General features: G+C 41.7%; 10 protein-coding genes across 12 annotated transcripts; 4 read left to right on the plus strand and 6 right to left on the minus strand.

The window, feature by feature from the left end:
- Positions 1-2641: 2641 nt before the first annotated feature.
- Positions 2642-7458, minus strand: emx2 (empty spiracles homeobox 2). Of its 2 annotated transcripts, XM_070977678.1 has the most exons (3): positions 6749-7458; positions 5359-5543; positions 2642-3873 (listed from the first exon to the last, which is right to left on the minus strand). In XM_070977678.1, exons 1-3 carry the CDS (start codon positions 7137-7139, stop codon positions 3706-3708), a joined length of 744 nt encoding a protein of 247 aa, XP_070833779.1. In that variant the 5' UTR covers positions 7140-7458; the 3' UTR covers positions 2642-3705. The 2 variants fall into 2 exon arrangements, with proteins under 2 accessions (XP_070833779.1, XP_070833780.1); XM_070977679.1 differs by lacking the exon at positions 5359-5543 and having other exon boundaries at positions 2879-3873; positions 6749-7260.
- Positions 7459-9932: 2474 nt separating this feature from the next.
- Positions 9933-19153, minus strand: eif3s10 (eukaryotic translation initiation factor 3, subunit 10 (theta)). The gene is made up of 22 exons (XM_070977475.1): positions 18954-19153; positions 18206-18396; positions 17972-18108; positions 17476-17639; positions 16882-17081; positions 16579-16787; positions 16320-16491; positions 16080-16184; positions 15836-15934; positions 15570-15686; positions 15251-15436; positions 14706-15053; positions 14496-14600; positions 14307-14420; positions 14069-14191; positions 13545-13698; positions 12925-13109; positions 12516-12598; positions 11914-12416; positions 11651-11777; positions 11366-11547; positions 9933-10836 (listed from the first exon to the last, which is right to left on the minus strand). Exons 1-22 carry the CDS (start codon positions 19000-19002, stop codon positions 10661-10663), a joined length of 3729 nt encoding a protein of 1242 aa, XP_070833576.1. The 5' UTR covers positions 19003-19153; the 3' UTR covers positions 9933-10660.
- A 1453-nt stretch (positions 19154-20606) lies between these two features.
- On the plus strand, positions 20607-24472 carry dennd10 (DENN domain containing 10). The gene is made up of 10 exons (XM_070977186.1): positions 20607-20762; positions 20848-20902; positions 21169-21365; positions 21479-21558; positions 21650-21798; positions 22016-22127; positions 22224-22324; positions 22471-22578; positions 22662-22756; positions 22847-24472. Exons 2-10 carry the CDS (start codon positions 20857-20859, stop codon positions 23012-23014), a joined length of 1056 nt encoding a protein of 351 aa, XP_070833287.1. The 5' UTR covers positions 20607-20762; positions 20848-20856; the 3' UTR covers positions 23015-24472.
- sfxn4 (sideroflexin 4) lies at positions 24257-27492 on the minus strand. The gene is made up of 14 exons (XM_070977188.1): positions 27303-27492; positions 27086-27151; positions 26952-27008; positions 26845-26871; positions 26529-26583; positions 26236-26261; positions 26082-26135; positions 25928-25990; positions 25715-25783; positions 25520-25610; positions 25187-25302; positions 25017-25102; positions 24818-24935; positions 24257-24742 (listed from the first exon to the last, which is right to left on the minus strand). Exons 1-14 carry the CDS (start codon positions 27339-27341, stop codon positions 24665-24667), a joined length of 945 nt encoding a protein of 314 aa, XP_070833289.1. The 5' UTR covers positions 27342-27492; the 3' UTR covers positions 24257-24664.
- A 437-nt stretch (positions 27493-27929) lies between these two features.
- Positions 27930-32422, plus strand: prdx3 (peroxiredoxin 3). Its single transcript, XM_070977189.1, has 7 exons — positions 27930-27988; positions 30093-30204; positions 30803-30944; positions 31112-31247; positions 31425-31528; positions 31681-31846; positions 32233-32422. The coding sequence occupies exons 1-7, from the start codon at positions 27953-27955 to the stop codon at positions 32281-32283; spliced, it is 747 nt and encodes a 248-aa protein (XP_070833290.1). The 5' UTR covers positions 27930-27952; the 3' UTR covers positions 32284-32422.
- A 1258-nt stretch (positions 32423-33680) lies between these two features.
- tm9sf3 (transmembrane 9 superfamily member 3) lies at positions 33681-43421 on the minus strand. The gene is made up of 15 exons (XM_070977697.1): positions 43201-43421; positions 42033-42228; positions 41753-41875; positions 40238-40398; positions 40031-40108; positions 39343-39474; positions 38927-39093; positions 38281-38375; positions 38024-38154; positions 37174-37313; positions 36188-36256; positions 35955-36101; positions 35738-35821; positions 35557-35633; positions 33681-34289 (listed from the first exon to the last, which is right to left on the minus strand). The coding sequence occupies exons 1-15, from the start codon at positions 43291-43293 to the stop codon at positions 34222-34224; spliced, it is 1761 nt and encodes a 586-aa protein (XP_070833798.1). The 5' UTR covers positions 43294-43421; the 3' UTR covers positions 33681-34221.
- A 1135-nt stretch (positions 43422-44556) lies between these two features.
- LOC139341260 (lysophosphatidylserine lipase ABHD12) lies at positions 44557-50553 on the minus strand. Its single transcript, XM_070977677.1, has 13 exons — positions 50325-50553; positions 47869-47984; positions 47670-47775; positions 47434-47553; positions 47265-47295; positions 47121-47166; positions 46691-46820; positions 45925-45962; positions 45761-45840; positions 45574-45656; positions 45389-45467; positions 45124-45245; positions 44557-45002 (listed from the first exon to the last, which is right to left on the minus strand). Exons 1-13 carry the CDS (start codon positions 50417-50419, stop codon positions 44981-44983), a joined length of 1068 nt encoding a protein of 355 aa, XP_070833778.1. The 5' UTR covers positions 50420-50553; the 3' UTR covers positions 44557-44980.
- Positions 50554-53418: 2865 nt separating this feature from the next.
- On the minus strand, positions 53419-59491 carry mocos (molybdenum cofactor sulfurase). The gene is made up of 15 exons (XM_070977875.1): positions 59253-59491; positions 59064-59153; positions 58895-58961; positions 58143-58787; positions 57952-58028; positions 57608-57807; positions 57382-57498; positions 56913-57296; positions 56647-56809; positions 56408-56495; positions 55894-56018; positions 54848-54944; positions 54548-54689; positions 54347-54451; positions 53419-54221 (listed from the first exon to the last, which is right to left on the minus strand). Exons 1-15 carry the CDS (start codon positions 59362-59364, stop codon positions 54117-54119), a joined length of 2517 nt encoding a protein of 838 aa, XP_070833976.1. The 5' UTR covers positions 59365-59491; the 3' UTR covers positions 53419-54116.
- Positions 59492-65844: 6353 nt separating this feature from the next.
- LOC139341450 (poly(rC)-binding protein 3) lies at positions 65845-73742 on the plus strand. 2 transcript variants are annotated; one of them, XM_070977995.1, is made up of 12 exons: positions 65845-65971; positions 66137-66160; positions 66286-66318; positions 66428-66544; positions 66775-66906; positions 67342-67470; positions 68565-68654; positions 69281-69322; positions 69736-69811; positions 70770-70822; positions 71941-72110; positions 72446-73742. In XM_070977995.1, the coding sequence occupies exons 1-12, from the start codon at positions 65855-65857 to the stop codon at positions 72804-72806; spliced, it is 1344 nt and encodes a 447-aa protein (XP_070834096.1). In that variant the 5' UTR covers positions 65845-65854; the 3' UTR covers positions 72807-73742. The 2 variants fall into 2 exon arrangements, with proteins under 2 accessions (XP_070834096.1, XP_070834097.1); XM_070977996.1 differs by having other exon boundaries at positions 66290-66318.
- A 3219-nt stretch (positions 73743-76961) lies between these two features.
- Positions 76962-100957, plus strand: vwc2 (von Willebrand factor C domain containing 2). The gene is made up of 4 exons (XM_070977872.1): positions 76962-77266; positions 85074-85803; positions 87345-87474; positions 100008-100957. The coding sequence occupies exons 2-4, from the start codon at positions 85153-85155 to the stop codon at positions 100157-100159; spliced, it is 933 nt and encodes a 310-aa protein (XP_070833973.1). The 5' UTR covers positions 76962-77266; positions 85074-85152; the 3' UTR covers positions 100160-100957.
- The last annotated feature ends 27820 nt before the right edge of the window (positions 100958-128777 follow it).

Below are 128777 nucleotides of genomic sequence, written 5' to 3' on the forward strand. Positions count from 1 at the left end.
AAGACAGAAACTGAATCCGAGGCTCCGATGTTTAATTTATTATTATGTAAGCCATTTGAAGGGTGATTGTATGGTAATTGCTCATTAGTCCTGTATATTTATCGCTGCACCTTATGTCAAGGCCAAGGGAATTGTGCAGGGTTCATTCTCTCGTTTCAAGGATCGATTTCAGAGGCAATTTGTGAAACAGGACAGATCAAGTTAGTCCTGACGTCGTTTTTTTTTTTTTTTTTGTGGCACGGTCGGCCTACAGGTGCCACCTCGGCAGAGTTTATTTACCCCTGACGAGATGAAATAAAACGAGAAAGGTCCGTCCGGAGACGTGGACAAACCGTCCAAAGCCGTCCTTTCAGAGGCCACTTCTCCCAACCTAAGAGCCTTCAGCTCGATCAATTATTGACTTTCAGCACTAGCACGGAGCCTGTCTTCCGCCTATCCCCTCCCTCAGCCTCTGCTCACATTAGCGGTGTCAGCGGGCGTAATTATACCTACTAATTGCAGATTAGAGGTTTTGGGTCAGTGGGGTCACTTGATAGGACCGACTACTCTTTTCAATGGCGGATAATCATTTCATGTCGCAGACTAAATGTTTCATGCAGCGCGGCTCGGGTCCAAAATGTCCAAAACTGGCTCGGTGGTGAATATTCAAGGAACAATCAAACTGTTGCGGAGCTGTGATGGTTTATGGAGAGTTTGGCCCCTGGACGGCGCGGAGCAGCTTAGGTTTAGATAAGCGGGTCACCAAAGGTCCCCGTGCTGGCCCTTAACGCACAGCACGAGCGTGTGGAAGAGGGATGTGATATGTGAGGGCCCACTTCACATCATAACACACACACACACACACACACACACACACACACACACACACACACACACACACACACACACACAGTTTGAATTCTGCCCAAACCAATTATATTCATGTGACCTAGTCTCAAATTGCGCTTAATCGCCCTTTAATAAGCACCATGATCTGAAAAGAAAGGCGCGTTGTTTTTTTTATAAGACGCAAAAAAATGTCTTAAATATTAGCCAAGCGCTACAACTTACATACGCCATGTAATTTTATTATTGTTATTATTATTATTATTGCTGTCATTAATTCTAAAACGCCTACCTACACCGTTTTTTTTCTTCTTCTTTCAGTTTTTTTATGGGTGCTTCAGAATAAGGAGTCATTTGCCATTTCATGCAGTTATTCGGAATGACGTCACCCGGTCAGGTGAGCGAGCTGTTCGTTTGGTAAATTTGGGTTTTAGATTTTGCCATTTAATCTGCTAAAATAATAATAATTTTAATAATAATAGCAACAAATGAAACCGGGGAGACGTGTTCGCAGGTTCAGTTCAAACGCGTTTAAATGAATCAAATGGTGCCAGGCTCTAATGAGAAGCCCGTCCTGTCTCCTGTGCGTCCATACAGGCGCACAGAGGGGGGGAGAGTGCGCCAAATTTGTTTGCGGCGGATCAAGGCTCACCGCCTCCACTGCACTTTCTTTATCTTAATTCCAACTTGAAAAGATATAATTATCTAGTTTGAACAGGACTGCTATCAAATCCTTCTTTAGAGGCAGGGTAGGGAAAAGCTCGAGTGGATTGTGAAGCTCTGAGCCGCTCGGTGTTGCCCGAGATAGGAGTAATGAAGTTGTGGAGTCCGGAGATACAAAGGGCATTAACCTCATTAGCATGAAACCTTTTCTTCTAACTATTGTGGGACCCTTTCAGTCCTCTAATCCCCCCTATTTCAAAGCTGGGTTTGTAATAAAGCTTTTAGGTTTTTTTTTTTTTTTCAAAGCTAATGGTATTCTCTAAAGATTTTTATTGCTGTTATAATCTATGGGCCGATTAAGAATTCCCTATATGGCATGCCCCCCCAACCCAAACCACAAAAACAGCTCATTTTACTTTATGAAACAATTAAACAAACACACGCACCTTGCGCCAAAAACACTGAAGTTGGCCTTAAATATCCCCGAGAGAAAAAAGGAGAATAAAAAGTGTCTGTTTTTTTAACGCACTGTTTTGCTGTTGGTTTGTTTGTGTGTAAACAAGGATTCATTTCCTGTAATAAATAGCATCTTTTTTAGTTTAGCCTACAGGCTCTTAAAGAAACCCTGTAATGTTTCAGCAGCTTGCAGCATGATGGAGCCTACAAGACAAGATTTTAGACAAAGATCCCATTTTGCGGCACATTGCAACCTTCCCTTATCGCGTCGTGAGGGGTAGTCAGATTGTACTAAATTATGTCCAACCAAGCCCCCTTGGATCCGTGGATTAAGAGATTAAAGTGGACCACTGGGCAATGCATCCCCTTTCCCCCTCATATTACTCGCATGATAATTGCCTAAACTGATTTGCACTTTCACAAAAGCTTGCAGGGACTCTTTGTAGCTGGAGCGGAGCAGACGCTGCAGCCCCTCAAAAATAAAACTAATGCCGTCTATATCAGACTGAGGAACAAATGCAGAGCTGAAGACAACAAATTACAGGCTGCAGCTTTTCTCTCTGTGTGTTTTTAAATGAAACTCTGCTGTCCTGACGCCACATCAGCAACCCGCACTGTGCGCCATATTATTCTCTTTAGGAATAAAGATGACCGGCCGCCATTCAGCTGCTCTGTATAATCAAAAGCCTCTACTTTTACTGCGCGCAACATATTGATAAAACTTTATTGACAAAATATTGACAATTACATACTTCTTGGAAGTATACTTTGTGTTAAAATTGTAGCAAACTTAACACAAACACAAAAATTATTTACATTCTGTAAAAGAGGGTTTAACAGAAACATTAACTTTTAGCATTTCTGTACATGGAATACGCTCAGTGCTTGAAGTTTGTTTGTTTTTTTGTATTTTTTTTTTTTTTTCTTTCAATTCTTGCATTTAGTCCTTCGTGGCAACTTTCACTGGAGGGTCAAGTCCTGACAGAAGGCTGCATGGGGCCACAGCGACACATTGGTAAAGCTTTAGGTTAAAGGAATGTCCTGATACCTTCCCTTTAAGTACTTGATCTGTGGTCTGATTCACTTTTTAGAAAGGTTTTTTTTTTAAGTCGAATTTTTGCTCTCTTTTCTTTAAAAAAAAAAACACTAGAACGCAGCACCGCTACTTCATATGTTTTCACAATCACTTTTACACGAGAATCATGAATTAAAGACTGCACACTTTGTAAAAAGGAAGAAGCACGACATCTCTCAGTTTGAAAATAGAGTGAAAAACAAAATCGATTCTTTTTTTATCTTCTTCTTCTGGGGTTGAGAAAACTTGTCAAATTAAAACAACTACCAGGAAAAAACTATATCATGCAATTCAAGTTTTACAAAAGCAGTTTGGTGTTTTGGTATCTTGGGTTGAAACGTTTTGTTTTGTTGCTGTTTTTAAAAAACCTTCTGAAGTGCAAACGTCCAATGTGAATTGGAGAAGAAAATTAGGTGGTGGTGGATGGGAGATTGTAGTAGTGGTGGTGGTTGGTGTGTGGAAGGGTTCAGGTAGAAGGACTGAGACGCTGTCAGTCACATTTTCCTGGGTCATTTGGACTGACAGACCCACACGGTGACAGCAGTGCCACCAGTCGGGTTTCTCTCACCCTCAGCTGCCGATCTCCGGAGATATGAAATGTGACATTGGCTTTTTACCCTCTCACTGTCTCTACACGGCATCCTTTATCCATGTCCTCCTTCAATCAGACGCCTAAATAGTTTTTTTTAATCGTCCGAAGTGACATCAATTTCCTCTGGGCTCGCCTGTTTCGTCGCCAGTCTCCACCGGTTTATGTGATGCGATCCTTTCTTCTTCTGCTGAGACTCGGAGCCCTCCTCCTCCAACTTCTGTCGCTTGAACTTCGTCCTCCGATTCTGGAACCACACTTTTACCTGGAGGGGGAGTAAAAAGAGAAAGAAAGAAAGAAAAAACCTGGATCAGTGTCACGAGATAAACCGCGATTGGCCAGTGCGCAAAGCCACGCGTAAAAGGGACACATTGTTTGGATAGCAGTGCTAAATGCAAGCAGGCAGCGGTGCAGTGGAAATAAAAAGGCAAACTGTGACCTGCAGTTGGTGATCATACAGCAAACAATCACCACAATACACAGAGCTCAATCTTTAAATGACAAAATCACACAAAAAAACAAGTGCTCCTCCAATATCTAATATTAATTTGACGCACAAAGGGTGAACTCGGCTCATAAAAGGTCACTCCACTCAATCCTTACAATAAAACGCTGCGAATTATGATCCATGACATCCCGCAATAAGCCCCCCCAAGATTTAAAAAACGGAAATAAAGTAAATGCCAAGAGCTGGAATAAACAAAAAATAATTTTATCTGTAGTCTCACAAACATCTGATGTCTGGACAAACTTTGACGCCTCATCTAAAGTAGGTCAGCGGATTTTTCTCCAACTATAAACATGTCCAAGCCAGCATGTGCATGCAGAAAGAAATAAAGGGATCCACATCCATGCCACATATTTAACATATACTTTCACACACTCCCCTAAATCGACTCAGCTCTGTTAAACGGTACCGTGGGGAATTAACAACATCTAAATCGATAAATTGTCTGCCCTCGCTTTGTCGCTCTGCAGCCCTTTTTAGCGCTTAAATGGCAACTGAGGTGCATTTAATAAGCCTTCAGTGGGCTAATTGAAGTAGGTGACGGTTCATTTCTCCCTTCAGTTCCTCCAAAGGCCCCGCCGTCCAAAGGAGACACAGCGGACAAAAGCCAGCGGCTGATGGGCTCAAACAGCATCTTAAATATGGCAGAGGGAATTCACTGAACCCGCCTCGCTCTTTGTATCGCCTATCCCATAAAATGGTTAACTGGTTAATTTGCCCTCCATTTTGAAAGGCAACATTCTCCCCCCAAAACAAAGTAATTCAACCCCTCCTGAAATGAGGTTAGGCCTATACAATGACAGTGGATTTGATCCAGCAGAATACAGCCTCTGTCCTCGATTGACAACATGCATTTATGGACCCTGGTGTGTAGACACAATTTGGGAGCTGATTATTCAAAATGCTAGTTTTGATAACTAGATGTCTCCTCTTTATTATCGTGAATTAGCATACATTCATTTCACAGCGGCCTGTTTTTAAAAAGCTGCAGGCGCACAAAAAAAAAAAAAAAAAAAAAAAAAAAACTACACATAGCCCACTCCACCAGCCGTAATGTGAGAAATATCTTTTTATAGTAACAATAAAAAATAGCTGCAGAGTGAAAGCATGCCTGTTCTCAGAGCCAGAGCATGGCACGCATAAAGAGGCACGAGGTGCGTATTTCAAAATAAAACCAGCGCGCTGTCCAGGTGAGAGAAAAGGAGGGGATGTGAAGTTTAAAGGAGAGGTGATGCTTCTTACCTGAGTTTCTGTGAGGCTAAGGCTGTGGGCGAGCTGTTTTCTTTCTGCTCCCACCACGTAATGGTTTTTCTCAAACGCGTGTTCGAGCCGCAGGAGCTGCGAGGGTGAAAAAGCTGTCCGGATTCTTTTGGGCTTTCTGGCCAGCGCGTTGTGCAAAAGGAAGCTCTCTGGACTCGTTTCATTACCTGGAAACGAGCAGAAAATCATGGTCAATTTCTTTCCTTTTCATTTCATTTCACTAGATATTATCAGTTTGGTGAGAAACAGCAGGCCTGCGCACAGCAACGGAACGAAAGGCTGGAAATATTTCATGATAATGTCTGAAGGCAAACTGGACATCATTCAGGGACAGAACATAGTTTATCGAAAACGTACATTATTTCTTCTTGTTGACTTTCTTCATCGAATATTTGTAAAACCTCCGTATGAGGGGAAGAAGAAAGCAACGAACAGCTGAGCTATAATCCTGGGCCTAATTAAATTAGCTCAAAAACAGCCTTTGTAAACAAAATCTCAGGTAAAATATAAGCAGCACGAAGACGTTTAAATAAACAGCAGCCCAAAAGCACTTTAGAAATTCATTTTGAATAAACTCATTTAAAATATGCTAATTTTGCCTTAAGTTGTCCGAAAAAAACAAAAAAACAAATAATCACAAGTATAAAAACCATAAAACGAGCAACCAAAAGCCCAAAAAATAATAAACGAATTTTCTAGTCTACACATCGCGCAGGTCAACATGGTTAATACAATTTAAATGATCCTTAAATTTGACTCATTTCAGCTTTGAAAAAAAAAAAAAGATAAAAATGGAAGAAAAAAAACAGGATTAGGCTCCCCACAGAACCAGCCACACCGTTTTATTATTATTATTTTTTTTTCTTTAAAACCAAAAATGTGTCTTTGGGTAAAATGTGACAGAAGCCTTGGCGCAAACTGCGGAGCAGCGACATACTTTGGTTCCGTTTTACGCATGGATAAAGACCATATGCGATATATAACCTGCAGGACCAACAATGTACTAAGCTGTCAATATTTCTAGTGGTCTTTTAAAGCCCTGAATATACGCTCCAAGTAGCAGACAGCTGTAGGAGCCAAGGCAGCAATTACTATTACTGGCATTTTACTCGAGGTTTTTATTTATTTCTTCTAAATTGCGGAAATCAAAGACATGGACATTTTTTGAGTGAAACAATCCTTTAAATGCCTGTTTTGGTCTGAGAATAAAAAAAAAAAAACCTGCTCTGCTACAGCTTCCCATGTTTTTTATTCCCTGTCCATGCTGCTCTCTGCGCTGATGGAGACAGAAAAAAAATCAGTAGCCTCTCTCCAGCCGCTCGGCATGTTTCGTGCGTAAAAGTCAGACAGACGAAGCACTTCGATAACTTACCTTGAAATCTGTGGCCCAAGTACCTATATCTGTGTAATAACCAGGGGTAGAAAGTTGATGGGTCCCTTTGCTGGCTGGCAAAAAGAGGGTGCGGACTGTGTGAGGATGAAAGCGGGTGAGCGGCCAGAGCATGCGGCGGGGCCACCGGATGCACCGGGACGGCGGAGTTTGGCGGATGAGAGACCGCCTCGGCAAACACCAAGTCCGGATTTGAGTAGACGCCCCTGCCGCCGGAGTGAAAGCCGTTGAGAAAGGGGTTCATCTGGCCGGAGTTTGCATAGCTGAGAGCCGCTGGCCTGATGGGCTCCTCGGAGCGGGACGCCGGTACAGGATTATCCTTCGCCACTAAAGACTCTATAGTAAAACACCTCTTGGGTGTAGGTTGAAACATGGTCTGATAGTCCAGATTCCCCAGTTTAAGTTAAAGTTGTCGTAGGCGCTCTCGCTTAAAAAATACTCCACACCCAAGAAAGGGCGAAAGTTTCTGCTCAGTAAATAAGTTGGGAAAAAGGCGGCAGTGTCGAGAAAGCCAAAATAAAAAGTGTTCGACTACTCCCCGACTAATCCATGGATGTGATCGTTTTCCTCGCCGTGTTCGTGCAGGCAGATTTGTTAGTTCATGAGCCTAATTAGCGCTGCAGTCCCATAAACAGCTTCCTCTGAAGGCTGTAATGGCATGGTGATTGGTCGCTGCCGCTGCTGCTCGCCTTAAGGTGGAGAAGGGGAAGACGCTTAAAAAGTGCGTCAATGGGAAGCAGGGGCGCGGAGAGGCGGACTCGAACGCGCAACACGGAACGGATTCGTCCAGAGAGGAGCCCCTCGCACGCGCACACACATACATGGGCGCGCGCACATATCTCCAGGACATTTAACACACTCATCTGGACCAGTAGAAAAACTCAAGGTAGCCTGCTTATTTACATTTACGGCCTATGACAGGTTCAATCTGATTTTTTTTTTTTTTTTTTTTTTGGGGGGGGGGGGGGGGTGTACCTATAGTGACTGATTGTTTTTAATTATGGACACCAATGTTGCGCAAACATCAAATTATCTCCATTAAAGTCTATTTTCATTGCTGTGCGCAATATTTAGCACGATCTTAATTGGTCAGTCGGCCTCATTTATTTCTCAATTCTGTTTCCGTTTTTGGCTCTCTGGCTGGATTTATGGAGAGAAATCGCTCTTGTTTCGGCCCCGCTCGTTTTCGTTTTTCTTCTGATTCTACTAGGATAAAGTTTCAGATTGAAGACACCCTTCATGTCCGCTGGATGGGATGTCTGGAAGACACTGGAGACACAATCAAGCTTTCACTGTACTACAGTTTACGGGACGCTGCGTGAAGACTGACAGCCTTTAGAATTCAATGAGCCTCTGATGAGTCGCTGTGTGTCAGTGTTGTTCGGTGCTGACTGCTCAGGTGTGTGTTGGAGGAGCTACCTGTGACTGCAGGCTGTCAGCCGTGTGCGTGGATCAGCAGCCATGGCCGCGCACCGAGGGCCCTCACAAAGAACAAACAGCACGGGGAGTCACACTCAGGAGGCTCTTTGAAATGAACAGATGCAGCCCTCAACCTGAAGAATGCTGTTAGTGTTTTATAACGTATTTGACTACATTTTTATAGTTTATCTTATTTTTTTGTGTATTTTTTTTTTCTGTTTTGATGGAAATGTTCATTTAAGGCTATTATGACTTCAGGTGTTAGAAAAATGAAATAGTCCTTTAAGGAAACAAATACAGATAGACCTGAATCATCATCATTATTATTATTATTATTATTATTATTATTATTATTATTATTATTATTATTATTATTATTATAGTCTGATATATAGTCTGGTTGAGGTTTTTATTTTTTTCTTTATTTTCTGTGCGGGTAGTTTAAGGGTCCGTGGATTAAAATACAAACTACAGAACAAAATGGGTTCTCCAAGCTGTGAGAGCACCAGCAGCCGTAGAACACGGAATATGCCTGATCATGAATGCCTGAATGCAGATTACGTTGTTATTATCAACGCTGTGAGGAATCACTGGGAGCTGGATGTTTGACATGTTTTATATGAAGTCGCCTAGTCAGTTCATGAAGGTATAGCCTTTTATTTTGAAACATCACCTAATAAATATGATACACATTATTATTAATTTTAATATTCATATTTTTTATTCATCTTATTATTATTTGCATCATTAGTATTATTGTTATTGTACATCGCAGCTGTAAATCGGGCCAAGGAAGCCAAAGTTAAGGCCATTTGTCGTTAAGGAACAAGCATATTTTTTAAGAAGTTCAGCGGGGTTGAGGTTTTTCAAACACCTCTAACAGCATGTTGCTGGTTTGTTAATGGACTGCACACTGACCACTGCCTTCATGTTTATATTTTCCTGAGTTTTCCACCAGCCAACCAGCACACCTCGCTGGTGAAGCGTGTCGGTCCTCTCCACGGTGCTTTACCGACCTCTAGTGGTTGTACATTGGTAGTGTGATGAAATGGTATGGAGACTGGAGACTGGGGCTGGGGTACTTTCAGAGCAGACAGACCCAGCCGGTCCCCAACAGACGAAGAAGGGACTACTTTCACTGATAGAAGCAGTGCGAGATGACACAACAACTGTCAGGAAGACTGTTCTCTAAGCACCTTCACTCCTCACAAGTTATTAATACAGCTCGCCATCAAGCTACATTTTCACAAGTTAAGTTTGCAAGAGGCACTTAACAAGAGTTCAATTATAATAAAGTCTGTTATGGATACTGGAAGACATCTGTAGAATCTGCCATTCTGACATCTTAAGTCAAACAACCTGTAGCGAGCTTTACAAAAAAGAAATTAGTTTTTTGTAATTTCTAGAGGTAACATCCGCTCTCTCTCTCTCACACACACGCACGCACGCACGCACGCACGCACGCACGCACGCACGCACGCACACACACACACACACACACACACACACACACACACACACACACACACACACACACACACACACACACACACACACACACACACCAGTAATGTCAGAATTAAAATAACAATTGTATAGCTGAGAAATGGTTGTGCTTCCCTATCATGACCTGTCTGCTTTATCCTGTGACACCATTGGAGGATTCCAACCCCCAGGTTGGGAACCTCAGCCTTAAACTGATAACTGTGCTGCAATCTTCCACAGTGATAAAACATTTGACACAAAATGAACAAGGAGGTGAGCACACATCTTTATTAATAAAGGCTTTATCTGTATACATGCAACCTGGTTTGATACCATTGACTGCAGCAAGATAGAACCACATACTGGATATAAAGCAAGACCAATTTAATACTCTAAGCATGCACACCAAAATGTAAATTCCACCAATTCTTCACCAGGTTAAGAAGCATCTGAAACATTAGATGAAGAGCAGAGATCGTAGATGACAAATTCCTAGTCATTGCCATTACAAGAGTTGTGGATAGGTGCCATACTATAACATCTATGCAAAGGTTAATTATCTAAAAGAGGCAGTTGGTGATACACTGAGTTTGCATTGAAAGTTGGAGCAGGTACATCGGTTTTCTGTTTAGTCAGTTTCACTTCATCATGTACGGTAATGACACTCCTAACCACTGGGGGCAGTCATGTTTACATTGATGGTTTGCATGAGGCCTAAGTACACACGGTTGAGTTAAGTGGTTGATGGTGTTTTGATAGTGAGGAATCTGGTTCAAAACTTCTGAAAATCAAGATCAAGTTAAAGGGAAACAAATCCCCAGGAAAACTACTGTCTACAAATATCTCATCCAGAGGAATAATGCACATGAGCATCGGGAATTTGTAGCCACTAATTCATCACTGTGGCTAACTGGCTGCTGGAGTAATTGAATTTTTTTCTCTTTTCAAAACCAACAATTAACTGATCCAAGTGGATGCACTGGTCGTTGCTCAGCGGCGGACAGTGGTCCAGCCGTCATCATCTGTCTCGTTCTTGGTGCGACGAGGGTTTTCTTTGTCAGTGCGCCAGCCCCTTTCTCCATCAGCATCACGATCACGCTCCCTCTCTCTGGGCCGCTCCCTGTCCCGCTCCTCCCTCCTCTCATCGCCTCCACGACGCCAAGACCCTTCCAAGGAAACAAAGATGCTGATTAGGACATTCCCAAGAAGAAACATATTGATTTTCTAAGTGTAATTCCAGCTGAAAATCTTATACATTTGATGAAGTCGGTGGGTATCATTCTAAAACAGCCGCAGTGGCAGTCATTTACAGGTGAACAGCGCCCTCTGCTGGCTGAGTAAAACACCTCCATGTAGTGGTCCCAACTGTTTTGCAGAGCGAGCATGCTTAATGAATGTTTACACCTTCTTAAAAGTGATTTATTCTATTTTGTAGCTCAGTGACTCTAATCAGAGCCTGTCAGGCTAATTGACACAGTTTCAAAGTGTGACTGATAACTGTTACAATGTTTTGATCACACAGTCATTGATCTGAGGTTAATCACACAAATATGAAGCCTGAATGTTGTTGAAGGTAAGTAGCTCATACAGCTTTTAGTTAAGTCAAATGTTCAAGGGAAAACTGTGCTGCATCCTACATTGTGTCCCTGATAAGTATGTAACAGTTATGTCATTTGTAAGTCAAGCTCTGCTTACCTTCCTCCTGCTCTTTAGGTGGGCCTCTATGTTCACGGTCATCACGGCGGTCTCTATCACGACGGTCTCTATCGCGGCGATCTTCGCGGTCACGACGATCATCGCGATCAGTGTCATCTCTGCGAGAATCTCTCCAGGAGCTTCCTTCATCTGTGCCTCCTCTCCTCCAGCTATTCTCCTCTCTGTGAATACAAAGCGACACTGATAAACAAATCTGTGATAAAAAGTGAAAAGGAAGATGCATTTATCACCAAATGATCAACACTCTCAGCAGAGGTCTGTCACCTTTGTGGGCGACGGTCTCTGAAGCTCCTGCTGGATCTTTCCTCAGCATCATCTCCGTCATCATTGCCATCATCACGGGGAGGACCCCAGCTCTCCTCTCGGGCCTTCTCCCGCTCACGCCAACCACCTGCAGCAGCAGCAATTGCTCATCATTCTTCGAGACATTACTGGACTCGACATTTAAGCACTGGGCTGCGCAGCAGTCTGACGGCTGCACTAACCATTCTTTATGTAGTGTAGCAGCTGAATGCCTACAGGCTTACCAGGTCTGCTCAGGGGCTTCCAGGGTTTGGCATCATCATCACCACGACGTGGCCCATCATCCATGCCTCTCCTTCCACCTCTGTCATCATCTCCTCCTCTTCTGGAGCCCCAGTCATCATCAGCCCCACGCCTGGGACCCCTGAAGTCATCCATGCCTCTACGGGGACCTCTGTCGTCATCAAAGCCACGCCTGGGACCACGGTCATCATCAAAACCACGCCTGGGACCACGGTCGTCATCAAAGCCACGCCTTGGGCCACGGTCATCATCTCCCCCTCTCCTCGGGCCCCGGTCGTCATCAAAGCCTCTACGTGGACCACGGTCATCGTCCATCCCTCTTCGTAGAGGACGGTCATCGTCACCGCCACGACGAGGGCCTCGATCATCGTCAAAGCCCCTGCGGGGTCCTCTGTCATCTCCACCCCTGCGAAGACCTTCTCCTCGCCTGAAGGGAGGCTCTCTCTCCTCCCTGTCATCATCACGGCCCTCCTGTCTCCAATCCCTAGAGACAGAGAGCACAGGTATTGTTGTAGAAGCCCCTCATGGTTTAATGGCTTCAACAATAAAAAATGCAAGAATACGTTAAGTTGCCAACACATACCTGTCAGGCACAGGACGACGCCAGTCTGAATCACCTCCCTCTGTGCGCTTCCTCCATCCTCCCTCCTCCTTCTCACCCCAATCCTACATAAGCAAAACATATTGATCATGACACATTGTGCCATTGCATCAAGGCAGCTCAAAGGTCTGTATTGCATTTGAAAGGTTAATGATTTTTTAATGGAGTCAGCATGGTATCACAACTATTGTGTGTAACAAAATCCATCCATTTTGTATGCCGCCTATCCCTCTCAGGGTTGTGGGGGGGCTGGAGCCTATCCCAGCTGTCGGTAACATAAAATAATAATGTATAATCTTATACGAATTATTTGCATGCAACTTCAACTAACTGTGACACTCAATATCTGGAGGCTCTGACCATCAGTTTAAAAAAAACAAACAAAGCTCACCTGTTTGGGCTTCTCCTCTGGGGGGCCGCGTCTCTCCTCCTCACGACGGCGTTCTCGCTCCTCGATCTCCTGCTGACGAGCGCGCTGCTTTCGTTCCTGCTCCTCGAGCTTGCGCAGACGCTCCTGGTACTCCCTCTCTTCCTCCTCTCGCTGCTCTTGTTCCAGGCGCTCGCGCTCCTCACGCTCTGTAACAAAAGCAACAATATAACATGAGGCGTGTTCAAGCTGCATATTCTGTGACAGAATGACAGCTACCACATTTTGGTTTGATTAAGACAAAAAGCAGGGAGCTGCTGCCAGGATCAGAACAGTACCAAGGATTAAACTGGAAAACATCTTCCTTACTGAAGCTCCAGTTTCACTTTTTTCATCGTTTATGCACGGTTTCATGTAAAAGTCACCCAGCAAAAAGGAAAGCTTAGTGCTGGGCAACAACTCAGTTCCTCTCTGTACCAATGTCCTTAAAAAGAACCATTACTGCCATTGATCACAACAGTGTCCTCCTTTTCCTTCCTTGGTAAATTTCTGTGGCACATGAAATCTTGCCCCTCCTTTATCAAGAGTCAATGGCTCACAGGTTTTTGTGTCCCAGCACACACGCGTAAACAGAAACAAATTACCTTTTTTGAGCTGTTCCTCATGGATTCGCTGTGCCTCTTCTTCTTTCTGACGGTAGAAAGCATTACGCCTGTCTTCTTTGCGCTGCTTCTTTCTTTCCTCCAGACGCTTCTTCCTCTCCTCCACCAAGCGCTCCTGGAAAGCCTTCAGTTTTTCCTTCAAAGGCAGAATAGTGACTTTGAAACCAGTGCTCCAGTTATATAGCTGTTATGAAGTAATGGCCCTGTGCTGCATCATTTCCACCGTACCAGCAGGAGGGCACTTAAAATAATTTGTGAGTCAATTTTAACACCTGAGCCACCAGGTGGCTTCTGTCAACAAGTGCATGGTCGTCTTTTGTCCACAATGCACTGAGAGGAGGTACAACAACACAACAAACTGACAATGGATGCCATGGATGGACTATGCTGACACTCCACACACACGTTGTGGTCCAGTTTACATGGAATAGCAAAGTGGCTGAAAAACAGGAGTGGCTACTGTATGAGTGCTCAGTTTCACTTGATGGAGGACTGAAGGGTCTTACCTCATAAATGAAGCTACGAGCAGCAGTTATTTTGGACAAGAAGTTTTCTTTGTCCTCCATCATCCTTGACATGCGCTTCTTGTGCTCCAGAGCCTTCTCCCGTTCAACTTTCATGTTGCTGATCTACAAGAAAAAGGAAAAAGCTTATTCTTACATTCTACAGACCAACCTGGGTGTACTCAATATCCTTCATCTGTTTATTTCATCTTCCAATTAGTAAATTAATTTCTTTAAATACCCTCTCCTCCTCCTGGAGCTCCCATAGTTCCATGTCCTTGATGCGCTGCTCCTCATAAGCCTGCTTGATAAGAGGAATCTCCTCAAGACGTTTTGCCCTCTCAAAGTAGTCAATCTGGAGAGAAAGAAAAATTATTGTCCAATTCACATCAAAGTCACTGACATTTTCACAGATGTGTCACTCAGTTACCTTCTTCTCCTGGTTCTTCAGGCGCTCCTGAAGTTCCTTCTTCTCCTTCTCCAGCTGCTCCACCTGTTTGGCCATGATGAAATCAGGATCCAGCTCCTCAAGGTCCTGTAAAAGCAGATTTGTTAGCCTCTCTTTTTAACTTCATATCAACAATGACCTATCCATGCAATATGGAGTTCAAGATAATGAATCAAGTTGGTTACATTTTACCTCAATATCAATATCCTTGAACGCTTTGGCTCCAAGTTCAGTCTTCTTGATCTGCTCCAGCCGTTCACGGACTGTCTTCTTCTTGATCTGCTCGTGCTCCTGCATGATGCGCTCCTTCTCCCTCTCTTTGGCTTCCTGGCGCAGACGCTCCTCCTCAGCCTTGCGAACCTTCTGCATTTCAGCTTCCCGCTGCTCCAGCTCCTCCTTCTCGCGCTGAATGTTCAGGCTCTCCAGACGCTCCTTACGCTCTTCAATAGTCTGCCTACGAGCCAGGATGCGCTGGTGATCTTTGCGGGCATTTTTGAGATATGCAGCGATGGCCTGCTGATTCTGCTCCTCACGCTCTTGCTGAGAAGTGACAAAAACATCAGAATGCAGTTTAGAGCTGAGAATAAAGAGTTTGTTGTGTCAAAACAGACTAATAATGAATTAGAGTTTGATATTACGTGAAGGTATATGTACATATGTGCCTCTTAGTATACACTGATCAGGTGTCTCTGGTCTCTGTGTGTCCATACAAGAGCTCAGTGAGACAGTGGACTCACCAGGATGGAGGCAGGCTTGATGACCTGGATGGCTTTGGCCAAAGAAGCAGACATGGCAGTCAGCTGGTTCCTTATCTGCTCTGAGGGCATGTTCTGAAGGAAAGGACCAACAGGGGCATCCTCTTTGGTCGAGTAATTTAGATCTGAGCCAAAGCTCAGAGTTCGAGAGGTGTGATCTATACGGACCTAAAAGAAAACAAGGAAATGTTAAATAATTAAAATACTACTCCTTACATTCTCATGATTGGAATACCATTTTGCTGGTTTATCAATATTGTTAATGTATCCAAAATGCATAATCTCCTGATCTCGACCCTACCTGCAGGTCACAGTGCCGGGCAGCATCCACAATGGATCGCTCTAGCTGGAAGGCGTCCACAAATGGAACCAGGGAGGCCAGACGGGTGAACTCGATGCTTTGATAGATCTGTGCAACCTGGTTGAGATGAGCACAGATTAATGAGAGAGATTTCTACCTTTTCATTATTATTATTATTATTATTATTATTATTATTATTATTATTATGGTATAGACGTGTCTTAGGAGAGCATTCCAGGGGATTGCAAAACAATGAAGAGAAATACCTGTTGCAGCAGCCTCAGGATTGTATTACTCTGTAGGTGAGGGACATACTGCTGCAGATCAGCCTCCTTTTCTGCTTGGTCTCTCACCCAGTTCAACACCTAGTAGGATACGAAGCCGGTCAGTATACACTGGGATAAGAAATGAATAGCTACAATACTTTTAACTAATTAAAAAACAGAAACTGCAACTAAAAAAAACTACAAAGATGGATGATATGTTATACATTTCCACCAGACTGCTTACCTTGGTCACTCTTCCACTCAGTTTCAGAGGATGAAAGTCTACTTCCAGCCAGTTGTAAAGTTCTTTTACTTCAGGTACAACATACTGCAGCAGGTTAAATCTCACCTACAATGCAAACAATAAAATATGCATTTGTCAAGACATCTTTCAGCAAACATTTAACAGTCTTAGAAAATCAGGTGAAAAGCCAAAGGTCAAACAGGAGTCAAACGAAATTACTGTCATATATATATAATGTACCATGTCATTGATGAGACTCTGCCTGGTTGGTGGAGACTGCAGGCCCAGGAGGGTAGCCAGCCTGCGGTGTTTTTCCACAATGATGCCATCCATGTCCAGCAGCCGAGCAATGTCAGTGCGCTCGGGGGTGATGGGAATAGACAGTGTGGCGAGGAGGACTCTGGTGGACATCCTGCAGATTGAGATTGAGCATTATTAACCATTTGGTCACTATCAGAGTAAAACCTGTGAACTCATCAACAGATAATGAATACATTACCTCTGCATCTCATCTTGGGTCAGATTCTTACGCATCTCCCTTGAGAGGTGATAGAGCCGGTGGAGGGTGCAGGCGTGGAAGAGAGCATTTCCAGATTTCCAGAACACAGTAGACACCTTGTTGTAGTAGTTGGCCATCAGCTGGGGTTTGGGAGGCTTCTTGGAAAGAGCAAACAGGCCATGGATGTCTTCAACAGCCTTGAATGCTTCCTGGAAAAACAGAAATAATACAAACATCAGTAACAGTATCATCTTGATATCACTGACATGGTCCATTGAGGGATTCAGTGTTAGGTAAACAGACCTGCCAGAGCTCCATGCTTATGGCGCTATCCAGCTGCACCAGACGTGTCTCCAGATGCATAGACTGGCTTTCAGGGTTGTTCAGATTGATGGCAGTGCTCTGGTTGTGGTGGCGTTGGATCTGACCCAGATGCATACGCAGGTTGTCACACAGCTTGCGAAATTCTGCTTTGCGAGTGTACTGGAGGCAGAACTTGAATGCTGCAGAAAAGATAACCAGATATTATTTACAGCAATTAGTATACAAGGTACAACATGTAATTTATGGCTTAATTTTTGTTTGTTTTTCTTAACTATTTTCTGTATGCCTTTACTTTAATGACGTTCTGTAGCAGTTTACTCTTATCAAAATAGGAAAAAATAAAAGCAAATTTACACTGAAGTTTTAAATGTAGACTTAAAATTAAACCATTAATTACCTTATTAATGACTGAAAAAAAATACTGTTTATCAATTTAAAAATGGTGCCATTGCCAGATTCTGTACACATTATCATTCAGTAACATCTACCTACTTGAAAACATACCAAATCTAAAATATTGTGTTAACAATAACTTTTATGCAGCCTTCATAACAGTGTTAAATGTGTTACTACCTTGCTGGGCAATGTCATGGTACAGGCGTTCAACCTTAGAGTTGTTCCGCAGCAGGTCCAGGCACTGGCGGTAAGACTCCCACAGGAACTTCACCCATGGAGTGAGCAGCAGGCGATCAGTACGATCCTGAGTGTCCTCTCCACTCACAGCACTCAGAAGCACACTGAAATCACCACAAGGTTAAAGTCAAGAATCCACCTTAAATTTATCAAGCACCTGCAAATTGCCTTATACCTTCAGTTGTGAACATCACATAGAATTAGCTTATTTGTTTCATACAAAATAGTTTATTCATTTTGTTGTTACTGTATACCTGCCTACTACAGTATTTTGTTTACTTAGAATATACAACCACATTTTAACTGCTTCTCTACTTTATATCTTAAATACTCATTTTCTGCATTTACGATTTTTTTAAACATATATATTATTGAGAATTGTTTGGAGGGAAATTACTTCACATAATTTCTGCATCCAACATTTGAACATCCTCACCTTTCAGGAGTCTGGATGTTGTCCAGATCCTCGATGTCCAGGACCATCTGCTGGGACTCCTCCTTGGCTGTCTCAGTCTTCTCCTCTGCCAACTTCAGGTAAGCCCTAACCACATCCTCCAGAGATTTGATATTCACCTGAAAGCAAAGGCAAGCGTTACACTTTGACTCCAAAAGACCTATGTACCAGCAACTACCTGATGTGTGCCAACATCACAGATTTCTCCTCACACACCTGCTGGCAGATGTTCTTGTACTGGTAGAGACCCTCCTTGGCCAGGTGGCTCTTGCGGAGATCCACGCAGAGCTCCAGGTACTTGAGCATGATGGGCTCGTGGATCTTCTGCCATGTTCGATGTTTCTTGCTCTTAATGACATCGTACAAAACATCCAAGGCTGGCTGCTTCTTGCCAACCTCAAGGAACTCTGTATGAACACGCCGGAAAAAAAGACTAACGTAAGTTCCATCACGGATCAACGTTGACCGCATACAAACCCCACAAAACCTTAGCACTAATCCCGCAACACATTACAATACCGTGGTTAAACAACGTTAAACAAATCTGCCAGACACTGGTAGGCCCGTGGTGCTTAGGGAACGTGACATTAGCATTAAGTTGCTACAAGAACAGAAGCACTAGCAATTTGACAGTAGGCAACGGGCATTGCTACGAGCATTTGAAATCTGTCACGAGTACTGACACTTATCTAACAGCTACCTACACTATATTTCTACAATGTCACTGCGTTGGTACAATGTTCATTACCACAAAAATGGCCTTGCCGGTTAGCTAAACACCAACGTAGCCGTAAGTAAGCGATATGGCTTCCCCGCCATTCCAGCTACTGCTAGCTAGCATTTAACACGGCTAACTGCGCCGCAGCATTAGTGACGAGACATGCGAAGGCTACAGTCAGCTAACGTTAGCTAGTTAGCATAAATGTCTGACGTCTTTGAAACACAAAGCTGTTCTTTCACTCACCGTTCGCCCGTTTCAGGGCATTCTCTGGCCTTTGAAAATACGCCGGCATGTTGGTGGCGTTCTAGTGAAACTCAAAGCTGGCTGACTTGAATGAATTTTGACAAATTTCACCACTCCATCCACGCCACGCACTCTTCCGCTACAACGGTGCTGGCTAAGAAAGGAAGATCGTCCTCGTGAGTGGCCTAGCTAGGGTTGCCAGGTGCGTCACGCGCTTTCTTCCTCTCACAGTGTATACCCCGTGAGTAGACTAGTGAAATTAATTTGTCTCAACAATAATATTCTAGGTTTATGTATCCGTAGTTAGGGTTTCAGACAGTATATATTTTTTGCTTAATATGTTTAATGTGCATACTAGTAAACTTGCGCATTAGTGTTTTTGTGGGCGATTCGGTATGTTTTAGTGCAAATATCTAAAAATTGTAGCTCCCTAAGTTATCATTAACATAAGTATGCTACTGTTAAATATTTCATACGGATAAAATGATTTTGGCACATCTGGTACTGATTCTCTGTGGCATCTGTATGAGTTAATATGTTGGAGAATCCTGAATTTATGCTCCCCAAACTTGCTGTATTCTATCTATTATCATTAATTTTGCCGCTATATATTATCTGATTCTCATTGACATGTGACCATGAGTGTTAAAAGTAATTTAAAGTGTGTGGAATCTAAGATACTGAGATCTGTACTAAATACCCTAATCCTACAGGATGATTAAATAAATATTCCTACTGATGCGTTGTAAAATGGATAACAGCGTTATAAAATCTCTAAACGGGTTTTTTTTTTAACAAACCTGGCAACTCTGGGTGTGTAAAGTTCCCGTATGAGCTGCCCTGATGGTACATTCATAAACCCTCGTAAAATGTAATTCTAGTCAATTATATCGCACTATGTAAACGTCATACTTAACTACATGGCCAAAACAAATCCTTACAACTCCTAAAAAAAACATATCCATCAAAATAGAGATTTGAATTATGTCGTTAAAATGGTTGCCTTGCTTGCAGTGATCCTGACATCAAAGTGAAATACATTGCTAACCTAAAAGAGTAAGCAATATTGTAGGTCAGTCTAGCACTAAAGTTCTGTTGTTGGTTGACAAGTTTGCTTCGACCGCAGTTTTCGTTAAGAAGGGCAATTCTGTCGGTCACATTTAAATCACTTAATTTCAGTGAAGGCCTAATGTAGCTAAAATATGCACCGCAAAGATGTATTATGGAAAAATGGACAAAAACATAATAAAACCAACATGAGAATGGTTTCAATATCAGTAGGTACTTTGTGTTAAAGGATTGGGTTAAAAAAAATGGATTAGGACATGCCTCGTTTGACTGAGCCTTGTGACATTACAATTAGAAATGCTTTTAAGATTATCGTTACAGTTAATAGTTATTTGCCCAAAATATAGTTAGAAAACTAGTTTACTGTTGTCAGAGATCATTTATCCGCCGATTTACACAAAAAAAACTACAATATTAATTGATCCATTTAGAGGTGTAGGCACAATCGTTTATTGGCATTTATCAAGTATTTTATGTCTTGCTTAATCTAATGTTTAATTCCACTAACAGTGAACGCACCGTTACCGCTGAACTATCGCCTGCTCTGATTGGTTGTCAGCAGCGTTCCTCCTCCCGTACATTCTCCTGTCCCGGAAGAAGGAAGAGATCTCGCACAGGGAGGAAAGTCTGTTTACAGCAGAAATCCCTGCAAGGCCACTGACAAGTTTGAACACATTTACTGTCTTATCAGATCTGTCAAGCATCGCATTCGGGTATTTGGACCTGGCAGGAGCTCTCAGGGTATTTCATAGTTAACGTTAGTGTCCACGGAAGAAGATGGTTGTTGGTGTGTCTCCGGTTAACTTGTGGTTCTGAACTCTTTCAGGTATGGAATATGGCAGCACCTGAAACACAGCTTATGTTAAGCGTCGGATTAATTGGTAAGTTTTAGTCCACGGGTCGTTTCTTGTTTCTTGGTCGATTTTCAAGCAAAGTTGGCGCCTCAGACTCACTGTAAGTGCGGGGCAGTCACATGATAATCATCTGCAGGGCTTCGTGTCCCTCATTGGTTCTTTGCTCCTGCATGTTATGCGGTGGACATGAGTGAGCTGGGCATGGACCTCTGTCTTAGATTGTTTTTAATGTCTGTTCAACCAATCTATTCAGATCCATATACGAACTGTGGTTTTATTTGTCCTCTACCCAGAGAAAGATGTGAATGGAGACACGCTGTGGGTGTGGTGCTATCCCTCTGTGGGCTCAGACCTGAGGCAAGTCCTGCTCAGCAAGTGCTGTCTGACACAGGGTGGCCGGGATTTCCACACCTTTGTGTTTGGTCAGTTCTGTCGTACCTGGTACTACATCACCACGGTGGAGGTGCAGGAGCCCACAGCACTCAATAAGGTAGAGTTTCCAGAGACTTTGCAGCCAGGAACAGTGGGAGTATTTATAGTATGGCATTTCTAGGTTTCTAATATTTGCACTGTGTTGTGTTTCTGCCTCCATCTGCCCTCAAGGTGACTCATTTTTCAGTCGTTGTGACAGCAAAAGACTTCAACCCTGAGAAGTATGCTGCACTGAGCAGAATACTCTGCAGGTACAGTGTGCAGCACAGATAACACCTTGTGTACTCTTTTCTTTAGAGAGGGTTTCTTCATTTGAGCGACGTGTTTTTGTTTGCCGTCCAGAATGTACATCAAACATGGCAGTCCAGTCAAAATGATGGAGGCTTATGTCACCGTTCTCACCAAAGGAATTTGCCAGAGTGATGAAAATGGCTCGTTTCTAATTAAGGACTATGATGTACGGAAAGCGTACTTGGCTGGATCGGTCAAAGGTGAGACATCACTGTCACTGAGAGAAATATTCAGCAATATTTTGACCACTTGTGTAAAATTCGTCATCAGAATGTAGAAACAGAAAATAGCGCTGTTACTTCCGGTCAGGCAAAATTGAAAGTGGTTCATAGACATCCACTGGAAACACACACTACATTTCCCTCAGAGACAAAAGCAAGTCATCCACTTTCCTTCCGTGTTTCCGTCCTCCCTCAGATGTGGTGTCTCAGTTTGGCATGGAGACCGTCATCCTGTACACCGCTCTCATGCTGAAGAAGAGGATCATTGTCCATCACCCTCGGATTGAAGCGTTATTGGAGTTCACACGGTGCCTTTTACACTTAAATTCAAAAGATCTGGCTTGAATCACTTTGCAGTGGAGAATATTGTCACTTGTAAATAACTCTGTGCCTGTTCCCTTCAGAGTTCTGCCTACTCTGACATGGCACAGGAAAGACTGGTCCATCCTACACCCGTACGTGCACCCGACCGATGTTGAACTAGAGGATCTCAAGAAATGCCCCGGTGAGGCTGCCTCCTGCTTTAGTTACTCTACTTAACAGTAAACCGTCTCACGTTTGGCGATTAGCCATCGTTTCCACTATGATCACTATGATCTGATGGTGGAGAAGTGAATTATTTATGCGCCAGTGTGTTCGTTTTCTCCTCAGGATATGTGGCAGGATTCGTGGATCCGGAAGTGAGCAACAGATCGGACTTGTATGACGTGTATGTGAACCTCCCAGACAGTGTCATTACAGTTTCTCAGAGTGCCAAAGGTACAGTATGTTTCTAAGAGCACTTTGGTGTCTCAGAGCAGGACAGCATTTCCCTCAGACTGATGTTCACTATCCCACCACAGAGGCCATGGCTATGGGGAAGCTCCACAAGGACATCGGCCACCTCATTGTCCAGTCTGCAGAGGATGCTGAGAGGTCAGACACTCAGGTCATTAAGGTGAGAGTTCCCAGATGTGTCTGTGTTCAGTCCACTGTTGTAGGAAATGTAGCCTTGAATCTAACATGACGGCCGCGTGTACGTTCACAGGACATTTCTGTCAAGACTAAAGAGATCCTTGCCAACTTGGTGGCTCTGGCTGACGAGTGCGAAGACTCTAAAATCACTTTGGAAGGTTTAAAGCAGCATCATTTCCCTCCAGCGACAGAGAACTTCCTCTTTCATTTGGCAGCTGCCGAACAGCTCTTACGGATATAAACCTGTTTTCAGACACTGATCTGCAGGATCTGGACAGCGTGGACTCTGGCTGTACTGTTTGGTCGATTTTGGGACAATTACTGTTTTCTGAGAGTTTGTGCACACTCACAGTTATCATGAGGGCATGCACAACGCACTTTCTCCTCGTGAGGAAGGAGAGGTAGGTTTCACTAGCATCAGTTTTCATCATCCACCGCTGTGGTGTCATGAACCAATACCAGGATGTTTTACATCACAGAATTAAAGGATACGTTTGGCAGTGTTTTATTTTCCCAATCCCATGAAAAGACCAAGAAATGTCTATGTATCCAAAGCCTGATATATCTTATTCTTTGTGCTCCATTTTTATCAGAAAGTATTAAAAATGCATCAGTGAGTCACATTGCTGCACTGGCTGTTTGATTCAGGCCATAAATAGTCACAACAGAACCAAATGTGCATTAATCCACAGCTGAAAATAGTCCCCAACACTATTTACTCCAGTTTGAGTAATGATTGTGAAAGATGACAGTGCCCTGCTATTTTATGAGGTTACAATATATTTGTGACTCCTTTTTAAACACTTACATCCTCAGTAGAGACCAGTAGGCTTGGAGCGACATGCCACAGACAATAGCAAAGTCCATTTTGGTCTTTTCATGGGGTTTGGTGTAAAAAAAAATATGATAACGCTCAGCTCATCCTTTAACAGTAGTTACAGCCAAAAGGCACTTCGGGATTTGTCTCCAGCGTCGCGAAACGGAGACAAAAAAAGCTGGTACTTTTTCAGCTGGTACATCTAAGTGCTTTCCAGACGTTAGCTCCCACTCCAAAGCTGTACGTAGAAACATCAAATGTCGCTCCTGGTCTGAAATGTTGGGTGCTTACTGTGAATATTCACGCTCGTATCTGTAGAAACAGCACAGCAGCTGAACCGGCTCAGATGTAACAGGCACTTACTATTATTAATGAGTTAGCTGATAGAAACATCGCACAATGTGGGTTTATTGACGTTTCTTTTAACAATGTCACATTTTGTATTTTACTAATGACGTCAGTGCTGCACACAAATGAATTACAAGCAAACTTTGTTGTGATATGAGGCTTTTTCAAAGAGTGTTTTATAGAGAAGAGCCGCTCCTCATCAGTCTGCAGCTGATCAAATAATGATTGGTGCTTCCTCGTCCACATTGATTTATACTGCATTACGTGTTTGTTACTGTTCAGGTTTTATTTTTTTTTTCTTTATTGATGTTGATGATATAGCTTAGAGCGCTGTTGTTTTACATTTCAGTACTTTTTCAGCCACATTGCCAAAAGGATGTTTTTGTGCCTCAGTATTTCAGAAAAGACACCCAGTGCAATACACAGAAACACTCATGTAACTTTGAAAACTAAATGTATTTTCATGAATTGATGTAATATTTCATATCTGTAAATGCACCTAATATTCCAACTAAATAAATTTACTATCAAAAAGCAGCTTCCTGTTTGTTTCACTCTGCTAAACAGTGTTTTAGCCATGAAAACGGAGAAAAGGCTGCATTTCATCCTTGAGTTCATTACATGCATCCAACATTTTCAGCTGTGTGATGTTGAAGATATTTATTAAAATGCCATTCAGCGATGGCCACGTGTGCCTTGGTTGTATCTGCTATGTGGAACAGCTCCTCAAAGTCCCCTGTGGTAGTATATTGGCCCTTCTCCCACTGCAGCCTGCAGCTCCTCCTCCACCTTTTCCTTTTTTATCTGTAAAACAAGGTCTACGTCAGCTGAGTTCATCAAAAGCAGAACGTTACGGCACGGGGGGATCACGAGTCTTACCGTTCCCAGTTGTGGAAAGAGACTGAATGAAACAGGGATCATCAAGCCCAGAGCAAATGCAACACTTATGTGACGGAGGGGAGTGACCAGCAGAGAGCTCCTCTGGAAAAATCTGCTCCTGTGAATAAAGATCAATGTGTGGAGTCCAGCAGGTGTGAGTTTCTCCACCTAAATATTACTACATTTAAAAGCCACTGACCTCTGCAAGAGCAAACCCAGGAGATTAGGAACAGCTCCGGTTATACCAAAGAGCGCCGCCCTGGACAACGCAGTTTCCCTCACAGCCTGAACAAAAAGAAAAAAACCTTAAACATCGCTGCAGCTTCTCAAAGACAAGACTTGCTTTTGTCCTTTTGCTCCTCTTTTCACCTTTTCTCCCGCGGCTTTCGAGAAGCCAACTGGATTTCCGCTGGAATCAAACACTTGGATTCCCGTTTCTGCCTCTTCGCTTCTGACAGTGAACACGCTGAAGAAGGCCACAGCCGCTGCAGAGAGTTACACAGCATGAGCGCTTCCTGTTATTACTGGATCCACACCAGCTGACTCAACATTAAATCAAAAGAAAAAAGGAAAAGAGGCTAATGATGCACAAGTGTCCGTCCACGCTGGGGTGAATTAACAATAGACCTACGTATCTACCGTCTGACAGGCAACAATAAAGTATTCTGATTTATGCTTCAATATAACGCTCCATGAACTTACCTGAGAGCGGGATCGGCAATATCGACTTACAGAAAGTCTGTATCGGTGCGCCTCTCACATGAAGACGATTAATGAAAATTTGGGGAAGGGCCTGAAACAAACGACACAGGAAACAATAAAAAAAAAAGGTTTTAAGAAGCCAAATTTTTTGACTTAAAACATCACAATCAGCAGAAGTTATCACGTCATACACACCCCTGCACATGTCGCATAGGAAACTGTTCCAACCATCAACAGAAGCTGCTTCACAGACATCTGCTTCCCCTGGTGGTGAGTGATAAAGGCAGATAAGGTGAGGCAGAAACACAGGGAGGACGCTGAAAGGCTGAAGACAGTTTATAGGCTGAAGACCCATCAAGGAGTGAAGCAAATAAAGAATCATTCTGGGTAGTAATATCTGAATATTACCTGCTCTGATGAGGAGTTTCTGTTTGCATGGTTGAACCCAGCACTGTAACTCTGCAACAATAACTGAGAGAGGGCACTGTTTTATTATTAACGCACACTGTGCTGCAGTCGCATGTCATATACTATAAGGAGGAGGATGAATGTGCTTCATTACCTGTGAAAACAGAGCAGGTTTGACCGTGTTGTGTGGCAAAAAGCTGGCAAACACCTGAAAAAAAGAAAAAAAAAAAAATTAAAAATGTCAAGCACTTGTTTCACAACCACTGAGAGCAAAGAGTCATGATGCATTCACAGGACAGCACACGTACCAGAGGCGCTGATATTGGAAACAGTGCTGGAAAGGAAATGAAGGCGTCAGCGTCTCTGTTTCAAATTAAGTGTTTCCAGTTGTATCTTAATAAGAGACATGATTCACGATGTGCAAGTTTGAGAAATGCCATTTGAGATGTTAAATGGGACAAGATCTGAATGAGTTTCTGTCATTCTAGTTTCTTTCACAACAGAATTTACACTCGCTGCTATTACTCACTTACTACTATGAATAAAAGTAATGGTGGATGAACACCCCTCTGAAATTGTGAAAGCTTGCATTTGACTGTACCTGGAGGGCGGAAAACTAGAGGAAGAGCAGCGCCGGAGTCAGCATGGACAGACGACTGGAAACACAGAGACGACACATTAAACTCACTGAAATGACAACATCTGGACAGCACAGCTTCCAGAGGATAAACATCAGGACAGTCAGAGATATAAACACATGAGCACAAATGGATTCTTAATGAGCTATAACAGTCAAACCCCTCTGGTTACAGACAGGAAGACGTGGCAGTCGTTACAGTGGTGTGCCATTACGCAGAAAACTTTTTTTTATGTTGAGAGGATGTTACTTGCGGTGTTGCCTTTCTTGCGAGACTTACAAGTGAGAGGATCACTGGGTCACCATCCTAGAGGAGAAAACAGAGCAGAGTTCAATAAATATGTGGCAGGCTCATGAATCTGACTGACCGCTAAAACATGATCTCACCTTTTCGTTTACTTTCTCTCCATTTCCAACTAGAGTGTGGGCCTTCTGTATCTCAGCCTGAGGAGAGCAGTATCACCAGTTAACCATCAGGTATTATCTCACAGCGTAAGATTACTGCAGAGGCTGCTACTCACATCAGAGGCAAGCAGGGAAACTGGATCAAGGAGACTAACCCAGATCCGCAGGCGGCTGAGGAAAGACTGAAGAAAGAGGAAATCTGCAGTTCAACGCTTAACAAAAAGTATGAGAGGAACTAAGATGTAAACACAGTTTCATTGTGACTGGCTGAATGTAACATATCCTCATCACTGATGATGCTCTGCATGTTTAAACACTGCTGTGCACACATACCTGTCCATGGTCTTTCCAGTAAAGCAGATTAGGATCCATTAGAGCGACGAGTGCATCTACGTCTCATAAATTAATGAAATTACCATAAGACAACTAAAGTACACATTTTACCTGCATGTGTTGCTCCTGCTTTTGAGGTCAAGTACTAATTCGAAACTACTTCCGCCTTCAACCACGTGGGCGGACCTATGCTGCATTCTGGGACATCGGGAATATCGGAGGTTGTAAAGCTAGCAAGTTCAAGTTGCCGTTGTGTTCAGTTCACGGAACAGAGAGCAAAGGTTCTGTGTTCATAGTTGACGCTAAACGTTTGGACGTATAATCAGCATACAACAGCTTCTGTTTTTTTCCACATTGCTATTTCCAAGGTCAGTAATTAACCTTCAAACTAGGACAGACTGTAATGTTAAATTACCTTAACATCTGAGGAGCACCTGAAGGCAACAGTAGAGTTTGTGTTTTTTTGTTTTTTGTTTTTTTAGAAAACAGGTAACACGAAATTGGTAAGGATCTCCTTAAATCAAATTAATAGAATATTAAAAAAGATAATATTTTATGTATATATTTTCTCAGTGGACAGGTTTGCGTCGAGCACGTGCGTAAATGACGTAGTGACCGACACAAACCACACTCTTGTGACATAATCCAAAATGGCAGCCACCATTGGAAGACTACTCAGGACCTCTGTAAGTGCAACTTCTTCCAACACAACATCAGATTTGCTCTCGACACGCTTTTGCCTTAGTTTGGTGTTAATTAATCAATAATTAACTAGTGTGGATAGCAGGCGTTGATGAATATGAGACCTCTGCACTGAGCAGCTGTCATGTCGTCTGTGTCGCACATTTGAACCATATGGTGACAAACCTCTGGTCCGCGGCCGCTGCGTCAGACGGATAATATGGTTCTCAATTAAAACACAAAAAAACCTTATCAGAGTGAAGTGCCATTGTTTCTATTCGGAGACTCTTCACACTGGACACTGGGACATGTCGCAGCAGGAAAGCACAGGTCTAACTAACGACATTAATTAATGACGTCTGTGTTTCACTAAGCCGGGCCAGTTAGCGAGACATGCACTTTACATGTTGTGTGCTTTTGTTTTGAAACTGACAAAATAAGTCAAAATTCTCTGACTTTAATTGTGAATATTTTCTAATTTCTTGAGTCCTCCATGACAGCAAATTGATTATCTTTGGGTTGTGGACAAAACAAGACATTTGAGGATATCATCTTGGGCTTTGGGAAACACTGATCGACATTTTTTACCACTTTTGTACGTTTTAATGACCATACAACTAATCAATGAATTGAGGATAAATAATCAACAGATTAATCAATAATGAAAATAATCATTAGTTGCAGCCCTGCTATATAAATATCTGTGTCTTTGTGCATATGTGCAGCATCCATCAATAGACATATGGTTTTGTCCTAATGGAAACTGCAGGTTTTTAGGTGACAGTAAACACAATAGCAGCATAAAAGTATTAGTTTGTATTTATGAACACAATGGCCAATAAACAATAGGTTGTTATTGTGTAGTTTTACAGTTCATCTCTGTTTACATCAACAGCTTCAAAGTCATACAAAGACAGGATAGAAGGAATAATATTGATTAAACATGACTTAAAAGGCCTCTTTTGACATGTTGAAATAATCTCAGGTGCAAATAATACTATTACAAGAACTGTAATAATAACAATAATAATGATGGCTGAATTCCATTTGGCTGCTTCAGTCTCAGCGTCCTGTGTTTTTTTTTGTTTGTTTGTTTTTTTTTAAATGCTGACTCATTGTCATGACCTGCGTGGGGACAGCTGAATAGAACAGAGCAATAATGAATGTTATTTGTTTTCCTGCTGTAATAAGTCAAATGTGGGCATGGAAAATCTATTGGAAAAGCAAAATTGGTCAACTAATGAGCTTAAAATGACACATTTTAAATCAAAGGAAATGTCAACAGTTCATGATCATTAACAGGATTCATCATTCAATTGCAGAAAGTCAGCACAGTACTTAACTAACCTGTAGACGGACAAACTATTCAGCAGAAACGTAGGATTTTTACTGTGTTCTTTACAGCCACATATCCACAGCAGACCAAGAAAACATGTTGTGCAGGCTCAGGAGACTTATTTTAGTGTGCTTGCCAGTAACAGCAATTACTGTTCTCTCAGCTGGTATTTTGCTGCTGGCAGGTGATGAAAATCACCTGCTGTGCTGGGCGTGGTCTCTTCTTTTAAACCCACAGAGAGCAGAGCGGCATCAGTGTTACTCCTTATGTGATGATTCTGAATAAACGTTTCCACCTACAAACACTCATGTAAACTAGGGTTTAAACGTCTCAGTCTCACTAAGAATCTAAGCTGCAGCTCGTGAATGAGGTTCAGCTTGTCAGTCACGTTTTTCTGAACAGGACGTGGTCTTGTTCAGCCTGGAGAACCTGTTGACATCAAACCTGATTATATCCTGTCCTTTGCAAGATCCACTGCTCACGTCCATTGTCTGTTAACACGCCCTCTCTTACCTCTGAAGAGGTAGCAACAAAAGAAAGTTCTGAGAAGTAATAGAGGAAGGCCATGTTTTCTCTCCACGGAGGACAAATTCAGATTAAATACACACAAAGCTTGAAAACATCTGACACATTTTTACTCTATTTCAGACCTTATGTTGAAGACACAAAACATGGCTGGTGTAAACATAAGTGTTGTCAAGTCGCTAACCAAAACAGCTTAGTATTTCTGTGTTTTTGTGGGTTATTCATGTTGTCTTGATCTTCTTTTATAGACAAGGGTAGCAGCAGGAGGGTGGAAAGTCACAGCAGCCTGCCAACATGGAGCATCTGGAGCTGCACGAAGCCTCAGTGGGCCTGCACTGCAGAGAGCCTGTTTCTCTACCAGTATGTACAAAACCAGAGTTACAGAATATACAGTGGACGTTTGATGAGATGGGCTTGAACATAAACTATTAATCCATTGAATGAATAATTCATATCTAAAGGGCTTTAGTGTAAAGGCTCTGTCAGTGTCTGATTAACCAGGATCATGAAGAGATGACAGTGAAACGAAGTATTCATCGTCACATTACAGCTGGACAATAAAATCACAGCATTACATTTTTTTGTTATTGTTTTATGATAAGGCAACTGTATTCCCTAGACTCACTTAAAATATTAAAACAGTCATTGATGTTTTTGATGGTTGCCATTTGAAGCGCATATCATTCTAATATAACTGCACTGAAAGCAGTCAGCGGTGAACATTGATCTTCTTTCTTTGTGTAAGCACTGGACAGTGGGTCAAGTTGTTGAAAAGGGAATTTTAAATAAGTTGCCTGTCCCTTTTTTCACCCTTTTCCTTTCTGTAAATAGCTCCCATCACTTTAGGTGTCTGCAGTTTTCAGTATGGTGTCTGGCTTCCTGACAATGTAAGTCGTATCTTGCTTTTACAAAGAAAATAGTCTGAATGAATAAATTGCGTTTGACTTTTCTATATCAGGCGCTTCCAGATGGGCCCCGGCTGTCACTCAGCCTGCTCCTGCTTTCAAGGCCACAGCCGTCCACAATGGGGAGTTCAAGGAGATGAGCCTCGCTGATTTCAAGGGCAAATACCTGGTCCTCTTCTTCTACCCGCTGGATTTGTGAGTATCGTGATGGCTTTGATTTAAACGTACAGAGCACTGAGGTAGAAGTTTTAGGTATCTCTCTCCAGTCCTCTGCAGATGCACTGCGTTTATTTTTATGATTGGGGCAGTAAACGGTCCACTCATGGTGCCTTTCATTTCTCTCTGTGTTTGTCATATTGCAGCACCTTCGTGTGTCCAACAGAGATCATCTCATTCAGCGACAAGGCCAGCGAGTTCCATGACATTAACTGTGAGGTGGTGGGTGTGTCTGTGGACTCTCACTTCACCCACCTGGCATGGATCAACACTCCACGCAAGGTACTGAGTAATTACTGTGTAACAGACACATCTCTAGTAAGTGACTGACCTGAAGTGGCACCTGTAATGCATGTCGTAATGCTGACATGCTCTGAAATGCATGATTTGGACCTGTATTAGCAGCAGTGATTGTGTCAGTGTGAATCTAGCAGGTATTATTTCATGGTGTTTTGTCAGACTGGAGGTTTGGGCAACATCCACATCCCCCTGCTGTCCGACCTCACCAAGCAGATCTCCAGAGACTATGGGGTGCTGCTGGAGGGTCCAGGCATTGCACTCAGGTGGGTTCATTATGTGAATTTTAGGAAGCATCTTTTCATCATGTGCCACAACTTTTAATATAGATTGGAAAACTTTTTGTGCTCTTTGTAGTATCATGTCATAGCAGCATTGCTGAAGATGACGTATTTTTGATGTTATTGTTATCCTACAGGGGCCTGTTCATCATTGATCCCAATGGTGTGGTGAAGCACATGAGTGTGAACGACCTGCCAGTGGGCCGTTCTGTAGAAGAGACCCTTCGTTTGGTGAGGGCGTTCCAGTTTGTGGAGACCCACGGCGAGGTGTGTCCGGCCAGCTGGACCCCCAAGTCCCCAACGGTGAGTTCCTTCAGTCTCTGATACCATCTGCAAATGCTCCCTCAGTCAGATCACTGACACCGAAGTGTTCCTGTTTTTCTGCTGCAAACTTAAACATTACCCGCTGTCCTTTTCATGTCATGTTTATTTCATTAGTAGTGTGTGTGTGTGTGTGTGTGTGTGTGTGTGTGTGTGTGTGTGTGTGTGTGTGTGTGTGTGTGTGTGTGTGTGTGTGTGTGTGTGTGTGTGTGTGTGTGTGTGTGTGTGTGTGTGTGTGTGTGTGTGTGTGTGTGTGTGTGTGTTCAGGATATGTAAACTGAGGAAACTGTTGTTCAGTTGGTCTGTCAGTCCTCTGTAAGTGGAAACTAGTTTTTAAAGTTGATTTTTTGCAACTGTTTGCTTTTCAGATTAAACCAACCCCAGAAGGATCCAAAGAGTACTTTGAAAAAGTCAACTGAAGAAGACAAAGTTCACAACTCCTCCACCCTAAACAGTGAATGGCTCAAGTCTAAACATAATTGTACTCTTAGTTTACATTTATAAATTGTATTTACTCACTCATCTGAATAAAGTAATAAAGACATTCTTTATAAATGACAGCGCTTTGTTCTGATTCATGTGCCGGATAATAGCGCAGTGGTCTACATTTTAAGCAGAGGTTCAGGCCGACTGACCTGAACCTTTTTTCCACTTGACACTCTGCATAAATCAGACATTTAGCAGAACTGCTGTGTGCTCCTCTTACTCTAATACACATCTACAGTGCATTATGTATGAGCTTATCTCATAATTTAGTTGAAAAATATTTACCCTCAAAGTCAAAACCACACTTAATAACCCCTGTACATAAACATGTTTATTTTCTCTTTTTACAGCAAGTTAATATGCAGGTTCAAAATGTCTAATCAGACATTGGTACACAACATGAGGTGCCAAAATCAACTTCAGTGGGGGAGAACCGGAAATTAGAAAAAAAAGGCATTGCCACTTCTCATACAAGTTTGGTACATACTGTATTTACACAAAATGGAAAAAAGCATTTGAAACACTCCGCAGACTGCGTGGTTATGAAAACATCTAGTTTTAAGTGGACATAAACTTCACTTTGTACAGTATGTTTGCGGAAACAAAGCAACCGCCTCATTCCTTCTGACATTCACAAATGATGTTTCAGGTTAGGCAACAGAAAGAACATGAGGGAAATGGCTTACCAGAAGATGTAGAGCCTTTTAAAGCTTTAAATAATATATGAAATCCAAACAAGAAGAGTGTCCGTAAGCAGGCCTACTGTCATCGAAAAACAAACAAACAAACAAACCCGACAGCGCTGACTGAAGTGGAATTTGATGAGCAGATGGTTTGGTGAAAACTTCATGCAATTTCAGGCAAGATGTAACAGCGCCACCAGCCCCATCCCAAGCACCAAACAAAGAAACAAAAAAAAACTAAATCTTTTCTTTTTGTTTTTAACTGAATGATTCATTAAAAAAAAAACACCCTGTAGTAAATCTGTACAACGAAAATACATTTGGGATCTACATCTAAAGGTACATTATTAAGGTTATATACACTGCCCCCCATCCATATATTATCTTTACAAGTAGACTTCATTCAAACCCAAACATTAAGAAAACCCCGGCTGAACGGGGAAATGGGATCACATCAAACATCCATTTAAAAATCGGTTCTTACTGTACTTCAACCATCGATCAGTCCCTCTGCTCTCGTCTGTACAGTAAACTACAGCAGGACTAAAATCTCTCCTTAACTGGATGAACTGCTACCAAAAGGGGGAATTAAGAATCGTCAAAATGGGGGGAATGATTCTGGAGTGACCACAGCTTTTGTATCATCTTTTCTGCAGTGGAAGTAAATCAGAACAGACTAGTGGACTGTGCAGTAACGATATTTCGAGTGACTTCAAGAATACAAAATAGAAATCAAGTCAGAACACGGGCACAGACCCAACCCTCCAATATTCTGACACAACAGAACAAAGGCTTTCAATACACTTAGGCCTCTTCACTGAAGAGAGCTACACTATTCCATCAATAAACATTTCTGTTCTCTGGTCTCAGGTGGGACTGGGTTGGAAAAGAGAAGCCATGTCAGCCTTAAACATTTGCCCCAACGTTTGTTTGAAAGCAACTGATAAAAACAGAACCTTGTGTGTTTGATATCTCTTCCGCAGATTTGCTCTTGTTCACTTTGAGTTGCGGCGCTGAAATTCATTCAGAAAATGGAAAACAAAAAACAAAAAAAACTACATTGTAAGAAGTGAGATTCTGACAATCTCTTTGCAAGAAAGAAAAGTAATAACGAATGACTTGTGCCCGCCGTCTTTCAGGATACATGTAGGCAAATCCACCATTATCCCTGTGTTGCTGCTTTGCTCCTTAGTCAATTTTCACATTTGTGTAGATCTTCCTCACGAAGGCACTTGTTCCCATGTATCCAACAGCACCTGGAACAAACGGATGTGTTCTATGAGTTTTAATAGCACGCTCTGCTCTAACTTTTCAGGTAAATCAATCACAGGGCAAAATGATGCCGGGCGAAGGTATCCAATAAAAGGTGTGTGCAAGGAAAAGCGCATCCTACATCCACAAAATAACCAGTCAGACATCCAACAAAACCACAAGGCACCATGTAGTAGCAAGCGTAGATTAGAGATGGCTCCACAAAGGTGTTTTAAGGTGCAAGGTGCCAGCCGCTGCTTATTACACTTCAAGGTGAAGGATGGCTTTGGCTCGCAGCGGCTCAGGAAAGGTCTATTTAACAGCACTTAAAGCTGAAGAACCGATGTGGACAAAATGAGCAGTCTGCCCTGAAAAGACACCGGACTTCATGAAAGAACTACGTGTACGTGACTTGTTCCTAAGTAGCACGTGTGAATGAACTTGACGCTGCATTAATATTCTGCACACCGCTTCATCATCGTGTGCTTTTTGCCAATTTGCTGAGAGGTGTAAAGGTGCGGGTTCCTGTCCAAGGGAGCGTCCTACGCCCTACGTCCTATCGCCTGCTGTGCAAATTTTCTCACATCCACCTCCATGACTGTCACGTCCCTTTGACCACCTCCCACCTAAGATGTGGGCTGCTTTGGACTGGCGAGGCATTTCTTCAGCATCCAGCCTCATGTCAAAGTATTCCCTCTTCATCGCCGTCACAGTGCGATGGTGCAGTGGCATTAATACTTTCTGTTTTGGGTTCCCTTCGACTGCTGACACTGCTACATTTGTTTCCGTCTGCTGATTTCTGGCAGCACGACTTGAAGCTCTAGGGTGTGAAAAGCTTTTCTGTCTTTGACAATATTTTTGTGAATGAAGCATTATTTATGCTTATGATCAAATCTCAATGAATGCAGCCCTACTCCCAAACGACAGATTCAACAAGGCACTTACAACCGAGGCTGACGTGGAACCTTTGTAGAAGCAAAGCTCACAGAAAAAAGCACAAGATTTAGGATGATAATACTAAAATGCCTTTGCACTGGGCCCAATCCTTTGGAAACTGCACCAAAATATTCAAGAGCTCTGCCTCTTAACTAATTAGTCACACTGACCGATTGCCAAAATTGCCATTCATTCTGCCACCACATATCTGATAGATGAAGTTGTGGCTGCTGTAGTTTCTAAAACATTATAAAAGCTGAATTCTGTGAACAGCCGTGAGTCTCTTCAGTTTAGGACAGTCCTGCAGTATTTAAACAACAGCATGGAGGGACTCACCACACATGATTCCTAGGGCAGTGCTGAACACAGCCATGTAGCCAAAGTAGAAGGATGTCTGGAACAGCCCGTACATCCTGAAACAGAACGGGAGAAAACCATGTGTAAGAAATGGATTGGAGTTCTCAGACAGGGACTGCATTTCACCAGGGTGTGTGGTTAAATGAAGAGTAAAACTTACTTAGTTTTGAAGAAGTAGTAGTAAAAGGAGTACATGTAAACATAAACAGCGGTGGATGCAGCGGAGAGGAAACTTGTCCATTGCCTAGAAAAGAGAAGAAAGTCAGCTGGAGACTGAGGCAGGTGAACACGAGGTTTACGGCAAACACGTTGAAACACACTATATTCCACCACAACAAAGTCAAAAGTCACTGCGGCAAAAACACGACTGTGCTTACCATCTGTAGTCCTCAGCGTTGAGCAGGAAGTACGTACACACGATGGTGACACACACGGTCACAATGCACAGGATGACCAGGACCAGCATCATGAAGCCGTACACGTAGTAGATTTTGTAAGCCCAGAAAGATGTGAAGATGAAATACCTGAAGAACAGGAAAGAAGACATATCACCCGCTGCAAAGATCACGTGACCACACACAAACCCCTCAGCGCTGCAGCATCGACTTACATCTCAATGAAAATGGACCCGAATGGAAGGATTCCCCCGAGACACACGATGACAGCTGGCTCCATGAACCTGAGAGACCAAACACTCAATGTGAGAAAAAAATGCCTGCAGACCATCAAGGGTCCACATCAGATCCCCCCCCCCCTCCCCAGGGCAAAGGTTGCATGACTTATTGTGTTATGAGAAGGAAAAGGGATAAGGGGGACACAAGTTGGAAAGTCAAGCATTCAAGTTTGACTGACAGAAGCCTGAAGTTGCTTCTACCATTTCCTGCTGGCAGCTGGCCACCGCGCTTGGCAGAAGGTTGTAAATGTTAATGCACTCCCAGTTTATTGCTTTGCTATTTTTCATTACCCAAAGACTTTGTGCAGACAGCACAACCATTTTCGATGTCTTGAGCACACTTGAGCACAGGCCCTGCAACACTTGGGATTCATTTCATGCGTTAAGTACAACTTCCTCACTACGCAGTGGTCAGTCATTACACTTCCCGGTACAGCCATAAATACACCCTGTGCCACAATGTTTGAATGCACACCGGATGCTAGCTTGTAAAAATCCCCCAAAATGTTCTGTTTCATATCATTGTGAAATAATGAATATATTTGGATTGCTGGTAAAACAAAACACGCAATTTATTTTAGATGTTGGTTGGTTAGATGTGTAGTTATGCTCAACTGACAACAGCACAAAGACAATATATTGAATGTTTTACCTCATCAGCTTCATTGGTTTTTAGAAATATACCATGACGTGATGCCAGCAAATGACTGCATTCTATTTTTATTTATTTCACACAGTGTTTCACACAGCGTCCCAACCTTCTGGAAACAAGGTTGTACTCCACAGCGTGTGTCTGTGACCAATAGTATGTTTTGATTGGCATTTGTACACATAACAACCGTCTCCAGCTCTACTCCAGCGTCACCGAGGCAAATTCCTAACATTTCCCAAAGTCAGCGACACCCAGCCTGTGACACACCTACCATTTCTTCTCGGGGATCGGTCGCGGCACAGCATTCACTCTGCAGGGAAAGTTCGGCTGTCCAGACAGATTTCTCCCCAGAATTGTCCCCACGAGGTTTAGGGGCAGAATGACAAAGAAGCAGATACAGCAGACGGCGACCTGCGGGAAAAACAAAAATGATTAATGTTAGATTGGCCGCGCTGCTTTTACAGCTGACGTCCAGGGTGTTTTCAGATCCCCCATCATTTATCTCAACTGTCCTTTGACTGTTTCCCTGTAATAAAAACTGAAATAGCTCTAAGAGGTGCTAGATCTCTTGGTTGCCACATTTTCATAATTAATGCTCATCGCCCGATCTGGAGGTGCAAATGTCCCAAAACAGGACGGTTACTTGGCACAATTATCTCATGTTGTGCTGATGGACACAGAACAACTCTTGCGCGTTGTGTCAAGCCACCAAACAGCTGTTTGTAATTAAAAAACTGAAGAGTTTCTGTGCAAAGCACTCAGTGTGAAAACTCTGGCACTAAATGCAGAAATAAACTCAGCAGAATGTAAAAACTGCAGAGCTACTGTCACATGGAATGTGTTTTCTATGATGTGATCTGTTTTTAATGCTCTTCAGACGAGGCAAAGGATCATTTTCCATCCTGCTTTTTACAAATATATTTTCAAGCACTCGCACCGTATGAGATGCAGTTTAAACACTTGACTGAATACTTTCCGCACGATTCCCATTACTTCAGCTGCCGTTGCGCTCATTGACTGATTACTCTGAGCTCAGCCACACAGATAAACTGAAGCTGACTCAGAGGATGTTCTTCATCACTCTGTGGTTTCTAGGGAGGCTGCCGCTGTGTCAAACCTACCATGGTGCCAAATGGGATGGCTCTGGAGGCATGGTAGTAGATAGCGATGAAGTTGATGAAGAAGGCAGTCCCGCATACCATGGCTGGGATCATAAAGGCCCCGATGAACATTTGCTTAATCCATCTTCTGCCTGTATTGTTCAGACAAACAAAAAGCATAATGTGGGGAACTTCCAACAGCTTTTCATAGGAAATATCGAGCCAATGGGGCGTACTCAGGAAGGAGAGAATGTGAAGCATGGGAATTTTTTTATTACCTCCTTGTTTTGCATACAAGCTTCCCCCGAAGTATCCATTGACAGGGGAGGTGGCAGCATACACAAAGATGGCTGTGCTCAGCATGGATCCTCTCCTGCAGAGAGAAATGACATAAGTGGAGCCCTGTGTACACACACATAGAATCACGCATTTTTAAGCTACAGAGGGCTTGAATTTTACCAATGAAAAGCACATTCAGATGACTTCTCACACACAGATTCACGTTAGGAAACAGTCACTCGTGACCTTTATAAAAGCACTACCTTCCTTTCCTCTGACGACCCATTCATTCTGCAGTTTCACCATTTCCATGAAAATAATCATTCTTAACAAAATTTGTAACTTCCACATTTTTAAACCACGATAATGACACGAGTTTAGGTTTCGACAGCATTTTTCCTTTTAGGTTTTGAAATATCAAGCTTTTCACTTGACTGTTTGTTTTTAGCTAAATTAATTGCTCTTAGGCAATATATCAAGAGGAGGAGATAAAGTATTTGATATGAGATTAATTAGACTTGAACTCAACAAATCCATCCTTCTCACTTGCTCTGAGCTGGTTTTAAAATGGAACCTGGTATCTGGCCACAACCCCGTAATCACAACAATAAGATACAACAATGCGATAATCTGCCAATTACTCACTCTGTGTACAGATCCTCAACCATAGCAACAATGATGACAATGAGGGAGACGGAGAAGATCTGGCAGCCAGAGCCGATGAGCGAGGAGAAGATCAGTGGATGGCTCGATGGCCGAAACACATCACCGTGTACCTGCTTCCACCCGTATTCATCTCCCAGGTCTCTGTCCTGATGACACAGTGACACAACGAGACGTTCTCACAGACCAGGAAGTCTTAGTGACACGTGCATAGGATTAAAATGGACAGTGCAGTTCAAGTCCAAACAAAAAAAGAACAGGAAAAAAGACTATGAAAGACAAAACCTAGCCGTCACTAACACTCAGAAAACAATAATGGCGATACCAACAGATTTAGCCTTACATTCAGCAAATAACTGTGTGCTTCAGAGCCAACTGCTGAGTCCATAAAAACTTACCATGTCATCCATTTCCTCTTCTTTGCTGTATCTGGCGTAATCCTTTCTTAGTGTTCTCATCAGAATCATGGACACCAGACCCACCAAGAAAATGACCATCATGAAGGAGTTGAAGATAGAGAACCAGTGGATCTAAAAGAAGAAACAGTAAAATCAACACATGCTCTAAGAAGTAACCATGTTACAAAGCTTATGACATCAAAACAGACTTAAATATCAAAAACCTCAATAAATCAAAATGAGCCATGTAGTGCTGTGAAAACGTTTTTCAGTCAAAACTTGCTGGATGAATTACTCAAGAGAGTTCAAGGTACTGAAGTCACACAAATAATCATTTGCAAATCCCTGCTCTCAGTGGGCTCAGCCTCACCGTACAAGTCAGGGCAGGAAACAAACTTTTTCACCCACTGGCTGTGGTAGCTGGTGGATTTCAATTTCAGACTGTTGAATGAGCCAATCTTTCTTTTAGAAAGAACCCGACTGGATTCCTTCCACAATGGTGGGAAGAGTTCAGAGTCAGTCAGAAGTTTCCACGTTGGTGAACTACACTGAGCCTAACAAGGCACAAAGCTCAACTCGCACCTCTGAGACGTAACGTGCATGTGTGCTTTTCCAAGAAGCCACTTGCACTCCTGGCTTGCATGATGAACGGCAAATCTCTGAAAACCAAACGTATAATCCAACTCACCCTGTGCTGAAAGAAGGATGGATCAAGGTACTTGTCGAATCTGTCTTCAAACTTCACATCTGACTTCTTCCACTTAACCTGCGATAGGAAAGGTTCATTTACATTCTTAAACATAAACATGTTTACACGAGCAGAGCCGCATCAGATTACAAGACACATACTATAAGCATATAAAAGGGACCTCTGAGTGGCTCATTCAGTACTCACAGAATAAGACATTGCGATTCTCGTGTTTGGCACGAGTCTGACTTTGCCTTCACTGGTCAGATTTACATCAACAATTCTGTTGCCATTGAAGCCGATCTCCAGTTTCTTGTACGTCCACAGATAATGATCCTCTCCATTTTCATCCGCCTCACCAACAATGCCTTGAAAAGACATTAACAGACATTGAATTATGGATCTGGTCCTTACAGAAGTGGTCAAATGGACAGGTGTAAACACGAGGTCTTCGGTCATATAACATTAATAATCAGGGAGTGTAAAGGCCAAATAAAGGTCACTTGCTACACTGCTTGTTAACTATGTAACAGTGTCATCTGTATTCATCTATTACATTCACTCTTTTGGCTTCAGCTGTTATCTAAGTTTGTCCCAGCTGGCCACCGTAACAAACTCTTACTCTGTGCGAGTCAGTTTGATGGAAAACAGTCACTCTGAATCTCCCAGCTGTCTGCCCGTTATTCTGGGTCTGCATATTTATCCTCCTGCTTCTCCAATGCATGGCTACGTGACAAACATTAACATTATGTCAAATGTTAATGTTCATATCGAAATTTAATGTTATTCCCTTGTGACAAAACATATCGTAGCAGATGTGAGGACACAAAAAAGTTTCAACAATGAGAGTTTTCCATAAAGCTCTACATATGTGTTTGTCTCTTTAGTGAGTATCACACTGCTTGTGATTATAGCATTGGTAACAGGTGTAGTTGTATACTATGTATACTCGTATAAAAATTCTACATTACTCTGGGTAGGAAACAGACATAGTAAGTGCACTGGTTCATTAACACGCTGGCAAACCGGACATGGGGTCAAAGTCTATATCTATTTATAGTGATTCAGGCATGAAAAGTACAACAAGGAGAACTGGCTGAGTAAATGCAAGTGCCCCACCTGCCATCTTCAACATTAGACAACACAGTGATGTTTGCACAACTGTCGGAGTGGCACCATCATGCAAACTATGACCACGTATGCAAGTGATCGGGCCGATGGAGTGACTACCTTAAGAAGTTTGTGATGGCTGATGTCTCAGCACAGAACAACAATGGAGAACTTCACAGTTAGGTTTGAGGGCAAAATTCCTCTTTTTCAGCAGTATTGGAAGTTGTAGGGGTGTGATTCGTCAGTAAGGTATTCAGGCAGAAGGTGTTAAATATATACAATGTGCATCACAGTAACACATTAACTTAGATTTCAGGTGACTGAATCTGAAGATAACAGCTGATCAACCAGAGTACTGAACCGTTCAACAGACTCGACAAAAACGTGCTGGATTGTTTGATTCAGCACACGTACTGGCTTGAGCTCCTTAAAGTAAGCCATCTGATACATGGTTATGTGTGTTGTTACACCCGTCACAGTCTGGCTAAGGAGCCAGTGTCAAACAGTGCCAGATATGTATTGTCTGTCTAGTCAAGAAACCATGTTTTGTGTTTTGTTTTGTTTTGTTTTGTTTTGTTTTGTTTTTTTTAAGGATATAAAAGTGTCACTTACCCCAGATGGGCAGGTCATCTATGTACATTTGGTACCAGTAGTGATTCTTTATGGCATAGACAAAGGCATCCCGTTTGGCTTTGTCCAGGTCAATTTCACAATATGTTGTCTGCATGACTTCATCTACAGGGATCACAAACACCACATTATCTCTGTTAGATACAGGAAAACTGTGCGTGGGACAGAACAGACCCAGAGATTCAGAGACAATTTATCACTTCAATGCTCTCATCAGATCATATGTGCTCAACAGGTGAGAGTCAGTGTAACAGTAGAGTACCTTTGAACTTTATGTCCAGGCCACTAAATTCAAGCTCCACTCCCTGCAGGGCCTCTCCAAGAGTTTCATGGTAATGACTGATGGTCTTCTTGGAGCCCGCGCAGAAGGGCAAAGAGAAGTACTTGTATGTCTCCTGTCGGTTGTGGTAAGGCCCCACTGTGTTCATCCATAAAACTACCTCCTCCTTATCTGTGTACTGCAAAGGAGAAACACGGACTCTCACTGAAAAGTCCCTGAATGCTCTGACAGCTCTGCTGCTCCTGCTGGGTTCATTAAGGGGCATTTGTTATTCTACAAGAAAACGACTTTTAAATACATTTCAATACATGTTCACCCTCACATGCATGACAGATACAGTTTAGACTTGATCAATGTAAGGTGTAATCATCACACTTCCCCTGACACAGATTGGTAGAAAAACACTACTGCATTCAAATTAATGCAAACACAAAACTGTAACACACTTATCGCTGCGCCAGTGCAACTCTATGAAAAGTGGCATGTTAGCTATGTCTGCTTACATAAAGTTAACTTCAACGCTGCACCCGTCTCCACTGACGCGCATAAAACAGGTGGATTTTGTGAAGAAGACAATGTTATAGACCTTATTAACTAGTTAACAACTTGTTAATAAGGCGTCTGGGAGCAGGAATATCGAGAGGCCCCGGCGTTAAACCGGTGTTTCAGCATAATGTAACGTTTCCTGATAAAACACCCATCGTAGTTATCACTCCGAGGAAATCGTATTTGTATTAATTACCAAGAACGTACACGTCCAACATGCTAGCATTTTTAATTCTGATGAACAACTAACTAACGCTAAATTAGCCTAACTTGAGCGCAGTTTCCGCCGGTGCTCAAGGGAAGCTTGTGAAGACCAGTGTGGAAGACGTGCTAACAAGCTAGCAGGCAAACGTTAGCCGTAAGCACTTAGGCCGATAAGTGGTGACAAGTTAGCTACCCAGTTGAATGCGTCTCTGTATAATGGCTCCCCACGTATCGATAAATAACACAACGGCACGAGCCATGCACTCCGTCGTGTCTGTAATTCTGCCTTCCTATATGCAGCTAGCCGTCGCGGCTACAGTTAGCAGGTTACACAGAGCACAAACGTCCATTATTTTCAAGGCTCCCCCCTTTCAATCGGCCTCTCAAAACGCTGTCTTACCGTGTGTTCGTGTTCATCTGCGTCGACAGGTAATAAAGAGCCCACTATAACGAGAAAGGCCGCCGCTGCCACTTTCCACCTGGAAGATCCCATTATTTTCGCAGAAAGTATACAGTAAGATTGGGGATGTTAGCTTGTAAGGGCTATCCCACCTTCTTCCTGGTTGTATGACAGAGGCAATTTTTAGGGATGCTCTCGTACGCATATGGCGTAAGCGCTTCACGGACGCCCATCGCACGCACATTGGATTGGCTGAACTGCATCACATGGCTCACAGCCTCCAGTCACTGTGGAAAGCGATGGATTAAACGGTGAATAAAGCAACATTGTCGGCGCCTCGTCCGCAACCTTCAGCCACGTCATCCGAATGCCAAGACAGGAGCTTCGCCTCACCTTTGACAGAGCTGGTGCATGAAACACGATTCCTGAGCGCAACAAACAGGTCTGTTCAGTGTGTGATGAGCCTCCTAATGGCCCCAAAGTTGTCTGAAAAAATCTCTTTTTTTTATGTATTGGAATGCAGTTTAATACATTCACAATGACATTAACCTCTCATTTTGTCTGATAGGACTATTTATTTTCATGCTTCTGTGACAATAATAAGCATAACCTTACTTTTATGAGTCCAATTAATAGACAGATTATTGAGAATGTAAGATGTATATCCCTCCCATGGCTGGAAACCTATGACAGATTCAGTTTGTAAGTCATTTGTGAAGTTAGTTATACTTCTCTTATCAGAACTACGACAGCCATGCATAATAAAACGAGGCTCTTGGCTTTCAGACAATGATCCATCTATAGCTGTAGTTCAAAGGTACTCCTTCAATCAGCGGGGGAGTTATTCAGATCCTTTACGTAAGTAGAAATATCAATGTCACCCTATGAAAATACTCCACTACAATTAAAACTGCATTCAACATCTCACTCAAATAAAGTATACTATGAATGTGCAGTAAGCCTTAAAAGTAATAGTACTCATTATGCAGAAAAAATGTCCCTGTCAGTGTTTTACTGTTATGATGTTTTTAGATTAATAGATCGATTACTGTATAGAAGCTGAAGTGGTGTTACAGGAATTCTGCAAGGTGGATATCTTCTCAAGAGTTTTCTTGTAACAAAAAGTGAAAGACAGACGCAGCAATGCACTGTTGGTTGACAAAGGCAAAATTGAATGTAATTAAACTGCAATGACATTTGAACTGACATTCTTTAAACTGCACCTGAATTCACTATGTGTTCTGTGATTAAAATGAAAGAACTCAAAATTTCAGAAATCACGTTTTGTTTTGTTTTTTTGTTTTTCTAAAACCAGATGCAAGGGCGCCGAACAGACATGTCCCAGCCGTTCTCCTTGTATTAATCTCAAATGTCACAGACACCTCGACATTTTAATCTTTGGATTACCAAAATCATTATCCAGTACTATAGATGGGCATTATCACCATACAACAACGCCCAGGAGAGGGCACCTTCAGCAACAATAGCTCATCTAAATTGCATTTCCAGTAAGAATGTTATTTCTAGTTCTCATAAATCACAATAAATTAACCACACACACAAGTTTACCAACAATTTCTGCATTCATTCTCAAATTAAGAAATGTTCCAACCCAACATTTCAGTCATAACGATCAGATATTTAAAGTAAAACACACTTTATGCAACATTTATGCAGCCATTAAGACAAACCATCTCAATGTAGCATGTGATCAAATGAAATAAACGCTCTGCAAGTGCAAGTCTGGCCCGGTCTTTCTGCTTCAGTCGTCTTTCCAACATTACAAGGACTGCACCCATGTCCTGCAGAGGAGACACGGTGAGATATACATGTTGTAGAAATAAAGCAGATCATTTAACAGACACAGAATTGTAGAGCCAAAATACAATCACTTGTAGCATTATCAGTGAAATGTCTCCTCACTTTATGATGTCAGGCAGATGGGCGTCTCTATATAAACCGTTGTGCAGATACCCCAGAGAACCGTCAAATGACACCAGCTGGACTCGCTCTGCATTCTGGGCACTCGCTGCTACCTCGTACATCTGGGAGAAGAAAGCAAAGAAAGTTCAGTCTTACGAAAACAAAAAGTTATCCTAGAGAGGACGCTTAATCACTTTTAGCTGCGAGGAAAATACCAGGAAAATACCACCTCAGTTTACAGTGCAGCTTTCAGAGTCAGTCATACCTGCTGAGCAATCTCAATGGGAACCAAGTGATCGTCCTCTGAATGAAGGAAAAGGATTGGGCTTTTCATTTTCTTCAGACTGCGAATAAGGAAAACACATGTTAATTCATTGCATTTTAACGGTAATAACAACATTATTGATTGTTTGGTTATTACGAATATTTGACTGTTTCGTGTTGACTTACTTTTCTTCTGTTGGAAAGACTACCTTGTTGTCTTCCCATGGCTCTCGGAAAAAGTACCCAAAGCCTGGAATTTTCCAGTAATACTTTAAACAGAAGAAAAATAAAACGCTGAGCAGTTATGCATAATATAGCAAAGAGGAAGAAGAAGAATAAATGAACAAACCAATCATCAAAAGTGGTAACTTGCCCAAGAAAATGGATTAACCGGTATCTCCTGTCGAGCACTATTGAATGCACCCTCCAGGATCACACCATCAAAAACCACCCCTGAAAACAAGAGGAAATTATAATCACCATACTGAGATTTCTTCTTCTTCCTATTTGCCTATATTTACTGGTAGCCAAACCTACCTTGCTCAGCCAGTTTTACTGCAGTGTTCGTGGTCACTCTGCACAGAGACATGAAGAACAACAGCTTTACACGTGCACATGTAGGTCCTTTTCAACTATTCCTGACTGCGGCAGGTTTGTTGTAGCTGTGGGCTCATTTCAATCAATTCTGTCATGAATGTTACATGTATTTCACTGATGACAGAGTCAGATTTGTTTGGTATAACTGTCAATTAAATAATTTGCCACGCAAGCAGAAAAATGAGAAGTAGCTCATAACTACTATTCAAATAGCTGCTTACACTCAGTTTCTACTATTTCTCTTACATTAGCATTTTCTAAAAATATATTCTTTCCTACTTTACTTTGAGTTTGTATCTTATTGCTAGACATAATCGTATTGACTATGGTGACATCTGTCTGCAGGTTGTAGCAATTGTGTGACAAAACTATTTTAGAGATCTCTTTGGTTCTTCAGTCTTTTATGTTTTGATCCTGTGCAGTGCAAAGTTTTTTGCACTTCACTGATTTCCGTTGAAACTTGTTGTGTTGCTGTGTGTGCAGCTCTCCTCTTCATCTGTTCAGCCATTGCAGCCATCACTGCTCATGCTAACTGCTGTAGGTTGCTGCTATACCATATCAATTAGATATGAATAGTAAAAGTATCAATTTTGCAGGTGATTATTTCAAAATTTGAAGTTTAATATTTAAAAAAAATCCAAAATTGTTAGTACAACAGTGATTTAAAAGTGAGTAAAATGCTGTATTGGTAGTCTTCCCTACTGACCCAGTCCCAAGAGAGTGCCCCCAGATGACGATCAGACTCTTTCCACTGCGTGCTTTGACCCAGTTGTACAAGTAGGTGGCATCAGTGGTCAGACCAGCTTCAGTCGGCTCCCCAGTGGAATCTCCAAACCCTGTCAGAGTTTCTCACATCAACTATTGCTCACTGACAGACCACGGAGCTGTTTTTCACTGCCACCAGGTGGCAGCCACCCAGGGGGAAACCTGCACTAAACACTGACCTAAAGTTGAACCGCTGTCCTTTGACTGCCTTAAAACAAATAACTCATCGAGCACAACAGCAATCATATGGCTGCAAATGATATTAAATCATTGTGAGAGGGTTGTGTATCACAATCAATATGAGAGGCAAAGAAGCATAGAGATGGAAAATATGTTTAAACGAAGAGTCATAAATCATCATTTGCACCAACCTCTGTAGTCAGGCACCAGCACGTGGTAACCAAGCGCACTCAATACCTGTTGACACATAACACTTATTCGTCATCAGAATGGCTATTGAGACTTTCATATCAGATCTCTAAAAGATTAATATGTTTCTGCTGGTGATCACTCACTTTTGCCACTCCCACCCGATGAGGGGCTGCCCTGTTGGAATGATTCACAAACAACACATGTGCCAATAAATTGGTATTTTCCAAAAAACAAATATGTCTAGCTGTGTGGCACTTTTACTCTCTGCTTCTTCAGGAGCCAACAATAATACAAATGAATCATTTATCATACCTTGTGCCTGTGTTGCCATGAAGATATATGAAAACTGGACTTCCATTGCTTAAACTGTTCTGGTACCACGCCAAGTCCTTGCCTTGTGCCTCCGTCCCCTGACTGTCGGGGACAGTGTGCCTTGAACAGTTCCAAATAATACATACTCTTAGAGACACAGCTGATGATTGGATCATTAATAAAAAGTCTTAGCCATTTTGTATCTATGCTGTAAGTTGTACTTGAGTTGTACTTACCATACACCAAGGGAGATTCCTTCCTCTGATGTCAAGTACATGTTGATGGTGTGATTAAGGGAGAAATCAGCAGGTCGGCTGAGGTCGACAAAGAATGGCACCCTGACTACAAACAGGAAAAGAAGAGAGGTGGGACCTTTTCTGTGTGCAACTTGAGGATTTACAGTACTTCCAAGAGGCAGAAAGGAAATTCACTTACGTCTGTGAGTGTAAACAAAATGCTGGATTAATTCTGGGAGTACTCTGAGCAAGAAAGGCACCAAAAGGAAGATAACTAAGCAGGCCAAAAAGCCTCTTTTCAGCCAGCTTTGGGACCTAAGAACAGACAGAGAGAGAGATTAAATCAATGTGACTACTGACCATCTAACCATTATCGTACATGTGATGTCAATGAAGGGAGATGACCCTCTTGGGGCCCATGTGCTCAAATATTTGTTGTCATTTTTATAACAAAGCCAAACAGACTGCAATTGACTGACAAGCAGTGTTACAAGCACTATACATCACCATCTGTTCAATTAACAACAGCTATTATTGATTATTACCAATTTTAAATCCCCTCTTCCAAGCCAAGATCGCCACCACTGTAAAGCTGATTTCAGCTGCAACTCAGCTCCTTTTCAGCTGCAGAGGTTTTTGGATGACTCAGCAAATGTGGGTCACTGACTATGTAGTTTGTACACTTTTTTCCCAAGCGAAGCAGTCACATCACTATTCAGACTGTACATCAGTAAGTGAGCACATCACCACTAATATGGGCCAGCAGTCATTGTCTTCAACTTGGTAGTCCAAGCTGTTACATTCATTTAAGTACAAAACCAGCCTCTACAAGGACTGCACATCAGGTTTACAGCTCAGCAGTCTATTATTTCCAACAGTTATTAGGTTATGACTGTTTCTGTGGCTTCCACTGTCTTTTTACGAGGAAGTAACGTCATGCAAATCACAGTTGAGCTGACAATGGTGCTCTCAGTCACCAGTGAGGGGAGCTCCACTGCTAAAAGCTACTGATTCAGTCAGTGACAATGGTGATTCATTACAGTCACTTCCATGTGAATGTTTGTTGGTAAAGACTTGTTCATAGCTGTACTGAACACCTCTGTTGGTGCACGAGGGGAGGGTGGAGGAGGATGTGGTGGATGACTCTGTTGAGTGGTGCAAAAAGATCCACATGCACCTCCATGTAGGCAAATGAAGAAAAAAAAACATCCCAGTGAAACTGGCACAACAGACGTACACTCAGGCTCATTGGCACATACAGAGCTGCTCTGCACATGTCCTACCATTCTGTGATTGCAGCATTAATATGGAAACATTAATACGGGAGAGAAGAACTGAATCTAATCAAACAGACAGGCTGTCACTGAAGACAGTCTTTACTCACTAGAGGCAACAGCAGAAAAGAGGATGCTTTTCGGAGTATTGCCAATTAATGGACAATACATCCCACCACCCCATTAACACTCTAATCATCCACAAGAGCCCTTTTAGTCAAAGACAGATTTCTCCACACTGCTCGAGGGAAATGTATAGGAGGGCGTTCATTCCAGCAGCCATCAGACTGTCGCCTCCTCTGTCCAGAGTTTTACTGTACCATTCATTTCCAAATCTTTTCCAGAAGATATCCAAAAGCTCATAGATTTTTAATGAAGGCACAACTGCAGTGTGATGTAATGCAACCTTTGTGTTACTGGACAACCACTCCACAGGAGTGTCTGCTGAGTTTAAAATTTACACATGGGGTCAATGTGGCAAAGGCACAATACTGGATTACCTTGGCTACCCAGTACCAATGGGGTGTTTTAATCCAGTTTTGGTGTTATTTTTATTTACTGTTGGGTTACTGGATCAAAACATTATGGTATTCTACCCCCTGGTACTGGGTCATATTAACCCAGTGTTGCATTGCTACTTCAATGGGTCACGTTCAACAAAATGATTTCTTAGGGTGCAGTAATTTACAGATTAACTGTCATTCTCTAAGATTACAACCAAAAATTTGAATATAAAGATAGTAGTTCACAAGTTTGACCAAAGTTCAGAGATATTTCCATTTTTTCTGAACATTTCCAGTCTTCGATTACAGAGGTTCAAATTAATTACAGTGGAGAGTTCTGTGTCCATTAAAGTGTCCTTTCCACTTGTGTGGTTTACCTGAGTAATACACATATACTACATTTTTAGTATTAAAATTGTTTAATGCATCATTTGAGATGTTTACTGCAAAGCCCTGGAGGGCTATTCTAGGATCTGAGCTGCATTTTGTTTGAGGGTCACTATTTCATCCTGCAATTGCTATGTGGGTCAAACTCTTGCTTCCTATATATTGTCTTGCTGCAACAGAAAAATAGCCTACGCAAACTAAATCATAAGCCAGCTCAAGTCCAGTCACAGGAGGGGGTAACCTGGCAACTGTCACTACATGCTAAGTTACCTTACAAACTTCAGCCTGGGGGATTTTAATCACTATGACCACTGATTAGGAAGTTAGTGGAAAATACGGCAGCACACGCAGAAACTAACTGCACCCTTCAGAGATCTCTTTCATTACAACCTCACTGCCACTTTCAAATCACCAGTAATAACTATGCATACACGCAGGAAAGCTAACAATGTTAATTAGAGAGATAAAGTTAAGCTTGCTCGCTAACTCACGGTGCTGCCTGTTTTCTTGGGACTTTGCCAGTCTTCTTCTCTTTGGTGGCTGCAGAGGGTGAACTACCCGGTTTAACGGCCCTGTTCCTCATCATGTAACGCCAGTATGATTTAAGAAAAATAAAATGGAATATATATATCTATCTATATATATGTGTGTGCATTCCAACGCCTGGTCCTGTCAAGCACGTTTTCTGACACTTGGGTAGTGGCCATAGACATAATATACGTAGACGCCTCATTACGTGCTGGAGCGTAATCCAGCGTCGCCGCCATATTGGGTGGGTCTCCGCTAGCACCAGAGCCAACAGAAGTCAACGTAAAGAGAGCAACAATGCCCCTATTTTATTTATTTATTTTATTTTATTTAGCTTCCCAGCCCCAGTTACAAGCTTAACAGGGTAGTGTAAGACGCTGGAATGACCTAGACTTTTAAAGCTAACTTTTCCAGGACTAAAAAAAAAAAAGAAAGAAGGAAAAAGTGTACTGGGCAGGAATATATGGGAGCTTTGTATGTATGTATGTGTTAAAATCAGTGTATATCACAAACATCAGCAGTTTCAGTCCAGGCTATTATGGAATCTTTGTCATCCTAAAGCTGTGAACAGTTGTTTAAATTTAGACACGTCAGGCCAGACGGTGTGTGTGTGTGTGTGTGTGTGTGTGTGTGTATGAAAGTGGACTGTGGGCCGACACACATGATGAGTTGGCCAAAAAGAAAAAACCCTCCTCGTTTCGACAGTTTGTTTTGGTGAAGTTTTATTCCAACACAAATTAGTATAAAAACTTACTCAAAGTTTAATACACATGTCAACAGGTTATGCGAGTTGTCTGGTTTTTGTGCGTGTGTTGTATGCGCGCGCACGCGTGCATGTGCCTGTGCTTAACTTAACATTAAATAAACTCAGCGCACAAAAACAGAAATGAAGAAATTCTTGTGTTATTGGTGTGTACAGAAGGGCCATGATTTTGTGTGTGTGTGTGTGTGTGTGTGTGTGTGTGTGTGTGTGTGTGTGTGTGTGTGTGTGTGTGTGTGTGTGTCTGTTTCTTTACTAAAATCTAAAAATAATTCACTCATACATTTATTAATATGCCATACCATGTGTCTGTATTATGCTCTTTAACAAAGACAAAGTATTTCAGCATGAAAGCATTTGTTTTTAATGTGTGACAGCGTCCTGTATCATAACTTCATCTCTGACGTTTGTAACAAACCAAACCGTGTGAAAATCGGGTAAAAATTAGAGGAGTTGAGATGATTATGGTAGCTGGACATACACTTTCCTCTGTAGAAATAAATGCACTGGGGACGCATAGGAGACCCATCCAAGATGGCGGCCGCGCAGGCGTCTACGTATATTATGTCTATGTATATTATGTCTATGGGTAGTGGCTAACAAATAGTTTGTTCGAAGTACAGTATAATCGCGCGGGGGGGGGGGGGGGGGGGGGGGGGGGGAGGACTTGGCGTTGTTAAGGTAGCACTGCTCCAGACGCTCTACACTACAGAGCACCATACATGGTAGCCAAGACGCCACCTTAAACAGAGCACGCAGTGTATTGCATTCTGTAAACCAGGCTTCATTTCCTGCCATTATCCCCAAATTCTGACGCAGAATTACTGCTGCAGCACTGAAAATTCTGCGACACAAAATTCAGACTCTTGCATTGCAACTAACATTGATGTTTAATTACACAAATGACATAACTGTCATGACTCTTGTGCAAGCAAGGGAACAGGGATGCAGAGGAAGGATGAAAATGCACACAACTGAGGCAGATCTAGTGCAATTCAATAATTTTATTATATAAACTGAGGGAGGCATACAGAGTGAGTGAGGAGGCCATGGGTCAAAACCAGAAAGCACTCCCAACACCATCAAACAAATCCAAGATGGAGCAAGCAAAAATCCAAAGTCCAATAAACAGGCAAAAGGTAAAACACACAAGTTAGGCTGGCAGAAACAGGTTCCAGATACAGATCTCAGGGAAACTGATAAAAACAATACAAGTACAGAGGCTGTAGAGCCTAGACATGAAGGACATGAAGCACATGATAACATAACAATCTGTCATGGAACAAAGGAAGTGAACTAGTACAGGAATATGGCAGATTAGGAAATGAGATGCAGATGGAGGGATGGGTGGAGAAGCTCTGGTGACTGCAGGGCTGTGGGAAGAGATGTGTGGATTGGTGGGGCAGTCAGGTGATAAGGAAAGGAGGGAAAGTCTGAGGACATGAGGAAAAAGGAAAAAAAAGGCAAAGAAGGGGCTTGAGGAGGACAGAAATGTGGCTGGAGAGGACAGACAGAGAGAGACTCTGACTGCCATAAAATTACAAATGGAAACATACAGTGTATGCCTCAGCTGGAGTACTGTTATACTGTCTGCTTCTCCAGGAACCAACCATGAAACAAATAACTTATTTCGGACATTAAAAGTCCATAGCAAAAAGAAAGTAAATAAATAGAACACACATTTAGAAAGTAAGTCGTTATTGATTAAAAACAGAAATCTCTCAGCAACAGTCATTGGCAGTGTGCACAGACTGCTGTCGCGGTGAGTCTGCATACCATAGAGAGATGGGTAACATATTAAAGGAGATGGGTGACATATTGTATTACAGGAAAAATCTGAGTAAATGAGTCACTAATGGGCTTAATGAGCATGAAAATGATCATGAATCATATCATACCGCCTATAAAAATACCATATGAGGGAATATCTTTTGGTAGTATGGTGCCATCCCTCCAGATCCAGAGTTCAAGCAACTTGGAGAATCACTGCCAAGGAGCACCAAAGCACCTGGAGGCTCATGGTATCCCAACACCTTATTAGAACACTTTATGTACACGTTCCTTTAATTTGTCATCCATATATATCTACGGTTCAGCTTTTGTTTGGAATCCCTGTTCTCATTCTCTATCGTGTTCAATCAGTGCATGCATTAAATTTCTAGACACCATTTGACATGTGGGCAAACATGCTACAGTACAAATCCTTAAGGCACACAGCAGCCACGTCTTTCTATAACTACGCTATATGTGAGCAATATACAGGATATTGCAAGACCTTGACAGATCAGTTGAGCACACATGTACTCTAAGTGCAAGCGTGTCACTCTGGTTAAGCCTTATTGTCTGTCAGGAAATACAAGTTTCCATCCTCTTTACATCAAATTAGACCTTTTTTCTACGTGAACTCTAATGTCCATGTCTGCAGCCTGTTGGGAGCATATACAGAGTGTTGAGTGTCTGGCAGGTTTTTCCATTACAGGGCGCAATATGTTTTAGATTTGTGGGAGCAGTAACAGTGGTGGCGTGTTTGGAATAAATAGCAATATAATCCTCCATGGGAATAAACAGAGGAAGAAGTGTCGAGGATGTAAACATGAACAGTGATTATTGCATCTACCCTGACATGTTTTGGCTTGAAGAACAGTAATACATTCAAATTAAAATTTTGTAGAATACTTCGCATCTACTTTATTGCACACATTTTAAGAACATAACCTTTGAGGGGAAAAACCCCCAACAATCTCATTCACGTCTCATCAAAGCAGACTTGGACAGAATAAAATCTGAATGCTTTGGTATGCAAAGGACACTTGAGAGGACAAAAGCCACCAGGGCTACACACACAAACAGAGTGGCATCTATAGAAACCCCCCACAGCGTTTGACAGGTGATCTTTAGGTCGTGCAGTGCAGCAATGACAAGACAAAAAAGGTGTCACCAAAAAGGTGTCACCAAAAATAAATAGAGAGGATGTTACAGATGGCAGATGACTACTTCAAGAACTGTGTGGCTCTGGCTGTATGAGCGAACCAGCTGACAGGACACTCGTTGTATTGGAGCCCTCTGGTAGCTGATGGGTCAGGTACACACCGAAAGTCACCTAAAAATGTACCGAATAACAGGCATAGTGAATTATCTTTCATGCACACACAGTTAACCCACCCACCACTGCCACTACACACACATAGCATCTACATGAACGAGCAGTAATTGCTTTTGACTGACCTTCCCAGCGCGGTAGGCCGACAGAGACATTAGCGGCTCTTTTGTTTTGGTCCCAGTCTCCTGGTTTACTCCAACCATCTGGCACCTTCCACACTGACCTGTGACCTTTGGGTTAATCACACAGGGAGCACATTCATTTTTGAGAAGTGCGCACTCAATGCATTTGAAGATTTCATCATTTATCTCAAAGTGTCAGCTCACCATGAATTGAGTGTTGCCAATAATCAAGTGTGACCAATTATCCTCCTCAAACGGTTCTACTCCAGCGATGACTAAATTGGCTCGGAAGCGGCTAATGACATTCTGCGTGTCAAGGAGCTCATCGCCCTCGGAATCGTCCTGCCTGAGACAGAGAATGTGGAAATTGCATGTTATTTTGCTACGCTACGTAATTCATCCATTGTAATGTAAATGTACAGGCATCTAGGCATCCTGATGTTTTCCACCAGAGTCTTGTGTGTTTTGAATAACGCATGTGTTTATGCTCTCATGTGTTCAAACCTGCTGCTCATTAGTTTCTGAATGAGCTCTGCACTGGCACGGTTGATCATGAGATACTGAGCTTCATTCACCAGGGAGAGGGATGTGGGGGTGGCAGCTAGAAAGGAAAGACTTCATATTACTCCAGTGATTTATTCGATTTATTTGATTTGAGGAAAACATTGTGATCTTTGCTTTGAGCAGTTTGACGTTCTTCTGGAATGTGGGAGGTGGAAAATGTGTGACTTTAGTCAATTTGTTTGATCAATTGATCAAAATGTGCACTCACAATGCAAATGACATGAAACAGGCTATGGCTATAGAAAAAACCTTGTATCACTGTCGATATAAGTCTCAACTATCAATCTCGACCAAGAAGTCCTTGAAATGCACTGAAAATGTAAATTTGAACATCTACAATTCAATGACAACTAGGCACACTCCATCTGCTGAGAAAGACTGAGCGATACCATCAAAAGCTAGAAACTTTATAGATCAAATACAGTTAACACAACAAATGAAAGACCTAAAAACCTAGGATGATGATGCAAATAACCTGTGAATTCAATAATGCCATAAAACTGTGCTGCTCATTAATACAACAAAACCAAAACCGATTTTACACAAGGGTCAGTGTATTTGTGAAGAGGAGTTCTACTCAGCCTGTGAAAATAGTTCGATAATGTCTTCTGAGGCTGTGGAGGGAGCGTTCCAAAGGCTGAGAGAATAACCATGATGATTTTTTCAGGAGCTAACTGTTTCATCTTCTCTGCTCACTTAGTTTTATTGCATTCTTAATCACAACAAGTGGTGTTCAGGAGATCCTACGTTTGAATTGTAACTCCTAGTTTTTGAAAATTATTTGAGTTACTCACAATCTTTCCTGGCATACAGGCGCACCCGGCTGCGAATGACCAGCAGATAGAAATGCAAGGTCACAGCCACAACCAGGCACTGCATTATTAGCTGGAAATATGAGCTTGCATTGCTCATGTATAGTATGACAGATAAATCCAGGGTAAACAAATGAAAGGCACGCACAACAGGTGAAATGCTTATATAGGTACCTCCACTGGGCCTCGTCTTAATTTCTCGGGTAAAATCAGGACTTTGTCTGATCAGGCGGCATGGCTGTCCAAGGAAGTCTGAAAGCCATGATGCAGCCTCATCCCCACAGTCGACAGTCTCCACCCTGGGGGAAGGTGGAGGATTACATTGCAGAGGTCCTGAGGGAAATCTACAGAGTTTGATACAGCTTGCTATTTGGTGAGACACATAATCCAAGAATCACAGGATGAGCAGCTTTTTTTAACTTGTGACTCGTCGCGCAGGTATCTGAGGAGATTAATATTATCTCCCACACATTGTTTGTTTTTTCATTAAAAATAATAAATAACAGGAATTTCATATGAAATGGAGAGCAGGACACCTTATATTGCCATCCACTGTAGAAAGGCAGCATCAAGAACAATGGAGTAAGAGAATGCATTGATATGAGCAAAAAATATGGAAAAAAAATGATATGTGTCACGGCATTTCCTTCAGCTGCTGCTTTCAGATGTTTTAACATTGCCAGCTTACCTGTCACCACAAACTTTACTCTGACACACTTGATGGCTGGTGTGCATTTGAGTGTTGTTTTCCAGGGGAACCGAAATGGTATCCATCCCTGCAGGGCAATGGGAAAAAAAAACATCCTCTAACAACAGGAAATCACAGAAGAAAAACCAACTGATTGAAATTTCTTTTGGTTAAACAATGTGTGTGTGTGTGTGCCTGTGTGCATGTATTTTCAGTGAGCCGCTGACAGACTGTCTGACCGGATGCCTGCAGGAGCAATTTGTTTGAGGGCAGGTGGACTTGTGGGCGAATGAGGCATAAGCGCGGCGCTCTCTTCTGACTCAGGCACACGCTGTTCCCATTCACCACCATCCAGCCTCTGTCATACAGTAAACCCTGCTGTCCCACTGGCCAGTTGTGGACCTGCATGAAGAACAGCACAGGATTAAATGGAGACAGAGAGAGGGATTGGACTATGAGAGACACAGGCAGAAATAAGTGTAAGAAAGAAATGTTTGGGTCAAACCTCATGCGCTCCACATGATTTGATGGGATATATGTAGATGTTGGTCAGAGTATAAGCCTTCTTGTGGCTGTTTGACGCTCTCTGTCCGAATCCCCTCAGTACAGCTTCTGTAGGCTTCTCCTTCTCATCTACTTTACATATTTCTCCATTAGTGACTTTGATTGGAGGATCTTCATTTAAGCCGTGGGACGCTGCTGTGGCTGTTTTTAGCTTCTCTAGTCTCACTTGGTCCACAGTGACCGGTTTCTCCACGAAGCACTCCGCAACAAAGTTCAGGAACTTTTGACAGTCTTCAAATGTTGACATGTAGCCAAAGGACACGCGAACAGATCCGGTCGGCTGGCCATCCACCAGGTCGATGTTGTCTCCGCAGACGTGGCCGGCCTTGAAGAGGAAAAGACAGTGTTTTATTCTACCTACACTGGCCCTGAACAGACTGTGGCATTTTTCCTATTCCTTGATCTCTTGCCTGCAGGTTTCTCTTCATCTGCTGACTGGTGATCCCAAGGAAGGACTGACAGGCCCCGGTGTTACAGAAGCAACCCGTGCGCACATGAATATTGTACAGACTGGCCATTCTGTCCACCTGAGGGCAAAAGAGGAATTGTTTTAATATTCACCAGCACCGCCTACACATAAACATGCAATAATTAAACTGCTGCGAAATAGAAATAAATCCCATTTACTGTCTGCACCTGAGAATACCCAATTATCTGTCCATGAGAGTCCATGAGGTTGAAGTTTAAGATTGCGCCCTGTGTGCTTGGACTCTCAAACTGGCCTTCAGTGTACATCTGAGCCACCGGTCGCCTGTTGCCATGGCAAAGACTTGACAGCAGCATGTAAGTGTAGCGTGCCAAGCCAAACGTGTGCTGCTGGATGTTGTGCATGCCTCCTGAAGGCGAAAAGGAATGAAGACAAGGATGCTGTTGATGCTAACATGAAGCAGATAAACATTAGGAATGATTTGCACATGCATCATGATTCTGCTATTAAATTAGTGTTATAATGTGTTCCTACGCATCAACATGCCCAGCACCTGTGATCCTGTTAAGAGCTTCAAAACTGTGATTCACAGCAATGATGTCCAAGAAAGAGACAGTTCCATCTTCAAATCTGTAGCAGGGAGAAAGAAAATATTGCATTTTAGAGTTAAGATGCAGGAGCTATGGAACAACTGTGAGCTTTCAGAGAATTTCTGGGATTTGGCAGGCCTGTATGGTGCTTCACCTGTCAGAAATGTTTGCCGCATGCACATAATAATCTTCTCCAGAAAGGTAAGCTGCCGCTGTGCCTCCTCCAAAGTAAGTCTTTTTTAGTATGCCTGCAGCGTCGTTACGGACAAGAAGGGCCCCCAGACCTGTAGGGAAGCCAAACATCTTGTAGAAAGAGATGGGAATAAAATCAGCAGGGCAGTCCTGTAGGTTTAGAGGGGAACAGCTGACATGAGAGGCTGCATCTAGCAGCACAAACCAGCGGCCTCGATGGTTGCATGCTGGGTAGAGGCGTCTCGCCTGGATGCCTTTCACATGGCTGAGGGGATACTTCCTCCCAGAGAAGTTGCTCTGTGCTGGGTAGCAGAAGAGATGCGGTGTCTGGCAAATAGCATCTTCACCTTGAGCCTCATCCTTTGCCTTGTTTTCAACTTCCTGCGGGGAGACAGGCAGGGCAACTACTCCCCGGGCAGATGTCAGTCCTCTTATACCAACTACAGAGGTATGGCTGTCAGTGAGGTAGCAGAAGTGACTCCCTGCCTCGCTCTCAGTCTGTGGCCTCCAGGGAAAGCTCTCAGCCACTAATTTGAGAGCGGCTGTACATCCAGAAGTGAAAATCACAGAGTACTCCTCAGGGATAGTGTTAAAATGCTGCAATACCCTGTAAGAAAATGTGCTGTTTTTTACTCATTTGATCCAGCAAAGTGCCATTCAAAGGAGTCACATGGGCCCATTAGAAAGGCTTCTGAGGGCGTGAATAGACTTTACCTGTATCTGACCCTCTCCACGGTGTCATGTGTCAGTCTGCTGCTGGGGTTATAGCTGTGAGGGTTTCCTATTGGGGCACATAACAATAGCTAAATGCTTTGAGTTATATGAGTGATTTAAAAAAAAAAAAAGTATTCATAACACTTGATTTTTATGTGCTTTCTCCCACCGTACACATTCCTTGAAATGTCCTGGCAGTAGTCCCTGAGGAGAGACTCAGGGTACAGAGTAGTGGCTGCATGATCCAGATATGTTATTCCTGTTTACAATGAAAGAGCAGCCATGTAAGCGATCAGCTGACGGCTATCCTGTCACTACCCCACGGTCACTACTACTCATGACTGAACACAATCATTACCTTTAATCCGCGTGAACTCCCGCTCGATCACGTCTTCGAAGTTGTCTCCATGACCGTAGTGACTCCAGACCTGCTTAAAAGTTTCAAAAGTGCACAGTTTTTGGAAATCCATCGATCGCTTTCCGCCGAGGAGAGCTGCAGAGAGCACGCCGCGGGGCTGCTGCTGCTGCTGTTACAGGCGTTTCAGCACACAACGACCTGCGGACATTGTTCAGGGTCTAAGTCCGCTGAGCAGCGGCTGAGCCTAGTCCCTGTCCCCGTGTTGTCCTTGTGTAAACCGGGTGCAGACTGTTTACTGACAGGAGGAGTAACGTCATATAGTATGGAGATGTTGATAAAAAGTCAGAAGTCACTCCCATTAGAGATGCATGTCGAAGTGGACAGCTGGAAAGAATGAAAGCACACACACTGGTACATCAGTCCAAGTTGGCCAGCAGTCTCAACTCACTTCTTATAAACGCTTTGCAATCATGTGACAGGCTGCTTTTGAACCGTCTACAACTCCCTCAACTTTTAGCTTTATTAGCATGTCGCGCTCGCGCAGGCAACAGCTGACAGGACGTACAGAGGAGGACGAGCACGTTCTGCAAAATGATGTTAGTCACATGACTGATTATTTCTCATTATTATGGGCCGTGCTGGGTCATTTCCCATACAATATAATCTTGATAATATGGCCATACGTTAAAATACGTGTACATATAGATAGATTGCGATACCTATATGTTTATTACACACAGTTAACTGCTGTAGCATTAACCATGTGCGACCATATGTTTATTTTGTACAATAATATTTCCATACATTTCAACATAAAGCCATAGACTATATACGCCATATACGTATAGGCTATATTCGACATATAAACGTGTTTAGCAGCTGTTGTAAGTAACATGAGAATGTGGCTGTATGTAGGTAAGTGCAAGATAAGACATAATGAAGAATCCCATGCAAGTATCTTTTGTTTGCAAAACATTCATTTAATCCGAATTATAAAGATAACATAATCCATCCACTTAGAAGAAGTTTCTTTTTCTTACGTATTTTGGCACATTTTTCTTCTTGTAATAAGAAGGCCTTTGTGATTGCAAAACTGCATTAGAGGTACATGAAACATTGAGATTACACTACATGGAATGTGTCACTTCATAAATGATGATGTATCAGATTTTTGAGTGGATAATGTCAGGCTACCAGAGCTGAAAAGCTCCATGTACCATGCACTAAGCAGTGTGTTTGTCCTGTAGCCATTTAATAAATAAATAAATAAATAAATAAATAAATAAATAAATAAATAAATAAATAAATAAATAAATAAATAAATAAATAAACAAACTCTACACTGCTTTTAATATTTGTAAGTAATTATACAAACAATATATTTATTAACCATTATTGCAATATATGTCATATATGATATATTGACCATAACCCTTTTAATTGTTTAATCCCTACTTCTAAACCCAAACCTGAAAAAGACATTTAAGAGCTAAAGAATAGCACTTTAAAGAATGACCTTAATCTTTCAGCCCCTAAAGACATTTGATTCTATTAAACATGCAATAACATCCAGAGAAGAAAATGAGATGTGACCTACCATCTTCAGCTGCCTGATAGACATTAAAGTTAAAGTTAAGCACACATATTGATATAGGAACCAAATCAATACTAGTTTGATCATGTCTTTTACTCCTCTAAATGGTTATTATAAAATGTAAGTCTCAGTAATAACCTCACAGTAATCCCTTTACATACAATATATATAATGACTCTCATACTCATTGACACACACACAGTGCATAAAGGAGTACATTTAATACATTTTGTTCCTTGGCATTTAGAATCTTATTAAAATACATATTATTCCAGTGTAATGATTATGTCAGGCCACTAGACTGTCAAGTGTTAATAAAGCTAAGGACCGATAGTGATAGAAGAACCATGAGTATAATACAGTCATCCTTGAGCCATTCTTTCTGTTTAGTTAGAATTAGTGCAACTATGACCCCATTTCTTTTCATTTTTCAGTTAATTTGAAATCTACCCATGTTTCAGTACCTGTAACTGATTACACCAACAAGACTCAGCAATCGCTTCACAGTAATCTCATTACATATAATCCCAGACTCTTTAATCTCATTGACACACACGGTACGTGGAGGAGAGGAAATTAGTCACAAGTGATTGGCATGAAATGCCTGATCATCTAATGGTGTTTGAAAGGATAGAAATAACTGTCACATACTCTGTCAGATGCCTTGCTCTTGACAGCTTTGTTGTGGTTCTGATTCTGTTTCCAGTTTGGGAACCAAAAGCCAGTTTTATCATACTTTTCTGGACTTTCATTGACCTCCATTATTTAACCCCTTATCCTATCTTAACCTAACTTACAAAACTTAACCCTGAAAAGTGAGGAATGGTAAGATACCTTCAATTTAAAGCATTATCTCTATCGTTGTGTCCTCAAAAGAAATTCAATCCTTTTAATCATGGAAATGCCACTTAAAAGTAGTTTTGAAATCCTAGTTGAGATGTGAATGTAATGTGGCTTGGTTAGATGTCTGATAGACGGCGGCCATGAGGCTCACAGCAGCCATCATTGTCCCCGTGCAACGCAGTGAATAGTAATTAAATATGCCACTTATGCTTCACTGATTCATTTCCTTCACAATTTTGAAGCTCAGCTGAATACATTTTTCTGTGCAGAAGGGCTGTATTGTATCCAGTATGGCCTCATTACGAGGGCAGAAGGGCTTGGTGTGGGGGAGGGCAGAGGCAGTGAGGGGGGGAGAAGCACCCCATGAAGACATTGTGCTTAACATCACTAAATACCCCAAACGCCACATTGTCCTTCCCAGCCCTCAATTAGTCGGGTTCCCTGTACAAAGCACCGATTTCATACAGGGAGATTTATTTTTAGAGAAAATCCGGCCCTGTGCAGGCAGGAAGCTCTGTGAAAATCTAATGAAGAACACAGCAGTCATGCAGAGTTGTTAGCCTCAGAGCAACATCGGTTAACAAAGCCTCTCTTCAGTGTCTCTATGTGTGTTTCTGATGACTGCAAAAGGCTAGACCTTCCCGATTTTTTTTGTTGTGGTCGCTGTAACTGTAGTCTGCTCTATCTGTGCTGGACACCCTCCAGCCAAACAGCCTCTTTGCCCTGCCCTCAGGCCTCTTCGGCTTGTGGATCTCCGTGCGGAGGAACGCCTCTTTGGTGGCTGTGACAGGGAGAATTAGGCAAGAGATGCGGGTTCACTTGCCCTGCGTAGGGGCTTATCTTGGGCTAAGCTGAGGGACTAATAGCAAAGCCAGCCTCCGCTCCAGCCGGTCTGAGGGCACAGGGAACCATCTGTCCACTCTGTGCATAACTGACAACAAAGGGGGCAACATTGAACACGGACGACAAACTAAAAGGCCGTTCATTTAGGAGATACCAGAAAAACAGAAGAGGAGAGAGAATTTGTATATCAGGTCAGTGCTTTATACCAACCATTCTTGTTGCTTTACAGGCCTCTCACTGAGCCATAACTGCAAAGGTCAAGACTGTTCACGGCTCAGCTTCTACTGGTCACAATGCTGCAGAGTACAATAGTGTTGGGGACAGAAAGTTGAAGTTGAACTTTTAATTCAGCGTTCCTCGGCTCTGTACATTTAAAGAGAGATAAAGAACGCGTGGCTTTGTTTTAATGCGCTACTCCTGACTCTCGTTACACTGAGTTAATGTGAGCTGGTTGTTTTTCTGTACACTGCTGCATTGCAAATGCATTTTGTTGCACTTGTAACTTCATAGATAGTTTGGGCTACAATGAATTGTCACATTTGGGAGAAATAACATTCTGTACGACCCCATGCTTATAGTCTGAGATGGTGGTTATAAATAGTATGTTACTTAATCAAGAAGTAATTAGTGATAGGTCGGTAGAAATCTTTCATTATGATAAATATTCATTATTTGACATGTGTTTCAAAATGTGTGGAACATTTTTGTAAGTTTTGTCTAGGAGCTTTATTCCTGAGCTACAAGACTATTGTATCTAATCATCTTGTAAAATGCAGTCATCTTTTCATTACAATGATCAGAGTGTTAAAGATTGCTTTGTTTTAGCCTCACATTTGGAATATACAGTATTTTATAATGAAACCCTTCAAGTAATCCACTTAGACATTGTTCTCCATTTCCCTCAAGGATTAATGTTCTGGGCTTTTTTTTTTTTCTTTTCTTTTCTTTTCTTTCTTTTTTTTTTTTTTTTTTGAATTTCTGAAGCACACTTCTGCCTGTCAGTGCTCTGGGAGCTGGCTTCCAAATTATCTGTTTTATCATGTATACTCTGTGGGTGCTGTTGTGCACCAGTGTTTTGTTCGGAAGTCTTGAGTGGGCGCTGATGTGCTAGAGGTGACAGAAATGGGTCAAAGGGGTCTTAGCATTAACTAAACAAATCCCAGGCTATAGGATATATATACATATATACATAGAGATGTTGCTGTTTATTTGATACATTCACAGTAACTTTATAATGATATGAAGAGAGGAGAATAGTTATGAGCCTTATTAGCAGTAAAACACCCTCCACTTACTCATGATATGGTTTGGATTGAGTCCTGTAGCTCAGTCTGGTATTATCAACGCTGGAATGTGCCAGAACAATATCTTATTGTAAACTTATCTCAGCTCCTGGAAAGCCATGTTTTACTGGCTTCTTATCATGATGATGTTGCCAAATTTCATCGGGTAATTGCTGACATGTGCGCTATCATCAGTGTTAGCATGCTTGATTTGAATGTGCGCTCATTTCTGGTCTTTCTTTTAGGTGTGAAATGGCAGCAGAGAGTTCTGTATTTATTGCTTTGTGTGAGTATCTAAGCAGCCACCCGCGGTTAGCTTAGCTTAGCATAATGGCTGGAAACTGCGTAACACAGCTAGCCTGGCTCTGTCGTGAGGAACAGTAACAAAATGTATCCACCAACCCCTCTTAAAGCTCCCTAATTAACACATTATATTGCTTTTGTTTGATCAATAAAAAGTAAAAATGACAATTTGCTATTTTAGAGGACCGTGTCTGCTCAGAGCAGTAACTTCCCAGACTCTCCGCTGGCTGCTTGGCAGCTGGTTCATGAAACAGTCTGGCACATAACGCACAATGTGGTTTTACACATTGTTTTTTGTACAGATTAACAAATGAGATACATGTTAATGAGTGAGCTTTAGAAGTGCTGGGAAGCATTAACTTTAAACAGAGCCAAGCGAGACGCTTCCCCCTGTTTCTAAACTATGCAAAGCTAAGCTAACCGGCTGCTGGCTACAGCTTCATATGTACCGTGCAAACATGACGGTGGTATGATCTTCTCATCTAACTCTTCCAAAGAAAGCAAATGAGAGTATATCCCAAATTATCCAACTGTCGCTTTAAAACTGTCACTGTGCAGACTGTGAAGCAGGATTGAATTAAACTCTGGATTAACTGGGAACACCTCATGCACACTCACCAATAACATGCCACCATGCTCCCTCCACTTTATCACCGAGGTATCAGAAAGTGCATGAAGTCACCGGGTTTGGTGGTGAGGTTTTATGTGACTGCTTGGTCCAAAGTCCAATCTTTGTTAAATTACATTTTTTCATCCTGATTATTTTGTTAATTCTTCATTTGAGGCAATTTTCTCCTCATGGTTCACTTCTCAGAACCACAGTGATCTCACAAACAAGGTGACCTTGGTCCTTCACAGACCTGAAATCTTCTCTCTGTCTGTCATGGTGCAGTAAGCTTCCCTTCCTACTCTACATTGAGACATTCTTTATTTGTTCTGCAAATACAACAGATTGGATACGCGTCCACAACAGAGCCAACATTGTGTGGCGTCAGTGTGGTATTAAGGGACAGTCACACACACATCACTTGATCCTCCACAGCACAAGTGGCTTCCTTTGTATCTTATCTTATCCAAGGGAGTCACACAACTTGAATTTAGCCGGAACGAAAGACACACTCCCATGTGAAGATTGCACCTAGTGATAGGCTTATCTTCCCCCGCTCACGACTACATGATCAGACGACAAACAACAATGGTCCATGACTCTTCGGAGAGCATCAATCCCCTGATAAATTCTGAAAGAGGGAATTTGGCTCCTTTTAGCAGCATAAAAATGATTGCTACAATTCTGGAACATTTTCTGATTACTTTACATTCCCCATAGTTAAGGTAATGATCTCTAACATTTTCAGATTTCAGATTTTTTTTTATCCCTGCTGCAGACTGATATAACAATGACGATGCAACTTACACCCAGTTCATGAAAGCCTTTACATTTTCTCTGAGTGGTTTCCCAGGAAAAGTCTTGTTGAGCACAGGGAATGATGCATTTCACGTTTCCTGCAGCTGCAGCAGTTTGGCTGTAACAAACAGAAGAAGAACGGTGTAATGAAAGTCAGCATGAGCTTCGATTATAACCACAAAAGCAAAGCCTGGAGTTGAAATGAAGTATAATAGTGCTACATATGTTTAAGAAAATTTGGATCTTGTAGCTTATCTCTTTATTTAGAAAATGTACTGAAGCACCTGAAATGCTGGAGTTCTTGTTATATACACAACCTGCCTTACAATGTATGTCTTGTGTGTTTACTTTGAAGCTCGGAAAACAGAGAATGTCTGACAAAGAAGAAATGGCTTCAGATGGGAGTCTGAATGTTACACTGACACTGAGGCTGCTGATGCATGGAAAGGTAATAGACAGATACGGAAATCATTTTGTGTCCTTAAGTAGTAATAGCCTAATGGTGTCGTAATAGCACATTAAAATGATTACATCCTGCTCTAAATGTGAAAAGCTCTCTTGAAAATCTTGTGTGTTGCCACTGGCTCAAACATTGTTATCTTTTCACTCACAGGAAGTTGGCAGCATAATTGGAAAGGTAAATTTATTTTACAATCCATCAGCATTTATTGAGTCATACTGCTCTCTGTCTGATTGTCTCGTATCGTTCTATTTATAAAACTAATCAAATCCTCTGTTTTGTAATGTCTAACATCATTCAAGAAAGGAGAAACAGTAAAGAAAATGAGAGAGGAGGTGAGCTTTCACTTTGGCACCAGTAGTGTGACAACACGTAGAATTTATGTCTTGTGGCAGATCAATTAGAGCAAATAGAGGCTGGAATAATGTCAATTTGTGTTTCCAGAGTGGTGCTCGTATCAACATATCAGAGGGATCATCTCCCGAGAGGATAGTTACCATCACAGGACCCACAGAGGGCATCTTCAGGGCTTTCTCTATGATCGCACAGAAGTTTGAGGAGGTACAGCAAAACAAGCATGCAACAAACTCCACTGCAACTTTTCACATATTGTCACTAAAGTTCTATTGTTTTACACTAGAATTTAAGAAAAATTCTTTAAAGATTTTGTCTGAAGTCTGAAGGACACTCAATGCACCTTTTCCTCAGTCTTGCAAAAATAGAGACTTGTCAGATAAAGCTGACGTTCTTGCAGTCGGTGCAGAAGAACATATTTTTGAATTCTCCCTCAGGATATTAGCACGGCAATGACAAACAGCAACGTGACAAGCAAGCCACCTGTGACACTTCGCCTGGTTTTCCCAGGGAGCCAGTGTGGCTCACTGATTGGCAAAGGAGGTTCAAAGATCAAAGAGATCAGAGAGGTAGGAGTCCTTTTCTTTCTTATTTTCTATCAGGAAGGTGTTTTTCTGCACCCACACAGAGACAGAAAACATCCACCCTGGTGCTTTGACACCTCAAGTATCAAACACTCCCCTCAAACTTTTCTTGTTTTTTTCTGCCTTAAAATATGTGTATTTTTTTTTTTTTTTTTTTGGTTGCTGCTCATGAAAAATCCCTCTGATTATGCTTGTAAAGATCGGTGGAGGCTGAATACTCATTCTGAATGGACAATATTTGTGTGCGCCTCTTCAAATATTGGAGCACACATTGCTATTTGGCTTGCAGCTGCTCCCTGCATGTCAAAATGTGTTCGGGGTAATTTGTGGGTGCTTGAAACAGCATTTCAATTTGGGTGATGGTGTGCTCTTTTCAGCAATAAATAGCCTTTGTTTCTTCTGTTGTCTGGCGACGTTAAGACCACAGGCGCTCAGGTTCAGGTGGCAGGAGACATGCTGCCGGACTCTACAGAGAGGGCTGTCACAATCTCCGGCACTCCACAGGCCATCACTCAGTGTGTAAGACACATCTGCTCTGTCATGCTGGAGGTAAGCACTGTCAGACAGCAGACGATCTTCACATTCAACAGCTCTATTTAGGCATCAAGAGTGTCACATTTGTTTAGGATGTGGTAAAAGGTATTCAGTAGCACATTCAGAATATTTTCAGTCTCTGCGACATTTCACTCCTGCAGGGCTAAAGCTTTGTGTTCAGGTTGTACTGGTTGGTCATCCTCATGCAATGTGCAACAACAATGGCACTGCTCGTTATGATGTTTAATATATTATTACTTTTTCTGATAATGGTTTATATCAGTAGACCCCAACCTTTTGTGTCTGACAATTAGAAACTGGAGGTTATTGAACAGTGTTAATTATATATAAATGGATTATTGCAATATTTTTCATACAATCGAGTCAGTGTTTGTCAGTGGTTGCTATGGTCAAGTTTGCATTTGTACTTGTACCACTTGGACCACTTGTTTAGCCACTACTTTCAGCTAACTCGTTTAGCTGTTTATCTATTACTTTTAGCTTATTTTAACAGTTTATTCATTACTTTGCGCTAAATATTTAAACTTTTCTCTTAGCCTGCTAACTAGTTTTCACACTCTTAACTGCAACTTGTGATATTAACAGGGAGCGAGGAAGTATTCAGATCCTTTACTTAAGTGAAAGTTCTAATACTGCAGTGTAAAAATACTCAGGTTAAGCTATCGAATGAAGCTTCTATTTTCAGTTAAGCTAGCTGAGATGCAGAACTAATGGCAGAAGTACTCCCTGGGTTACAAGGAGGGGAATCAGTAATGTATAGTATACTATCACTTTTTTTAGTATTATTTATTTAAGCTTGAAAACATACAGCAGGTAAAATGGATTTCTATTTAGTATGCACTTGACCTCTTTCATTGCCAAATACTCTAAATAATTCCCTATATTCCAGTCTATTCACAGTTGTATTATAGGTTTCTTTGTTCCCAGGTTTCATGTAACTTTCTCAGCCAACGGATAGGATATAAAAAGATTCAGCAAGTGATATAAAAATGAATATAAAATGCCAAAGTGCCAGTAAGAGTTTTTTTCTCAGCTACAGCAGCATATAAATTTTTCTCCCCTTTTGGTTTGCATGACTGTGTCTCTAGTCTCCACCGAAAGGAGCAACTATTCCCTACCGTCCCAAGGCCATACCTGCTGGAGCCCATGCAGTATTAGCACCACAGCACTCTGCACAAGTAAGTAGCCATATGGGAGTTATTTAGCAGTGATTGTAGCCACTTTGTAAAAACATAACAATTCAATAAGCTTATTCTTTTGTGGGAGCTCAGAGTCATGCTGATCATTAAACATATTTTCACCACTAGAGGGACACATCTGTGTAATTATACAGCAATAAGCTCTTCACACTGTAGTGCTGTAAGCAGTAAGATGAGGTAATGATCATATTAGAAAGTACTGAGCCCAGCTGTAACGTGTCAGAGATATGAATAGAGGCATTTACATTAACAATCCCCTGCAGTGTGAAACCTGAAAGATGTTGTGAGTACAGCTCATGTTTTCCATGAGCTGGCTAGTCGCTGGCCTGAATTTGGCACAGTCTGTTCTGACCTATCAGACATCTGTTTCTGTTATTGGATTTCTGGCCATGGTCAAAGAAGGGGAAAAGCAGCAGATGACATTTAGATGAAATTCCATCAAATCTATACACATTAGAGCTATGGGAAAGAGGAAGGGAATGGATTTTCTGAAATGCACTCACTGCTCTGAGTTGCACTGTGACAGGTTCAAGATTCAAGTGACATGTTAGAACATGTCTGCACCTCCCAGTCATATAACCACATCTCCCTCTTGTTCTCCCCAGGCCTTTGCAATCCCAGGGCAGTATGCTTTTGCACATCAAGATGTAAGTATGTTCATTTGCGTGACTGACATCTGCCCTAATGACCTCCTCCTGCCCATTCCCTCCAAGCCACCACTATACCCTCTGTGTTCCCTACTCTGCAAAGACGAAACTTCTATAACCCTGATCTGTTTACGTTACTAACACTAACAAACAGTAGCGGCATGCATTGATTGAAATGAAAGTGAAGACCTTAAGACATAATGATCAGTTCTAGCTTTGTAGCCAGAGATGTGACTGTATTTTCAGATGACTGCCGTGAGAAGCCAGCATGCTTTCTGAAGGAAATGAATCTCTTCACACTGACACCATCTGTGATGTTTGTGAACTTCAGATTGGCTCTGTACTGTAGTTGTCAGCTCCTCTGAAATAATCCAGTTTGATTGGTTAGCTCTAACTTCCTTCCTACCCTGCAGTTGACCAAGCTTCACCAGTTGGCTATGCAGCATATCCCCCTCCCCTCCCTTGGGCAGAGCAACCCTACTTTCCCTGGTACGTACCCACGGCTCCCTGGGGAAGTCCATCTATCCCTCTGTCTTCACTCCTCTTCGAATCGCATCACCAAAACACCCCTGTCACTTCAGAGAGGATCAAGGATGTCTCCATTCTCTCAGAGTTTACAGACTCTCTCACAGGTTTTTTGTAGAAGGTGGCTTCACAGAGATGTACATACTGTATAATGCACTGGTATTTACATCTATTTGTACCATTTAACATAGGAGGGAAGACAAACAAATAGTGAATAGAGTGGTGCAGTTTTAAGGATAAGCCACCAAACAAATTTTTTGACGTTAGTTAGTCACTGAAATATTTAGAATCCAAAAGAGTATGTGGCAGATTGTAAGAGACAGAACAAAATGCAAAAGTAAAGCAGCAGAGTTCTCTGAGAGGGAAATGTGAAAAATGAAAAAAATATTTACAGTTCAGTAAATATTTACCCATTTCTCACTATTTCTCATATCCTCCTAAAATTTCAGCTCCATTTGCCCAGTTTCCCTCTCCAAAAAACAAATCCTAATCTCTCGACCCCATCCTCCACCTCTGCAACATTTCTCCTCCAATTCTAACATTGTCTTGGCCAGATCATCCCTGACCTCAACAACCCCACGTACTCATATACTGCCAAAACTAACTGAGGACAGAACATGATAACCTTTTGATTATACAGTCACACTGACATGAAACAACTTATGAAACACTCTCATTTGAATGAAAATCTATCTTATTTTATATGAGCAGTGTGAAATATGTGTACAGCATAATGTGCTGAATATGCATGTACAGTATATATGTCTATCTAGAAAGATTTTCTTGCCATATGCCATTTTCATGTCACTAATTTAGCAGTGTACGAGTGATAAACTAGACAAAGTAGGGCAACTTGTCATACCATGAAAGTGAAAGCCATTAGTGCCATACTGTTGTTAGCATTCCTTGTCCTACTTTGCAGGATTGGATGCATCTGCCCCCACAAGTTCACAAGAGCTGGCAATACCCAATGATGTAAGTGCCACATTGTTTGTGTTCCACCAGCACTAAAACTCGCATCGTTAATCCTCCTGCTTCTTACTTCATTTACACTTTCTAGGAGGACAGCTATAATGAGGAATTCTTGGACAAAAGTGTTTCACCTTCTTAGCTGCAGAAAATAATTTATCCTTTGTTCCATTTTTGGTGAACATAAATTATTGCCTAAATACTATAATCACCATTGTAGTTGTATTAGCTCGTTATAGCTTGAATGTTACAAAAACAATACCAAATATAAGACTGTTTTTATGGCTTTATAGCAGTCTATAAACCATGCATATTTTATCTATCATCAGAATCAGAAATCATCTCAGAAATGCATGTGATCACAGGTTAGAAAATGGGTTTTATATTTCAATAAAATTACACATAGCACAACTTTAGTTTTGCAGTAGATTGATCATTTTGGCAAATATGTTTACTTACTTTCATGAAAAGATGGATACCACTGTCATGTGTGTAGAGTAAATATAAAGCTACCACCAACAGCTGGTTAGCTTAGCATAAAGATTGGAAACAAAGGAAACTGCTACACAAGCTCTGTCACTAATTAAAATGTTATATCTCATATGTTTATTTAATCTGTCCAAAAAATGTTTGCGGCTTTACGGGGGGTTATGTCACTCTCTGGAGCCTCGCTGACAGCATGAGATTGCCAGGCAACCAGCGGAGACTCAAATACACCACACAGTCAATTGTACACTTTGTACAGATTAAACAAGCAAGATATGACATGTTGATAAGTGAGCTTTAGAGGTGCTGGACTGTGTCCAGGCAGAGCCAGGCTGGCTGTTTGCAGTCTTTGTGCTAAGCTAAGCTAACCAGCTGATGGTGGAAGCTTTGTATTTACTGTAGGCATGAAAGTGGTTTTGATTCTACGTACAATACAATACAATGCACAATGGAGATGTTTTCTGCTGTCAGAATAACACAGCTGGGAGTGTGTTTTTCTTCTGTAGAAAGCTACAGCAGGAGACTGTGGGGCTGCTGTCACCATAGCAGTTGCTTCCTGTTTTGAAATCTGATTCCTGAAAAGCATGGAAACATGAGCCGATTTGCTATTTACATGTTTCCACTCTCTCCCCTTCTAGTTTATTGGCTGCATAATTGGAAGACAAGGCAGCAAGATCAATGAGATTCGCCAGGTCTCTGGAGCTCACATCAAAATTGCCAGCGCCACTGATGGCTCAGCCATGCGCCAAGTCACGATCACAGGCTCGCCGGCCAGCATCAGTGTGGCCCAGTACCTCATCAACGCCAGGTAAGACATTACACAAGGCGACCACGTCCAGCAGGGCTTCACATCACAGCCGGGTGATAAGACGGCCAAACACCATGCTATTGTATGAGGGCAGAGTTATTGTACTCACTGTGAGGCTGGATTTGTTCCATCTCACTGCTCTGTTCTCTTGACTGCATTAAAATCCTTATTGTCTCTGCTTTTTAACACATTCCTTCTTTGATTCTTATGTTTTCTCCTCTCTCTCTCACCTCCCTTCTCCTTTATCTCACCCATTCTCCCCTTTTTCATTTTTCACCGTCTCCTCTTAACCCTTCACCATCTCAACTCCCCCCTCCAAACGTCCCGACCTGCAGCTTAGAGATGGCTAAATACACCATGCAGGCCGCTTCCTCTGCGACCCCAGTTGACCTCAACATGAGCTTCTCTCAGTCCGCTCCCACTGCCTCCACCGCTGCTACCTCTATGGCCGTCCTGGCGGCCACCACCCCAGCCCCCACCACCATTAACGTCCACTCTCCCTCCACCTTACCAACCATCCAAAACCCACACTACGCCATTCCCGTTTCCAGCCTGCTTGGCATGAAAAGCCTCCCCGTCCTGGCTGTCCACCCAGCAGCTGCTTCCAGCCTAACACAGGGTTTATCCCCTTACACCGCAAAAATGTCAACCTCCGGCATCAAAAAATCTGAGCGGCAGAAGTTTGCTCCTTATTGATGTCTGCTTTTTAAGTCTAGTCAGTGTAGCTGACTGGTAAGACGTTATTAAATTATGAGAAATTATAAAAAATTGGGCGTATAGGCGTAAAAATAGCTTACACCAGTGTGTGTAAGTTTTGCCAGTGTAGCACTTGTTTTCCATAAATCAGGAGAATATTAGAAATGAAAGGATGTCAGTATCAAAACGTGTCCTCATTAATTAGAACAGGCAGCAGCAGAGGTGCATATTAACTCAGTATTATCTTATGGACACGGATTACAATTAAAGTGGGTAACTCAGGCTTGTATTAGTATCTGAGGAAAAGATATTTTTCAGGTGGATTCATGTTACAGAGCTTTATATGAAGATTTACTCCAGGAGAGATATTTTCCATGATGCAAATACTGACTTAGTTTTCTATCTGTGTAACTAGTTTACAGTCAGTGTTTGTTAGATAATGCAAACTAGTAACATAAGACGTGGTGCTTTGTTGGCAGCAGGCTGTTAAAATGTTTGTCTTGTATAATAGAAGTCTGTGTGTTAAGTATTTTTTAACAAGGACTGCTTCACTCTACTATAGGCTCTCATCAGTGCTAACAGGCTTGGGTGTCCTGTAGTAGCATTGCACTGTAGCAGTTCTGATGGGATTATCCTAAAGCCACATTGGATCCTAGTGGATTTCACTCTACACAGTAATCCTGTAAGGCAGGAATGGCCTAACTAACTCATTTGCTGTGTCTGTATGCTAGCTTGTTTCTTGTTTATTGTCCAACTTAAATGAGTGGAATGCTTCAACTTTCAGCATCTGAAATGGATGCTGAGCAATTATTGTAATAATAAAAATTGTAATGTTTTATTCATATGTTTCTGTTATGGGTCTCCCCCACACAATGCAGATTTGTAATATTTGTTGATGAAACGACTTTGAAATAAATGGGACTTTTTATGAATACAGATGGGCTGTTTTGTTCTAATTCTGTTTTTGTAGAAAATATTTAATATTTTCTTGACTTAAAACATCTACTCTGAGGATTTATGCATTGTTTACTCTTAGGTGCCTTTGAGCTTTAATTGTATACAAATTAGGACAACAAATTTGCACTCAGCTGGAATTACAGTTAATAACTCAGAGAGCATTCAAGCTTTGTCCAGCGTCGCATGTCTCCAAAACCTCCTTGGTGCCGAAAAAGCTGTTTTTGTATGAACAAAATATTGTTTAAAATGTGTTTGTTAGACCATCTTTACATTTAGTGGATAAGGAATCTGAGCACTTGTAGTTTTATAAAGTGATATTTGTCTACTTTTCACATTTTATTAATGAAAATCCTTGACATATAAGTGAACTTATACATGAGGCTATATTTCTCCTGTATTTTTGTAGAAGAAACCCCCAAAACAAAAACAAGACCAGACACCCACAAGGCTGACTCATAGCTAACAGATACTTTTCTCCATCTTCTGAATTTTTTCTCCAAAGAAGAAATACCCCTCCACGGCCTGCACATGTAAAACATTAACCAGCAGTGATACTGAAATATACAAAACAGCAGAGAGCAGTAACAGTGGCCATTAGCTGTTTGCAACACACAGCCATTAGAGAGTTTTTGGCACATGTACAAAGACAGCTCTGCACAAAGTAGTCTACAGTATTATGGATGTATTTTGTTGATGGCAGAGGCCACAAAGCTCCTGCCCAAACAAACTTTTCCACCTGCACTCTCCTGAAAAACAGATGCAAACTTGGACTAACCTCACACTAAATATTCAACACATGTTGTGGCAAAATTCTCACGGGTCCAGAAAAAAGAACAACTTAACCTCCAGTTGTCCGCTCAAGCATACTGCTAATAGGCAGGAAGGGTACAGTGTAGTCAGCCCTTGTTGCTCTGTGTCCCGCTGTGCCTCTCTTTGCCCCTGCCCCTGAATATAACTCCCCCTCCCACTCCTTTTTTAGTGTAAAAACCAGGAGGTGGGCACTTCTGTTCCGCTTGATCCGTGGAGTACGGGTTGCTAGCCACGTGGACCATTTCCACAGCAGGGCTCGAAACGGTGAAGTGAAGATAATCAATACTTAATGGGGGCAAAAATGTAATGACAGTGAAGGATGGCATTTGAACCTCAGGGAAGGTGTAGCAGCAGAGAACAGTGCTGCATGTATGCTGATGTGTGCCCAGGGCAGTTATGGGTTCACAGCCAGCTTCTAATGCTAAATTAATGATTTCCTTTTTCAACCCGACACAGGCGGGAGTGAGGGGCCCATTTTTGGAGCTTGCTGCCATCATGCAGTGTTGAAAAAGCAATTTAAGGTAAATAAGTAAATAAATAATTTTGTTTAGGTGCAAAACCACTTGAAAGTTTGTGGCAAATTGGGAGGCAGTGCTGTCACTCAATCCCTGATGAAAAATCACTGCAGTACTCTAAAAATATTCCTCTAGGGACAGACCACCATGTATGAGGTGCCTAATTGTATTTCTTCTTTTATCTGTGGTGTTCATTCAGCAGTTTTCTACTGTATTTCTATAGGCCAGGACTGTTATCATAAACCACAGTACTTTATGACACTTTCTCTGCTACATAAATTAAATAGAGGCTTATAGTCTGCTGTGACAGTTATATGATATTCTTCAAATTTATTTATATGATAGCAGTGATTGTGATCTTGTTGTGGGTTATGGTTTCTCCGACAGCATTACTAGTGTCGTCTGAAAGGAGCTTATCATGTTTTTGTAATGTAACGAGTAGTTTTGGAGACCTGGAGACCTTAGGTTGTGTTTTTGCTTTATCTGTTTCATTACTATAATAATTTTATTGTATCTATAGATAGCTTTCAAGTTCTTAATCAGTTGTGCCGCTTTTTGGGGAATTTGGCGGGTTTTAGCTGTTAGCATTCTACCTGTGGTGAAAGAAGTAAATGCAGCAATAACAGATAAAACATAGTCAACTCCATTACAAGTAAAAGCATTCAAAGTTGACTTAAAGGTGGGATGAGTCATTCTGGAGAAAGATGCTGATATTCGCTAATGTCTCCTCACTGTCCACTAGCTGTCCATTCTGTGTGTGTGCTGAAAAAAATCTGCTTTTGTGCACAGCCCAGGCTCTGTAAGTGAGAAACAGAGAGGGGCTCGCACCGAGCCACGCAGCACTGTTCCAGCCAATCAGCAACAGGTGCCGTTTGTGCCCCTGCACAGGACAAGGAGAGGGGGAGGGGAGTCAGAGAGATGGCGATATCAACAGTCTGTCTTCAGAATGACTCACTCCACCTTTAAGTAAGCACAAATTACCTAATGTATAAAGTACATATGCAGGCAAACTGGTTTTACTTGGCATCATGATGATATTTTCCTCTTACTGATGCGTTCACATCTAGATGTTGTGGCTGGCTGAGGTGAGGCTCAGGCTATTGATATTTCATGAGGGTTCAATCTATTGTATAACAACACAGTTTATTTGCTCAAGTTTTTATCTCTATAGCTCAACAAGTACTGGATGGATCACCATGACCTTCATAGTCTCCAGAGGATGCATTCAAATGATTCAGTGGATCCCCTGACTTTTCATCTAGCACCATCATCAGGCACTTGTCCAGCTTTGGTTAATGACTAAATATGTGCAAAACTCACGCCATTTATATCAGCCTCAGCTGCATTTTTTGTTTTGTTCAAATTAACAAATGTTAGCATGCTAACAAGCTAATGACTAGATGAAAGTGTTGAGCATTTAGTGATAATGTAGAATTGTTATTTTTTTCCTCTTTTGGTTGAAGGCTGGTGGGTTGTGTGGGGGGCCTTGGTGTTCCTAAAATCCTTGCTTCAGCCCGGCATGATTCTTGATGTGCACTGGTATTACCTTAACTGTCTGCATTTCTGATTGCATAATGTTTTAGTCGTTTCTCATTCCGCAACAAATTACCCGATGACCAAACTGTGTCACGGAAACGACATCCTAATTCGAGATAATTAAGTGAAGTCGTTAATCCCAGCAGCGTGTGAACCTTATGAACCGACCTGTGAACGTCTCATTAATTGACAGCCTGTTGTTCTCCAGTCATTTGAAACTGCTCCATCTAGTGGCCGCTCGTCTGAACGTGACGTCTGAACGCTTCTCCCCCCCCACCCCCACCCCCCCACCCCGCCACCCCCCAGTTTATTAAATAATTTATTTATTATTTTTTTTGTCACCGTGAGAAATAAAGTGCCAGTGTGGAGCAGGGACATCAGAAGCTGCGCGGCAGTGGCAGCGGCGGATCGCCGGAGACGGAGCGCTTTCACTCACTGTGGCGATTAAAGTTGAGCGCGACACGCTGATGACCTGCGAGCATCCTCCGGGGAAACTGTGCATTTGACTGGCTTAACGAGCGTCAGTTTCCATCTCCTCACTCCTGATCATTTGTTGCTGTCGTGGCTCCACTGTCCAGCAGTCCGAAGGCTGTCTTTCATCCCAGCGCACTGACGGAAGAGGACAGACTCCGAGGATCACAGGTGAATTATATCAATGCTGCTGTGTCGGGCTGCAGCTTTTTCTTTTATTTATGCATATTAGGCTCATTTGCTCGAAGCCTCACATCAACTTAGTTTACTGGGAATGAACTGGTTTCTGTTACAATTGGTGTTTGTGAGCGTTTCATGAAGATTTGACTCTCTCAGGGTTACAGCAAAGCCACCATGCCTGCTTGAAAATTAAACTGCATAAATCACCAAAGCCTTTATGCAAATGAGCTCGATGGGGAACTCTAATGCAGATTGTTCAAACCTGCGCAAAAGGCTGGTGCACCTGTGGAGGCTACATAGGCGTCAGTGAACTGTGCTGGCATTTTGATGTAAATAGGACTGAAGCTGTTGTAAGAAGCATCAGAGAGATTTCAGTGGCTGCACAAAGACTGCCTGCCTACACACTCCAGGATGCAACATCCAGTCAACACAGCCTCACAACAGTGGAGTAGGCATCCGAAACACATAACACAGAGCATTCATCGTTTAATTGATTCATAGTTTCCAGCAAAGTCGGGGTTTGGATGATGCCAGCGTCTGGAAAATCTGTGCTGTTCTGAAAATATACGCTCGTTTTTTGGTGATAGTTGTTTTTCGCAGTTTTGATCACTGGATTGAGATTTATACAGTTTTTTTATTTTTTTATTTTTTATTAATATTGAACTGTCACTACATCTCTGGGTGTGATACTCAAGAAAGTCAGAAAGGCTGCTTGCCATCGTCATCATCATCATCTCTTCTTCCCTCGGAGTAACATAAAGAAATCAGGCTGATTTACACTCTTCTCCTGAATACATTTCCTGCTACACACTTTTCCTGGCAGGCTTTGTGTATGAGCAAAGTCTCACCTTGTTCTACTGCACATAACCTTAAGATTATATGACAGTTTTGCAAGGGCCGTTGGTTTTGCGTTGCATGTTTAGGGAAACTTTCTTTTGATTTGGGTCACTCAGTAGATTTACAGTCAGAGGATAAAATTCAATTAGGCAGCCCTGCAGCAATCTTTACTCACTGGCAGATGGCTTAATACTCTTGGATCCTGCCTTAGTGTCCCTTATTGCTCTAATTGGATTTCATCATTTCACACTGTTTATCTGTATAAAAATGAGTTTTAAAATGTGGCATCATTAATTCAATACTTTCTCAGCCCTGTCAGATCCAAGCCCACTAGCCAACACTGTCTAAACATTTCACATCTCATCCCCCATGATCTGCTTTGTCACAAACTGAAGTAGACCTCAAAGTAAATGGTTACATTCCCCGTGTGCCATCAGTGGCATGTTGGGATGTTGGATCTGTGTAAGTAGGAGAATCTGTAATGTGCAATAAATGAAGTGCACACAGCGGCGAGGGCATATTGTCTGTCTGAGTTAATTCTAACCCTGAGGAGATGGTTTTCTTCTCAATGACATCCAGTTTGATTTTACAGAGGGACATCGCAGGAGTTTTATTCTCCAAGACAATATGAATGTGATGTTTGCCTGTTTTGGAGGCTCATTGTCAGACTTGTGTGGTGTGCGATGCCGGCGCTTAACACAAATCAAAACAAGAAGGACGCTGTGAGCCTCACCACTCATCACTCTCTGTGGTGCTGCCTTTTTCTGTCACCGTGAACTTTTTCATCCACATCAGATGTGCAAATATTCGTTTAAATGCTGCTCATATGTATTAAGGCCAGAGAGTAATTAGAAATAAACAAACGGACAAAAACATCTTAGCTTGTGTGTGGAAAATTCCTGGAGATGAGAGCACTGCCTGAGTACATTTGGCCCTATTTATAGCATTATTGTGTGAGTGAAACTGCTATCAACCTCCCTGGAAGAATCCTTTCTGAGTGACATCAAAGAAGAAAGCAAGAGGCAGGCCAACCTTAACACAACCTAACTGCCTCGCTTTGTGTTATTGAAGCCTTGCCAATTCAATCTATATGAATAATAGCATCTTATTAGTCAAGGTGCAGCTAGAATTTCCCTCCAAGCTCAGGTTGTTGTGTCGAGACTTATTCGCTCTGCCGGGTAATGAAAACGACAATAATTTATGAGTCATAAATCAATGCGATGGTGAGCACAGTCGAACCGTGAACTAACAGCCAGGTTGAATTCCTGCTTGATTAATCATCGCTGCTGCACCTCAGTGGTCAACCGGCCACATTCAATAGACTGAGATGTAAAGAGAACTTTGGCCTTTGACAGGGGGATTTATATATACAGCGACGATAATGACAGAAGTCGCTCTTGCTGCCTAATACTGACTTCAATGTCTCCAGTGCAGGAAGCCACTGCTACATTTAAATGTCGGTGGAAAGTGGAAATATTATCAGTCCTCAAAAGTAATAGCACATGGCATGGCAGCATTTAAATTTGCAATGTTAATAGGTGAGCAGAATAACAAAAGGAAACTGTATTATTGTGAAATTAGCCATTTATATCAGATAATTAGAATTTTCTGCTGCAGTGCAATTCCAAGGCAGCATCTACTGCATGTGTGATAATTGCTACTTACTGTGCGCAGAAAACCAAGCTGTAGATTTTTGCAACTAGAGAACTGGAATATTGTAGGAAATGTATTTGTCATGTATGGAAGGTCAGGTCTAATTGGTATGAGTCTCTGGTCACTGTGGGTCTTTGACAGCTGATTACGTCCGTGGAAGTGGATTTTGTGCCAGTGTTCAGTATCTCTAAATTTGACCTCGTTTATACAAAACATCATCAAATTATTTTGCATTTCCCCCAGAAATATGAATCCTCACTGAAGCTCAGACTGATAAGTTTTGGGCGGGGGGGGGGGTTGTTGCTTTTGAAGGCAGTAAAAATACACAGTGGTAAAAAATAACCCTGAAATTGAATCGCTGGTTTTACATGCTGCTCATGTAGCTACAGACAGGGAGAGTGGCCTACATTAGATCTGAAATGACAACATGGCGTGACAAAGATCTGATTTTTTAACCCGTATTAACCCGCATGTCTTGCTGACATTGGCTTTACTTCCTTGTTGTTGGGGTGTAAAAATATTAACTGCTTTCTTCCTTTTAAGTATTTAAGGCAATGAAGTGGTAACAAACTGGGCTTGAAAGTGACAATGCAAGGAAATGACCATGAAGCATTGTTACTAAGCTAAAAGGGGAAATGTTGTATATGTTATATGGGCTAAACATAAACAAATGTATATGCTGTGTGCTTGCCAAAAATTGTTCACAAAGAAATGATGTTATCCAAAATAGTGACATTACTCGTGTTGGGGTCTGTTAGACCTCGTTTGAACAACCCTCTAAAGCCGTGTTTTACTGCTGGAGACCCCAAAAACAAATAATGTGACATTTTCTGCACCGGACTTCAGGAACATGTTTAGTTCAAATTCATGTTTGTAAGTAATTCTCATTGAATTTGGAGACAGAAGGGACTATGTAATGTTTACGCTGTAGCAAGTGCACGTGTCATCCTCACACTGCAGTATGCACTGTTTTTCTCACTTTCCTTACTGATACTGAGTTCTCATGATGTAATATTGTACTTGATAGAAATAAGCTTTCTCTGCTGTTGACTTTCCTGCTGAGCTTTTCCCGCTGTTCGACATGTCAGGCCTGAGGTTTGAACTGACAACTTTTACATCACATCCCGGTGCTGCCCGAGTGTGGCTGGCTGGCTCACGGGTGGAGGATTAGTGACTCCGTTCATTTAAACTCTTGTACCATTTGATCATCAGGCTTTGATGATATGCGCAGAGATGTTTTAGTAATATGTATATTTAAGGCCTATATTTGACTCCAGGGGTGTGTAGTTCATTTACCAGCTTACGCACACACATCGCTTCTCACAGCTTCTGATTGCATTGTTATTTATTAATCAAATTCAATTAAAGAAACAACATTAGATTACAACTGAGCACAACAGCAAAGCCAAGTGGAGGTTTTGGTTTTATGAGCTGTCCTCATGCATGTTTAACCACTGAAGGCTTTCTGCCTGCTTCCCAAAACAGTTTTTGCAACCCCTTGCAGTCCAATACAAACTGCATGTTGTTGCATTTTAAAATCTGTAAGAATTTGTTCTTCTACGTATTTCATTTTAATTATTATTATTATTTCTTTGGCTGGATTTGAATGCTGTTTATGCACTTAATCACTTGCTAATTGCTTGGACCACTTCAGTGTTTGGAACCAGGCAGAGTCCTGTCAGTTGCCCAACAGATGTGGAAACGGGGAAACCACATGACCACTTGTGTGGTTAAAAAAGACGGCTCTTCTTTAAGACAAAAATATACCGCTAATTTTGCAGCATTAGTGTTTGTTTTCCAGAGATAAGTATTTGGAGCTGACAAGTGTAAATTGTAGAGTTGTTTTTCCACTTATAGAGCTGATATTTTTTTTTGCTCTGAAGTGGGTGTTCCAATGTGACAGAAGTGTGAATGAACTCAGTGATGTTGGCTTCTATAAACCCCGGTGTGCTGCTGATTGATGCCTGCAACCAGTAGTTACTGAGCACAGGCCGTTTCAGGTCACACATGTGATGAGTTTATGAGTCTGACTGCGACATCACTTTGACTTTCTAGCAGTGTTGCTAAAAACAGAGCGCTGCTACATCAGATTCTGATCCTAATGAGACTTTACAGAACTATGGAGGCAGTGTATCATGTACTCATTACACTCAATTTAATACTTAAAATTTCTAAGAGTAATAGTCCCCAAGCTTCTACCCTATGCTGCAGAGATGTGTAGACATTGTATTGTCTCTTCATATCAGCTCATACTGTAATTGTTTTTTCTTTCCAGCCAGAATATCTTTGCAAGTACTGTATTCAAGCTAGAGCAGTGAAGCAAAAAACTAAATTCTCTGCAGGGCTGTAGGCCAAAGATAAATCCACGACCTTTCACCAAATGGCTTATATGCAACACTATAAATATATGAAAGTCTCTCATCGCTTGAGCCTATGGAGTTTTTAAGAAAAAGTGTCCTCAAAGACATCTTGAACATGTTTAACAGCAGGAACCGTAGTAAAAAAGACATATTTATGTTTCAAGCTAGCCTGTAAAATTGCATGACATTTGGCACACATTATGCTGTGTGTGGCTAACAATTAATGACATTTACAGAAGATGGGACCCGGATTGCAAGACGGCAATTAATCTAGCAAACAATTTAATTTGTTGATCCACAGAAAGGCTTTATTTTATGGCATAAAAAAGGTAAATATTGAAGAACATCACTCCATATTTGTCTTTTTCTCAAGAAATGCCACGAAAAGACCAAAGCTAACAATGCACAAGTCTGTCTCACAGAACGTTTTGATTTCTCTGTGCTGTGTGTTACACCCGAGCCCATTCATTCAGACTGAAGACACAAATGTTAAAAAATTCTCACAAACCGAATAGTTTCTATTTTCAAGAAAGCTCTGTATCTTCTGAAAGCAGCAGGACATGGTGGGTTTAAATAAACGTTACTCAAATTGGAATAAAAAGATTTGTTGGCTGCCACAGATGAATACACCTTTGGTGCTAAGGTCAGTATTTACAGCAGAAGATGTGTGTATGTGTGTATCTCAGCCAACACCGCAGTAACTGGCTCGTTAAAAACGCCTCGTGCTGCATTGCCTCGTCTGGATAGGAACAGAATATGTGGCTGTCAGTGCTACAGCCGGATCAGTTAAGTGGTTCAGTAAAACCTGGCACACAATAAAAGACTAAGTTATTTTTGCTAGCTAACGGCTACCTAGAGCAACATTTCATTTTGCACGTCCTCATTAGCTATGAACAGAGTTTTCTACATTTGTGCAAAGCCATCGACTGCTCCGTCAGCGAGAGAGGGGGTCCATTAGACTACGACTGAATATAGCATATGGCAAGTGGAGTACACTTGCCACATGCACTGGACTGCCACGTTGCTTGTGTGCATCACAGTGAGGGAACAGCCAGTATGGCGGCTCATTGATGTGTTTTTAATCGTTTTTTGAACAGCAGAGCTCTGTGGCTCAGATGAATAAGCTGAATTAAGCTTTGGATACACCTCTACGCAAGTTGTTAGCAGGATCAATTTGCAGCTGCTCATGGTCTTTTCATTGGGATTTGTCTATAATGAGAATAATCTATCGCCAGCCTTATCGCAGAAGATACTGTGGTGCTGTGGCTAGTTTGTTCCCCGTCGTCAACCAGCCTGAGGGCCACCCAGTGCTCAGTCCTGATGGAGAGCGCAGCAGCAGCAGTAACAGTGTGACAGCGAGTAACAGCTGTTAAGGTGGAGAGGTGAGGCTGAGAAAAGCCAAATGAGGTCCTTTTACTAATGAGGCTTGCGCTCATCTCTCTCTCTCTCTCTCTCTCTCTCTCTCTCTCTCTCTCTCTCTCTCTCTCTCTCTCTCTCTCTCTCTCTCTCAGCTGCAGCAGCATTATCGGTATGCACCTCATTCTGCTTCCTCTCCGTTCCACAGCAGCTCCAAGGATTCTGCCTCAAACATAGCAATTCAGCTAAAACACCCCTCAAATACAACTGGCGTGCCAGCAGTCAATTTCAGCCTTTTTCCTTCTGAATGGATCAGAATTCATGAATATCAAAATGTATGACTTAAAACATATGGCTTGCTTGTCTGGCTTCATAGTTGCAGTCAGATAGAATTAATGTGGCTGGTTGTCCCAGTATTATCTCTGCTCTTTCTTTTTATGTGTTACCACATACCTAAACGGATTTGCTTGTGGGTTATTTAATGCTTAGTTTCTCTTCCCTCCTGTTTAGAGCTCCTTATCGCTCTGCTGGAAATTAGCTGTGTTCATTGAGGATGGCAAATTAATCAATGTGGTGAACTGTCCTTAAACAAACACAGACAGGACCTTGCAATTAATTGTTGAGTGAGTCAATAAGGAGCAATCTCACCTTCCTTTAAAATAAGCTATAAATGTCAACATGACTGCAGCCCGTTAAACGGAGCTCAGTGGTGACATCGAACATTTGGTGAGGAAATGAATGGAAGTAGGCCACCGAACGCAGCAAAGCATCATAGCAGGCATTTGAATTTCAAGACGCCGCAGTAAATCAAGTTAAGCAAGAGACAAAAACAAAAACATTGACTATAGCTTTTCAAAAATGTGCAGCCTCTGCGACGTCTGCATTGGATCCTGGGATTTCACTCGACTTCAGCTGTTGTGTATTGACTCCTCGCAGTTTTGAGAACTGTCAGGAAAGTGATGTGCTTTTACTTTTGATTAAAACAAAACTATGAGATATTTAGTCGGCTTCTGAGATGAGAGACAGCCTCTTCAATCAGTGTGTTGATGCCCATACAGCTTTTTGCAAAAGCTGTGGCGGAGCTTTATTTTGAAATGGATATGGCTACCTCTGTCAGCTGTAGTAAATTCATCTTTCCAGGCTGGAATTATGTTCTATTTTCAAATCAATTTCTCCCTTTGTACAGTTGACTGTGATTCATTTAAAAAAAGCAGGCATTGATCCCGATTCTTTGTTCCGTACAAGGATCAGGAGCTTAAGAGTGTTACATTCAGGTCCTTCTTTGGCTGTTTTCCTCTTACCCTGTCACTGCTGGGACCAATTGATGCAGGAGGTGTTACAATATGAAGCGCTATCGATTTCCTAACACAGCCCCATGAATACTCCCTGTCCTGATGATCCAATTCACTGATCCTACAGGCTTGCGTCACCCTCAGCAGGACGTTGTACATGATGGAGTGGTGCTCTGAAGTGGACTGGGTTTCTTGATCTGTTCTACAGTCTCTCCTTTCTTTCTTGTACTGTTCCCACACCTGGAATAAAAAGTGACAAAATGCTGAGCATATGACCCCAGTTTAATTTTCTCTTTGCAGATGGACTGGCTCACACCTGAGATGTGAAGTGTGTTATGTGAGCCAAGGTGTTTTCCCACCTCACTGGTGGTGGGGAGAGATGCTGCACTCCGTTGCCATGACAGCAGAAGTTCTCTTTGTTCTCGGGGTCCTGATGAGCGGCGCTCAGTGCAATCCTATAGCGACCTTACCAGTGAGCCGAGAACGTCTGGAAAGGGTGTTGACCCAAGCCAGGGAGGACAAAAACCAGGACAAGCAGGCCCCAGAGGAACCGCTGGGATACGGCGCTCAGCAGCGGCAGCAGGAAATCAATGCCTTTGGCCCCAACAGGACTGCCGTGAGTCGTGCCAAACCGAACCTCAACTCCCAGACACGAGGATCTAAGGGCGGGAAGCCCCAGGAGCTGTGGAGCGAGCAGGACAACCTGAATCAAATAGACGAGGGCCCCACCAGTGACGTCACCCTGTCCCTGGACGCCATCGACGAGTACGCCTACCCAGACTACAGGGGGAAAGGCTGCATGGATGAGAGCGGCTTTGTGTTCGCCATCGGCGAGCAGTTCACCCCAGGCCCTTCGACGTGCCCTTGCCTCTGCACAGACGAGGGCCCTCTGTGCACCAAGCCAGAATGTCCCAAGGTTCACCCCCGCTGCATTAAAGTAGACACTAGCCAATGCTGCCCGCAGTGCAAGGAGAAAAAGAACTACTGCGAGTTTCGGGGCAAGATCTATGCCTCTCTAGAAGAATTTAAGGTGAGCCCATTAACTGCATTCGCTCAATTTTGACACACTCAAACACAGAAGTGCTGACAGAACACTCCTTGCTGTTCAATGGAGTTCATCAGAGGCACTACCCAGAAACTTGTTACCTTGCCTTGCAGCATGCAAGAGAGCAGGCAGGCAGATTTATAATGGCAAAGGTCAGCACTTGTCTTTTTTCTCACACAACGCCGGAATATTACCAAAGGCTGAATTTAGCAGTGCAGCCTCAGCAGTGTTTCCTTATTCAGTTTGTTAATACACATGATTGGGCTATAGTTAGAGTAATGTTACAACTGTGCAGAGCACGCCGCCGCATGTAGGTGTTTGTGGACACAGGAGACACAGAGATGCGCCAGAAAGACCTTTTATGTTTTGTCCTCTGACTCTTCTTTGAAAGGCTCAGGATTGCACCACAATCTTGGTGTCTTATAAGATGCTACACTTTCAAGCTCCTAATGCTTCTTTCTTTATGTTGGCAAGTGTCTCAGCAGGAGGTTAAGGCTAATATGGGATTTTCTTCCTCTGAGTGTAGCTCACGGACAGACAGCTCTATGTCAAGTCTGCGCTGAGGGAAATCTACAGAAAGCTTTACTCTCACCGGCGGCATACGTCAGCCTTTGTGCTGTGCGGTGGTGTGGAGGGGGGTGCTTTGAAACTAAGCAACAGGCAGGTTTTTATGCTTGATTGCTAAGTTCTGAGGCATTGTGCTAAGTGCTGCCTCACTCCATTTTTCACAGTGGAGTACCATGCGGGGGCACAAGCCTCTGCAATCTACAGCAATGCTGGTAGAATTAACCTTTGCTCTCTTGTTAAGACTAAAGGTGTTCGGCTTTATACAAGCGGCTGCTAAATGAAGCCTTTCACAGGGAATGTAGGAGGTGGCTGTATTTCAAACTGTGTACTATCAGTCCCAGCCTTTGTTCCATGTTTGTTCTATTTTGAGACATACAGTAACGCTGGGATAAGTCATTCTGAGGTTTCTGTTCACGCACCAAGAAAATTGGAGGCATCTTTCCTTTGTTTCCCCATTCCTATTGATTTTCACATATCCCCTGATTGGATACTGACGTTCAATTCTTGACTCAGCTCTCCTTAAAATGAGCCTTTCAATAGCAATGAAGCTGAGAAGGATGAGACTTCCCTCTAGATGTAGTTTTGTGACATTGAATGCACACTGTCTTAAACAAACCAGACAGGCAGGAGTATTGTGTGTGTGTGTGTGTGTGTGTGTGTGTGTGTGTGTGTGTGTGTGTGTGTGTGTGTGTGTGTGTGTGTGTGTGTGTGTGTGTGTGTGTGTGTGTGTGTGTGTGTGTGTGTGTGTGTGTGTGCATGCATGTGTATGTTTGAGACACAGAGATAGCTGTAGAGAGACAGGGCAGTAGAAAAAGAGAGACAGACATTGAGACAAAGAGCCAGAGACAAAGATAGCAAGAAATTAATTAAGAGGAGACTCTTTGTTGTCTGTGTGTCTGCATGTCTGCGTGTGAACTGTTTATAGGGGTGTTAATTACTATTTCTTCTCCGCTACCCAGGTCTCTCCATGTGAGAAGTGCCGATGTGAGCCAAGTGGAGAGGTGTTGTGCTCTGTGGCAGCCTGCCCTCAGACAGAGTGTGTGGACCCAGAGTACGAGCCGGATCAGTGCTGTCCCATCTGCAAAAGCGGTGAGTGGAGACGATTTCCTTCAGCAGCGCTGTGGTGAACACTTCACTCCACTACAACCAGTCTACAAGTGGCGGCTGCTGGGTAGCTCCGCTAGGCTGCTGGATGAAACTAACAGATTAACAGAGATTACTGCACGTCATTTTCCACCGCTTGAGCTTTGACTGGTGTCGTCTCAGTGTGCCCTCTTCTTCTGCTGTGGTTTAATGGCTCTTGAGTGTAGAACTAGCGTCACCATCTGTTTATCTCGTGGAGTTTAACTTCTCAAATTTTCATAATGGTCGTGGATGGAAACGCACATGACTTTTTTCTGCAACTTTGGTTGAAATTTGTGTTTCATGAGGATGGAAACCTGCCTTATGTTATGAATGCCCTTTAATCAGTTGAACCAAATAATCTTTAGAAATCCTGAAAGACAAACAGAAATCTATATATATGTTCAATGCCAATGCCTCTTCTAGGGTGTCTGTGTATTAAACCATTATTAGGCTTGTACTATAATAGTTGCATAAAATTAACAGAATAAGCAATTACATCATTAATTGCAGCTGTTTATTTATTATTTATCAACTAAAATGTCATGATGGTCAGTCATGGAACAGTCACGCTGTTATGAGGTGGAGTTACAAGGGTAAGGTAGCACAACACTTATTTTGCTGACACAAAGCACACAGCATGCTGCACTGCAGTGTTTGCAGTCTCTGGCCTTATCAGATTGCATATTTGAAGTAACGAGAGCTGTGTCAATGAAATCCCACCAAAAATTGGGTTAATGAACTATATGGCGTGGCCTGCTTTTCTTTGCTCATGTCATTTTCAGTCTTAATTTCATATAATTACTCACTTAATCTGATGGAGGCTGAAGCGTATGCTAGGAATCCATCCCCGATGACTGGTACGGCGACATGGGGTCTGCTTGCATTTTTTGCTGCCAGGGGTTGTGAGTTTGTGATCTTGTTGGTTTGAGAGCTTTGGCCCATCTGAGACGAAGGAATTCTGCGGCTCAGAGTCGATTATCTGAAGTTGTTTCGGATGATTCCAGACAGCATGTCCTAGATTATGTCCCCTTGTTTTCTTGGTGTGACTCTAATGCAACATGGCAATGTCAGCAACATTGCTTCCTTCAGCAAAAAGAATGATGACTTGCGATATGTATCTCTGACTTGGAATCTTAAAGTGGCGCAGGCTGTCTGCTATAAACCAGAGCAAGCAATCTGCATGGAGAAAAAATCCCTGTGATAGAGACAAGATACACAGTACGTAGCACATAAAAATGCTTCGTCTGTATGAGCAACGTGCTAGACGGCAGTACTAGTTTTGAGTAAAACTGCAAGCAAGATATTTTGGTTTTAATGCTGTTTGTTGAAACTGTTCCAGTTAAAAATAACAAATTGTGGGCAAGGGAAATTACAAAACATCTGTGTTGCACAGAGATTTATCCTCAAAGAGACATGCAAAAATATATCAAGAAGTTATTTAACTGGATGAAATGAACCAAATGTGGGCAAAACGCCATAATCAACATATGACTACCATCTGTTTAGTTCATTATAATTGCACACGGAATCTCACATTAGGATCATTCTTGACTCCTAACACAATGTAATGAATGTTTGTGATCAGTTATCAATCAGAGTTTGTCCCACTCAAGTCAAAATCTCACAACCCCCAGAGACAACACATTGTTAGTCATGGCGCGTTACTCACTTTATTAATATTTGCCTGTTGTAATCTTGGATCTTGGGAAATATGTGCTAGTCCTTTGTCGCCCCCCCCCCCCCCCCCCCATTTTTTATTTTTATTTTTTGCTGCTCACCTACTTTTTATATATGCACATATTGATCATGCTGAGAGTGCTTTGTGCAGAGTTTGGGCAGTGCTCCATATTCTACCCTGTGAAATGCCCGGTGGATTTTCTGGGTTGCATTCACAGGCATCAGAGACAGATGTACATGCAGTACAGTATGTGTAGAGATGTGGCAGACTGCAGAGAGCATGCATCTATATTCAAAAGTCCCACCAAATCCACAGGCTCATTCAGCCGATGAGGATTTTCAGGTTTAAGATGGCATCAGTCCCTATTACCATAATATTACCACACATTACCATTCAATAAACAGAGCTCACTATGTTGAAGATGCCAAGTTACCAAACCACAACTAACACTGTGTCAATCTGAATTAGAAATACTTTCATTATTTTAGTCCTTTGGGATTCTGTGGTTAAAGGAGCACTGCACTGATTCTACACATTGAGAACAGTTTACTCATCAAGAAGTACTACTCAGCCTGTGAAACACAGTTGTGTAATGTATTTCCAGGCTCTGGAGGAGCTTTCTAAACCTGCGCTATAAACTACGGGCGTGGGGTTTGAAATATGTGTGTTTTTATCATGCAGAGTAGCTGCTGGTTCTGCAAGTATTGTAGCCTCACTGTAAATTCATATTTCAAATTTTTCCTTTAATACTCAATGTCCCTCGCCATAGAAGCGCAGGAGTGTCTGGAATGATTAAACCACGTTATAGGTTATGTAGAAATTCTTTGTTTCTGAGAGATCATGTTTTCTCTCAGTTTGGCATGGGTAAGGGCTGTAAATACTACGATACCCATGAGTCCTGGCCTGCGTTGCTGTAAAGAAAAAGCCTGACAGGTAGAGAGTGAGAATCAGAGTGTGAACAAATTGTGTTGTTTAATTTGTGGGCAAAACATGGAGCTAGTTGCAAAAATTAATTCCAAATTGGTCCCAAATGCAAAAGAAAATTCATTTAAGATGCAAATTGTATCGTCAGTGTTCTCAACAGTGTGATCTTCTATTCTTGTGGAAATGCACCCTGGGAGTTGTAGTTAATTTGTTTTTGCACGCAGGTTGTGCCTTTGATGGCAAACAACCAGATATTTCTAACACAGTTGTTTCTCTCTGTACTGATGATTCATGCCCAGCCAAACCAGCCTTGGCCTTACTTTTGTGGAACCAGGACAGCCAAAATAGCTCTTCTCAGTATTGAGTTGCATTATGGGAAATGTAATGGCCACATTGTTTTTGGAGCTTGACCTATAGAGGGGCTAACAGTCAGGATCTCTTGATGTCTTCAGTGAGTCCCTCAAATTTCTGGAAGTGAAATACTGACATACCAAATCACTTGAGTACCCTTTTATTATTTTCTTTCACACATGCACCTGTATGGCACTTTGCTAAAATTAGGACTCTGTTGCTACATCGTCATGCAACCTCTGTCAGCTTGGTCCCACACTCTTTTAGGGTAATCTCTAGGAGCACAGTGGTATTTATGAAGATGCAGGAATAGCCTTTGGCAGCATTTACGCCTCATTTGTGCAACAGTCAGGCTACAGTGTTTTTAAAGCTGCAGCAGGTGAGATTTTTATGCTAAAAATAAATATATTTTTTAGGTTTGTGCCAATCAGTGTCAAGACTTTCTTTCTCATTGCTATGCCTCCTGCTGGTGTTTTCACATATTCAGGATAGCTGTGAATATCACAGCTCAAACTGTTAATTAAGCAGAGTTGGGTGTCTGTGTATCAGTATGTGTTTAACAACCTCTTATTGGACAGGGAACATTTCTGGCTCTGATTTGATGAGCAGGGCTGGTGGGGTTGTAACCGTGTAAACATGAGGTGTAAACACTCTCCGCAATCATCAAACATCTTTGTGAGTGTTAGACTCTGCACACTGCTGGTCAGCTCACACCTACCGGAGAAAACGGAGGTCTCTGTCAGGGAATAATCCCTTGAAAGCACGTTGCTTTGAAGACTGTAATTGTCCCATGCTTTCATTTGCATTTGCACTTAAGTAAAAAGCAACATGTTACAAAATGAACTATAGGGAATCCATTGTCAAATAACTGGAAGGTATATTTCATCTGAAGTAAATGAGACATCACTCTAAAGGACGCCACTGATCTTCCTTCAGCTCGTATCAATATCAGAACGATTAGATATTGGATTTCGCTTTGTCTTTTATTCATGATGCTTCTTTGCCAGGTATTACAGACGCCGTGATTTAAATGATGAGGATCATTGATTGTCAACTTCCATCTTGCCGCTGTTGATCATGCAGCGCTCGATACGAGACAGCGCCGCAGTGTTAGCACCGTGATGAAATACTGATGATGTAAAATAAGGTTATTGGAGGTTGTCAGAGAGTTCTCCTCAGGTGGTGTTGTTTGTCTTGTCTGCAGATGTTGTTTGAAGAGTAGACAGATGTTGGGACCTCCCAGGAACTCTGACGCATCCGAAGTGTCACATCAAAGCTCAGCTCATTAATGGGAAAGAATTAGATACTCATCCAGATGTGTAATGCCACCAGAAAGGAAGAAAACTTTCACAGAGTTTAAGAGTGTGCACATGAAAGTATAAAAAGGTGAGAAAATGGAGCAAAAGAGGTAAAAGACTGAGACATCAGATCCGTAAAGAGATAAAAAGCTCACATTTGGTGTCTCATTCAACAAGTTGTTTCTGCTGTCCTCCACTCTCATTTCCCAGCTAGCAGCCCTTCTCCTCTTTACCATTTTCACTATTGATATAAATCACAATGAAGTATTTCAATGTTTGATAAGTTCATCAAGTATGCACAGGCATTATCTTGGCCTTTTCAGGCATGCAAAATCAATGCTTATGGCAGAGCACCCTGTCTCAGATGTGTTATTCAGCCTGTATGCGAGGAGACACTTGGGGAAGAGCCAGGGGAGGAAGATGAAAGTGAGAGGTATCGCTAACATCCACCCCAGACAGTTGTTCATGAATATCAAAGAACAGCTGTGAATGGAGGCAGGTTCTCATCATTTTTTACTCATTATCTCACAGCACTGGAACACATTGCAATTAAATGGTTTGATACCCTGTAAAGTTTGTGACATTCATGCGCTGCCATAAAGTTTAATTACACAATATTGATTCTCGCAAAGAAGCCCCAGTCAATACAAGTCAAAGAGGGACATGTTCTCTGCACTTGAGTCTTATTTTCCTGTATGAAGTGTTATTTGCGTTTTCCACAACCTATAGTTGTAAAAGACATGAAAGCGTAAGTTGTGAGTGTTTGCTTTTGAAGAATGCTTGGGGAAAAAAAATCAATGGAGGAGAAGCCTCTCTGCTCGGCACCTTGGCTGTGGCTCTCTCGCTCTTGTCCTTTGCTCTTGCGGGGTATCGCCTTGGCAACGCATGAGGAAACAAGTGCTGCTCTTCAAGACTCAGACATTAGGGTCAACACTAATCTGGGGGGGATGTGATAAACAGTCTGAACCCGAGCCAAAATCACTTCAAATAGAGCAACACGAGACACGGTAGGTGTCGAGAGGGATAGAGGCTCATTTGAATGTAGAGAGGTGTGATTCATAGAGCGTCTTTCAAGATGTGAATGTTTGTTTAAGGTACACATAAAAACACACACACACACACACACACACACACACACACACTGTTTACATGGATGTGGAATGGCGTGGTTTGTCCATTTGAAGCAGCCTGCAGCTCATCTGGACAGCATAGACTGGTGTAGTAAACAAAGCTAATCTCAATAAATGTGTAACTGACTGTTAGTTGCCAAACCAACACAACCCTCAGTTACTGTTATGCCTGTCAAGCCTTCCATCTTATATGGCAAGATATACTTTAAAATAAAGGTGACAAATGAACCATCAAATTGGCATTAGTTGAAACATCTGACCTTCAGTTTCACACAGAGGCTAACAAAAGCAGGCTCCTTATTTCCAGCTGATGGCTGTGGACTTTCTTGGCTGAAACGACGACCATCACGAGCGGAGTGTGTCAGACGAAGCTCGCTTGCATCGTATAATGTGTATGCTAAAACCTGTGTGATGGATGAAAAATCAGTCTCCAGCTGACTGAATATTTCTAGCTGATTTCAGCCTCCGTCAGGGGTCGGGGACATCTGTCCTCCAATGTGGCTCATGAGGCGGTTTGATCTGGCTCATTCATAAATACGATGAAAGCAAGAGATCTGGCCGCGTGGTGCATCCTGGATACGCTGCCTTTTGCAGTTTCTATATTTGCATAAACATGACTTAAACTTTATGCCTACGAGTCCAACCAGCGTAATGCACCAGGCTCATGAAACTCAAATTAAACTGTCCAACTAGGCAGCGCTGATCAAATATGAATCAAGATTCTGTTACTGCATTGCCTCAAATGTTTTCAGAAACACATTAGTGTGTCGTTTAGCTGGAATAAGTTTGCGATCAGGCCGTCAGTTTTTCTTGCTTGAAAACTCACACTATACAGTACAGATGTGTCCTCGATCTGTCTGCACCTCATCTCAAACTGGGCTGCAGTTGCTTGAGCATAAACAGCCCAAACCAAATAAAGAGCAGGATGGAGCTGCTGTTGTTATTCCACATTCAGATGTATTTGCACCTTGGCTCCCATGCAGGGGACGTCCCAGAGCTGAAGGGATATTTTTCCTTTGTAGTGTGTAACCCCTCACAGTATTAGAGCTAAGGACAAAGCCCTTGCCAGGTTACTGCTGTAGGTAGTTAGCCAGTTAGCTGGACATGCTAATTCTTGCATCTTACGTTAGAGCATATAAACACACTGTTTCATTCATTGCTACCCCTTTGTGCTTGTATTTTTGGTTTTGGATGAAGCACACAATTTACCAAAATCTTAATACACAGTATGGCTGGTGGTATAGCCCTATGTATACCGCTCTAATATGAATAATATAATAATATAATTAATTAAATATAATTCTGAAAGCCTGTTGTGCTTAGTTACAGCTGCTAACAGTTATTGCAAATTTCCCCTCTGTGGGATTAATAAAGGATTATCTTATTTTATCTTATCTTATCTGTTGTTTGGGGGCAGGGTTTAGCTAACAGTTAATTAGCAGTACGGTGATGGCTTCTTTTTAAAATATTGAGTTACGTCAGTATACAGCAACCATAATGACGGCCAGTAATGCAATCAGCAAGAGGTTACACAGCGACTGCTGGCCATGATGTAATCAAGAATAATAAGTGCACCCTGATTTCATTTTTTACATAAAAAGGGAAGTAGGACATTTTGCATCATCTAATAAAATCACAAAAGGTAAAAAAAAAAAAAAAAAGGGACATATTATCCCCCCATTTTTTACCTTTTGGTTTATTTCTTTCATTATGCAGTTATATTTTATCATCTAAAGGCCATTTTTCATTACAGGACTTAAGAATTATGATTACAATAGAGAAAGGTCACCATAATGAAGGTAATGGTTAGTCACATTGTGTCTTAACAATTAGAGTGCTGCTGAGAGAGTGGTCTGCTTGTTATGTGTTATTTTCTATATTACCTTCTGAATGAAAGTTAATGTTAATGTACCTTTCGAATACATTTTTCACAATACCGTATAGAAGGGATACAAATCCAAACAACCTTCTAGATTGATGTCAGACCTTTAAATATACTGTTTATGAGGTTTGTCTCCCAGTAAAGACTATCACCTGGACACCGCTGCGATGGCTGGCAAGGGTTTGTGGCTCGTCCCTGTGAAGGACATCGGTCATGACAGTCGAGCTACTTGTGTGCAGCTGGGTTGTTCAGCCACAAGGATTATCAGTGGGCGCAATCACTGGAGACAACATATGCAAACAAACTCTGAATATGAGGTGGCACTTCCATAAATCTCACTGTCTGCAGCTTTAATCTGAGGCGGTCCATATTTAAAAGTCCAAATCTGTTTCATGCAGCATCTGTGAAAGAAATTATTCATATTGTTGTGAAATCATCGTCTCTCCCTGCAAAGTTCTCCCACTTCCTGCCTTCACAAAGCAAGGTCATTTTTATTCTGCATTTATAATGCAAATGTACTCAAGAAATGCATTAAGATGAGTGATTTCTGCTATTCTTCTCCTCCCATTACCTTATAATGGAGCTCTGCAAGTTTTTAACATTTCAGAATTAAGGGGTGTGATGATTGGGATGTGTCCTTGTTTCCCTGTCCATTATCTGGCACTGCTACAGAGCCAAAAGCCACAGGTGCTAATGGATATCTTTTTCACATGCTGCCCATGCCAACTTCTAACACGCTATAGTGACAGTTTGGGTCCAACTGTTCATGCACATGCACAGTCCATTTGTCTCTGCCTCTTCGGGTGTCGTTGAAAAGCTCTTGTGAAGCCTGATGTGCCTATAAAAATCTCTTTCTGCTACAGAGACTGAGAGGAGGAGAAGACAGAGAGTGATGGAGAGACAGGAATATGTTATATTAATGTAGCAATGACAAAAAGGTGGGTGTTGTATGACTGGCAGAACAATAGGGTGACGGGATTGAGTAAGCACAGTGGTGCTGAATCCATGCATTAATTAACACAAATGAGTGTCATACAACAGTGAATGACTGTCAGACAGGTTGCGATTTAATCCCAGCTCCAGGAGGAAGTACTTTTGATTTATTTTGTAAAGTGCCTGATTATTATTATTTTTTTTTTGCATTTTTCTCTGCAAGGATATCCTTGACATATGCGTCTTTTATTTGAGACGCTGTGTTCTAAATGCTGCTAATGATGATGAATCAGTAGCGACAGCAGCCTGGGCCACAGGATGAGTTGTTATTCAGATAGGGTGTGTGCGTGTTCATCTGAAGACTTATAAATGTGTTAGGGTTGACATTTTGACAGGCCTCGGCAAACTGTTCACATTGATTGATGTGCCAGCACGCTCCTCCTGGGTGCTGACGCCCAATGAAATGCTGTGGCCGCAGCTGAAAGACTCCCCATTTATCAGCATCTTAATTATACAACAGAGTGGCTCAAGACCTTGTTAGTCTAAGGGAAATAGCCATTGTTATGCTATACCTGATGTTGTGGAAGCAATTCCTGCAGTGTTTGTATTTTGCCGTGCAGCTTGAGAGATAATGGATGATTTATGAGCAGTTTTTTCGAGCCACTAGTTGAAGACAGAGGCGCTTTCACCAGACAAAGGCTTTCCCATCACACCTAGCACCAAAGAAGGTAATGTTGTTCGTGATACAAGGAGGACATTTACTGTATGTTTGGTATTGTGGCCATGACAAGTGGATTTTTTTTGTACACACAATGTAAGATAGATAGAAAGGAGCACCAGAATAAGGTGGACCCGAGTGGCAGTTAATTTTTTTTTCACGTCTCTGGGCCATTTACGGTGCTCAGCTCTTAACAAATAGTACCTTCAACATCAAAATTTCCATTAGTGAGATCCAATTTCCTGCAAAATAATAAAAAAGAACAGTCCCTTGGGGTGCACATCAGAACTGTATTAAAGAACTGCATAACAGTGCTTAATATGGTTTTTATGCACAATTCCCGCTCTTTGCATTCCAACCTTGGAGTTGCATATGGAGGGAACCCGCCGACAGCAAGATTTATACTTTACTTGTGGCGTAAAGAGTGTGAAACCAAATACCATTGAATACCTCTCATGTGCACATCTACAACTGAATCAAATATGTAACTTTTAAATAATGATAATAATAAAAACACCTGTAATAAATGCCTGAATCCCAGGACAGTGGAAGAGTTAACTGTGTGAACTGGATCCTCAAGAAGAAAAGTGTAATCACTGTAATCCCAGGATGCATCTCTTCCCTGAAGGGAGCTCGGTCATCCAGAATAAAAAGGCTCCTCTACATCACCTGCAAGTGGTCACTCAGCGGTCTGAAGAGCACGATAATGACGACCAATGGAAAAGCTGTTTTGAGCAGATATGAAGCCAGATGATGATTCATGACAGATTGGCGGGAAATATCAGAAAGGCAAATTCCACCTTTAAAAGGACCCCAGTGAAAACTCATATCCTATTCATTATGTTGAATATGATCAGCAGTGGTTCATTGTGAATGAATAGAAATGGGCACTTACACCAGCAGAAGCGTGTTCACAAATCTCCATGCCTGTGTATCCATTATTTTTTCTGTCCCTCTTATTACACTATTTCGGGAAACAGTCAATGAAAGCCCAGATGTGAGAGCCCATTTTCCACTGAGAGAAATGAAATGAAGGGCAGCGCATTTGGTCTCCTGTGCTCATTCTCTTCTTTGAATGACTGCATTCAAGTTTGCAGGGATGTCATGAAACTATCTTAAAGACACAAGATAAGATGAGTAACTACACCAAACTCCATATGGAAATGTGGTCATTGCAGCAGAAGTGGAATGGAAAAGTGGTGGCGAAACAATAACTGAAGTCCTGTCCTACTTTCAAACTAGCTTCTGTCCCATTGGCCTTCATTCCACAATGTATTTTCACATTTCTTTCATCAGTCTATGTGGAAAGCTGGAATATGTGGTCGGATAATACGGCTTATTTTCTCTTATATCTTCTGTATATAAACGCTGGTATATCTAAATGAATATCTGTACTAGCTATTAAAATTTGAGCACTTTTTCACAGCATTGACCTACTTCAGCTTAAGTCTGACACTAGAACAGAAACATCAGAGCCCTGTCATTCAGTAATTACAAAATAACAATACAAGATGTATTTTTTAAATGGCAAGATAATCAGATTTTATTAGCAGGAGCAGTAGTAGATATAACCGAGTTCAGAACAACGCCCACGACATATTTCAGCTTTTTGGAAACACCAATAAAAGAAAGTAGGTGATGCACTTTTAAACCAAGAATACAAGAACGTCTCCTGAAAGGGCCTCTGTGCTCTGTGGCATGGAGGTAGCCAGAAGCAGATAATCAAACTGGTGAAATAAAAAACCCAGGCCTTCATGGCGGCAGTTGGAGCTAACTAGCTAAGGTTATTTTGTAGGTCATTTAGATAACAAGCTAACTGATGTGCAGTACGGCACACTGCACAATTCAGTAACAAAGACACTGATCCTTTTAACATGAGCCTGTTCTCAGTGAGCACCCTGCGACCTTTACTCAGTCACTTACAAAACATTCCCCAGTGCTAACATTAGCACCATTTAATTGCCGTTTACATCTGATGGGGTAGCAGCAAAAGCCCTCAGTGTCAGGACTGCCAACTTTTCAGTTTATTTTGAAGTGAGATTTGCTATTTGTGCACCGGTGCATTCTATGAGAGGACCTTCTGTCATGTAATCACAATTCTTACACTGTGGGAAAACGCCTAATGACTTTGTCATGGTGCAAACAAAGCCTATATAACATATAATTTTTTTTTTTTTGCATTTTTCCTCGTATTTGGCATTAGATTTGTTCAGGTGACATGAAGGCATGTTGGTAAACCTGTGTAATCTTAATTAAAATGTCAAATATATTACCAGATTTCAGCATTGAGGTACAATTACATTCAGGATTTTGCATTGTCATCAGATCCTAAAAACCTGTTCTTCGCAATAGCGAGAAAGAGACACAGAGCATCCTTGTAACCATAGTAACGGCAGGAGAGAGGCGGAGATGCCGGCTGACATCATTCTGAGCAGCAAGGGAATAAATTTGTGTATATTTCTCACCTTCCTGTGGACAGTGTGAGTACCTTGTTGCTGCACGTGCTGCTGTCGTGCTGTGCTGCTTTGTCTTTCTGCTCATGCGCTGTCACCTTTTCTTGCCGCGACCTTAGCAACTCTAAATTTGTCTCTCGCACTGTGACAAGATGGACACGTGATGTGAGAGCGTGTGAAAAGTGTCAATTGTCAATCTCTCGGTCAGACTGTGAGAGTTAGCAGCCCTGGCATTTAATTGGACGAGGGTGTGTTTTATTGTTTGAGAGAAAGAATAGATCTGATGTTAATTCTTATTTCAAAGGCACAGCCTCACTTATCTCAGCTGACTAGCTACCTCCTAGCTGTGCGCTGCCGTGTGTTCATATAAGCCTATTTTAAGCTCTATATGTTGGTTGTGGTGCAGGTCATGAAATGAAAATAATGGAAAATGTTTCCCCCAGCACTTAGTGAGTGTGACATGACGTTTGAAATAATACTGTTAGCTGGGTCGATGTATTTATTCATGGGGTACAGGCAAGAATTTTGTTTTATTATTTATTATTATAACAGAACTGCAGGATTTACAGGTTACTGTATTTCATAATTCACCTGCATCCAGACTGACAAGGATGTCTGTGGATTCCTGGAATTTAAAACTAACTTGAGCAACACAAAGTAATGTGACTTTGAATTGTGTGTTCAGTCCTCTAATTGCATTTTTACACATTGAACAGTGTCCTTGGTGGGTCTAGTCGCAGGAGAGTAACACAGACTGGGACAATAACAATGACACAGGGACTTAAAGGAAAAAATCTCCCACACCAACGTAAAAATGATATTTCTGGTCTCTGTATCTGTACACAACTCAACACAACAAGAATTTGAACAATAAAACTGACTTATCATTATGTTTCTGCTTATTTAGCTTGACCAGAGCACTATTCAAACAGCTTATCAAATCTGTGGAGCGGAGGAAATCGTGCATTTTCAGGCCTCAGAGTCTGACCTTGATAAAGTGATATGGTGCTGACAGCAAAAGAAATGCATTAAAAGCATACCGTGAGGGCAATTTAAAATTCAATTTCGACACACATAGAGCTGTTTTTTATATCACTTTATTTTTCCTGTTTTTCTCATACCTCTTACAGGGCCCAACTGCTACGCGGACACAGCAGTGATACCGGCAGGCCGAGAGGTGAAGATCGATGAGTGTACAATCTGCTACTGCACATACGAGGAGGGCACATGGCAAATTGAGCGTCAGGCCACCTGCAGTAAGAACGAGTGCCAGCGGAGCTAGAGACTGGCACGGTTAGAGGGGACATTGGCACACAAGACCAGCGCCAAGCCACATGTAAATGCTCGGCCTTTCACCCAGTCTACCAGACATCAGGGTCGGACAGCAGCCCTCGAGCATTTCAGCATTTATAGTCACTCCTGTATTACTGGAAAAAATAAATGCTTTTATGAAAGTTTATAATCAACACACAGAATATCTATTTATCTATGTCTTGAATTATTTATGAATATATACAAATATAGGAGTCATTAATGCTGAACTAGTGAAAAAGTATTTTTTATAGCCTCTGTATTTTAATAAGCAATGTATTGGACCAGAGGTCAATAAAAAAAACACAGAATGTATAGAACACACACAGCTGTCTTTGGAGGTGAAAACCTCAATGTCTCAACATGTGGTGTCTTCAGACAAATCCTGACACCAGTCCCTCTACCACCAAAGTGCAGACTAGACTATGTGCGATCCACGTGAGAGTAATGGGTAAAGATGTGCTGTGTAGGACGATCAGGTGCAGAGTTAAATCAAGTAAACAGGAGGAAATTCAAGAGGACTTGACTGTTTCCTGATTTCTTTTATCTTTTTTGGATGTTCAAATGTGTTTTGATTTGAAAGTGCTTTTTTGTATTTCTCTTGGTACTGTGTGTTTCATGTTTCAAATAAATGCCAATCTGCACTCTGTAAATGCTCAAATGGTACTTTTCAGCCGTAGGTCTTTATGTTTCGTCTGAAAGGATGGTGTTTTACATTTACAGACCTTCAATGAATAAAATGGTTCACTTGAATCAACAAATGACACTGAGATGGAATGATCAACCCAATTTCTTTCGATTTTGCATTTACAGTATCACAGGTAGCCTTTGAATGTAACAAACTTGAACAACTTGAGCGAATCCACCTTCAAGATGTAAGCATTTTTCTGTTTTTAAGTTCTAGGATGAGAACTATTTGTGGATAAGTTACAGGTAAATATTTAATGAGTTGTCAAGAGGATATTAAGTTATTTAGCAATGCTGCAGTTTCATTTTAAATAGCTGTGAGCATCACAATATAAAGAAGAGAGGCTGTGAGTGAGAATGCAGACTCTCAGTAGCCGCCTCTGGATTGCTGACTCCATTAATAAAGGCCAGACTTGGACACTCCGATGTCATTGATCCCAATTTGCTTCCAGAAACTCAGAAAACTAAAAGGTCATATGACTTGCAGCATATTTGTTCTTGTCTTCATCTTCAATTTGAGGATGAGGAGTAATGAATACATATATCTGGCAGAGCCATGGGTCCCATCGACCAGCAGATCAAAATGATGATTAATAATTTAAGTCCAGTAACAGCGTGAGCACTGAAGGGCAGGCCGTGATAAATGGATGCAGATGTTGTGTTTCTGTTTTTTCCTGTTATCTTTTGCAGCGCGGCTCTCTCTGTGTCGCCCTTTGCAATGTGCTGGCCACACCGCAAAACTCTTTCATCAGGGGGTTGCCAGACAACGACGTTGCATCTCCAGCAGTGAGACGTGCCTGTCAGCCAGCTGGAAGGATCGAGGTAAATAAGCCTAAATGCATGTACATGCTACTTGACAGGCTTCTCTCAGAGCAGTAGGGGTGCGGTGGCACAGATCTATTAAGGTTTTCTGGGCAGCCTCAACTCCCGTGTTTCTGTGACTGTAAGGGTCCTCTCAAACCAAACTCATCCATTCAAGGAAAACAGGACCTGTGCTTGTGCATCCAAGTTGCAAATGAATGTGGGATTTTTCTCTCCTTTTCACCAGTACTTGTAATACCAAGAGCTCATTTTAATGTGCCTTGTTCTGCCCCCTCCGTTTTTGTTTTTTTTTCTATTTAGATGAATTATTGCCGTGCCTTCTCTATTCTTTCATTTTACAAGGTATTACCCCCATGTGCTTAATTTCCCAAGCAGCTTTCCTGCTGTGTATCAGCCAGTGAAGTAATGACTCTGACCAGGGATGTTATCTGTCACCCCTAGCTGCTCTGTCCAGGTCATTAACATTCACAATTGGCTTTAGATCAGTTCGTATTCCAGCGGTTATTCGAGATCAGTTCTGTGTGTGATTGGATAGAAGGAAGTCGTGATTAACACTGCCTATAGAGTCTACTCATCAGAAGCAAGGATGGGTCTTTTACTTTGAAATACAATTCCCAGAGTAGTACGCATCTAAACTCCTTCAAAGACAGGCCATTAATTGGACACATCTGTTGGAGAAACCCATAAGAGATTAGCCTGGTCTCCCCAATGCTGTAACTAGGTAATTAGGCTTCTGCCCTGTTCTGGACAATGCACACAGCTGCACTGAGATGAGATGTGTTCATATTACAGTAGGTGATGAAATTCATTATTCATTTATAGCAAGCGGCCAGCTCTGTAATTTGAAATTAAAGCATCATAAGTTTAAAGAAAGCCACAACTATAGTCAACAAAAGGAAGTTGAGATCTTCATCAGCATGCAGTTACACAACTAGACTGGAAAATATAAAGGCGTTCAATCCAATGGCCTTCAGAGTCTGACTGGCTCTTGATAAAGCATCGTTACATGTTGTAACCTAAATGACAAATGACACACTTAAACTCCATTTTATTCTCCTCCTCAGTGGTATATTTGATAGGAACAATTCCTCTGGTGAAGGAAGTTACACAGTCAAGGGTTAAGAGTGAAGAATTAATGTGGAATCTTTACAAAATGCACACCTCGCGAGCTGAACCTTGAAGTCCCCTCTACTCCTCGAACTGTTTGTCTTTAGCCCTGCTAGTGGCATGGCTCTGTGAAGGGTTCCCTGTTTGACCTTATTTTGTGTCGCTGCAATTGACACAGACATAAGGATGAAGTTTGTTTATGTCAGTGACTATCAGCACTGGCCTTGATTGTTTGTGACTGTGCTGATTAATTTGTCTTTGGTAAGTTCCAGCCATTGAACCGTTGTATGGGACAACTAATGGTAAAAATGGGTTTATGATGGGGAGATGCGATATAGGAAAAAATGTTAATTCACTATCCTGTTTTGGTCAGAAAGGTTTCTTTATGGTTGAAGATTGTACTTTAAATCCAGCCCGTTCTAACCCCGGACCTGTTGGATAGTGGACGCTCGCTCAGGACATTGGTGTCACCAAAAGTGAAGGTTGAGTTCTGTCACTGAAGTAAGTTACAGTTAGTTTTGTCGCCTGAACCTAACCAAAGTGTGACCGTTTCACAGTGTTGACCACGTGTTTATCATACTTCTATAACTTGACCATGCATGTTGAAAAAATGAGGGGACACTCAGTGACTTAAAAAGTGACCCCAAAGCTGTTAAGGCTGAATAGCTGAATAGTATTAGGACCCAGAGATGCAGACCAGAAACAGGAATTGTGTAAAACCAAGGGCGAATTTATTAATAAAAAGGGAAACAGAAAACGCACTCAACGAGCGGATGATAAACAAACAAAAGACGCACTCCAACGGAGTGGATGAACAGAAGGAGCACCGACGAAGCGGGTATGACACGAGGCACGCGTGGAAGCAGCAGGCAGACACTGAAACAAAGAAAAACACAGCACACTTAGTGGCTGGAAAACAATGGACAACAAATGACGATTCTCTGAGCAAGAGAGGGAGACAAAAAGTCTTTTACTTACGAACCAAACGACCAGACACCGACATGGAGTATGAGGATAATCCGGCAAAGAGGAGAGGTCTGCATGCTTCTTAAATACTCCACACAATGAGGAAGTGTGCTTCCAAGGTGAGTGCAGGGGGCGGAGCTGGCTGCAGGTAAGGGGATGCCCAGCCACGCCAACAGGGGTAAACAGACAGACACAAACACAGGGGAAAAAGGACAGAGGAGACACACAGGGAGAGACAGGAAGCCCAGATCCTAACAAAAGCGTCCCGACCAAGCTTCCAAGTGTAACAAGCAGGAGTGAGAATGTGTTGTTAGATCAATATTTCTATAGCTGTCAGATTTTATATGTAAAAATCCTATTGAATCACCACAATGTAAGGTTTTCAGCATTGAAATACTAACATTTTAACAGTATTGTCTCAATGGGCCCACTGCCAAAGTGTTTTAAATGAAAGGAGGACTGAGGAGCAACCGTTGAAGAGGTGTTTGAGGCACATTTATTTTAAATGAAGCACTTCTTTACCATGATGCATGCAGCTTCTCTGGTTTTCAATGACAAAGAATGCAAAATAATTTCTGTGTAATAAAGAAAACACTGAAATCTGTTTTTTGGGCAGAAGCCCTGCCATTATTGTCTTGGTGAACTTGGTGCTTGGTGCACACACACACACACACACACACACACACACACACACACACACACACACACACACACACACAGTAATGTGGTTCTATTTGCTGCTGAATAAATCACAGCAGTCAGCACGAGGCTAGCTTTAAGCATGTCTGAAGTTAAAGGGACAGTTGAGGTTTTTTGAAGCAGTTTGTACGAGGTACTTATCAACAGTGAATCACCTACGGTGGATGGCCGTTGCCATGCCATCAGTTTGGAGAGGCGTACAGGAGTTGCAGCACAGAAGAAGAAATATACTGCTGTAGACTACCTAAAATAATCAATGTCACATGAATTGTACGCTGTATTTTGAATATTGTCAGAGTTTTACCTTGCTGTCACACAGCTCTTTGCTTTGGCACTCTCATTTCACTACCATGTGTCCTCTTCAGTGATGTTAGGTTCAATGTAGCCTTTTTTATGTTGAGCAATTTGAAGAAAACAGATGAAGAAACAGTTCAACTGTCAGATTTAACTGCCATTCTCTTTAATGTGTCCCTTGCTGGTTGTGCAACTACTACTAACGCTTTGTAATTTTCTATACTGTTATATGTTAGCCTACCACATACAAGTGATTGCTTGTCTATGAGAATAAAATAAAAGATTAATCAGGGTAGCTCGACTTGAAGACCTTTTGTGGGTTTAATGCTGACAGTATTCCAGCTCTGTGCTGACTCCTCATTTGAGCCTGGCGGGAGCTCAATGACAGTAATTGAAATGAATTTTAAGTGAAACATCTTACTTAGTGTTTCAGAATATTGTATTGTGGAGGGCTGCTTCTAATGTCGCTGTTTGCCAGTAATGCACAGTCATTTTATGTTGTATGAGTATTATTGTGTGTTATAGGGATGACAGAATCCACGCCAGGCCAGTGCCACACCCATAACCTGCAGGTCATGGTAAATCATGGACACCTGTGGGACGCACCGTTAGCTCTGTGGTCATTTTTAAAGTTATTTTGTCCACAAGCACATACCTTACGTCCCAATTCAGTTCAAAACAACAGCTATAATCTCAGTGCATTGCCAAATTTACTGTCTGTCCACCCCCTCAGTCACTCCAGCCTGCCACTCTCTCCCTCTCTCTTCTGTCAAGGTTGGACTTCTGATGTGATTTACAGAAAAGTCACAAACAGTCACCTTCAGAGGCGAATGCAAGGCAGACAATGAAAGATGTGAGTTTGCACCACATAATATGGGTTGAATGCCCCCTTTTAGCCCCATTAAGATAAAGCATTCAATAATTGTAAATGTTATTGTTTAATCAGCACTCATATTTGTTTTTAAGGCAAACTAAATTCATACTGTTTCGCTGACCCCGACACCTGAATAGTGACTGTATTCAGTAATTCAGTGAACACTGAACAGTGCTGACATCTTATTTTAGATAGAGAGTAAACTGTCCCGGTCTGTAAGCTTTTTATAATGCAAAAAACAAGAATGTATACAAAAGATCATCTGAATTCAGATGTAATAAGTGGGAAAATGTAATGTTTCGTAATTTTTTAAGTTCCAAATTTTCGTGTCCTCTGCGCTCATCTTGAAATCTGCATAAATTGTTTGTGTCTGTCTTTTTCATTGCTGCCCTCTCAGGACTGCACTGCAACACAGAGAGACATGGCAGCTGACCTTCAGTGATTCACACCAGCAGAAGTGCTGGAGAGAGAGCCTTGAAAAGGATCAACTTCAGCTGAAAAAAATGTGTTTAACACGCTTGTAGAAATGACAAATTTAATATAAGTAGAAATGATAAGTATTTCACTCCCTGTTTAATTTGCAAGACAAGCTGTGCTATTATTTTTTGTTAATAAACATTATGTGAATTGAATTTGATTTTCCTGTCATTTACCATTCGGAAATGTTTATGTTCAAATGTTGTATAAAGATGATGTGAAAAGGTGTGATTAATTAGAGTAACATTGTGTCAATACATCAACATCAATTTGAATTCAATCCCAGGCCCCCTTTTGGATGTTGGCTGAATCAGCATTGATTCAGTGTCAGTCGAGTTGAAAATCTGACATTTATTCAAATTGAACAGATCAAGTATTTCAGTTTTGGTTTCAGTATTTCACCGTTGATTCAGTCACATTTTGCTGTCTGAGTGATGTTAATGCTGCGTTCTGAGAGTTTAACAAGCAGTGCTATCTCAATCTGTAGCTCCGTCTGCGTACCTGAAACCTCACACTGCAGGATTCTTCTACATTTGAGTGTAAGTATTGAGGAAAGGGACTGAATGATAATAGATAATAACTTTCCTCCATGGCTGATGTGTTTTTTTGAATCAATTTATAGCATTTTGGATTGCTGGCACATTCTTCCCTTTTTGACATCTTTGAAATGTTTCTCAGCAATCATTTATTGAAGGCGATGTAATTAGTTTGCTGCACAGGCTTGAGGGAGATACTGAGATTAATATTTCCAAAAGTTCCCCAAAAACTCATTGATAAAGTCCTTTAATGCACTGGAATGGAATTTGCAAAGCTTTATTGAGCCTTTTGAAATGATAATCAGTCGCCTTTTATTGTTTTATTAAATTACTATGAAATATTGCAATGCACAATATGAAAAGTGGTTCTGTGAACATGCCCAGACAATATGAATCTTTCTGCAGCTCGGTTTGTCTTTAAAGTTCAGAATATAGATTGCTTTTGATTGAAGTTTTTGATCAAACCACTTCAGTGCCAACTTCAATCTAAAGTTTCTGAAAGCATAGATTTACTTTTGTGATTTCCCACACATGAGTTTAAGTCAGCGGCCCTATATCAGTCTGCAATCTCATGAGATGCATTAAAGGCTTTGTGAGACAATGATTTGACAGAGGTGAAAATGTTCCATGAGCCCACAAGACAGACAAATAAGCAAACGGTCAATGCAGTTCACCTGCCTCCATCTACACCAGGCAGTGTTAGGGAACTTTGAGAAATAATATCTGCAGAAAGCAGCTCATGCAGCTCTTAATATCTCATGGAACACAGCGACATGAAAAATTCACTTTGCCATAATGCTGTAATTATCTACCTTCACGGACTTCTCACTTATTAGAGGTGAGTAATTATGTAGGAATTTGTTTTTTGTTGCACATTTATCTTCAAACAGGAAGACCGAGATGAGAGCCGAAGGTTATGAATATTTAATGTCACATTTGCAGCGTTTATTTCAATTTCCGAGGGAGCTCTGAGTTTTTAACCGGAATCACTTTAAATAAAAGAAGGCTTGTTATCTGAAAGTGCATTTAGGCTTTCTGGCTTAATATGACTGTTATCAACGGCGCAGTTCATTAGTAGATTTCTGATTCTTCTTTCAGGGACCCAGGTCCTTTGAATTTCTGCTGTGAGAATATACAATGAATTCCAGGCCTCTGCCTCTCTGATGCCGACTTCATTCCTCCAAATTCCACTGTTCTGAACATTAATTTCACTGGACAGCTGCTAAATGCTGGTAAAATGCTTTGAGGATTCTATTTGCACCTTCTGAAATGATTTCCAAGCACATCACCTCAAATCCATTAAATCCAGCTTTGAATCTCTTGACAGTTCGGCGAGTCATCCTCGGAGGCACATGTAACATTCCCATGTGATTGCGACGCTCCTTGATCAATCTGAGTGAATCACTTCACAATTGAGCGCCTGAGTCTCCAGAGTCTTGGGCATGAAATTGTCCTTTATAGATTTGGTATTATATCTCCTGCACTCCTCCTCTGCCATTAGCCAGACATTCACATTTTCAGTTTCACCTCTCTGCATGCCTGTCTTGGTTTGGCGTGGTGGTACAGCGCTGAGCACTGTCGCCTCACAGGTTCTGGGTTTGAACCCCGTCGGTGTCTGTGTGGGTTTCCTCTGACTGTTCTAGCTTCTTCCCACATCCAGTGCAGGTTAATTGGTGGCTCTAAATTGCCCATAGGTGTTAATGTGAATGGTTGCTTGTCTCTGTGTGTCAGCCCTGTGATAGACTGTCCAGGATGTACTCTCACCCAATGTCACCTGGGATTGGCTCCAGCTGGCCCCACGGCCAAAGGATAAGCGCTTATAGATAAAGGATGGAAGCCTTGTCTTGCCTCCAGATGAGACACTTGTCATTGCAGTGTTGAATTGTCTTCCCATTCATATGATCTGTGGAGCACATCTCACACAGGCACAGGTATGCTTTGAATAACTAGAAGGACAGGATATGAGGAGCAAACACCTAACTTGGCTTTGTATTAAGAAGTAATCTAAGCCCGGGAGCAAGCAAATCCCCTATTTTCTCTAAATGACATAGGTTGGATAGAACACCACAGGTTCAATCTGGTCCTATCCATCACAGGCTGTTATAAGCCAGCTAGGTGAGTGATAAGACTTAGAGCATCTTGGAGGACAGCATTTCAGCATTTCATCCACAACAGGCAGCCTACGTCAATGTGACCTGCTTGCTGAACACTTTTCAAGGGGGGCTCAATTCAGCAGAACACTGCTGAGCTGCACACATCTGCATAAGTTGCTGTCAGACTGGAGATAGTATTGTGGATTGTTGGGTTATCATAAAGGGAGCAGCTTTTGTGTCAGCCCTGTGGAATACTAAGTGTTTGTATTTGCAAGACAACATTCATCCTGGGGTATTCTTTCTCTTATTTTCTATGCCCCTTGTTTGGTAATTCATCATCCAGGTCTTGATGTATACTAGTGCCCGGTGAATGTATTAGCCACAGGCTTACATGCTGCGGTAGATTCCCTTGGGATATTTTGTGTATGAAAACTATGAGGACATCAGACTGATTTTTTTTTTCTTTTTTGCATTCCCACAGAACATAAAAAGCCCTGCTTGGCAGAGAGGAAATGGAGGTTCAGACTGTGGGCGACCACTCTGTGGCTTCTTTACTATGCTTAAGCTTCAAAAGCAGGTAATTTCACTTTGGTCAGAGGGAACAGAAACAGCCTAGGTGGGCAATGTGGTGGAGGTTTAATAATGGAAACCAAGGTCTCGAGGGACAAGTCCATCTTTCGGAGCTACAGAGGAAGTCCATTACCCTCCGTGTTTCGTTGCCTAATGCATCGTCTTATTCGTAATTGAAAATCAGAGGTGCACGCAGATCAAAAGCACAAATGTGGAGGGGTGTCCTGCATGTCACCTTTAGACACCTTGAGACAGAGCCAAATATTATCCCTCGAAATAGAAATGGTACGTAACCCCACATCCCTCCAGATGGGCTCACCCATTCACCACTCTTCATGATTTTAAAGTGGATGCTAACCGACACCACATAAAAGTGGATATTACAATCTTTTTTTTTTTTTTTTAACAGAATTGAAATGTCTATATTAAGGTTAATTGGGTGAGGTTTGCTTTCCTCTTGGAGTGGCAGAAGCTGGACCCTTAAACCATGCCTCCATACCTCCATTACTCTATTATTTCTCCTGTTTGCTATATTTCACCTTTTCATTATTTAATTTTATGCATTTTTTTCAGCTGTCTATCTATTAACTGTAGACTGTTTTATTTATTGTTTTTAGCTGCACATTTTAATTCCCTGCTCACTTGTTAGCTTTTCATGCATTTCCTTCGCAAAATATGAAGTGTTCCTCCTGACCTGGGCTGGTTTGAAGTGTATCCTTTGGAGTCATAGCTGGTTTTCTCCTGAATACAAACATATGAATGTTTTATTAATCAAATCATTATTTCCATTTTTTTCATAATTATTTGAGCTTTTCCACAGTCTTTCCACATTCACAGTGTCACCTGAGTGTTGGTTATGTGTTTGCATGGAAGTTAAATGGTTTAAAATAGACCATTTGAAATAGTTACAAATATGCCAAACCTTCGTGATTTGGGTGATTACTTGCCTCTGATTCTTTTGGAACTGCACTTGTACTCATTTGCATTCGTCTTTGGACCGCTATGCCTCCCTTTCATACTTAATAGTCCTCCATTTCTGGAAGCTCATGGGTGTGCTTCCCTGTAAACTAATTAATTACTGTAATGATGTGAGACCTGAATGGGTGACTCACAGTACAGTAAGAGAGTTATCCCACCAGTTATTTCCTGTGCGGCTCCTGTCTTCTTTGCAAGGAGGACAGGCACTGTTATCCAAACGTGCTCTTGATTTACAGCTGCTTGTATATCTGCTGTAGTCAACATATTCATCATTGAAAGTGACATTGCATTATGCTGACTCTGCCCTGGGGAATGTTAACATTAAACATCATGCCCATGCAGCATCATGATAGCCCAGAGGGTGCTTTGCGGGGGAAGAGTGTGTGTGAAAACTTCCATATTAAAAGCATTATTAAGAGCAGATTTTTCACTCCCACCACCCTCATGAAAAATGTACAGCGGCATATTCATTACTTCATTGAGCTAACTGAGTGTGACAAGCGGAGAGCTGCAGCTACTGAGGGCAGGGAAGCAGCACTACAATAAAGCCTTCGGCCACTCTCTGAGGACATGGCTACCCCTGCTGCTCATGGGAGCTTCGTCTCTGCACTCTGTTTGGATTTTTCCAAACGGGTGAGGGTGCCACACACAGCATGAGATAGAGTTCACTTCAGCCAAATTGCCCTCTAATCTAGTGCATGCATGGTTATCAGGCTCTAATCAATTCACTGCCTTTACAGTGTGATGAATTTGACCCGTGAGCTAAGACTTAGGGCCCCTATGCTATAAATATGGTCATGCATTTTCATCAGTTTACAAGACATGCACACATAATCCCAACAGTGGAAGCATTAAGCATCAGACATAAATGGAGCTCTTTGTCTGACCTGTACTGTATTTCAAGGCTTTATATGGGTATGACTTTCATGACATATAGCCTTACAGGTACCTGCAGGCGTCCCATGCATCACAGCTTTATATAGAAATTACACTGAACATTAATATCTGTCACTCATATGTTTCCATTTATCTGTCTAATTTCTTGAAGTGTGGATTTCCCAGCACAGTTTATGATGAAGGATGTTGTCTGTCTGTCTGTCTGTATTTCGGAGCGTCCTCTCCACTCTTGGATGATCAATTCCATGTACCCGGTGGCCATTTCTCCTCTCGGCCCTGTCTGTCTGATCCTGAGGTGTCATCCTGGGTCACCCTCAGCCCTGTTGTCTGATTAACAAAAATAATGCCCTGCCCAGAGCAGCATCAGCCCATATTGTCTTCAGCCACAACATTACAGTTGTGACTTTGCTTTGATGACCCTCTGCAGCAGCAGCAGCAGCAGCAGCAGAGACAACAATGCCTCTTAATACAGAGCAACAGTTTCCCTCAGATGAATGCAGCCTGCACAAATTAAAGGCTGCTGCACTGTGGCATTGGGCCTAGCACCATGGGCAAAATGTGAGATTTAAATAATTTCTGAGACTGTGGAGGAGTCTAGAGAATGGCAGACAAGCTGACTAATAACACGGGATTCAGTAACAAGGGCTGCTCCAATGGTAATGACTCCTCTCTCCAGAAATATCTGAATCCCTGCGAAAAATACAGTCATTGCAGACTAAGGTTGATATTTAAACTCCTGCAACAACAGAAAAACCCCTAAAATAATTGGGATAAAAAGCCATGGGGGAAAGTAATATGGTGTATGGAGGAATTTCTGATATGGAAATAATTAATGGAGTCCAAATGCAATAAATCATGTGGACCTCTGGATCTATATAACCTCATTCATTAGAAATTAATATAAATATACAATCAGCACAGCTCTAATGAGAGAGAAGACTTTCTGTCAACATCTTTTCAGTTCCAAAGAGTGTACAATAGCCAGCACCAATGGGTAAACATGCAAGCATCACAGTACACTGAATATCCTCACATTCCCCATTCCTCCCCTCCCATGCTGTACCCCTAAGTAGACAAAATACAACAAAAAAGTGTATTTAAACATATTTTCTGAAAGTGCATTTGATATACCTTAATATTCCTCTAGATATGCAGAGGGTACACTAAAGCTGTGTTGAATTGACACCACTCATATTGCACTTGGTGTATTGGACATTGTATTCAAGATGCGCTCAGATATAATGTCATTATACGATTGATGTGTTCTTGGATACTTCTGCCTACACAAGACTGATGCAACAAATGGTATGGTTTTTTATATCTGGAGAGCCATTTCAAAAGGAGCCCACATCAGATCTCACAAGTGTCATTTTGTGCTCTCTTTTTGTGGAGGAACATTGTGTGGGAGTCAGACATACGCACCACTCAGTTATCGGAATAACCCTAATTAGGCTATTTTTAACACATCCTTTTCAACAGCTCTTGGGTGTTTACATTTGCTAATGACAGCCTGAGTAAAAATCATCTTTCAGCAAGCATCACCATCATCGCAACTGACACATTAACATGGATCCTCTCCCAAGAAAAATACCACACAGCCAGGGTGCTTTCACTGTTTATATAAAGCTATATAAAGCATATGTGGCTTCAGAATGTGTCCCTATACGTCTGTGTGCCATATTTACATTTGCACATTACATCTGAAACAACCCAAGCAAACTAATTAATAGGCACTGAGGCACGTAGTATTTGGTGTTTTTTTGCTCCACTGAATATAAGACAGCTCTTTCAAGCCGGCGTATTCACCAGATTACACCCTTTGTAAAAACACTTTTTACATCCATGTGATTTACATAATTTTCATTTCGTTTACTGCCAACTTTCACAACACAGCTTACATTTTAAGTTTCTCTGGCAACTAACACCACCTCTGGCTCAGAAAATACCTTGTTTTGCCTGCATGCTCAAAGGAAAATCATTTTAATTTTTCTTCAGGGACTTTAAGTGTCTCAGCATTTGGTTTATGGTCACCTTGTTGGACTATAAAAATATTTTGAATCTCATAATGTATCATCATAATATTACAACTGGGACTTGCATTTTTTTGCAGTGATATTTGTGGACTGTCATTTAATCCATAAGGGACAGGAGAGGCTGGACAGGCCTGCTTCTAGTGTTACCATCTGACAATACAGGCTCTATTCCTCCATCTAGTGGTCACTTGGAGTAAAAGCAGACAACTGCTTTTTTGTTCTGTGCAGAGAGATTTTTTAAGAGAATAAGCTATTCCTAACCCATCACAAGAAGTAATGTAGCACTCTCTCTGGGGTCAGTTCTCTAAACCCTGAGGCGGGGCCAAGTCTTCTCATTATTATTTGCCACCAAAACACATTTGTGTGGAGTAATTTTCCAGGGGACAGTAGCTGCCCCTGACGACTGACAAAACATTTTTATTTGGCCAATGTGATAAATTAGCAGTAGTAGGTTGCCAAAATATAGCAGCTCAGAGGAAACATTACTGCTCGTGAATGCTCCCCTGAGGTGAATTATTGGTGTGTTGCATCCAAAATAGATACTGGGTGGTCTTTATTATATCTTTCTTCTCCATTATGTTAACAAATGTGGAGGGAATGTTCACACATAAATGTTGTGCTAAGGTATGCGGACCTCCACGCGTCGACAGCCTGCAGGCCATGTTGCCTCTCTGCAAATCGGTAATTTCATCCAAGCAGCAAACAAAGACAGTCTCTGGGCAACAATCGCTCACTGCATCATTATGGCTGACAGCTGATCTATGACCTGCTCAACCACACACACACCCACACACGCACACTCACACACACAGTGAGTTTCTGCCCTGGCAACAACGGCTGCAGTTTTGGATCCCTTGAGGCTGTTCTCTGCAGAGCTACATGTCATCAGGTGGCTGAACTCCAGTTTGTATGGTGCTGGTGGTAGAGCTGAACTGGAACGTGGAAGTGCAAACTCTACCTTTGCAAGGTCCCCCCCCCCCACTGAACACCTGAGGTCTCCACAGATCGTCTTTATCTTATTTTTCCCAAATAACACCTCTGATATTAATGCTGACTGTATATCCATTGCCTGTCACAATTATATAATGTGCTGTACAGGTCAGAGCTATGAAGTGGGACAGTGGACCTATTCAAGAGAAGTCAACCCTGCCCCAGGCCCCTAAACACAAAGGGCCCCTATAAACAGAAAGCTGGCAGCAATTTAATTTTTGCATTTTTGACAACCATTCGCTGGCTCCTGCTTCTCAAAAGTGAAGATTTCCAGTGATCATTTCTCTTATATGATAGAAAATTTAATATCTTGAGATTTGGACTGTGAATATTTCATCTTAGTCTCTTAATAAAAGACATTTTTCCAAATTTTTGGACGTTTTATAGACCAAATGATTAATCGATTACTCAGGATAACAAATGGCAGATTAGTTCATATTTTCTCAGTCCATCACTTTGACCTCGAAGGCCAAGCACATAGCATCACTGCACAGTGTGGCTGGATGCAGTCAGAAGTCAGCTTTGTTGTGACAAACAACAGTGATGTCAGAGCGTACTGGAGTACACATGTATGTCATATCAGCGCCATCTCAGCATGGTGAGAGGTTGAATCACTGGAGGTCAGCAAAAACAAGATTTTCAGGGGATGTTAAGATACTCTGAAGCTTTTTAAACTATTTAGAAATATGTTTAATTATGGGTAAAATCCTTGGTTGCAGTCTTAATAAAAGCTGTAAGGTGGCTCTGCACGTCCCTTTTCTTGTTCTGCCCTGTTTGAGCACATTTAAAAATGTTAAATGAGATTTTGGGTGCTGCAGTGCCCCCTCCTGGCCAGTCCATAGCATTAGTATGAGTGCACAGTGTTTATGAGCCAAAGAGAACACAGCTAAAAAATCATTTTACATTGATCCTTGAACACTATTTCCTAGTTCATGAGTATTTTGCTTTATCGTAAGCAGGCTATAGTTGCCATACATTGTTGTGATTCAAATTGTACTTCGAATTAAGCTAGCTAACTGATGGCAAGCCCACGCCTAAGCTGGTAATTAGCTGGTAATGCTAGCCATATGATTTTTTTTTTTTTTTTTTTTCAAAAAGTTGGACCTTGAGCTACATGATGTCAATATGATGTATATTGATTTTATTTTAATTTTGTGATTGCTGTTTTGCAGATATGAGACTTTATTAAATATCCAGTAAAGGTTTGGCCCCATGTTTGCTGAGGGACTTCAAACTGTTGGCTACGCCTAGCTTTGATAAGGAAAACTCAAAGGCAGAATATTTGCTGTGTAATTTAATACTGCGCTGACATGTTTCTGTTTGATCAAATTATCATAAACAAATGTCACACAACAAACCTGGGGCAGGTACTGTAGTAATGAAAGACAGGAGTGCCAGTTGCATTTCCGGGCAAAACACTGAATTATTAAGCTGCCATTTGTAGTCTGCTGCGTGCTGTGAACCTGACAGGCACTTAAAGGCAACGGGATTCAGGCACAATTCACAGAGAGTGCGAGGAATAGGGGTCCAATAGTTTTGCCTCAGGGTCCCCTCCAGGGTAATCTAGCATTGAGGGCAGCTACTACTGTGCATAATTATAGCTACAGTTCACAATTTACCTGCCTGTCCCACAGACCTCATTGTTGTGTCATCGTAAGGTTTAAGCAATCCTGTTAAAGTTCAACCACAGTCACCAAGGACATCAACTAAAGCAACCTCACACAGCAGTTTCCAAGATAAACACACTGGACCTCAGGTGGGTGATGACTGAACTGGCTTTCCTCCCGACATGCTTTGGAAAACAGCACTTATTTACTTGGTAGTATTCATATTTTCTCATACAAACATTGTGTAAACCCCCATAGATTTTTCCCATTTAACTCTCTGAGCACATAAACCCTCATTGATTTATATGTTCAATTTACTGCTGCACAGACAGTGAAAACATTTGGTTGAACTAATGCTAGCTTGGTTTCAAGACAAATTTGTTGTTATTACATTTCATCACATCACTGGTGAATTTGTTTCACTATCATAACACAAACACATAGCCTATTAAATATGAAGGAATAATCCACTAAAACATTTGTCCCTTTTGGTATCTCCACACATGCTAAAGCATCACATCAGCCCACTGTCACTGTATGAATTTTATATCTGATTGTGCTAATTGAAGTTGTCATAATTAAAGACATACCTGAAACACAGTATTATGGTTTAGGAAAAGCTTTACTGTGCTAAGTTGTGATGAAGAGTTTGAACTGTTGTCTAGTGAATGGAGGCTTGATTGGTGGTTTTATTTAAGCAGTTTAAGATGTGGGAGGAGGGTGGTGAACACAGTGCTGCTGGTTGGAGAGTAAAAACATCAAATGGTTTGATTGGCTCAAAGGACAACTGAATGGACTGCTATGAAACCTGGAACAGATATGCATCATCGTGCACCATCTCCAGGTCAAAAATGGACTTTGTCTAATACTAAAATTTATGCAAAACGAATGACATTCCCATCAGCATCACCTGTACTGTGCAAATGTTAGCATGCTAACACACTGAACTAATAGTGAACAGAGAAAACATTTACCTGCGAAATGAACATGTTAGCATTGTCAGAGATCATTTGTAAGATCATTAGGTTGGTGTCACAGGCATGACACTGTTTATATTAAAAAGAAAGAAAGAAAGAAAGAAAGAAAGAAAGAAAGAAAGAAAGAAAGAAAGAAAGAAAGAAAGAAGGGCAGAAAAAATATCAAGACTACTTAGCGACCAAGAATTTATATGGATGGCCTCTCTTCTGATCTGAGACAGTGGATGAACAACTCACCAGCAGTTCAACTTCTGCAGCACAGAGGTCGGAACGCTGTGACCTTCCATCGCCTCATTTTAATCATAATAAAACAAAACAAAGTTCACCTCCCACATTATTCATCATGTACAGTCCACACATGCTGTCATTATGTTTTGAGGGTTACTGAGACTGAGTAGGTTTTGCTTTTGTTCTCTGGTGATGTCATCAGCCTCTTGTTTTGTTAATTGGTGCACAATGAAATGATGTAGATGAAACTGTGGCTGTGCTTGAAACCTCTGGGAAGAATTAGCTCCCCAGTTATTAAGCTATCTACTGTACTTCATGCAATGAACAGGGCTGCTTAAGAATTTAGAAAGCAAATGACATTTGGCAATCAAGTTAATCAATTACACTTCAGGCACTTTGTCCTGATGTTGAATGGTTGCAGTTTCCCATCGTTGTGGAGGAGTTATGAGGAAGCTGGTTGGGGTGCAAAGTTGCCCTGGCAATTGAAGGCACCAGAAACGACCCTGGAGAAAATGGTACACCCGGTGAGTGAGTGTCCCTCATCGAGGCACTACAGTAGTCGACCTCAGTTGTAGCAGGTGAGCCTTGGAGAACAAATAGTGACGAACACTGCCAAGGCTGGAGCTGAGTTGTTTTCTCTTTCTCCAGCTGTGGACTCCAAGAGACTTCCATTCATTTCCACAGCTAGCTGAAAGAAACAGAACTGCTGTGCTGAAGAAATTAAACAGCGGCAGTTCTCAAGGGAGTAACTTACAATCAAGAAAAACTGTCTAACTGAGTTACTTGAACATAATTAAATTAAATAGAATCTAAGACAAACCTCCAACCACTTTTCCTTCCAACACATGCATGGAAATGTATTTGTTTTATTGCGTTTTTAAGTGAAAAGGAAAATGTGTCTTAGGCAATTTTTCAGCGTTACTTTCTCTCATTCCACCATCTTCCAGAAACTCTGCAGCTCCAGCCGAGTCTGTACTATTTGTGCTGTATGACAATGTGCCTCTTATGTACCCATTATGTCTGTAATGCAACACATTTGCCATCAGTTTTGACCTGCTGACACACATAAAATGCAGCAAAGAGACTGAAGGAGGCAGATGAAGGACATGTCTCGAGATATTCTGTATTCTTACTTCCATCAAATACCATATAATAGACCAACACCAGCATTGAATTGATCCAGTTTTGAACTGAACAATTCTTGTCTGTGTGTCCACAGCCTGATAAAGCTTATCAGCTACCTGAATCTCCTCGGTTACTCTGGTCCCCCTCTCACACTGTCACTTGCACTGCTATTGCTGCTGTCACCAGCAATGCTGGATGAATTAACAAAAAATTTTGAAGCATTTCGATGCCTCTATTTTTGGGGTTTTCCGATTTCAGCTTTTCCACTGCTCACTGGTGTAGTGTTAAAATTATGTGTATCCAGTGTGTTTTACTTCAATGTTTAAATGAATGTGCTCAAGAATTTAATTTAATTTACATTTATTTATTACATTTCAGAATTGATGTACAGCTTTTCTATCATATTGTAGAACACTATCAGTAATGTTAGCTTGACAGTGGTTGAACGCTAACGTTAGGTGTTGTCTAACAATGGCAGGGCTATCAAATATGTTGTCTCACATTGAAATGTGGTCGATGTTCCTCTGGATTTTCACTATCCGTTGTCTTCTCAGTTGCTGATCAACAGGGAAGTGATACGACCTGCAACCTGCAACACAGTAGTAGGGTCATTATCCTTTTGATAACAGTATTTGAGCTTCCCTGTGTGAATATGACCTATACAAGGGTGGCGCCCTTCTATCTTATTCCACTGTCTTTCATTGATGTCCAAAAAAAACACAACAAATTTTCCTTCTTTACATTTACTCAATTCCACAAACACCATCCTGCTGCCAGTACTGACTAGTGCTCAAAATGTGTATTCATCCGCGACTGCAAATAGTTCCCAACAAAATTCTCCTTTTACAAATGTTTGAGTAATGTTTGCTACAAACTACAGTGCCCAGCTATTTTGGGAAATTACAAGTGAAACAACAGAAGTTTTTACATCTTCAGTAAGAACAATGGGCTTGCAGCTAAGAGCCACAGACGGCTGGGAAGATGGGGAAATGATGAGAGAAAGACTGACATGTTTTTTGTCTTTTCGTGGATTTGTTAAAAGTAGGAAAAGGGTGATTGACTTTTCATTGTTTAATTTATAATCCAGGTCAGATTACCAACCATAACACTGTCACATGTGTATGTAGTGAAGACAGAAGAACTGAGTTTCTTAGAAACAAAGTGAAGCAGCTTTCAGTTATTATGCTCCTCACCTGTGGAACATTCTCCCTGCACACCTGAGGTCTGCACCAAGTGTCAGCTCATTTAAATCAGGGTTGAAAACATTATTATTTGCTACAGCTTTTACTTAAAGTAAATGTATTTGCTCAATGGTTTTAATCATTTTAAATGCTAAATTATTGTCTTTTACTGGTGTCTGTTTTTAATTTTCCTTTAATTGTATTTTATTTTTATTTTTTTGTTCTCTTCTAATCAAAATGTATGATTTTTATGCTTCTGTAAAGCACTTTGAATTGCCTAGTGTATGAATTGTGCTATACAAATAAATTTGTCTTGCCTTGCCTAGAAAGGTGCCTGAGAAATTGAACTGATCTGTTGTCACTGTCCTCTCCAAGTCTATTGGAGTTGAGAGGAGCCGACAGCAGCTTCGATCGAGGCACGGTGCCAAGAAGCCCATTTCATTGTGAGTTACCAACATACAGTGACGTTTGTCTTAAGAGCAGTTACATTAATGATGATCACCAGCTTTAAATCAATATCTTCTGCCTCCTCTTTCCAGCTGCAGTGAATGTCCGGTCAGGTCAAATCCCTCTGTATACGTCAGTACCTCATGTCTAAGAGGTCGCCACAAACGTCTCACGTACATTACCGTTGAAAAGTTTGGAACAAAAGTTGGATCCAGTACAGTCAGATTTATTTTGCAAGACAGCTGGATTTGCAGGATCACACGAGCCGACAATCCATCTCGCCGGGCTTCAAATTAGGCCGCTGCTACCGGCAGCTACGCAATAACAAAATAACACTTAATCAGTTAATTAACATCACATCTCCTGTGATTGGACCGGCATGAGCAGGCAATGCTCAGACAGTTAGTCCAGCTTTAATTCTACCTCAGACAAATAAGATAAGTATACACCTTTATATCTACGTGTCTTGTAGGGCTCAGAAGGAGACGTGAGTCGGCGTTATATCATTACATTAACAAGCCTATCTTGAATTAGTAGGATTATCACTGCCGCGATCAGCCTGCAGTGACTTGAGGTTATCACTGTATTGATAAGCTCATTGCATGATTCCCTCTTATCAAATCTGATCTTTGGTACCTTAGAGAAAATAGGTTATCTGCTTCGTGTCATAGATAAACCAGATCCACTGGGTCCACAAATTGTATGTGCGTGACTCGCTTAATTGTAAGACATTTCACTGCTGCATTTAATAAGATCTGCAGTAAATAATTTGCAGCTGTTCTTTCTATGCCTTCAGGGTTTATCACTAATAAGGCGATCTGTGGGTCTTGGGGGATGTCAGCGTGGAATACATCTCTAATAGCTCGATATACCTTCCCAGAATGGTTTAAGATTAGACCAGAATATGTGGAAATGATTGGCTATTTGTGCTCCACAATTACTCCAGCATTTTTAGTGTGCATTGAGCCCATCTTTGCAATTATCTGTGGCATTCAAAAAATATGCTATTTGGCAATAGCTTTCCATTAGAATTCCTCCCATGTGTTTGAGTTGCTTACAAAGTGTGCTTGAGAGCATATTACCCTCCTCCCTTGATACCTCTTGTGGCATCTCTCTTTCATTTGTACTCAGAAGTAACAATTCCTGATATAATCTTAAGATTACCTCTCCCTCATCATCCCCCAGCTGTAAATTTGAATTTCTCTGCTCCTGTAGGATTTGTCCTAAGCTCTTGTTTTGTTAGAGAAATGTCTCAGTCGTAAACAGCTAAAAAGGTTGATTTTATTTGTTAAGTGTTCAAATGGCTTCTGAGTGTCTCTATTGCACAACTGCATAGTCAAGTCCATATTCTGACCCTCTTTTGAATCCCATATCCCCAGAATTCCCAGTTCAACCTGCTTTTATTAGAGGAGGAATTGATCTGGGTAGGCTGAATAAGGATTGTATTTCTTTCTATATTCTTAAGGTGAACATAGTCCACTCTGCATTTCAGTCTTTTTCAGAGAACCATCTTGAAAGGGTAGCTCAGATAGAGGTTGCTGCCAGTGGCTTTTTTCAATGTTAAGCCATCGTGTATCTGTGAGGTCAACGATCCACGATGTCAAAGGTTTCAGTTGTAAAGTAATATCCTCCTGTCATTTTGGAAAGTTGCCGAGTTTTAAGTATGGCTCCTTGATGTTTCGATTCCGTTCAGTTTATCAAATGTGGATTTTGGCATCTGTAATAGCTGCATTTTAAATGGAGAGCCTTTTTTTTTTTTAATAAATACTGGATCGTTCTCATTTGGGGAACATATTTTCATTAGGGATTATCTCAGTCCTTCAGTTTTCCAATAAATTGTTGAGGATATAGAAGCATTGTCTTAGCTGGACACTGGACCTTTGTTTCATTTTGGAGGCAGGATATGATCATTCTCCATCTTCTGCTGCCAAGGTGATATTTCTGTTTAAATATTCAATGGCTTTGGCTGGGTCCAGGAATTCTCGATGGGTCCTTGTGCAGTATGTGATACAGGGTACAGAAGGCCATAGCGGACACTAGGACTGTAGGCCGTAGAGCATTTTTTTTTCCATTGTTGCTTGCTGCCCAGGCGATGCTAAACAGTTTAGGCATCATTGTAATGTGTGGTCTTCGTCCCACTCTTCTGAATGCAAGAACACAAAGATGTTGTGACGTCTCATCCTCCCTTCCATAATCCTTGCATGTCTCTTTCATTTTTTTTACCTGATTTTTAATTGTGTTCACTGTATTTTGCATCACATCCATTACTTTATATTTTTGAAAGGTCTTTTATGCTTCTAGTCCTCTTTCTTGGAGGCATCCAAATCTGTGACGATTTAAACAGGAACAGCTTTCTGTTTCTGTGTCAGTGTCACAATAATGGCTCTAATACGCTGGAATTAACAGGCGTGCTGATTTTAAAACCTCAAAATAGAAATGGAAGGTTTCTGGATCGCAGAGTATCAGCTGAACATAGTGCGACTTGACAAATCACAGTTTAAACTTATTCAATCTAACCACTGAGGAGACTGCCAAGGGCCCAAAGAAAACCAGGCTCCCAAAATATTTAGAGCCCAGTTTCATGGTGGTGGTTCAGTAATGATCTATGGTCATTTATGCTTTCCTGGAGTGGAAAACAAATTCAAAATCAAAGGGTCTTTAGGGGGGAAAGTGGCTTTAACAGTGGTCCTTCCTGGCATGCAACAAACATTATCAAAAATATCTCAAATGCAAATAATGGAGTTGGTGTCTGATTTATACTCTTTCTATCTAAAAACAGCCCTTATTGAAGGAAAGAAGAAAAACAAATATAACAGGTGATTCCAAACTTTAAAGCAGGGCTGTGAGTGTCACCATGAGTCCATGAAGGCCTGTGTCCTTACAGCTGGTCCTGCTTTATGCGGCTCTAACAACATGGATAACGTTGACAACTTGGATGAAGTCTTTCACCCAGTGCCCCTGAGGAGCAGCATCATGCCCCCGTACACGACCGCAGCATGGTGAAACACACCTTTATCACACACACGTGCGTTCCCTGTGGAGCTTGAGAGCTGAAATTAATTTTGCTCTTGAAATGTTTTGTTTTCACCTCATGGTGATATTCAGCCTCCTGTAACAGACTCAGATAATGTGTGAACTTCTGATTTGTGCTGGCCGAACCACCATCCCTAGACATACAGGCAAGGCTGTCAGTGCTATCTCTGCTCGTGATGCTGCAGTCTCAGTCCCAGCTGTCTGCAGCCCTGCACACTCCTCTGCCTGAGTCCTGCTAAAGTGTGTTTTCAGTCACCACCAGCAATTATTTAATAAGTCTGTCATCTTCTTTTTTTTAGTTCTCTTTTGTTCAGTCCACTATTGCGCACTCAACCATGGACGGTGAAATCTTTCCTCCTGCCACTGCTCCTATCCTCCATATGCATTGTTTTTGGGTTTAAGACATTGGACAAGAATGATCATGAATGTCCACTGGAGGGCGATCTAATGCACTCCACAGACATCATGCCTCAGGTTATATTCTGACTTCACCACACAGATGTGCTCATATTTTACTCTTATGGCTTTGAAAATTAAATGTAACTCAGACTAATCATCAGTGGTTTTCACTGAGTAAATGAAGAATTTAAAATGAGACATTTTTCAGCCAGTATTTAATTTAACAGGCATATTAATCCTTTTACTGTATGGTGCTTTTTAAGATGAAAAAAAAAAAAAGCCCTTTGTAAATGTAGACCTTTTACGAAGAGAACAACCTTTATGACAATTGCTGCACAAGACGAGGCAGGTGTCTGATGCCAGATCAGATCAGCAGGCTTTGAATCCCACTTCTTTGAATCTTGACTGACGCACAGCCAACTCTTAATAGGGATTTAACACGAGATCATTCATTCACAATCAAAACAACTTGAAGCCTAAATTATTTTGCTGCCAGTTATAAGAAGAAGGGTGGGGGTGCAGGTCTAAGCAAAAGTATAAATAACAATAACAAAATGTCTGTTTAAGAGAATTAAAAGAGAATAAAATGAGAATGGATGGTAATGCACACAGTGTTATTGGCAAATGGGTGTGAAAGATAAAAAATGAATAGCCACTTTTCTCTTCCTTTTAATTTTATCTGTATTTATTTTTCACATTCTGTCTTTTTTGTGCCTGTGTGTGTTTGAGTGGCATCACTTTAAGCTTCAAGCATTTGCATCAGCTGAACGTGCATGTTATTTTTTTGGATGAGCGGGCTGGTGACATAACACGTTAATGGTCAGCTGGTGAGGACTACAGTAATTGGAAATGTTAGGACAGAGATTAAAAAAACGGTGCATGTCATTCCTGAAGACAGACAGGAAGGAAATTGGAAGTCTTGGAAAACTGGGGAGAAAATGACAACAAGGTTAATTTGAGGTCAAATCATGCTCCTGCATTTTACTTTTCGTCTTGAGATTTCACAGCAGATTTTCTTATGTGGCTTCAAGAACAAGAGAAAATATTTCATTTCAGCCTTCTGACAAAAAGAGTGAAACAGTGATCATGCCAGTTCACATGAGTGAAAATGGTCAGCACTTTTACACAGCTCACTGTGTAGAGCAAACAGCCCTCTGCTCTGGGAGTGTTGGTTGTCTGTTAGGGAGGTGCAAACCTGTTTCCTAGTTGGGCCCCAGTTTAGCGAACTTTACCGGCTTTTGGAGCAGGCATCTCCAGATGGCTGAATCCAGAGCAGCTCGTGGTAATCGTGGTTTTTCACAACCTAGATCCATTTTCCTGGTGCCCGACACCCCCTGAGATCTGTTTCCTCTGCTGATTAGGCTGGCCTCCCATATTTTTTCCCCAAAACAGAAAAAGACAAGCACTTGGATTGATTAACTGTCTGCTGCAACGGTCAGACGTCCTCGGGATATTTGCTTGCCAAAACTCTCTCATTACACAAGTGCCTATGTGTATTTTTTAAGTAGAGGTCTTAGTTATTTGGTGTTTCACTGTGAAATTTAGATGAAACACGAGAACATGAACAAAACATGCAGCAATTCACAATAAACAGAAGTAAATAATGCATGTCTGAAAAGGAGTAGGAAGCTTAAATTCTTTTTTACTTGATCCAAAATAATTTAGAATTTGTTCAAATGATGATCGTGATATTTTCACAGGACACAGAAGTTCTACTTTTGACCATGCGGCGCCCCTGTCTCAAACCAACATGACCCCCTGCAACCCCTTCCTGAGACCTGCACTTCCTGCCTCACACACAAGCACACGAGGAGCCATTAGACAAAGCAGATGAGAAAGTTTTGAAGGTGTCAGCCTTCTTTTTATGCCATCCAATCTGTTTATATGAATACGTCTATAATGATGTGATGTCAGTGACTGATTCAGAGTGAGTTGGAGAATAATGAGATGCCCCATTATCATAATTTCCCTGATTTAGATGAGTGGTTTTCTAACTCTGGGTAGTGAGCTCTTGCATTGTCCTTTTAAACATTCGCTCTCTCACTGACTCGCTCACTCACTCTGTGTGTGTGTGTGTGTATGTGTGTGTGTGTGTGTGTGTGTGTGTGTGTGTGTGTGTGTGTCAGCCCACACACTGTTTTTCTGTCATGAAGGGCAAAGAAAGGGGACAAACTGGAGAAAATATTTAGGGAAGTAAGGATATTCTGCCTAATGTTACATATTTAAATGTGTAAAAACTACGACAGGTGCGATAGATCCATTCTGAGTAACATTTTGGTATTAACCTAATTTTCTGAGGAAAAACATATTAAATAGAGTCTGCAGTCTGTGCTGCACACATCAGTTAGAGGTGTTCATCTTCTGTAGCTGTGACTGTAATGCAAATCGACATTATTAAGTGGCTGCCAGATATAGTTTTATGTCTGTGGTTTGTGCAGCTTCACGCTTTGACAGGAAATAGGGATGAGCTGGTTTTCCTGTTTCTCTTCATCTATATTTTGTTTAGATTTACATTTCACAAGGATTCTTACTTGAACACACTGCTGACTTTCTGAGGAGTAAAGGTTGCAGGATCACTAATGCACCGCAATTCTAATCCACTTCTCATTTACATTATAATTACATGTATTATTTATTAAAGAGGTACATGTCTTAAAGCACTGCATTTCCATAAGTTGGGGGTCTCACAAGTGACCAATCTGAAGCAGCAGAGGCTGAGATATCCTGACTTTTAGTCACTAGTATGGGTCAAACTCCCAAAGTATTTTATCCTACATTTCCCATAATGCAGCTTAGCAGCACCCTTCATTAAACATTATGGTTATTTTTTTCAGACTTTGGAAAGCTTCCTTCAGAGCTACAGGACACACTGTGCGCCTGTTTTCACAGGCTGTAGTACTCAACGTGAAGGGCATATTGAGTTTATATATTATGCACTAAAAAAGTAATTACGTTACTTTACAAGTTACTCAACAGCAAAAATAATTAGCAACAGTATTTTTTACTTTACTTTAACTCCTCTTTGCAGCTGCAGCAAAGATGCCTTTAAACACCTTGAAACATGATTTTAGTCAGTCTGTCTATGCTTTAGAGGTCTTCACTGACCATCAGCAGCTGGCTTAGCCGAAGTGTCTGCACGCAGCAGCCCTGCAGTAGTCCTGGCTTCGCAGTGAGGCCAGGGGGTTATCACAACCTCCATCTGTGAACAAACCCAGGTGACTCGCACTCATTCAAACACAACAACTTTGGAGTTCCCGGTTGTCACATTTGTCCTCTTTTGATACTTGATAAGTGCAAGTCCTAGAGAGCACTACTGTGTTTAGTAACCAATGGAGTAACTGAATTTTGATTTGCAAACCCTTATGATACTCTTAACTGTCACAATACTGAGTTAAGTACTGTGTTACGGCCCAAGTAAACTGAACTTCATGTGTAAAAGAGTTGGAATGTTGCCTTTAACAGTTCAGAGCTATTAAACATACTGACACACGTTGTAGATTCATTAAGATTTATCCGATCCCTTGCACTGTAGCGACTCCAGCAAATGTAGACAGAGCACAGGGCACTTTTGGCTTGATGTCAGCTAACAGCTATGTTGGTGATTGATGTCTAGCAACCAATAATTAATGCGCTGGACAGTGTTGACTTTAGGCCTAAATTTAGAGAGCCAGCATTCTGTATTAACCACATTATTAAATTATGGAGGGACCAGACTTAGCTACTATCAACTAAACCCCTTTCAAAATGATCAGGGATTATTTTTCTAATATTTAGAATGTCTGGAGATGTTTTAGACACAAATATAGTTTGACATTTTGGAAAATGTGCTCATTTGCTTTTTTGTTGAGAATTAGAAGATTGATGCCACTCTTTTACTTGTATGCTAAATCAGATGCTACAGCCAAGAAAATTAGCACTTTTGACTTTCTGTAGTATCAGTCCTGTCGTAGATCTTCTCATCTAACTCTCAGGAAAGAAATTAAGACGTGTTACCTAAAATGTCGAATGGTTTCTTTAAAATTGTTAAATTGTAAAATTATTAAATTTGTACCCATGTTTGTGCATTTGCTGTTGTGTTTAAAAACTAGAAATCTGTGTAAACCTTCTCATAGCAATCATAACTCTATTTGCTAAAGAAGAGCCCCCCCGCTTCCTCCTCCTCCTCAGATTTTCCAGCCTGTGGTTTGAATCTCATCACTGGCTCCTTTTCAAAACAGGCTCACAAACATCATGATTGATTCAGCCACTATCCTCCAGGATCTCTCAATGCCTGCCTGGGCTGGAGATTAATTTCCTTTTCCTCATCTTAATTTTTACTCATCGCCTCTCCATAAAAAGGCTAAATGTCAAGCATGCCTGACTCCTTCTAGTGACACGTCTATTCCAGCAGATAATTACCATAAGGAAATAGATGCTTTAGTGTGCTGAGGGGGAATTTAATTTACTCTGACATCCTCACAGAATAATGCATTCCTAAAGAAAGAGAGTTTTTCAGTTTGCAATTGACTTTTTAGATAAATTGGACTATTTAATGTGATTATCAGCCTTGAACGTCTTTGACTTATTAAGGTGTTGAAACCAATTAAGGGTTACATGCTGCTCATGCTTCCAAATGTGAAACAGTGAATACTGCTTAAAGATCCATGAAATAAGAACCAGCCACTGCCTTTTGTTCTGTAGTCGACCGGCTACATTGCCTGATGATGTTTTGAGACTTGCCAGGTAATGATATTAATTACAGCAACATGGTTTACTTCAGGTTGTGGATTAACCTGAAGGAGCAGAGGGTTATGTTTAGTTTGATCTACAGCCATGGATTACAGCCAGTGCATGTGGTATAATCTTAAATGTTGCAGAATGAAGTAATCTCATAAAACTTTGAAGCCCTCTGTAAAAATCTGCTTTCATTTGTGGGCATTTCCACAATGATCAACCAAGATAGAAGTCAGGCGTTAGGATGATGATCAGCAATTCAGCCAGCGGTGAGCACTCAGCCCACCTCTGCAGTAACTTCTCAAAAACCTTGGCTGAATCATTGTCCTCTCAGACCCACACTGAGTGAAGTTGCTGTGTCACTGGGACGGGACAGTATCTCTGGGTCATGAAGGACCACAGTCACGATTGTACCCCGCTGCGTTCACTGATAGTGCTCAGTCACATTTCAGTCCCGGCATTCCCTCTGTGTGGCCTCAGGAGCCGCTCATTCTGCAGCTTTTTCATGCCTGCTTGTGTCCAGGAGCAGCTTCTGACCTAACAGACAAAGCAGCTCCAGCTGTGAGGCTTTGAGGAAGTCAACGAGCATTGCTGCAATGCGCATTATGGCCGTGATAACACAGCAGGCCGCAGTGCTCCTGCCCAAAGTTCCTCCTTTTGCAACCAACTGCCTGAATGTTGTGCTTCTTAGGAGATAAGGGCAACCTCCCACGAAAGGTGACTCAGCAATCCAAGACACACAGCCTCTCCTGAGATAAGAGCTGCTCGATGGGGCCTGGGGACAGTGGGATACTGGGAAAAATAGTCACAAGCAGAGAAAACAGTGCAAGGTAAATTCAGTGTAACCACTACATAT

This window comes from Chaetodon trifascialis, chromosome 13, assembly GCF_039877785.1.
Source record: "Chaetodon trifascialis isolate fChaTrf1 chromosome 13, fChaTrf1.hap1, whole genome shotgun sequence".
Lineage (NCBI taxonomy): Eukaryota > Metazoa > Chordata > Actinopteri > Chaetodontiformes > Chaetodontidae > Chaetodon > Chaetodon trifascialis.

Bases quoted from the DNA above. Each gene is read 5' to 3' on its own strand.
- emx2 (XM_070977678.1), bottom strand. From the start codon at position 7,139: ATGTTTCAACCTACACCCAAGAGGTGTTTTACTATAGAGTCTTTAGTG. The intron at 5,544-6,748 runs GTAAGTTATCGA...GCTCGTTTCCAG, and splicing joins CTTGGGCCACAGATTTCAAG to GTAATGAAACGAGTCCAGAG. The intron at 3,874-5,358 runs GTAAGAAGCATC...CTCCCCCTCCAG, and splicing joins TTAGCCTCACAGAAACTCAG to GTAAAAGTGTGGTTCCAGAA.
- eif3s10 (XM_070977475.1), bottom strand. From the start codon at position 19,002: ATGCCGGCGTATTTTCAAAGGCCAGAGAATGCCCTGAAACGGGCGAAC. The intron at 16,185-16,319 runs GTACATTATATA...TTTGCATTGTAG, and splicing joins AGAGTCTCATCAATGACATG to GTGAGATTTAACCTGCTGCA. The intron at 15,935-16,079 runs GTAAGCAGTCTG...GTATCCTACTAG, and splicing joins TGAGTGGAAGAGTGACCAAG to GTGTTGAACTGGGTGAGAGA.
- dennd10 (XM_070977186.1), top strand. From the start codon at position 20,857: ATGGCAGCACCTGAAACACAGCTTATGTTAAGCGTCGGATTAATTG. The intron at 20,903-21,168 runs GTAAGTTTTAGT...TCCTCTACCCAG, and splicing joins GTTAAGCGTCGGATTAATTG to AGAAAGATGTGAATGGAGAC. The intron at 22,325-22,470 runs GTGAGGCTGCCT...TTTTCTCCTCAG, and splicing joins GGATCTCAAGAAATGCCCCG to GATATGTGGCAGGATTCGTG.
- sfxn4 (XM_070977188.1), bottom strand. From the start codon at position 27,341: ATGGATCCTAATCTGCTTTACTGGAAAGACCATGGACAG. The intron at 25,784-25,927 runs GTAATATTCAGA...ACTCACCACCAG, and splicing joins GAAACTCCTCATCAGAGCAG to GGGAAGCAGATGTCTGTGAA. The intron at 24,743-24,817 runs GTAAGACTCGTG...CTTGTTTTACAG, and splicing joins TCTTTCCACAACTGGGAACG to ATAAAAAAGGAAAAGGTGGA.
- prdx3 (XM_070977189.1), top strand. From the start codon at position 27,953: ATGGCAGCCACCATTGGAAGACTACTCAGGACCTCT. The intron at 30,205-30,802 runs GTATGTACAAAA...TTTCTATATCAG, and splicing joins GAGAGCCTGTTTCTCTACCA to GCGCTTCCAGATGGGCCCCG. The intron at 31,248-31,424 runs GTACTGAGTAAT...GTGTTTTGTCAG, and splicing joins GGATCAACACTCCACGCAAG to ACTGGAGGTTTGGGCAACAT.
- tm9sf3 (XM_070977697.1), bottom strand. From the start codon at position 43,293: ATGGGATCTTCCAGGTGGAAAGTGGCAGCGGCGGCCTTTCTCGTTATA. The intron at 38,376-38,926 runs GTGAGTAATTGG...TTCTCTCTGCAG, and splicing joins GTTGAGGATCTGTACACAGA to GAGAGGATCCATGCTGAGCA. The intron at 35,634-35,737 runs GTAAGTTTTACT...GTTCTGTTTCAG, and splicing joins TACTACTTCTTCAAAACTAA to GATGTACGGGCTGTTCCAGA.
- LOC139341260 (XM_070977677.1), bottom strand. From the start codon at position 50,419: ATGATGAGGAACAGGGCCGTTAAACCGGGTAGTTCACCCTCTGCAGCC. The intron at 45,468-45,573 runs GTAAGTCAACAC...CCTTATTCGCAG, and splicing joins GTCTTTCCAACAGAAGAAAA to TCTGAAGAAAATGAAAAGCC. The intron at 45,246-45,388 runs GTATGACTGACT...TTCTTCTCCCAG, and splicing joins CCATTGAGATTGCTCAGCAG to ATGTACGAGGTAGCAGCGAG.
- mocos (XM_070977875.1), bottom strand. From the start codon at position 59,364: ATGGATTTCCAAAAACTGTGCACTTTTGAAACTTTTAAGCAGGTCTGG. The intron at 57,499-57,607 runs GTGCAGACAGTA...TTTTGCCCTCAG, and splicing joins AGATAATTGGGTATTCTCAG to GTGGACAGAATGGCCAGTCT. The intron at 56,496-56,646 runs GTCAGACAGTCT...ATTGCCCTGCAG, and splicing joins ATTGCTCCTGCAGGCATCCG to GGATGGATACCATTTCGGTT.
- LOC139341450 (XM_070977995.1), top strand. From the start codon at position 65,855: ATGTCTTGTGTGTTTACTTTGAAGCTCGGAAAACAGAGAATGTCTGAC. The intron at 66,319-66,427 runs GTGAGCTTTCAC...TTGTGTTTCCAG, and splicing joins TAAAGAAAATGAGAGAGGAG to AGTGGTGCTCGTATCAACAT. The intron at 72,111-72,445 runs GTAAGACATTAC...CCCGACCTGCAG, and splicing joins CAGTACCTCATCAACGCCAG to CTTAGAGATGGCTAAATACA.
- vwc2 (XM_070977872.1), top strand. From the start codon at position 85,153: ATGCTGCACTCCGTTGCCATGACAGCAGAAGTTCTCTTTGTTCTCGGG. The intron at 85,804-87,344 runs GTGAGCCCATTA...TCCGCTACCCAG, and splicing joins CCTCTCTAGAAGAATTTAAG to GTCTCTCCATGTGAGAAGTG. The intron at 87,475-100,007 runs GTGAGTGGAGAC...TACCTCTTACAG, and splicing joins CTGTCCCATCTGCAAAAGCG to GGCCCAACTGCTACGCGGAC.